At 42.2% G+C, this 115,932-nt stretch overlaps 1 protein-coding gene across 2 annotated transcripts; it reads right to left on the bottom strand.

Moving 5' to 3' along the window:
• Positions 1–772: 772 nt before the first annotated feature.
• LOC109908093 (vitamin D3 receptor A) lies at positions 773–92,905 on the bottom strand. Of its 2 annotated transcripts, XM_020506545.2 has the most exons (10): positions 92,793–92,905; positions 92,173–92,314; positions 38,726–38,873; positions 29,418–29,548; positions 20,997–21,181; positions 20,681–20,780; positions 19,913–20,096; positions 11,016–11,170; positions 7,942–8,058; positions 773–7,795 (listed from the first exon to the last, which is right to left on the bottom strand). In XM_020506545.2, the coding sequence occupies exons 3-10, from the start codon at positions 38,869–38,871 to the stop codon at positions 7,542–7,544; spliced, it is 1,272 nt and encodes a 423-aa protein (XP_020362134.1). In that variant the 5' UTR covers positions 38,872–38,873; positions 92,173–92,314; positions 92,793–92,905; the 3' UTR covers positions 773–7,541. The 2 variants fall into 2 exon arrangements, with proteins under 2 accessions (XP_020362134.1, XP_031650214.1); XM_031794354.1 differs by lacking the exons at positions 92,173–92,314; positions 92,793–92,905 and adding an exon at positions 85,425–85,927.
• Positions 92,906–115,932: the final 23,027 nt, after the last annotated feature.

A 115,932-nucleotide genomic window follows, 5' to 3' on the forward strand; every position in this document is an offset into this window, starting at 1 on the left:
GGACCTCACAGCCACATCAGACGCTGTGCTGAGACCTAACCCCACAAGCCTACGATGCCGACAAGTCGAGACTAAGGAATTATTTTCTCTTTTGCATCTCACAAGAAATATCCCAGAATTGTCTCTCCTTTTCTTCAACCATCTCTCTGCCTCTCGCAGGAAGTACAGACTCCTGTACACCGAAGTCATTCTCGATAGTCACATTGCAGAGATTGGCCTATTGATGTTTGGATGACTTTCATAAAAGAAGCCAAACAGCCGGCCTCCTCCGCCTTGTGAGTGCATCTGCTCAGCAATAATGGGGCCCAATTTGAATGTGTAAAGTAAGGGCGATTAAAACAAAACACCCACACACACTGAAGTGCACTTACAAATCTCACACGTTAAACTTTCAGAAGGCAAGCCATATGATCACAACCAACTACGTATGTGCACTGACAAACAAAACCCTAATTCGTTTTCCCCACTCGGCCTCTCGCTGATCCCTAGAACCCATTCATATATGCATGATTCACATTAGTCCCAAAATGACTGGGGAGGTGGGCCAGTTGACATAGAAAGAAGTTGACTAAGCAAGAGACTAGCTCTCTCTACTGGCCAAATGGGACAAAACAAGAGCAATTATTTTGGTGAGAAATGCATCAAGAAACAGCAAGAGCTTTTGTGCCATGCATACAAATGAATTCAAATGTTCAAGACTTATACAGGCCCTCCTTGAGGGTAACAAATCTAGTATGTTTCTCCTTGAGAAAATAGGAAAATACACATGATCTTTGCATTATTATGTACAGCTGTTTATTTGTGATTTTCCAAAACATTATATACTACATACAATGCACATAAATCAATGTACAATAGATCAACTTAAGAATAAAAGAAACGTAAAAGATACAGAACGGGCGGTGATTGAACAAAGACAATGATAATACTATCAATTCGATCAATGACAAGGCTATGTTGAAAGACAGTTTGAAGCATCGAGTCTTGAGAACTACATGGTGTGCATGTATAAAAGTACTTATCTTGGGACTTTGAGATCAATTACAATGATTGATTACTAATGAGAAATGGTCTGGTTAGCAGAAGTCACAGTCAACAAAATTCCACGTCCAACTAGTCCAAGAGTTTACCAGTTTATGTTGCATTTTTTTCCACAAGATCAATTCAGATGCTACTTCATAAACTCAATAGTAACATATTGTCCTTTGAGAAGGCATCAAGGAAAACGGTTAGGATTATAAAACAAACATACAAAAGGAGAACTCGACCACTAGTGCTTGCTAACAACTATTTACTGGCGTCCAATAGGAGTAAAGATTCAGAACAGTTCACACCTCCTTCCATTCCAGTGACACTTTCGCTACATACAGCGTACCAACTGTATTTGGCAGAAGTATACATAGGCTCTAATAACAACTACGTTAGCATAGCATGGCACTTAACATAAATATGAGGAAGAATGGCCAGTTGTTATATTTCACACAAAAATATACTGAACCACATCCTCTCTGCAGAGCAATGCACTATGATGGTCTATAGTATTAAATAAAAACTGTCAGGTGTGACATGGTGTCTATATACATGTTATGTTGGCCTTACGTACGTCCCTAAAGCATCACCTATGTTTTAAGGGATCTGTCTAAAGAGAGCCCGAGAGCGTTAAAGAAGCATATTTACGTCCGGTGGATCATCATTTGACATGTGCTTCCCAGAAGGGGTGAGCCGATGGTTATTCTCTAAACCACTAAAGATTGATTTGACAATAAAAGGAATGTAGTTGTGAAAAGCCACTTGAACAAGGTCTTAAAACAGGAAAAAAAAAAAAAGTAATTTGTTTCATTAAACCCCTGATATTGTCCTAAAATAAGGCTCTGGGTTCTAGGCACACCAAGGTAACGGAGCTAAAATGTGCATTCAATGTTAAAAGACAAACTGTTAAATGACCCTGCGATGCCTACATCATTGCAGATTTGCTATAGTGATCATCAGTAATAGAATTCAGACGTAAGTCAGAGCACAGAGACAGAAACATGAGTATATCATTGGCAAAAACTGCTGGTGAAAGTGTGGACACCGAGCGTGTGCACATATTGTAGTTCTGTGTTTGTTTGTGACATGTGTGTAAGCAAGCGCATATTAAGAGGTAGAAGATAATGATCACAGCAAAACAAAAAGATTCCAAAAGTGACCAATATGACTACAGACTAAAAGAGGCTTTCCTCCTCAGAGATATACAATTTCCATCATATCTTTTCTCATCGCTCTCTAGCCAAATAAGAACTTGGCCTTTCAAGAAGAAAATAAAGACATAGGAAGGGGGGGGGGGGGGTGAAAGTATGATTATACACACACACACACACACACACACACACACACATATTCCTTGAGTCCTTTACAGAAACATTTAAACAGGATGCTTTGTTGGTAAAGCACTGTGCCACCATAGGGCTGTGTCCTGTACGTCAGCGTTTTACAATAAAGACCTGGATTCCAGAGCGATGAGCTATGAGTAAGAGGGGCAGTAGAACACTTGCTGAGAGCAGCCTGAGCAAGCAATGGCAAAGACGCAAGACAGAGACAACTAAAACATCAAGACAGGATCCCAACATAACCGTTTCATAAAACCTTTCAGAAATCTTGACACTACATCATACACCTACTAACTGTGTATGATTGCTAACTGACGCTAAGTGAGGCCTCTAGCATGAGGAAGCAATGTCATAATATCCCAGCTACAAGCTGTCCAAACCAAGTTGTTAGCATCAATGCATTGAAGGCGACACTTAATAAAAAGAGGAGCCATTTCAAACCCCCCCAACACTAAGAGACGTGGAGTGGCGACAGCCCCCTCTTGATCTGTAGGCTTATTTTGAGATGTGTTGAGGTAAATCATCCAGCATTTCAGAAGTAAAAGGAATAAATAAAATGAATTAGTGTTAAAATAGATGAAACAATCATGCCAAAAATACATGTGCGGATGGGAGAGGTAGTTTGTTTTGGTTAACACAGCGCCTGGCGGCACAACTCTGTATACAATCGACTCTAACTGGGATTCAGGATTAGGGTTGCAAAATTCCAGGAACTTTCAATAAAAGTTTTTTGCAACTCTATTCAGAATTCAGCTGGCTTCACACGTCACCAGAGGAATACAACAGAGCCACCAAAAACGTATGCTGGGCCGCTGTGAGCAGTGCCTGATCAGGAATCTGTCTGCAACCATTTACAGAGCTTAATATTACACTGAAACAAGACATTTCTTACTTCTATGTAATATTTTTGCCAAGTCAGGTTATTTCATGTCGGTAAACCTGACAAGGCACTGATCACAGAGACACTGCCTCAAATCAGCCATGATATACATATTATTAGTCATTCCTCAGCATCACCTATTCCTCTCAATAACAATACTGAGCCGGACTGGACACAGTGGCAGCGGGAACCATCGAGTCAGACGCACTATGACTCATAGTTTTTTGTGTGAAATGTTGCGGCCTGCCTCTTGTACACATGATTGTCTTGCTGTGATAAAGAAAAACAGACCGACACCCTGTGTGTGAAAACAATGGGATCCCTCTATACTGGGTCTGCAACGCATCTCTCTAGGCAGTTTCACTTCAAACAAAGAACTTGACGAAAAACAGAACACTGCAGAGGTTGCCGAAGAGAAAGTCATGGCGTGTGTGTGGATGTATGCATATGTGTGTGTGTGTCACTGTGTTACGTTTGGTTCCCTTCTATGCTATTATGAACGTTTTCAGTTTCAATGAGGTATCTGTTAAATGTTGAACTGAGAGTTTTGTAAGGCTACCGAGGTGAAGTTGCTGACCTGCGTCGGGAGAGAGGGATGCAGTTTTTGGGGTGTGTCTTTCTGAGCCAGCTTGGCAGCAGGCAGATAGCTCTTGGAGGAGTTCCTCCCATTAGAGCCCCTGACCCCATCTTCCCTACATTCCTTTACATTGGTTTATGCATACGTGATAGGTTAAAAAAAAGGCAGCTGTCTCCACATGACCTGGCTTACGCACAGTGGGGTCTGGACAAGGGCTGCAGTGTGAGAAAACCACTTTGGGCCGGGAGGAGGACACGTCAATATACGCTCTGCACACCGGTATTATATGATTCTTATTCTAAAATTCATCTTTAAATTTGCTATACAGTCTCAGGGTTCACTCCCGAGTCCAACTCCCCAAGAGCTCCTCGCTAGATCAGTTCAGGGTCAATCACTTCCTAGGTAAGGGACGTCACCTATCAATCAGAGTGACATATTCAAAGCCACTACACACGAATTCAGTCCCATCAGCCCTTGGTGCACTACAACCATCGAGTTGGGCCTGAATGGCTGCGGTCGCGTTAAAGCTATGAAGAGTCCTGCGAGGCTGGCTGCTGTTCTATTGCAGAAAAAGAGGCGTTGGTTGGCTTGTTGAAGAGAGGCATGCCCGTCGCTACGGTGACTGATTGATTGGCCTGTATCCTTGTCCGTTTGAGTTGAGGCAGTGTTAGTAGTAAAGCGCATGATTGTTGTCTTTTTCCTGGTTCCAATGGTGTGGTAGCTTTACAGAGCAGCTTTACAGAGCAGCTTTATAGAGCAGCAGGTTGAGTCAGAGTCTCCTTGGTATGTGAGAAGGTCTTGACGCAGCTGAATGAACGCTGATTTTAGGAAACAATCTTGATTAAAATCAAACCAGTCCAAAGTAATGAGTTTGCATCAAAACAAGTATAGATATATAGTTGTCAAAGCTTATTGAGACCTCAAAGAGAGGTACAACATAAGAAAATAGTCCATCTCATTTTTGCATATATCTCCAGAGCATACTTCTCAACTGAATTATCTGCCATCTTCTTCCTTATGTACAGAAATGAGTGGTATTTACAGGCAATGACCACAAGAGGGAGAGCCAGACCTGCAGAACACGACTGTGATATGCTGACCCTTCGACCTACTAAGCAAAACCAAACGGCTCTCAAACAAACTGGTGGGAGTGAATTTGTGATTGTATTTCATTGTGATTAGAATTTGATCTAGCGTTAAAAGTATCTTCAGATTAGATTAAAAAGTTTGAGTAATTCCTACAGTCATGACAGACAGGTTTGACTAAAGAGGACAACTGTTTTTTTTGTAGACTTGCACACAGTTGAAGTGGGAAGTTTACATACACTTAGGTTGGAGTCATGAAAACTATTTTTCAACCACTCTACAAATTTTTAACTATAGTTCTGGTAAGTCTGGGACAGAACATCTACTTTGTGCATGACAAGTCATTTTTCCAACAATTGTTTACAGACAGATTATTTTACTTAGAATTCACTGCATCACAATTCCAGTGGGTCAGAAGTTTACATACATTAAATTGACTATGCCTTTAAAGAGATTGGAATTATGTCATGGCTTTAGAAGCTTCTGATGGGCTAATTGACATCATTTGAGTCAATTGGAGGTGCACCTGTGGATGTATTTCAAGGCCTACCTTCAATGTCAGTGCCTCTTTGCTTGACATCATGGGAAAATCTAAAGAAATTAGCCAAGACCTCAGAAAAAAATTGTAGACCTCCACAAGTCTGGTTCATATTTGGGAGAAATTTCCAAACGCCTGAAGGTACCACGTTCATCTGTACAAACAATAGTACGCAAGTATAAACACCATGGGACCACGCAGCCGTCATACCGCTCAGGAAGGAGATGCCTTCTGTCTCCTAGAGATGGGCGTACTTTGGTGCGTAAAGTGCAAATCAATCCCAGAACAACAGCAAAGGACCTTGTGAAGATGCTGGAGGAAACAGGTACAAAAGTAACTATATCCATAGTAAAACGAGGCCTATATCGACATAACCTGAAAGGCCGCTCAGCAAGGAAGAAGCCACTGCTCCAAAACTGCCATAAAAAAAAGTCAGACTACAGTTTGCAACTGCACATGGGGACAAAGATTGTACTTTTTGAGAAATGTCCTCTGGTCTGATGAAACAAAAATAGAACTGTCTGGATATAATGACCATTGTTATGTTTGGAGAAAAGGGGGGGATGCTTGCATACCGAAGAACACCATCCCAACCGTGAAGCACGGGGGTGGCAGCATCATGTTGTTTGGGTGCTTTGCTGCAGGAGGGACTGGTGCACTTCACTAAATAGATGGCATCATGAAGATGGAAAATTATGTGGAGATATTGAAGCAACATCTCAAGACATCAGTCAGGAAGTTAAAGCTTGGTCACAAATGGGTCTTCCAAATGAACAATGACCCCAAGCATACTTCCAAAGTTGTGGCAAAATGGCTTAAGGACAACATAGTCAAGGTATTGGAGTGGCCATCGCAAAGCCCTGACCTCAATCCTATAGAAAATGTGTGGGGAGAACTGAAAAAGCGTCTGAGAGCAAGGAGGCCTACAAACCTGACTCAGTTACACCAGCTCTGTCAGGAGGAAATGGGCCAAAATACACCCAACTTATTGTGGGAAGCTTGTGGAAAGCTACCAAAAACATTTGACCCAAGTTAAACAATTTAAAAGCAATGCTACCAAATACTAATTGAGTGTATAACTTCTGACCCACTGGGAATGTGATGAAAGAAATAAAAGCTGAAAGAAATCATTCTCTTACATTTCACATTCTTAAAATAAAGTGGTGTTCCTAACTGGCCTAAAACCAGGTATTTTTACTGGGATTGTGAAAAACTGAGTTAAATGTATTTGGCTGAGGTGTATGTAAACTTCCGACTTCAACTGTACATATGTATTTAGCAACGGCGAACTTCTCCCTGAGGCATGGCCGTTAGCCACCTTACTAGGTTAGTTTAGCTCATTTTATTTTAGCTAGCCAATAATCCATAATGAAAATGAACTAAAAACATGTTGCCCTTTCCTCTTATGAAGGCAAGAGCTTTTTGAGTGGCAAATGTATATATTTTGAAGGGGCAACAGGTCCAAATAGTTTCCAGATTTTCCACACATATCCCATGTAGCCTACACTTTAACCAATCCATTAACTGTTACCGAAACACAGATGTTAGTCCCACTACTAAACACTCAGTCAGAGCCTGTGCACAACACCCTCTTGTGGTCATTCAATATACAAACATCAAAAATAGAAGGCCCCTCACACTACTCGGGGTGTGTCTGTGCGTGTATGCTTGTATGCATGCATTACATTTTTTACATTTGAAACACCATGTCAACACATACACACATTCATATGCACACAAATAGGGCCTACATATCCTATAATATACATTAGATTACTCATCCATTTGTTTTAATCGAAACAACCTTTTTTTAAATATAGATATTAGCTTATGTATGTATGTATATATATTTATAAATACATTCTGTTTGAAATTCCCTTTTTCTTATCAATGGGAAATTTCAACCTTATCAAAGCCCCTCACTCTCTTTACCCATAATCCCCTAATTAACCCCCCAAAACCTTCTTTGACAGTGACACTATCAGGTCCATTCAGCTATCCCCCCTCAGATACCCTTCCATCGCTGAACCCTCCATCCAGCAACTCAACGCCATCTTGGGGGTCCCTCATGGGGAGGGGTCAGAGGGGCTGCTATGACACCTCGCTCCCAAACACCTCCAGCACCAGCGGGGTGAGCTGCATGCTGTGCTCTGGCTGGAAGGACAGCGAGCGGTACTGCTTGGAGTGCTCCTCGTTGAGGCTGCGCAGGTCGGCCAGCTTCTGGATCATCCTGGCGTAGAGCAGCCGTCCTCCTGGGTGGTTCACTCTGATGTAGGCCTGGAGCACCTCCGACAGACGGTCCTGGAGAACCTCGATCTTAGCGTGATCCTGCACCCCAGGTCGATCTACAGGGAGGAGAGAGAGGCCCTTAAAAGGAGGGGTGGAGAGAGGGGAATGCACACAAAAAGACCATACAAACAGATGCTGTACATGTGCGCAAAAGCATGCAAAGCACACTAACAAGCACACATGACAGCAAGCGGGTAGATACCTGGAGACAGCAGGCAGATGGCCATGAGCAGCACGTGTTCCTCCTCATGGAGCTTGAGTTTCTTCAGGCCCACCTGGAACTTCACCAGTGGCTCCAACAGGTCCAGAGTGTGACCCGCTACAGGGAGGGGCCGACAGTGGGTTAAATGTGTGCTCATGTGGTTTGACACGGTCCTCCATATTTATTTGGACAGTGAAGCTAAAATGTTTACATTTGTCTCGATACTCCAGGTATACTAAGTACTTGGACAAATTCACTTAGTGTATTAAAGTAGTCAAAAGTGTAGTGTTTGGTCCCATATTCCAAGCACACAATGACTAAATCAAGCTTGTGACTCTACAAACTTGTTGAATGCATTTGCAGTTTGTTTTGGTTGTGCTTTGTATTATGCTTTGCCCAATAGGAACTGAATGGTGAATAAGTGTCATTTTGGGGTCACTTTTATTGAAAAATGAAATTACATGTTTCTGAACATTTCTACATTAATGTGGATGCTGCCATGATTAGGGATAATCATGAATGAATCTTGAATAATGATGATTATACCCCAAAATAATAAAGAATCTCCCCCCTAAAAATTCTAACCTCTCACCATTACCAATAACAGGGGGGGGTGTATGGTCTTTGTGCCTCTAACATTCTCACTCATCCGCGTTGCGTTGTGCCTGAAAGCTCTTCGCCGTGGTATATTGGCCTTATACCACACTCCCTCGGGCCTTATTGCTCAACTATTCCTAATCAAGGTAGCATCTACATTAAAGCTGCAATATGTAAGTTTTTGGGCGACCAGACCAAATTCAACTTAGAAAAGTGTGTTATAGATCTGTCTGTCATTCTCATTGAAAGCAAGTCTAAGAAGCGGTAGATCTGTTTTATGTGCGCTATTTCTATTTCCCGTTCTTAAGCTTCGTTTTTGCTTCTTTTTCTTTCGGGTTTGTACCAGTTTTAAACTGCGGAAAATATCATTCACACCGGTTTACATGGTACAATGATACACTATGCTTCTTTCATCACAAACCAAAATGTGGAAAAACTATTAGAATTTTAGCAACAAAGAAATTGTGGAGCAATTTCTGTATAGTGCATCTTTAATGTAGAAGCATTCAGAAACATCTTCTATTCTTATTTGCAATAAAAGTGACTCCAAAATGATAATTCCTTATTTGCCATTCATTTTTATATTGGGCACAACCAAAACGAACAGCATATACATTCAACACGTTTGTAGAGTCACAAGCTTGATGTAATCATTGTGTGCTGTGAATATGGGACCAAATACTAAAACTCTTGACTAATTTAATACACTATAAGTGAATTTGTTCAAATACTTACAAATTCTTCTGTTTTGTTACAGCCATATTCTAAAATGTAAAAAAATAAAAAAAATACTTCTCGTCAATCTACATACACACAATACCCCATAATGAAAAAGCGAAGAGGTTTGTGGAAATGTTTGCAAATGTATTAAAAATAAAAAACAGAAATACCTTTTATTTACAAAAGTATTCAGACCATTTGCTATGAGATTCAAAATTGAGCTCAGGTGCATCCTGTTTCCATTAATCATCCTTGATGTTTCTACAACTTGGGAGTCCACCTGTGGTACATTCAATTGATTGGACATGATTTGGAAAGGCACACACCTGTCTATATAAGATCCCACAGTTGACAGTGCATGTCAGAGTAAAAACAAAGCCATGAGGTTGAAGGAATTGTCCGTAGAGCTCAGAGACAGGATTGTGTAGAAGCACAGATCTGGGTAAGGGCAAAAAAAACATTTCTGCAGCATTGAAGGTCCCCAAGAACACAGTGGCCTCCAAGACACTTGGCACCACCAAGACACTTCCTACAGCTGGCTGCCCAGCCAAACTGAGCAATCGGGGGAGAAGGGCCTTGGTCAGGGAGGTGACCAAGAACCCGATGGTCACTCTGACAGAGCTCCAGAGTTCCTCTGTGGACATGGGAGAATCTTCCAGAAGGACAACCATCTCTGCAGCACTCCACCAAAATCAGGCCTCTATGGTTGAGCGGCCAGACAGAAGCCACTCTTCAGGCACATGACAGCCTGGTGGGAGTTTGCCAAAAGGCACCTAAAGGACTCTGACCATGAGAAACAAAATTATCTGGTCTGATGAAACTAAGATTGAACTCTTTGGCCTGAATGCCAAGCGTCACATCTGGAGGAAACCTGGCACCAGCCCTACAGTGAAGCATGGTGGTGGCAGCAGCATCATGCTGTGGGGATGTTTTTCAGCGGCAGGGACTGGGAGACTAGTTAGGATCGAGGCAAAGATGAACGGAGTAAAGTAGAGAGAGATCCTTGATGAATACCTGCTCCAGAGTGCTCAGAAACAAACTGGGGCAAAGGTTCCCCTTCCAAGAGGACAACGACTCTAAACACACAACCAAGACAATGCAGGAGTAGCTTCGGGACAAGTCTCAATGTCCTAGAGTGGCCCAGCCAGAGCCCGGACTTGAACCTGATCGAACATCTCTGGAGAGAACTGAAAATAGCTGTGCCGCGACGCTCCCCATCCAACCTGACAGAGCTTGAGAGGATCAGCAGAGAAGCATGGGAGAAACTCCCTAAATACAGGTGTGCCATGCTTGTAGCGTCATACCCAATAAGACTGGAGGCTGTCATTGCTGCCAAAGGTGCTTCAACAAAGTACTGAGTAAAGGGTCTGAATACTTATGTAAAATGTTATATATCATATTTTTTTATTATACATTTGCAAACATTTCTAAAAACCAGTTTTTGCTTTGTCATTAAGGAGTAGTGTGTGTAGATTGGATTAAATAGTTTCCTCATTTTAGAATAAGTATAATTTAACAAAATGTGGAAAAAGTCAGAGTCTGAATACTTTCCAAATGCACTGTACACAGTGCTTCCATTTCTAAACAGTAAAACAGATATGAAAATACCCTAAAATAAAAGGTGCCATTCTTGCACAGTTGCTTTAAATGAAACATTTGATCTCAAAACCAAAAAGTAGAGAGTATAGAGCCAAATTTAAACATGCGTAGGGGAATGTACGTACAGTGTGTAGAGTGTGTGTGTACATGTATTTCACCCTTGGTGACGTCGTTGACGCAATACTTGAAGTCAGGACCACCACCACAGCTCCAGGACATGTCCTCTAGGTTGAAGGACTGGTTGGAACGCAGCATGATGATCTCGATGGCACTGGATTTAAGCAGGGCGATCTGGTCCTCAGCAGTCAGCCCTCTGGAAACACACAATACATGTATTGAGCCAAACATGCAGATTGACAGGGTGCCCTCACCCCATCATACACAGAGGGCCTTATCTGCTTTTACTTTACCTGATGAGAAACTGTGGCAATAGCAACCTATTTCTCCCAATGTGAAATTCATTCCAGATTTGATGGCAGAAGACAGTGTTTCATTGGTACCAAAAGATGAGGGAATCGGCATAACAACAATCAAAGGCTGGAATCTTACAGCACATTGGGCAATGTCATTCTTCTATTTCCAAACTAAACGAAGTAGTTCTTAACCTTGAAACTAGAATTGCCTCATTGTCATTGTCTGACAAATATTTAATTGCCATCTTTTGCTCGTATTTTTTTGTACACACAGATGAATGAATTGAATGAGCACTGTTTTCTAGAATTTTCTAAGGGAGGGGGAGACCGGAAAGGACAGGTAGTACAATGAATTTTATGGTTACCGGGACAACAGCATTCCATGGTGCACTGCAGTGTGTGCTTCACTTAAATGTTGCTATTGGAGGCATGAGCACACAGGCTTTATCTCATCCAACCTTCCATATTCACACACCGGTACGAAGGTTAACACCAAACTAACGGGAAACTCTATCCGCTCTGCCTCTGTGCCTATTCCCTTCTTATGATGAGTCATCATGAGCCTGACAGCCTTTGTTAGTGTGGCTAACACACAGCCAGCCAGGTTATTCTAAACAGATTCTCTGACACAAAGGGAATCCTGAATACATGCAACACTGACTGACATGGCTAGAAATGGAGATCTGTTTACACCTGTGATCTAACCCTTCGTCACAAATACAGGATTCAGCCATTTACCCGAATGCTTTCTAAGACCGAAGTCTGAATAACATTTCTTACCCATTTCGTTTAATTTGATTAAAAAACAAGCATATAGCCTCCCCTCCTCAATAAAGGCAGTTGTTTTTGTCCTGCCCAATGCAAATCAAACTGTCACCTGTGTCGAATACAACATGTGTAGACCTTTTTTTATTTATTTATTTATTTTACCTTTATTTAACCAGGTAGGCTAGTTGAGAACAAGTTCTCATTTACAATTGCGACCTGGCCAAGATAAAGCAAAGCAGTTCGACACATACAACAACACAGAGTTACACATGGAGTAAAACAAACATACAGTCAATAATGCAGTATAAACAAGTCTATATACAATGTGAGCAAATGAGGTGAGAAGGGAGGTAAAGGCAAAAAAGGCCATGATGGCAAAGTAAATACAATATAGCAAGTAAAATACTGGAATGGTAGTTTTGCAATGGAAGAATGTGCAAAGTAGAAATAAAAATAATGGGGTGCAAAGGAGCAAAATAAATAAATAAATTAAAATTAAATACAGTTGGGAAAGAGGTAGTTGTTTGGGCTAAATTATAGGTGGGCTATGTACAGGTGCAGTAATCTGTGAGCTGCTCTGACAGTTGGTGCTTAAAGCTAGTGAGGGAGATAAGTGTTTCCAGTTTCAGAGATTTTTGTAGTTCGTTCCAGTCATTGGCAGCAGAGAACTGGAAGGAGAGGCGGCCAAAGAAAGAATTGGTTTTGGGGGTGACTAGAGAGATATACCTGCTGGAGCGTGTGCTACAGGTGGGAGATGCTATGGTGACCAGCGAGCTGAGATAAGGGGGGACTTTACCTAGCAGGGTCTTGTAGATGACATGGAGCCAGTGGGTTTGGCGATGAGTATGAAGCGAGGGCCAGCCAACGAGAGCGTACAGGTCACAATGGTGGGTAGTATATGGGGCTTTGGTGATAAAACGGATTGCACTGTGATAGACTGCATCCAATTTGTTGAGTAGGGTATTGGAGGCTATTTTGTAAATGACATCGCCAAAGTCTAGGATTGGTAGGATGGTCAGTTTTACAAGGGTATGTTTGGCAGCATGAGTGAAGGATGCTTTGTTGCGAAATAGGAAGCCAATTCTAGATTTAACTTTGGATTGGAGATGTTTGATATGGGTCTGGAAGGAGAGTTTACAGTCTAACCAGACACCTAAGTATTTGTAGTTGTCCACGTATTCTAAGTCAGAGCCGTCCAGAGTAGTGATGTTGGACAGGCGGGTAGGTGCAGGTAGCGATCGGTTGAAGAGCATGCATTTAGTTTTACTTGTATTTAAGAGCAATTGGAGGCCACGGAAGGAGAGTTGTATGGCATTGAAGCTTGCCTGGAGGGTTGTTAACACAGTGTCCAAAGAAGGGCCGGAAGTATACAGAATGGTGTCGTCTGCGTAGAGGTGGATCAGGGACTCACCAGCAGCAAGAGCGACCTCATTGATGTATACAGAGAAGAGAATCGGTCCAAGAATTGAACCCTGTGGCACCCCCATAGAGACTGCCAGAGGTCCGGACAGCAGACCCTCCGATTTGACACACTGAACTCTATCAGAGAAGTAGTTGGTGAACCAGGCAAGGCAATCATTTGAGAAACCAAGGCTGTCGAGTCTGCCGATGAGGATATGGTGATTGACAGAGTCGAAAGCCTTGGCCAGATCAATGAATACGGCTGCACAGTAATGTTTCTTATCGATGGCGGTTAAGATATCGTTTAGGACCTTGAGCGTGGCTGGGGTGCACCCATGACCAGCTCTGAAACCAGATTGCATAGCAGAGAAGGTACGGTGAGATTCGAAATGGTCGGTAATCTGTTTGTTGACTTGGCTTTCGAAGACCTTAGAAAGGCACGGTAGGATAGATATAGGTCTGTAGCAGTTTGGGTCAAGAGTGTCCCCCCCTTTGAAGAGGGGGATGACCGCAGCTGCTTTCCAATCTTTGGGAATCTCAGACGACACGAAAGAGAGGTTGAACAGGCTAGTAATAGGGGTGGCAACAATTTCGGCAGATAATTTTAGAAAGAAAGGGTCCAGATTGTCTAGCCCGGCTGATTTGTAGGGGTCCAGATTTTGCAGCTCTTTCAGAACATCAGCTGAATGGATTTGGGAGAAGGAGAAATGGGGAAGGCTTGGGCGAGTTGCTGTTGGGGGTGCAGTGCTGTTGTCCGGGGTAGGAGTAGCCAGGTGGAAAGCATGGCCAGCCGTAGAAAACTGCTTATTGAAATTCTCAATTATGGTGGATTTATCAGTGGTGACAGTGTTTCCTATCTTCAGTGCAGTGGGCAGCTGGGAGGAGGTGTTCTTATTCTCCATGGACTTTACAGTGTCCCAGAACTTTTTTGAGTTAGTGTTGTAGGAAGCAAATTTCTGCTTGAAAAAGCTAGCCTTGGCTTTTCTAACTGCCTGTGTATAATGGTTTCTAGCTTCCCTGAACAGCTGCATATCACGGGGCTGTTCGATGCTAATGCAGAACGCCATAGGATGTTTTTGTGTTGGTTAAGGGCAGTCAGGTCTGGGGAGAACCAAGGGCTATATCTGTTCCTGGTTCTAAATTTCTTGAATGGGGCATGTTTATTTAAGATGGTTAGGAAGGCATTTTTTTTAAATATCCAGGCATCCTCTACTGACGGGATGAGATCAATATCCTTCCAGGATACCCCGGCCAGGTCGATTAGAAAGGCCTGCTCGCAGAAGTGTTTCAGGGAGCGTTTTACAGTGATGAGTGGAGGTCGTTTGACCGCTGACCCATTACGGATGCAGGCAATGAGGCAGTGATCGCTGAGATCTTGGTTGAAGACAGCAGAGGTGTATTTAGAGGGGAAGTTGGTTAGGATGATATCTATGAGGGTGCCCGTGTTTAAGGCTTTGGGGAGGTACCTGGTAGGTTCATTGATAATTTGTGTGAGATTGAGGGCATCAAGTTTAGATTGTAGGATGGCTGGGGTGTTAAGCATGTTCCAGTTTAGGTCGCCTAGCAGCACGAACTCTGAAGATAGATGGGGGGCAATCAGTTCACATATGGTGTCCAGAGCACAGCTGGGGGCAGAGGGTGGTCTATAGCAGGCGGCAACGGTGAGAGACTTGTTTTTAGAGAGGTGGATTTTTAAAAGTAGAAGTTCAAATTGTTTGGGTACAGACCTGGATAGTAGGACAGAACTCTGCAGGCTATCTTTGCAGTAGATTGCAACACCGCCCCCTTTGGCAGTTCTATCTTGTCTGAAAATGTTGTGGTTTGGAATTAAAATGTCTGAATTTTTGGTGGTCTTCCTAAGCCAGGATTCAGACACAGCTAGAACATCCGGGTTGGCAGAGTGTGCTAAAGCAGTGAATAGAACAAACTTAGGGAGGAGGCTTCTAATGTTAACATGCATGAAACCAAGGCTATTACGGTTACAGAAGTCGTCAAAAGAGAGCGCCTGGGGAATAGGAGTGGAGATAGGCACTGCAGGGCCTGGATTCACCTCTACATCGCCAGAGGAACATAGGAGGAGTAGAATAAGGGTACGGCTAAAAGCTATGAGAATTGGTCGTCTAGAACGTCTGGAACATAGAGTAAAAGGAGGTTTCTGGGGGCGATAAAATAGCATCAAGGTATAATGTACAGACAAATGTATGGTAGGATGTGAATACAGTGGAGGTAAACCTAGGTATTGAGTGATGAAGAGAGAGATATTGTCTCTAGAAACATCGTTGAAACCAGGAGCTGTCATTGCATGTGTGGGTGGTGGAACTAATAGGTTGGATAAGGTATAGTGAGCAGGTTAACTTTGGATAAGGTATAGTGAGCACCTTACTGTGAAATGCTTATTTACAAAGCCTTAACCAACAGTGCAGTTCAAGAAAGAGTTAAGAAAATATTTACCAAATAAATATGAGTAAAAAAATTATAAAAAGTAACAAAAATAACAACGGGGCTATATACAGGGTGCCCCGATACGAATTGGAGTAGGTCTAGGGTGTCCAGGAGGATGCTGTTGATATGAGCCATGACCAGCCTTTCAAAGCACTTCATGGCTATTGACGTGAGTGCTACAGGGCGGTAATCATTTAGGCAGGTTACCGTAGTGTTCTTGGGCACAGGGACTATGGTGGTCTGCTTGAAACATGTAGATATTACAGACTCAGTCAGGGAGAGGTTGAAAATGTCAGTGAAGACACTTGCCAGTTTGTCCGCACATGCTTAGAGTACACGTCCTGGTAATACGTCTGGCCCCGAGGCTTTGTGAATGTTGACCTGTTTAAAAGGTCTTGCTCACCTCGGATACCGAGAGCGCTATCACATAGTCGTTCAGAACAACTGGTGCTCTCATGCATGCTTCAGTGTTGCTTGCCTCGAAGCGAGCATAAAAGTCATTTAGCTTGTCTGGTAGACTCGCATCACTGGGCAGCTCGTGGCTGGGTTTCCCTTTGTAGTCCGTAACCGTTTTCAAGCCCTGCCACATCCATCAGAGCCGATGTGATAGGATTCAATCTTAATTCTGTATTGACGCTTTGCTTGTTTGATGGTTCATCGGAGGGCCGAGCAGGATTTCTTTTAAGCATCTGGGTAAGTGTCCCGCTCCTTGAGCTCGATGCAGATATTGCCTGTAATCCATGGCTTCTGGTTGGGATATGTACATACAGTCACTGTGGGGACAACGTTGTCAATGCACTTATTGATGAAGCCGATGACTGAGGAGGTATACTCCTCAATGCCCTTTGATGAATCCCGGAACATATTCCAGCCTGTGCTAGCAAAACAGTCCTGTCGCGTAGCATCCACGTCATCTGACCACTTCTGTATTGAGCGAGTCACTGGTACTTCCTGCTTTAGTATTTGCTTGTAAGCAGGAATCAGGAGGATATAATTATGGTCAGATTTGCCAAATGGGGGGCGGGAGAGAGCTTTGTATGCATCTCTGTGTGTAGAGTAAAGGTGGTCTAGAGTTTTTTTCCCCTCTGGTTGCCCCATGCTGGTAGAAATGAGGTAAAACAGAAGTAAGTTTCCCTGCATTAAAGTCCCCGACCACTAGGAGCGCCACCTCTGGATGAGCATTTTCTTGTTTGCTTATGGCCTTATACAGCTGGTTGAGTGCGGTCTGAGTGCCAGCATCGGTTTGTGGAGGTAAATAGACGGCTACGAATAATATAGATGAGAATGCTCTTGGTAGATAGTGTGGTCTACAGCTTATCATAAGATACTCTACCTCAGGCGAGAAATACCTCGAGACTCCTTTAAAACTTCTTATGGATAGGGGGCAACATTTTCACATTTGGATGAAAAGCGTGCCAAGAGTAAACTGCCTCCTACTCAGTCCCAGATGCTAATATATGCATATTATTAGTAGTATTGGATAGAAAACACTCCGAAGTTTCTAAAACTGTTTGAATGATGTCTGTGAGTATAACAGAACTCATATGGCAGGTAAAAACCTGAGAAAAAAATCCAACCAGGAAGTGGGAAATCTGAAAGGGAGGGGAATGAGTCAGAGGTCTGCCAGCAGCCTCGGTCTCATGGCGTGCGGTCATGAGAAAGTTACCTCTCGTTCCATTGCTTTTCTAAAGAGAAATGAATTCTCCAGGTGTAACATTATTGAACAGCCCGAAATCACCCCCCCCCCCTTTTCTCAGTCTTTTCTTCATGCAAATGAAGGGATTTTGGCCCGTTCCTGAGAAAGCAGTATATCAGTTGCGTTGGACTCAAGTAGTCAAGACTATTGATAAGGGTTTGGCTCGTGACACCTCTTTGAAATAAGTCTTAAATCATCAAAACTTTATTAAACTAATCAAGTTTTGGATGTGAGTAAAAACCCTGTGGGAAAGTATTCAGACCCCTTGACTTTTTTTCACATTTTGTTACATTACAGCCTTATGGGCTGTCGTTTCTCTTTACTTATTTGAGCTGTTCTTGCCATAATATGGACATGGTCTTTTACCAAATAGGGCTGTCTTCTGTATACCCCCATACTTTATCACAACACAACTAATTGGCTCAATTATTAGCTAACTAATTAGCTCATTAAGGAAAGAAATTCCACAAATTCACTTTTAACAAGGCACACCTGTTAATTGAAATGCATTCCAGGTGAGCACAAATTCACTTATGAAGATGGTTGAGAGAATGCCAAGAGTGTGCAAAGCCATCAAGGCAAAGTGTGGCTACTTTAAAGAATCTCAAATATAAAATATATTTTGATATAATAATTTAACGGATACATACCCGAACAAACAGAGCACAAAATGTAATCAAAATGTTGTTTTAAAGTGTCCTATAGTTTCCTTATAAGTACGATCAGCAATGTTTTGTATTTTGTTAAATATTGAACCATATTTAACAAAGCACAAACTTTTTTTAAACTGTTATCGGGCTACCTTCAGACGAGTCTTGTGAGCGTCCTAGAGCAAAATAGTTTCACCAACGTACGTGTTGGTGGGAGTCTCACCTTTCCATAGAGGGGTCATATTAGTGTGTAGCCCAAACTGTTCGGACGCTACAGACAGAAGTGACGCTTGTGGGGGTTGCAGAGCAAAATGGATAACACCATTGTGTTTGAGACACGTAGGCCAAACCGTTTGGATGTTTTCATGAGAAGACCGATTTTCGGGACAAACACCACTGTAGCTTGGCCACCTTCCACCGCAGATGTGAAAGGCCGCCATTTGCAGATGCGTTGGATTGAGATGCAGCTCATGCAAAAAAACATAACTCTAGTTTAGACAGATTTTGTTGGGGATATTTATTATAATGCTAATTAGATTTCCACTTTAGATGGTGTAGAAATATACCAAGTCACTACAAAAATAACTCAGTTGCCGGAGACGAAGGAAGCCGCTCAGGGATTTCACCATGAGGCCAATGGTGACTTTAAAACAGTTACAGACCTAAGTACAGGCAAAATCCTAGAGGAAAACCTGGTTCAGTCTGCCTTCCAACAGACACTGGGAGATGAATTCACCTTTCAGCAGGACAATAACCTAAAACACAAGCCAAATCTACACTGGAGATTCTTACCAATGAGACAGTGAATGTTCTTTAGTAGCCAAGTTAAAGTTTTGACATGAAAAGCTATAGCAAGACCTGTTTGTCTCGCAATGATCCACAACCAACTTGACAAGCTTGAATCAATTGGAAAATAGTAAATGGGAAAATGTTGAATAATTCAGGTGTGGAAAGCTCTTAGAAATGTACCCAGAAAGACTCAGATGTAATCTCTGAAAAAGGTGCTTCTGGAAAGTATTGGCTGAGGTGCGTAAATACTTACGTAAATTAGATATCGATACATTTGCAAAAATGTGTAAAAACATGTTTTCACTTTGTCATTATGGGGTATTGTGTGTAGATGGGTGAAATAAAGATATACTTCATCCATTTTGAATTCAGGCTGTAACAACGTGTAGAATAAGTGATGTATGAATACTTCTTGAATGCACTGTGCATCTGGGGAGCAGATGGATAGGGAACCTTTACTGAACTGGTGAATACTATCCCAGGAATACCACTGAGCCATAGGTCTTTATTAAATGCCTTACATACATAATAACACACTGTACCAAAGCATGTAGCTATGCAATTACCGAAGTCATCCACCCACAAATAACTATTACAAGCTTCATGAACGGTAGAAGCCTAACTAAGATCCAATTTCAGATTGAAAGGTTGTTGTGTAATGGCCTAATTAAAGATATATGGTGGAGCAATCATGTGTCCTACACAATCCTTTTAATGTACTATATTAAGGCTCCTGGGCGAAGTTTCCACTACGTACAGATATAGGATCAGCGTCCCCTTCCCCAATCCTAACCTTTAACATTAGTGGGGGGAAAAACAAAACTGACCCAAGACCAGAATCTAAGGGCAACTCCACCCCACACCTTTAGTAGGCACACGGTATGCTAGAGTCCCACCTGAAGCCAGGAATCATCTTAGCGAAGCCGATGACCTTCTGGATGCTGTAGCTGACCAGGTCAGCCAGGTGGGGCAGCATAGAGAGCTTGGAGCCATCGTCCTCACTGGAGTCTGGGCTGCCTGCACTGTCCTGGTACATCATCAACAGACTGCTGAAGTTCATCAGCTTGGTGTCCACAGACTCTACATACACAGAGAGAGATAGAGATAGAGAGAGAGAGAGCGATACAGAAACACAGAGAGAGCGCGAGAGACAGAGCGAGAGACACAGAGCAAGAGAGAGACAGAGAGAGGGAGAAAGAGCGTGAGAGAGAGAGAGAGTGAGAGTTAGAGAGAGACAGAGCGAGCAGAAATATAATAGTTAATGGGGAATGTAAAAATGGTTGCTAAAAGAAGCAACAGGTTTACAATGAAAGGTACTGCCCATTATGCCATTATGTAGTGTAGAAGTAAGGCAGGGATACACATGTTGTTAAAGAACCTTGGTATACCTGGACACTATGTTTGAGAGATAACATTTTTTTTAAAAGACACCCAAGGCAGGCATTTTATAAAAGCAAAATGTATGGTACACAGCAGCTGTATAACAAACCTCGGCGTGGTGTGATTGTGAATTTTTCCACAGCCAAGTTATGGCCTTTGGTTTTACCCTATCACTGACCTTTGAGACGTTTAATGCCAACACATCTTGCTAATGGAAAATGTGATTGTGGTGCATGTATACTGTGTGTATGAGTGCTATATGTGCGTGTGCATGTGTCCCTCACCTGGTGAGTGGTTGAAGGAGTCTGAGGAGGCATCTGACAGAGAGTGAAGGGAGGCTGCACGACTGGCACTGCGTGTTACTGGGCCCTCTCGCACTGGGGGCTGCAAACACATACAATTAACATAATGCAACATATTTTGACTTGTCTTGGAACGTGCACATAGAAGTGATTAATAAAACAGACCCATAATCACTTGAAATGAGAATGGTAAAACATTACATTAACATCATGCAATATCTGTAGTTTAGTATATAAAAACAATATTGCAAAAAAAAGTGAGGACGTGAGCGGCTCGGCTAGTTTGACCAGTACTGACCCTGAAGCGTGAGAAGTCAGAGTAGGAGTCATCATAGGTCTTCTGGTGGGCCTCCACCAATGAGGCGATGACCTGACTCTGCTCGTCGTTCAGCCTAGGTCTCAAGGCCTCCCGCGCCGCCTCTTCCTCCTTCCTCTTCTGGATCAGGTCCTTCTTCCTCTGCACCTCCTCATCTGTCAGGATGACTGGGGCAGAGAGAGGCGAGGGGGAGACGGGTGAGAAGAGGAGCGGTGGGGGAGAGCGAGAGAAGGAAGAACACAGCTAGCTTGATTGCCTCACACAGGAGCCTCAGATCTACTGACAACCGTGTTCGTTAAGTGACTGTCACTTGCTGTTTTCTTCACACAAACAGCAGCTAGCTATGGGAGACTCTAGAATGTGTAGGCTAATAATCTTCCAAGGAGAATACCATAAGCACCACGAGTGCTGCAGTGTAATCTGAGCCGTGCTGTTTCTCAAACTAATCTGACAGACAAGAATACTTGTACATGCCAATACACCATGTGTCAAACTCATTCCACAGAGGGCAGAGTGTCTGCGGGTTTTTGCTCCTCCCTTGTACTTGATTGATGAATTAAGGTCAATAATTAATAAAGAACTCTGGCACTGCGTGTTACTGGGCCCTCTCGCACTGGTTGATTGATGAATTAAGGTCAATAATTAATAAAGAACTCTCCTCACCTGTAGAATAATAGTGAACACATCAAAACTATGAAATAACAAACAGAATCAGAACCCAAAAACATAAGTAGCCACCCTTTGCCTTGATGACAGCTATGCACACTCTTGGCATTCAACCAGCTTCATGAGGTAGTCACCTGGAATGCATTTCAAATAACAGGTGTGCCTTGTTAAATTTGTGGAATTTCTTTTCTTATTAATGCGTTTTGGCTAATCAGTTGTGTTGTGAAAAGGTAGGAGTGGTATACAGAAGATAGCCCTATTTGGTAAAAGACCAAGTCCATATTATGGCAAGAACAGCTCAAATAAGCAAAGAGAAACGACAGTCCATCATTACTTTAAGACACAATGATGAAACTGGCTCTCATGAGGACCACCACAGGAAAGGAAAACTCTTGAGTTACCTCTGCTGCAGAGGAAAAGTTCATTAGAGTTAACAGCCCCAGAAATCATCAATTAACTGCACCTCAGATTGTAGCCCAAGCAAATGATTAAGACACATCTCAACTGTTCAGAGAAGACTGAGTAAATCAGGCTTTCATGGCCAAATTGCTGCAAAGAAACCACTATCAAAGGACACCAATAAGAAACTTCCTTGGGCCAAGAAACCCAAGCAATGGACATTAGACTGGTGGAAATCTGCCCTTTGGTCTGAATAGTCCAAATTTGAGATTTTTGGTTCCAACCGCCGTGTCTTTGTGAGGAGGAGGTGAACGGATGATCTACGTATGTGTGGTTCCCACCGTGAAGCACAGAGGAGGTGTGATGTGCTTTGCTGGTGACACTGTCTGTGATTTATTTCAAATTCAAGGCACACTTAACCGGCATGGCTACCAGAGCATTCTGCTGCGATTGGCCATCCCATCTGGTTTGCACCTAGTGGGACTATCATATGTAAGGTCTATTTGACCAAGAAGGAGAGAGATGGAGTGCTGCATCAGATGACCTGGCCTCCACAATCACCCAACCTCAACCCAATTGAGATGGTTTGAGATGAGTTGGACCAGAGTGGGAACTCCTTCAAGACTTTTGGAAAAGCATTCTAGGTGAAGCTGGTTGAGAGAATGCCAAGAGTGTGCAAAGCTGTCATCAAGGTAAAGTGTGGCTTTGAAGAATCACAAATATCATTTATTTCGATTTAACACTTTTTTTTGGTTACAACATGATTCCATGTGTCTTATTTCATAGTTTATGTCTTCACTATTATTCAACAATGCAGAAAATAGTCCAAATAAAGAAAAAAACACTTGAATGAGTAGGTGTCTAAACTTTTGACTGGTACTGTATATATTTTTTTTTTAATGGGACACAATACACCCATCTGATCCACGCCTGTCTCAATGGACTAATCCATTGTGGAGGCCGCGGGGATGGCACACCAACATCGACCGTTCCTATCATTTTCTAATCTACAATGTTTGCTTGGTTACGGTAATTTCTGTTAATGCGTTCAATATATTATTAGTCTTTTACCGTTGTCATTGTCGAAGTGAACACGTTGTTCGAGGACCGCACAACCTAGGCTACACTTGTGAGGAGCAAGTTGGTTTATTTAATTCCATTTAGGAGTTGTCAATATAGTCAGACTTTTGTTTGTGGTGCTCCTGTCAATGTTGAGTAAGGACACGCAGCGGATTATGCATAGAAGTATGCCCAGGCTACCTGGCTTGCGCACAAATGTGTGCCCATTTGGGGATCTGATATCTGAAATATCTTACCAGCTCTCATGGTAACCACTCGGCGTGAAAGGAGAAAAAGGTATTGCTCTTATCTGGTGGAAACGTCATAAAATAGGCCTACCTGATTACTTCTTATCCCTGGCACAAATAGCCTATGTCTAGAGCTCACTGAGCAGGAAACTGAGGGCCCAGAATATTTTATACAAATGTTGCAAGTTTGCTCGTGCCAGCTTCAGGCCAGACCCAAGTTCCATGTTTCAGGCCATGTGTAGCCAATGTTTTTACCAGGATATTTTCTATCTACAGGCTGCAAGGTTAATTATTGTTGGCTTTATGTAGGCTATTTTAACATAGTTGGCAATGACAATATAAGTTATTTTATTAAAACACATAGGGTGTGTCTATATAGGGAACAATAACGTTTAAAAATGTAAATCAAGCGATTGGTCGAAAGAACAAAGTACTCTAGGTTGCCCAGGATATAGACAGTGTATACAAATATAGTCAGGGACAGCTTTACTACACACTAGTAAATAAATAGAAACTAAACTAAAAGCACATTTTAGTTTCAATGATGAAACAAATAATCAGACAGACTAACTACTAAATAACTGTAAATAACTAGCAATAAAAAGCTAAAAGCCTTTCCTGAATGTGAATAGGGCTGAGAAATGTCAGGGACCTCATGATATCACTATACTTAGGTGCCGATATATATATTGCGATTCTCACAATTCTATGTGGATTGCGATTCTGCTGCTCTTGAACTACTTGTTACTTTAATTTCTTATCCGTATTTCTTAAAGCTGCATTGTTGGTTAGGAGCTCGTAAGTAAGCATTTCACTGTATGGTTGTATTCAACGCATTTTATTTGATGTTCCAAACACCATATGTGTGCTGCACATGGACAAGATACAACATGAGAAAACGAGTCTCAGTCATGGAAATAAAAGTGCTGAAAACAAATTGGCTCTCTATGAAGGAAAAATATGAGAGTTTTGTTGCAGGTACAGCCAACTAGCACAAAAATTATATTGTGATTGTCAAAACGATACAATATATCGTCAAAAATAATACCCCAATATGCAACTATCAATTCCCCCCCCCCCCCATCACAAAATGGGAATCATCTTCATGGCAGGGCAATCTTGTCATGCCTGATGTTTTCTACAAACTCCTGCACACTTCATTAGCAAAAAATGTCTTTTACCACCCATGTCAGAAAATGTATTACGCAACAGTAAAACAAATGTTGCCTGTTTCACACATGGATAGATAGAATTCCTGCTAAATCAAGTTTGTCTGCCATTAACAGCAGCTGTGGTCAAATACATAATGTTTATCACTTGCCAATAGTCTTCACTGAACAGCAGATTGAAGGAAACGTACATGATGTAGGTGATAAAACCAAAACACTTTAGGAGCTGACTAACCACAACCAGGCATCTGGTTTGTGTTATATGCTAGCTTTTGGACTAGTCGACTGCGGCTAAACATTGTATTTAATCTATTGCCATATTTAAGGATTATCAACAATGGCAACAACACACAGTAAAACTGTTCAGAACTAGAGTTGGACGAGCTTTACTCTGATAGAATCTTATTATACAACTGCTGCCTGGCTGACATCAGGCCAGAATGGGACACCGAGTAGCCCATCTAGCATGGCATAGTCAGAAGGACCACCGCCGCAGCCAGGCAAGCGTGTGGTAATTTCCCAGAGTTCACCAGCAATAGTCTGCTGTGCTGTCTGGATAGTATTTCACAGTGCCTTTTTGTTTGGATGGCACAGCGGTAAAGTGTGAGACAGCGGAGGCCAGAAAATCGAGCTGTTTACCACAAAATTGTTCACATTTATTCATTAGCCTCATGCCTGGATCGACATGGCAGAGGACTGAGCTGCAGGGTGAGAGAGAAGATTAAGAAAGAACAAAAGAAGGAGAGAGAAGGCGAGAGAGAGGAGATAGTAAGGAGAGTGAAAGAAAGGAGAGGAAGGAGAGAAAGGAGAAGGCAAGAGAGAAAGAGAAAAAGAAAGGAGAAGGAGAGAAAGGAGAGAGAAAGAAGGCAAGAGAGAAAGATGAGAAGAGAGCAGAGAGAAAGAAGGGAGAGGAGAGAAGGCAAGAGAAATGGGAGAAGTAGAGCGAGAAAGAGGAAGGAGCGGGAGAAAGAACGAGCTAATGAGGAGAAAGAAGTATAAATAGGAGAAATAAAAGGAGAGAGGAAAGGAGAGCAAAGGAGTAAGAGAGCAGAGAGGGAGAAGGATATAGGGGGGAAAAGGAGAGCAAGAGTAGAGAGAAAGGTGAGAGGAGAGTGAAAGAGAAGGACAGCAGAGAGAAAGAGGGGGAGAAAGAGAGGAGAGAGAAAGAGGAGAGAAGGCAAAAGAGACTTGGTCAGAGTGAGGGAAGCAGCAACTATGTGAATTTGTAAGCGACTTTATTAACAGAGCTGATAAAGTGCGAGGGAGAGACGCTCTAGCAGGTGTAGGAGGGGCCTTGGGGTGTGAGTAATGTGAGCAAGTGATACAGGAGCAAGGATGAGGGAGAGAGAGACAGCAACCAACCAAACTTGCGCTAGTGTACTAACTTCTAGTTTGTCACAGCTAGTTTATTTATCATTCAATAGGATTATGTGGTACCTGTTTTGACTACATCAAACTGAGAGAAGCTAGCTAGCTAGGCTAACTAAGGCATCATGCGCTTTCTCCTTGTCCTACAGATCCAAATAACACCTCTATTCAAATTATTAAGTAGCAGCGTACCTGTTGGCTCTTGGTTGTTGTAGCATATCCTTCATTTGAATTCCATTTTCCATTGATTAAATCATCTTGTAACTTTGCCACACAGGGAGGCTCTATGACTGTAGTTTCGCTTTGACTTGTGAGTGGCCGACAACAAGCCACTGCATAGGATATGGCGACATTCAGTTAACGTTTTATCCACAACTCTGTCCATCGCCATTGTAATCTGTGAAGCCAAAATGTTCCCAAACAGAAGATTTAAACTATTTTCTCGGGGCGCGGACATCGACTCTAGGGTGTTAATACTCTGGGTCAGGATATTGTTAATATCACCACAACTACTCCAATCCCTCTAATACTCAGAGAAAGTAAGGTAGGAGGCACCTCCATGCAGAATGAGCACAGAGGCGCTATTCCTGGCAACCCTGCAGCTTAAGGGAGCATGAGTAATTGTGTACTGCTCACTGATTTGGCAGGCTGCGCCGAGTGGGCAGGCCTGCTCTGTTGTCTTGGCACTAACACTAACAACTGCGGACAATGTGGCTGGATCCTCAGCATGGCAGCGGTGCTTTGAAGAAGCAACAAAAAAATCTTTAGGGGCGAGGCTCGGATTGACCAATTACAGTGTTAAGACTACACCCACGGGTCATCAATGTCAAAAGTCATTAACACACACAAAAACATGATTTATTAATGTGTACATACAGTGCTAAATGAGACACATACCATAACTGTAGCAGTCCAAAAAAGAGGACCAACAGGCAACATTTAAAGAAGATCAACATTTTAACACTTTAAATAACCGCCTCCGATTGTATCCACATCAAGCTTAGCACAGCTCGACAATTGCTCAGTCACCATGCTCATCCAATCGCAAGTCTCATTCTGTGCCAGACCTCTGCCTGAAATGTTTCATACCACATAGTTTTTTTACATGAGTGAGGTCCACATGACTGGGGCATGCAGCGCCAGGCAGCTCCCACCTCATCCATGACCCCATGGCCTGAAGCTATAGCACTTGTGCAGACATAGAGGCCATTTTAGTGGTTTGAATCCTCTTCATTTTCCAGGGGGCTCATTTAGGCTTGTGACTGTTTGCAGGCTAGGCTACAGGGCAGCAGCACCACTCTGTATCGGACCATTGTGTAACGGGCAGGAGAAAGAGTATCATTGTTGGACTGGTCTTTATTTCTCTCCCACTCTTTCCCCTTCTCTCTTTGTCACCTCAAAATGCACAACTTGTCTATTTTCATAACCATGCGGATTTATTGGTGTTCCGGCACAGTAAAGTGGAGGGTATTTCATAAAGCAGGATTAATATGACTTAGCCAGTAAATGTCTAAATATTCTGAAACCACCACATATTTTCTAATACAGTAGAGAATGTAAAACAGTACAGCCCTGGCCGAATGCAACCTAAATGTGACCGACCGCCTTGATTCAATCTTGTGTAGCAAAATTAGAAAGTGTTTTTACATTGGATAAAAGCAGACACAGAGAGCTACAAAATGGTAAATCATACAATATATTTGAGGAACAATGGGTAAGTAATTCTGCTTTGAAAGTTGCAAAACTTGTATCTTCACTTTTGAGAAAATGACCTGAACGTTTTGGTACCAACTGGAGAGCTCTTCTTTGTCTACACCCATTCACCATCGTTCACACCCTCTTAAGCTTTAGCCTGACCCATCTCTAAGGGTTGACACAAGCATTCTGTACTAACAGCAGCAAAGCACCCAAGCTAACTGGCTAACGACTTCCAGATACAAATGAGAGAACAGCTCACTGAACATTACTCACCCTAGCAGAGCTAGGCTGTTTTTATGTTATCCAGAGCGTTGGTGGCTGCAAATGTGCTGTCAGATTGTCCGTTCGTAAATTCTGAGCATTTCACTCTCTGAGCTTTCAGAGCGCACACTGGACACTATTTGATGAGGTGATCCGAGCATTCTGACCTCACAACGGCGACTTTCACAACATTGGCGACTTTGCTAGCAACTTCCAGACACAAATGAGAGAACACCCCACTCTGACCACTTTACTTGCCCTAGCAGAGCTGGTTAGGCTGTTTTCATGTTATCCAGAGCGTTGGTGACTAACTGTGCTGCTGCCAACAATTTAATTATTATTTTTTGCTGGACGCTTACTGACACCAGTCATATTCAACGAGTGTTGAGCGTTCATAAATTCATCAGTTATTCTGCGCTCTGGCACAGTCAGATGAGAGTGCTCTGAAATCAAAGTAGATGGCAAGACTGAATTTACAAAAGCACCTGAAATCGTTACTTGCATAGTGGAGACTTTTGTTAAGACATTTGGCTAGCTAGGTAAACAATTAACCATAATCCCAACTCATGACGTTACTACCCTGCATGAATCTGCAAGTAGCTAACAAACCAGGTTCAGTGTTAGCTAGCCAACATTAGGCTATAACTAGCCAAGCAAAATGGCTCAGATACGAATAACAAGATCATACACGTAACGTTAGCTAGCGAGTCAGCTAACAGTACACTAACTTGAAAGAAAATACTGTCAAAATTTGAAATGTCTAAAATCTGAAAATGTAGCTAGCTAGACTATCATGGATGGACGCCTCTTCCTGTTACAGATTCCAAGGTTGCCCTTAGTTTGAAGATGTAATCCGGAGACAGGTGTTCTTCATCTCCTTAGCTATCATAAACTAATTCCACTGATTTCAATACTCGGTCCTCCAGAAAATGGAGAGCAACACTTATGCAGTTCTGCTATGTAAACTTTTTTTTAAATTAAAACCAGCATTAGACAGGATTACCTACACTATATGGCAGACTAATCCGAACTCATCTCTCGGCATGTCCAGCCCACTCATTATCTCAGCCAATCATGGCTAGCGGGAAGGTTACTTCCTTTTTCTGTGGCTAAACCAACTGGGCTTGTAATTAAGTAATTTTATTCATATTTACTGATGGCATACAAGTTCGTTATTAAGGCACATGAAAGTTTACATGTTCCAGAAGGCATATCTGCCAAAAAAGGCATTTTGATTTAAAATTAAGATTATATTTCAAATGGCTCTCGTGTGAAGTAGTGACCCGCAACATATGCCTAGTTTCCTGAAACAGGTCAAAAATACAGATATCTAAAACATAAAGAGCATGTCCAGGCAACAATGACTATGCATGAATGTACAGTAAAACAGATTCTACTAACATTATGTACAGTACACTGTACTGCTTTTTTACATTAGGCCTATATGATGTAGTCTTTAGCCAGCATGAGCCTAGCACTTAAAGTGCTGAAGTTACTGTATTTATGACCATAGCAATCAGTCTCTGAGCACTCACACTCCTTCATCATGCCGATGTCCACGCAGCGTTTGAGCCGGCAGGCCTGGCAGTGTCGCCGGTTGTCCTTGGTGATGGTGCAGCTGCCGTTGAAGGGGCAGGTGAAACTGGCCTTACGCTTCATGCTGCGTCTGGTGGGGACAGCGAGACAGATATTGAAACCTGGCTCACTGACATGTTCAAATATACACAGAGACATTAAAAACACTGGATTTATTTTGCAAAATGGAGGCAGATGGGATTATTACTCAACTGGATTACATTTGCAGACACACAAACGGAATAAGACACACTACCCCTCTCACAGAAAAAAACATATCATGAGCAGTCACGCAGCGTGCCCTTTGAAGTAGAGGTCGACGGATTAATCGGAATGGCCGATTAATTAGGGCCGATTTCAAGTTTTCAAAGCAATCGGAAATCTGTATTTTTGGACACCGACTTGGCAGATTTTACACCTTTATTTAACTAGGCAAGTCAGTTAACCTCTAGGGTATGTGGGACGCTAGCCAATATCACTGGCCAACATCCAGTGAGATTGCAGAGCGCCAAATTCAAATACAGAAATACTCATTATAAGAATTCTGAAAAGATTCAACTATTTTACATCGGTTTGAAGATTAACTTCTTGTGAATCCAACCGCGGTGTCAGATTTAAAAAAATGCTTTACGGCGAAAGCCGCAGCAGACAAATCATTACAAACAGTAACCAGCCAAGTAGAAGAGTTACACAAGTCAGAAATAGAGATAAAATTAATGACTTACCTTTGATGATCTTCATATGGTTGCACTCAGAAGACATTCATTTATTCAATAAATGTTCCTTTTGTTCGATAGTCTCTTTATATCCGAAAACCTACGTTTTGTTTGCGTGTTTTCTTCAGTAATCCCCAGGCACAAACGAGGTCACAACAGGCAGACCATAAATCCAAATTGTATCCGTAAAGTTCATAGAAACATGTCAAACAATGTTTATATTCAATCCTCATGGTTGTTTTTAGCCTAAATAATCTATAATATTTCAACCGGACAATAACATCATCAATATAAAAGGTAAACAAGAAAGGCACTATCTGGTTGCGCACATGAAAAAGCTCCAACACTGCAGGGTCCTCTCATTCAGACTGCTCTTACTCACTCATGTTTCAGAATACAAGCCTGAAACAATTTATAAAGACTGTTGACATCTAGTGGAAGGCATAGGAACTGCAATTTGAGTCCTAAGTCAATGGATACTGTAATGGCATTGAATAGGAAAAAAAATAAAATAAATAAACTCTACAACCTGAGAGAAATCCATTCAGGAATTCACCTGCCAAATCAGTTCTGTTATACTCACAGACATTATTGTAACAGTTTTGGAAACTTTATAGAGTTTTCTATCCAAATCCACTAATTATATGCATATCCTATGTTCTGGGCCTGAGTAGAAGGCAGTTTAATTTGGGCATGCTTTTCATCCAAAATTCCAAATGCTGCCCCCTACCCTAGAGAAGTTAAAAACACATTCTTATTTTCAATGACGGCCTAGGAATGGGCAGAACGACAGATTTGTACCTTGTCAGCTCGGGGATTCAATCTTGCAAACTTACAGTTAACTAGTCCAACGCTCTAACCACCTGCCTCTCATTGCACTCCATGAGGAGACTGCCTGTTACGAGAATGCAGTAAGCCAAGGTAAGATGCTAGCTAGCATTAAATGTATCTTATAAAAAAATCTATCAAATCATTATCGCCAGTTAACTACACATGGTTGATGATATTACTAGTTTATCTAGCGTGTCCTGAGTTGCATGTAATCGATGCGGTGCGTATCGTTGCTCCAATGTGAACCTAACCATAAACATCAATGCCTTTCTTAAAATCCATACACAGAACTATATATTTTTAAACATGCATATTTAGCTAAAAGAAATCCAGGTTAGCAGGCAATATTAACCAGGTGAAATTGTGTCACTTCTCTTGCGTTCATTGCACGCAGAGTCAGTGTATATGCAACAGTTTGGGCCGCTAAATTTGCCAGAATTTTACATAATTATGACATAACATTGAAGGTTGTGCATTGTAAATCAGCTAGAAAGATGTGTCGGCATCGAGTAATTGTTTCTGGCCCCCTCCCAGTTAGGGGGAGTGATGAGCTCTACAGCAGAGTCTCACAACTCAATCGCTGGTTGAAAACTGTTTTCTGCCCCTCCCAAAAGATACAATTTGTAGATAATTGGCCCTCTTTCTGGGACTAACCCACAAACAGGACCAAGCCTGACCTGCTGAGGAGTGACGGACTCCATCCTAGCTGGAGGGGTGCTCTCATCTTATCTACCAACATAGACAGGGCTCTAACTCCTCTAGCTCCACAATGAAATAGGGTGCAGGCCAGGCAGCAGGCTGTTAGCCAGCCTGCCAGCATAGCGGAGTCTGCCACTAGCACAGTCAGTGTAGTCAGCTCAGCTATCACCATTGAGACAGTGTCTGTGCCTCGACCTGGGTTGGGCAAAACTAAACATGGCGGTGTTCGCCTTAGCAATCTCACTAGGATAAAGACCACCTCCATTCCTGTCAGTATTGAAAGAGATCATGATACCTCACATCTCAAAATAGGGCTACTTAATGTTAGATCCCTTACTTCAAAGGCAATTATAGTCAATGAACTAATCACTGATCATAATCTTGATGTAATTGGCCTGACTGAAACATGGCTTAAGCCTGATGAATTTACTGTGTTAAATGAGGCCTCACCTCCTGGCTACACTAGTGACCATATCCCCCGTGCATCCCGCAAAGGCGGAGGTGTTGCTAACATTTACGATAGCAAATTTCAATTTACAAAAAAAAAAAAAGACGTTTTCGTCTTTTGAGCTTCTAGTCATGAAATCTATGCAGCCTACTCAATCACTTTTTATAGCTACTGTTTACAGGCCTCCTGGGCCATATACAGCGTTCCTCACTGAGTTCCCTGAAATCCTATCGGACCTTGTAGTCATAGCAGATAATATTCTAATCTTTGGTGACTTTAATATTCCAATACCCACTCCAAAAGGCTTTCGGAGCCATCATCGACTCAGTGGGTTTTGTCCAACATGTCTCTGGACCCACTCACTGTCACAGTCATACGCTGGACCTAGTTTTGTCCCATGGAATAAATGTTGTGGATCTTAATGTTTTTCCTCATAATCCTGGACTATCGGACCACCATTTTATTACATTTGCAACATATAATCTGCTCAGACCCCAACCAAGGAACATCAAAAGTCGTGCTATAAATTCACAGACTACACAAAGATTCCTTGATGTCCTTCCAGATTCCCTCTGTCTACCAAAGGACGCCAGAGGACAAAAATCAGTTAACCACCTAACTGAGGAACTCAATTTAACCTTGCGCAATACCCTAGATGCAGTTGCACCCCTAAAAACTAAAACCATTCCTCATAAGAAACTAGCTCCCTGGTACACAGAAAATACCCGAGCTCTGAAGCAAGCTTCCAGAAAATTGGAACGGAAATGGCGCCACACCAAACTGGAAGTCTTCCGACTAGCTTGGAAAGACAGTACCGTGCAGTACCGAAGAACCCTTACTGCTGCTCGATCATCCTATTTTTCTAACTTAATTGAGGAAAATAAGAACAATCCGAAATTGATACTGTCGCAAAGCTAACTAAAAAGCAGCATTCCCCAAGAGAGGATGACTTTCACTTCATCAGTGATAAATTCATGAACTTCTTTGAGGAAAAGATCATGATTATTAGAAAGCAAATTACGGACTCCTCTTTAAATCTGCGTATTCCTTCAAAGCTCAGTTGTCCTGAGTCTGCACAACTCTCCCAGGAATTAGGATCAAGAGAGACGCTCAAGTGTTTTAGTAATATATCTCTTGACACAATGATGAAAATAATCATGGCCTCTAAACCGTCAAGCTGCATACTGGACCCGATTCCAACTAAACGACTGAAAGAGCTGCTTCCTGTGCTTGGCCCTCCTATGTTGAACATAATAAACGGCTCTCTATCCACCGGATGTGTACCAAACTCACTAAAAGTGGCAGTAATAAAGCCTCTCTTGAAAAAGCCAAACCTTGATCCAGAAAATATAAAAAACTATTGGCCTATATCGAATCTTCCATTCCTCTCAATTTTTTTTTAGAAAAGGCTGTTGTGCAGCAACTTACTGCCTTCCTGAAGACAAACAATGTATACGAAATGCTTCAGTCTGGTTTTAGACCCCATCATAGCACTGAGACGGCACTTGTGAAGGTAGTAAATTACATTTTAATGGCATCGGACCGAGGCTCTGCATCTGTCCTCGTGCTCCTAGACCTTAGTGCTGCTTTTGATACCATCGATCACCACATTCTTTTGGAGAGATTGGAAACCCAAATTGGTCTACACGGACAAGTTCTGGCCTGGTTTAGATCTTATCTGTCGGAAAGATATCAGTTTGTCAACTGTAAATTTCGGTGTTCCTCAAGGTTCCGTTTTAGGACCACTATTGTTTTCACTATATATTTTACCTCTTGGGGATGTTATTCGAAACATAATGTTAACTTTCACTGCTATGCGGATGACACACAGCTGTACATGTCAATGAAACATGGTGAAGCCCCAAAATTGCCCTTGCTAGAAGCATGTGTTTCAGACATAAGGAAGTGGATGGCTGCAAACGTTCTACTTTTAAACTCGGACAAAACAGAGATGCTTGTTCTAGGTCCCAAGAAACAAAGAGATCTTCTGTTGAATCTGACAATTAATCTTAATGGTTGTACAGTCGTCTCAAATAAAACTGAAGGACCTCGGCGTTACTCTGGACCCTGATCTCTTTTGAAGAACATATCAAGACCATTTCAAGGACAGCTTTTTTCCATCTACGTAACATTGCAAAAATCAGAAACTTTCTGTCCAAAAATTATGCAGAAAAATGTATCCATGCTTTTGTCACTACTAGGTTAGACTACTGCAATGCTCTACTTTCCGGCTACCCGGATAAAGCACTAAATAAACTTCAGTTAGTGCTAAATATGGCTGCTAGAATCCTGACTAGAACCCCAAAAAAATTATCATATTACTCCAGTGCTAGCCTCTCTACACTGGCTTCCTGTTAAAGCAAGGGCTGATTTCAAGGTTTTACTGCTAACCTACAAAGCATTACATGGGCTTGCTCCTACCTGTCTCTCTGATTTGGTCCTGCCGTACATACCTGCACGTACGCTACGGTCACAAGACGCAGGCCTCCTAATTGTCCCTAGAATTTCTAAGCAAACAGCTGGAGGCAGGGCTTTCTCCTATAGAGCTCAATTTTTATGAAACGGTCTGCCTACCCATGTCAGAGACGCAAACTCGGTCTCAACCTTTAAGTCTTTACTGAAGACTCATCTCTTCAGTGGGTCATATGATTGAGTGTAGTCTGGCCCAGGAGTGGGAAGGTGAACGGAAAGGCTCTGGAGCAACGAACCGCCCTTGCTGTCTCTGCCTGGCCGGCTCCCCTCTTTCCACTGGGATTCTCTGCCTCTAACCCTATTACAGGGGCTGAGTCACTGGCTTACTGGGGCTCTCTCATGCCGTCCCTGGAAGGGGTGCGTCACCTGAGTGGGTTGATTCACTGATGTGGTCATCCTGTCTGGGTTGGCGCCCCCCCTTGGGTTGTGCCATGGCGGAGATCTTTGTGGGCTATACTCGGCCCCGTCTCAGGATGGTAAGTTGGTGGTTGAAGATATCCCTCTAGTGGTGTGGGGGCTGTGCTTTGGCAAAGTGGGTGGGGTAAATATCCTTCCTGTTTGGCCCTGTCCGGGGGTGTCCTCGGATGGGTCCACAGTGTCTCCTGACCCCTCCTGTCTCAGCCTCCAATATTTATGCTGCAGTAGTTTGTCGGGGGCTAGGGTCAGTTTGTTATATCTGGAGTACTTCTCCTGTCCTATTCGGTGTCCTGTGTGAATCTAAGTGTGCGTTCTCTAATTCTCTCCTTCTCTCTTTCTTTCTCTCGGAGGTCCTGAGCCCTAGGACCCAGGATTACCTGACATGATGACTCCTTGCTGACCCCAGTCCACCTGGCCGTGCTGCTGCTCCAGTTGCAACTGTTCTGCCTTCTTATTATTCAAACATGCTGGTCATTTATGAACATTTGAACATCTTGGCCATGTTCTGTTATAATCTCCACCCGGCACAGCCAGAAGAGGACTGGCCACCCCACATAGCCTGGTTCCTCTCTCGGTTTCTTCCTAGGTTTTGGCCTTTCTAGGGAGTTTTTCCTAGCCACCGTGCTTCTACACCTGCATTGCTTGCTGTTTGGGGTTTTAGGCTGGGTTTCTGTACAGCACTTTGAGATATCAGCTGATGTACGAAGGGCTATATAAATACATTTGATTTGATTTGAACAGGAATATTTAGACTTATGGATGCCACCCGCTAGATAAAATATGTAACGGTTCAGTATTTCACTGAAAGAATAAAAGTCTTGTTTTCGAGACGATAGTTTCCGTATTCGACCATATTAATGACCTAAGGCTCGTATTTCTGTGTGTTATCATGTTATAACTAAGTCTATGATTTGATAGAGCAGTCTGACTGAGCGATGGTAGGCAGCAGCAGGCTCCTAAGCATTCATTCAAACAGCACTTTCCTGTGTTTGCCAGCAGCTGTTTATGACTATCAACTCCCGAGATTAGGCTTGTGTAACCCGATGTGAAATGGCTAGCTAGTTAGCGGGGTGCGCACTAATAACATTTCAAACGTCACTCACTGAGACTTGGAGTGGTTGTTTCCCTTACAGAGGGGCCGCAACTTTTGTGGATGGGTAACGCTGCTTCGAGGGTGGCTATTGTCGTTGTGTTCCTGACTCGAGCCCAGGTAGGAGCGGAAGCTATACTGTTACACTGGCAATACTAAAGTGCATATAAGAACATCCAATAGTCAAAGGTTAATGAAATACAAATGGTATAGAGAGAAATAGTCCTAAAAAATAGTCCTAACCTAAAACTTCTTACCTGGGAATACTGAAGATGCATATGTTCTCATGTTCTGTGCAAGGAACTTAAACGTTAGCTTTCTTACATGGCACATATTGCACTTTTACTTTCTTCTCCAACACTTTGTTTTTGCATTATTTAAACCAAATTGAACATGTTTAATTATTTATTTGAGGCAAAATGTATCTTATTATTATTAAGTTAAAATAAGTGTTCATTCAGTATTGTTGTAATTGTCATTATTACAAATAAATAAATACAAATCGGCAGATTTAAATCGGTATCGGCTTTTTTTGGTCATCCAATAAATCGGTTTTTTTTTTCATACAGCCTCCCATTTACAACAAGCCACACACACACACACACACACACACACACACACACACACACACACACACACACAGTTCAGAAATAGATCAACACACCAAAAGCATAAATAAAACACCCATAGATAAGTATTTGAGTCCCTATTGTTCCCACATATTCACACACTGGGGTACCTACAGGTGTCAGCTGACCTTTCTCCAAAAGAACAAATTGGGAACGACAGACATGAGAGGACAGCTGACTTAAGAGTTAATGGTTGAGTTTAATGAGAACAACACGATGCCTGAGATGTCTGGCATTATTCCTTCTTTCTTGTAGGAACTTTCTCTAATCCATATAAACTCAGCAAAAAAATAAACATCCTCACTGTGATCTGCGTTTATTTTCAGCAAACTTAACATGTGTAAATATTTGTATGAACATAAGAATCTACAACAGACAAACTGAACAAGTTCCACAGACATTTATGGAATAATGTGTTCCTGAAGAAAAGGCGGGGTCAAAAGGTAACAGTCAATGCAGCTGGTGATCACACCAGATACTAAGTACTGCAGTGCATCTCCTCCTCATGGACTGCAACAGATTTGCCAGTTCTTGCTGTGAGAGGTTACCCCTCTCTTCCACCAAGGCACCTGCAAGTTCCCGGACATTTCTGTGGGGAATGGCAAAAGTCCTCACGCTCCGATCCAACAGGTCCTAGATGTTCTCAATGGGATTGAGATCAGGGCTCTTCACTGGCCATGGCAGAACACTGACATTCCTGTCCTGCAGGAAATCACGCACAGAATGAGCAGTATGGCTGGTGGCATTGTCATGCTGGAGGGTCATGCCAGGATGAGCCTGCAGGAAGGGTACCACATGAGGAAGGAGGATGTCTTCCCTGTAACGCACAGCATTGAGATTTCTTGCAATGACAACAAGCCCAGTCTGATGATGCACCACCCCAGACCATGACGGACCCTCCACCTCCAAATTGATCCCGCTCCAGAGTAGAGGCCTTGGTGTAACGCTCATTCCTTCGATGATAAACGCGAATCCGACCATCACCCATGGTGAGACAAAACCGCGACTCGTCTTTTCGCCTCACTTTTTGCCAGTCCTGTCTGGTCCAGCGACGGTGGGTTTGTGCCCATAGGCGACGTTGTTGCCGGTGATGTCTGGTGAGGACCTGCCTTTACAACAGGCCTACAAGCCCTCAGTCCAGCCTCTCTCAGCCTATTGCGGACAGTCTAAGCACTGATGGAGGGATTGTGCATTCCTGGTGTAACTCGGGCAGTTGTTGTTGCCATCCTGTACCTGTCCCGCAGGTGTGATGTTCAGATGTACCGATCCTGTGCAGGTGTTGTTACACGTGGTATGCCACTGCGAGGACGAACAGCTGTCCGTCCTGTCTCCTTGTCTTAGGCGTCTCACAGTACGGACATTCCAATTTATTGCCCTGGCCACATCTGCAGTCCTCATGCCTCCTTGCAGCATGCCTAAGGCACGTTCATGCAGATGAGCAGGGACCCTGGGCATCTTTCTTTTGGTGTTTTTCAGAGTCAGTAGAAAGGCCTCTTTAGTGTCCTAAGTTTTCATAACTGTGACCTTAATTGCCTACAGTCTGTAGGCCACATTAATAAAGTTACACCCTCTCGGCCTATTCCTTGTCATTAAACAAAAATACATTCTCCCGTTCCTGCTCAAAAGACCAGCTTGCTCTAGCTTTAAAAGATTCCAGATAATAAGCTTCCATATGGACAGCACTTTAGTTTGGCTTGAATCGGAGGCTGTCAGATCATTTCAATATTGCCTAATAAACTACATTGTTTTTATTCCCGGACAGTGTGGTATGTCCTCCGCTGTGTGGGAAATATTGAGCCATAATAAGCCCTGGAGCCCAACAGGCTACTCCACTACATTGTGTTCATTAGGGCAAGCAACTGGAAATAGACAACCCTTTCAAGATAACCCTTTCTGTTCCAAGTCAAACTGGACCCTCCAGCAAAACCATCCCATGCATAGTGTACCTGTCCTGGTCAGTACCCACCTGAAGAAGCCTTTGCAGCCCTCACAGGTCATGGCGTTGAAGTGGAAGCCTGTGGCCTTGTCTCCACAGACGCCACAGATCCGCGGCGCGTTGCGGTCAAACTCATCAGGCCCCACCACAGACGTGCTCACAGCCATGGTCTCCATCACTGCAATGAGAGAGGAGAGGGTGTGTTTGGTTAGCAGTGGTCTGGTGCAGTCCATCCTTCCCATGTGTGAGAGCAAGGCTGTATCAGACAGGTTGAATGTGTTGCAACTCAAATTATAGAGACAGGTGTTGAAGAAATCATCATAAGCCACAAGACAAGACACAGCCCAATGATTGTTCCTGTTATTGGCTCTGTAGTGAGTTAACGCCATTTGTCCCTGTCAATGAAAAAAAACTGGAGTAATGCACACCAGAGGTAACACACCCAAACCCCTTTTCAATCTCACTCTGACTAATTTCCTTTGACAGCCAAAGATCCTCTAGCATTGTATGGAGAGAGAAGAGCAGAGAGACATTATATCCTAGTAGTGGTGTTACATATAGGAATTAGGGACCTCCCAGGAGGATGAAGCAGATCTAACACAGAACAGAAAGCTGGACCAAAGAAAAGAGAACGGGGAAGAGGTTGTGATTGACGGGGTGTGAGAAGTCAGTCAGTCAGTCACATGGCCAGACAGGGTTTAGCCTGCCTGTAGGGTTCCCCAACTGGTGGCCCGTGGGCTGAATTTGGCCTGTGGGGGATTTTAGACTAAAAACACCAGCAAATGAGCTCCAAGTGGTTTTACATTTTCATAATCTGTTCCAATGTATTCCCAAGCATAATTAGAGATGTGATTGAATATAAATGTAAGAAAGATTTGAAATGTTTTAGTAAAATTTTATAGCATTTATTATTTGTAATCATGTTCTGACCGCTGACCATCCGCACAATAACTTTTTTTAAATGTGGCTGAATGTAGTTGATCCCTGCATTAGAGGATGGAGCAGGGAACTGGGAACAGGTCCAGGCAGGTAGTGTAGCGTTTAAGAGCGCTGGGCCAGTAACAAAAAGGTCACTGGTTTGAATCCCAAGCCGACTAGGTGAAAAATCTACCGATGTGCACTTGAGCAAGGCACTTAACCTTAACTGCTACTGTAAATCTCTCTGGATAAGAGCATCTGATAAATAACTCCAATGTTATAGGCGACTGTAAAACAAGGGACAAAAAACGTGGGATAAATCCATTCACCCGGATTAGCAGGGCAGGGTGATATGGCCTAAAAATCACCACAACATACATCTTGTTTTTTAACTGTTCTCTAAATAAACATTGCTATACTGGTAAAACACACAGCATTTCAAACAGTCACCAATAATCAAATTAATTCTGGGCTTGTGACGCTAAATATAGGCCCAAGCCTTCCACAACCATGAGACCCAGTAATAATTTGATCATTTTAACATGCTATTTTTTAAGAGTCTATAAAAATGCTTGTTTTGTTACAAATTTAACCAGAACCATGCGTAACTTCTACGAATAAGCATGAGGCTATATAAAATGAACACGGGTATTACACTGAACAAAAATATAAAACGCAACATTTAACAATTTCAAAGACTTGAGAGTTACAGTTCAAATAAGGAAATCAGTCAATTTAAATGAAGTCATTAGGCCCTAAATCGATGGATTTCACATGACTGGGAATAGAGACATGCATGTCGGTCACAGATACCTTAAGATTTGCCTCATGCAAACATCTCCTTCGTATAGAGTTAATCAAGCTGTTGATTGTGGCCTGTGGAATGTTGGCCCACTCCTCTTCAATGGCTGTGCGAAGTTGCTGGATATTGGCCGGAACTGGAACACGCTGTTGTACACGTCGATCCAGAGCATCCCAAACATGCTCAATGCGTGACATGTCTGGTGAGTATGCAGGCCATGGAAGAACCGGGACATTTTCAGCTTCCAGGAATTGTGCACAGATCCTTGTGACATGGGGCCATGCATTATCATGCTGAAACATGAGGTGATGGCGGCAGGGTAGCCTAGTGGTTAGAGCGTTGGACTAGTAACCGAAAGGTTGCAAGTTCGAATCTCTGAGCTGACAAGGTACAAATCTGTCGATCTGCCCCTGAACAGGCAGTTAACCCACTGTTCCTAGGCCGTCATTGAAAATAAGAAATTGTTCTTAACTGACTTGCCTAGTTAAATAAAGGTCAAATAAAAAGATGAATGGCACGACAATGGGCCTCAGGATCTTGTGTTTGTTGTCTGTAGCTTATGCCTGGCCATATCATATCCCCACCATGGGGCACTCCGTTCACAACATCGACATCAGCAAACCCCTCACCCATACACCACCGTATGCACAGTACAGTTGAAATGGGAATCATCCGTGAAGAACACCTCTCCAGCGGCCATCAAAGGTGAGCATTTGCCTACTGACGTAGATTACGACGCCAAACTGCAGTCAGGTCAAGACCCTAGTGAGGATGACGAGCACGCAGACGTTTTTGACAGTTTGTACAGTAATTCTTCAGTTGTGCAAACCCATCGTTTCATCAGCTGTCCGGGTGGCCTCAGACAATACCGCAGGTGAAGAAGCCAAATGTGGAGGTCCTGGGCTGGTGTGGTTACAGTGTGGTTGTGAGGCCGGTTGGACGTAGTGCAAAATTATCTAAAACAACATTGGAGGTGGCTTATGGTAGACAAATTAACATTAAATTATGTGGCAACAGCTCTAGTAGACATTCCTGCAGTCAGCATGCCAATTGCACACTCCCTCAGCTTGAGACATTTGTGGCATTGTGTTGTGACAAAACTGAACATTTTTTTATATTTATTCTACATTCTATTGTCCCCAGCACAAGTTGCACCTGTGTAATGAGCAGCTGCTTGGTATGCCACACCTGTCAGGTGGATGGATTATCTTGGCAATGTAGAAATGCTCACTAACAGGGATGTAAACAAATCTGTGCACAATATTTTAGAGAAATACGCTTTTTTTGTGGAAAATGTTTGGGATCTTTTATTTCAGCTCAATATATAAAACAACTTCAAGCACAAGACCACCTGCTAGTGAGTAGTCAGCTAATCTTTATTTTTCAAGTTTAGCCAACTTAGAATTGTTATGAAACACACCCTTTGGTCCGTCCCTAACTGTTTGAACAGCATGTTAGCTTGTCCACTTTGTTCAGATGTTAAAATCAAGTGGCCTACCTTATTTCTCAGAATGACAATGAGTTGCCAATTCCTTATAATTATGTTTATTGTTGCACATGTATAAAAACACAGACTAGACGCCTAGTACAACGGTCTTCAGATAAAAAGCTGCTAGCAGCACGTGGTACCACAAGGATGCACACGACAAACAGCATTTATTTTCCAGAATCAGTGTTCACTGATAGTCTCGTTTTAGTAGTGTCTGCTCTGCTCGCAATTTGAAGAGTTGAGACATAAATAGGTTATCGATAGAAAAGGTTAACTTGTCTATTACAGTAAAATAATGTCTCAAAACATTTGTCCATATGACCAATTCTGTTGGGCCAAACCTCAAATTCAAATAGTTGAAATCGCTCGTCAGAGGGGAAGAAGTGATCGCTCATCTTTGTTGTTTTGAGTGGCAGGGGCTTGGTTTGTGTGTAAACCATAGAGGAAGAAGCAAAGCAAGAGGTTTCACTCTCGCTATAATCTGTCCAAAATAAACCCAATGCGTTTCTATGGGCTTATTTTGGGCCTAAGCTTGTTGCCTGCCTTCCCGCCTTTGGACAACGACTCCCATTGTTAAGGCAGAGACATGAGCATCTTGTCATTATATACAGATCTCTGGTGTAAATGGGAAGGTATACAGAGCACAGAAAGAGCAAAGGAGATGAGACCAAAAAGACAACAAGAAAACAAGTGCACAAAAGCTCATAAAAACATTAAAATATTACAGGCATTAGGAATATCGCACAAAAATAGATTTGAATTAATTTGATATAGGTCGCCCAACCCTACTGATTAGGCATTCCCATCAAAATGCCAGACACCAATAACCCCCTTATACATAGAAAACAAGGACATGCCATTTCTCAATACACAGTACTAGCACATTCTGAACCATAAGACTGAAAAACAGCAATAATACAATTCTTATTCAGCAAGTAAATGACCCATGTGTAACAGGGGTGTGTGTACATATGCATGGAGATTCAATGCAGACGCATGATGTTGATTGATAAACATGGGCGACACACTATCAAATCAGGCCAACCAAAGACCATAACATAATTCATCGTTGTACTAGAGAAATCAACAAGGTTTAGCCAAGATTTGAATAATTGAACAGCTGTCATCTGTTTCTCTGCTGACAAAGGCACTGGTTGGTTTGAGCATTTTGTTCTTTCGTCCACGGCTCACCACAGGGCCAGAACAGAAAAACAAGTTGTTTTTCTTTAGCTGGAAGCTGAAAATATAATGCAGACTGGCGAAGCGAGTCCCTCTCTATTCCTGGAAGCAATCATTAGGTTGTTGGTCTGACTGGCAAAGAATTGCATAGAGACAGAGGTGCCTAATATAAAGCCAGGCTGCCCCAACGGTAGACTATTCCAGCATTGCTACTTGCCTGTCTCATATGAGATAGAGGACCAATCCCAAATCAACCAAAGCCCCTACACCCTAGCCTATCAGAGGGCAAGATGGAACAATTACCATATTTCTTACACCTGCCAATTCCACTCAGATCTCCACAAGTGCATAGGGAGTAGGGCTTAGGGGTCGATTTAGGATTGGGCCAGGGCTTCCCCATCATTGTGCCAATCATTGAAACACAGGCTTTTAAAGCCCCATCACTCCCCAAACACAGAGCTGAATGGAAACTAGGACTAACTTTCCTAATAGTGCTGGGTCTATGTCAGTGTATGTGCACTTTCAACATCTGCTGTATTTTTGTTAGCTTGGCTGGTAGCTTGGTTTAATTGTCATTCTGACATGGACAGTGCCAGTTGTCCCATAAAACAATTCTCTGTGTTCTCCACAACATGGGGATAATCACTTTCTTTCTAAACATGATCCACCCGCCAACAGTGCTGTGTAATGAATAGAGCAAGAAGTCAAATCTCAGTCAGGTCAATGCCATTTAGTCCTTGAGCAGATGCTCAACAAGACCCAGTAAACACCCAACTATCAACACATGTGGTGCAGCAATGTATGCTATTTCACTGGATGGGGGCTCTTATGTAAACAAATGGAACAAGTGCAATAAAGCAACAATATTAAGCTAGTTTCATCTAATCTATGCAGGCCAGGAGACAAAACATGGATCCTCCACCTGCTTTGACTGCATCTGTCTTCTGGTCTCTTGGCACGCACCATCCACTAACAAGTAGTACAGTGCCAGTCTTCTCTTTGTGAGTTCTTGCCATCACAAATCTGATGTTCCACAACAGACCTCTGACAGTGAACGACCGCCTGCCTGGAGTCTCACACTGAGAAGATAATGAAAAGAAAGGTCAGGGCTCCAGACTAACTTTCTCAGTTGGTGGCACCAGCCCATTAAATTAGTAATCACCTTATAAAATGCATTCAGCGTAATTTTTGTTGTTGAAAAATCGACTCCTGAGATGGTATGATAGATTTTTTTTTTAACCAAACATGTTCAACCTTTACGAGTGATTTTAATCAAACATTTTGGGTTGACAATTAGGTTCATCTTGATATATTCTACTGTCAAAATAGCACTCTAGAATTGAGATTTTCTTTTTGCTCAATAAAGATCCATTTGCCTAAATGTTTTTGTGCACTAGCTAATAGGCTAATTCATTTGGGGATAATTCAAGACCTGAGGAAGTGGAAACCAAAAAACACATTAGCTAGAGCGGCAACTTTTAAATAGTGCTGATAGTTAGCTGTGTAGTTGATTCATCTAGCAGTAATATCCTAAAAACATTTGCACGCTCTACAGCTCAAAGACATGCCAGAAACGTTGGTTTTTAAAACTGTGTCAATCGCACAATATTGAGTTGAGAAAAGACACTCCTCTCTCCAACTAACAGCATATTTTATTACTTGTTTTTTTAAACAGTTTTTCCCACAATTGCATTTTGAAGAATGCATTTCTTTCCTCAAAATGATTGCACAGGGGAGGGAGAGGGAATGTGAGTAGCTCTCATCACAGCAGGCACAGTCAGGGCAGGCACTTTCATGGCAGGAATCAATGCACTTTAATTTAATGTGTACGGTTTGACCAAATCATGGTTTTAGAAGCCAAATGCACAACATTAATGGTTGTTCTGGACAAGTTAAATAAATAAATAAAAAAAGGACAAGAACATTGATTTAAGTTGTCCGAATGGCTACATGTCCAAAACAGACGCAGACACGAAGCGCCAGAAAATGTAGCCAAACTTTAATGAGACTTTTAATTATATAAATATAGGCTAGACGCTAGTCATGTTTGACCAAATATAATGAAGGATAATTTACATTATTGTCTAAAAGACTAGATTCTGTCGACATGCAAATCAGCATTTTGAAACTTTAACCATAAACGTAATTGTTTAAAATCAACGTTTTATGTCCTTTTATGATGCATGTCTTACCTGGTTTCAAAGTAGCCTAGCCAAAATATAACTACAGACATGTTGAGGGCAATATTTTTTTTTTTTTTTTAAACACTTCATATGTCATTGAAACCAGCATTTCTCTCATGTTCTATAGGTTTTCAAATCAATGTTACTTTATTGTCCAGCAGCCAAAGGCACAATCCTAGTCATATTAGTAACCCATGCTAGTTGATGATAATCCTAGTCATATTAGTAACCCATGCTAGTTGATGATAATCCTAGTCATATTAGTAACCCATGCTAGTTGATGATAATCCTAGTCATATTAGTAACCCATGCTAGTTGATGATAATCCTAGTCATATTAGTAACCCATGCTAGTTGATGATAATCCTAGTCATATTAGTAACCCATGCTAGTTGATGATAATCCTAGTCATATTAGTAACCCATGCTAGTTGATGATAATCCTAGTCATATTAGTAACCCATGCTAGTTGATGATAATCCTAGTCATATTAGTAACCCATGCTAGTTGATGATAATCCTAGTCATATTAGTAACCCATGCTAGTTGATGATAATCCTAGTCATATTAGTAACCCATGCTAGTTGATGATAATCCTAGTCATATTAGTAACCCATGCTAGTTGATGATAATCCTAGTCATATTAGTAACCCATGCTAGTTGATGATAATCCTAGTCATATTAGTAACCCATGCCAGTTGATGATAATCCTAGTCATATTAGTAACCCATGCCGGTTGATGATAATCCTAGTCATATTAGTAACCCATGCTAGTTGATGATAATCCTAGTCATATTAGTAACCCATGCTAGTTGATGATAATCCTAGTCATATTAGTAACCCATGCCGGTTGATGATAATCCTAGTCATATTAGTAACCCATGCTAGATGATGATAATCCTAGTCATATTAGTAACCCATGCCGGTTGATGGATCTTTAGATCTCCCCTCTAACAGATATCTTCATCACATGAAACCGCTCACACGTGTGGTGAGCTTTTGAGAACTGTCAGTATTTTAAGCTAAATGGTCTGATCTGTTGCATCAGCCTCATTGCTTTACAATATTTGGATGTGGAGTGGTTGTATGATTTTTGGATCTGTCATCCCAGAACTGTCCCAGAGTGTGTTTTGGTCTTAGCCATCTTTTTGTAATCGTCCCATGGAGGACGGGACGGCATTAATTAAGCTCTGGAAGGAATTATTTTATCAAGAATAAAAAAAAATGGTTGTAAATTGTAATGTTGCAATATTTTATAGGCTTCAAACTGTGTCCAACCATCCTCCAGGAGAGCCTTAAAGTGGAAATGTTGTATTTTGAGACAGCTCATTTTGTGTGTAGCCTACATTTGTCTGGTTCTATTGAAAAAGGATAGTAAAGCATTGTATTTTGTAAAGTGGTTCCTTGCGTCATACAATGCAGCAAAAATGGTTTGAGACTTCAGCTTTCAGACAAGTAAAAAAATATATGTCTTTCCTACTTGTCCAAAAGAACAAGTGGTTTTGAGTGAGATGACCAGGGAATTTGAAACCTGCACATGTCAAAGGGTCGCAAAATGCGACTAAATGGTCGCAGCCTAGAGCCCTGGGCTAGGTTGAATGTTATGTTGCTGTGCAATCGAGTTTGCTACTCAGGGACCTAACTATTACACTATTAATCAGGATGATTAGTTTAGTCACCAGTCACTACACGTTGTTCCTATTGTCGCTCCAGACCTGACCTGAGAAACAACCAACCTCAGTGCAGCTACAGGACATCACACAAGAGGGAAGAAAGCGCTGATGTTATCTAACCGGACGCTCACTCATAGAGCAAACGACCCAGAAACCATTAAGATACGGGGCCATAGGAAGGGGGCCATAGGAAAGGGGCCATGTGAGAGTCGCATTTAGTCACAGACATAAAAACCCAACGACGGAACGAAGCCTTCCCCCAAAAATACACACAATGTTCAGATTGGCTAACGCGGCTACCACGCCCCCCATGGACACGTCGCTCTGATAAGGTGTGGTTTCACTGGCCAAAGTTACACGCAAAAAACAAAACAAAGACCAGGTCACAGCACCATTGCGTGCTGCCTCACTTGTTGTGCTGCATCACTTGTTGTGCATGTTATTGAAGCAACAATCATAGGGGCAGAATTGAGCTAAAGAGCAGGTGGGCGGTCTCCTATTCTTAGTGAGCTGAGGGCAGACAAGGAGCAGGCGAGGGTAAGACCTGGGTGAGATGCACACACATGACACGCCAAAAAAAACACATGGTGGCATATGGGCCAAGTCATCAATCCTGGGCACTTCTGCAGCAGAGACATGGTTGTTTAACGATGGTCACAGTAAGCAGGGTTCAACACATGCCCAGCTGTACAGTAATGGCCAAAAGTTGAGAATGACACAAATATTAATTTTCACAAAGTCTGCTGCCTCCGTTTGTATGATGGCAATTTGCAAACACTCCAGAATGTTATGAAGAGTGATCAGATGGATTGCAAAGTCCCTCTTTGCCATGCAAATGAACTGAATCCCCCAAAAACATATCCACTGCATTTCAGCCCTGCCACAAAAGGACCAGCTGACATCATGTCAGTGATTCTCTCGTTAACACAGGAGTTTGTGTTGACGAGGACAAGGCTGGAGATCACTCGGTCATGCTGATTGAGTTCGAATAACAGACTGGAAGCTTCTAAAGGAGGGTGGTTCTTGGAATCATTGTTCAACCATGGTTACCTGCAAGGAAACACGAGTCGTCATCATTGCTTTGCACAAAAAGGGCTTCACAGGCAAGGATATTGCTGCCAGTAAGATTGCACCTAAATCAGCCATTTATCGGATCATCAAGAACTTCAAGGAAAGTGGTTCAATTGTTGTGAAGAAAGCTTCAGGGCGCCCAAGAAAGTCCAGCAAGCGCCAGGCCCGTCTCCTAAAGTTGATTCAGCTGCGGGATCGGGGCACCACCAGTACAGAGCTTGCTCAGTAATGGCAGTAGGCAGGTGTGAGTGCATCTGCACGCACAGTGAGGCGAAGACTTTTGGAGGATGACCTGGTGTCAAGAAGGGCAGCAAAGAAGCCACTTCTCTCCAGGAAAAACATCAGGGACAGACTGATATTTTGCAAAAGGTACAGGGATTGGACAGCTGAGGACTGGGGTAAAGTCATTTTCTCTGATGAATCCCCTTTCCAATTGTTTGGGGCATCCGGAAAAAAGCTTGTCCGGAGAAGACAAGGTGAGCGCTACCATCAGTCCTGTGTTATGCCAACAGTAAAGCATCCTGAGACCATTCATGTGCTTCTCAGTGAAGGGAGTGGGCTCACTCACAATTTTGCCTAAGAACACAGCCATGAATAAAGAATGGTACCAACACATCCTTCGAGAGCAACTTCAAACAATGCCTTTTCCAGCATGATGAGCACCTTGCCATAAGTCAAAAGTGATAACTAAGTGGCTCGGAGAACAAAACATTGATATCTTGGGTCCATGGCCAGGAAACTCCCCAGACCTTAATCCCATTGAGAACTTGTGGTCAATCCTCAAGAGGCGGGTGGACAAACAAAACCCCACAAATTCTGACAAACTCCAAGCATTGATTATGCAAAAATAGGCTGCCATCTGTCAGGATGTGGCCCAGAAGTTAATTGACAGCATGCCAGGGTGGATTGCAGAGTTATTAAAAAAAGAAGGGTCAACACCGCAAATATTGACTATTTGCGTCAACCTCATGTAATTGTCAATAAAAGCCTTTGACACTTATGAAATGCTTGTAATGATACTTCAGTATTCCATAGTAACATCTGACAAAAATATCCAAAGACACTGAAGCAGCAAACTTTGTGGAAATTAATATTTGTGTCATTCTCAACTTTTGGCGATGACTGTACAAACGGATAATATGCTAATGAATTCACCAGGCTTCCCTAAGCATCCCTGGATATGAGCATCCGAAACTGGATAACTAATATTATTCTCTTGCTCATCAAAGCAATAGAATAAAATAAAATAACATTATCCCTTTCCCCAGATCCAACACTGCTGCAGCGACTCTGAACTTTGGACCTTGTTTTCGGGATTGGCTGGAAATGAATAGGCCGCCGTGTTGTTGGCAGGCTGACAAAAGTGAGAAGGGAGAGAGCAAAAAAACAACTTGTGGTATGGGGGGCCCCAAATCCCTTCGGCGAGGCCTCGTAGGGATGAATAACAGGAACATAAACTTGCATAGCAGCATAACTGAGCTGAGCAGTGCTTTACGATGCAGACTGTCCACACCCCACTCTCGCAACCATGGTGGAATGTATATCTGAATTCTACTAGCTATGTATTATTAGTAACTAAGCCAACTTCCCTTTGATCAATATTTTATTTACTTCAACAGTAAGAGACTGTCATTACATTAATAGATACATTTAAGAGCAAACAAACAAAAAATAACTGTAGTGCTAATGGTCTCCGAAACTGGACAGGATGAAGTATGGCATCTCTGACTGGGGTCAAGGTGTGTCATCTTGTGACCACAAATTAGAAGAGTTGTGACCACACAAAATCTAACCTCCAACCCTGTCCCCTCTCTAAAATAACCTTTGGGTTTAAACTAGCGTGAGACACGTTCAACGGTATAGCCTATCGGGCTGACAGGTTATCACAGTGCATGATGAGCTGGAGGGAGATGGACTTCCTTATAGAGCAGCAAGCCACTTGTTACTTCTAGTAAGACTGATATGTCAGCCATCTTACTCAAGCAGCTTTGACTGACAATTAGAGAGAATGGAGGGCAGACCGATAAGGTAAAAGGAGAGATGACTTGTATGTTCCCCACAGGGCAGTAATAACATACCTGGTCAAAGGTTTAGATGTGGCAAATCCTCCTACCTTGCTGAAACAACTAGTCAAATAACTGCACGAGAGCACAAGCATGTACTACATCCCTGTGTAATGCAAAGAAAAGTTGTGTACTTTTAAACATCTGGGAAACAGGATATTGTTGATGTGTAAAATAACAAGGAAAAACCAAGTAAGGCAAATGACTAAAGCCCGACCGAAATGTGATTTTTGGGTCAGATACTGATTTTAGGGAGGCAAAAAAAAAAATCAAATTACATCTGCCGATAGTGTGGAAAGAAAAAAAAATACTTGAAAATATTTTTCAAAATTGTGCTCCAAAGGATTCACAGATAACATTACAATTACATTATTTAAAGAACATTTTGTGGTTTACATGAACCACCAAAAAACAACTTATCCTCTATAAATATGAAAGTAAATACAAAACACTTCAGTTTACCTTCTTAGACACATCTTTAAGTTATACATATCTATGGGAGTAGATAAGAATGTAGAAGTGTTTGTGCTGAAGAACCACAAGCACACTAATAAACAAAGGAACGAATTAATTTAACTTGGTCTCAAAGTAAACCTGAAACTGCACTTTTCACAAGATCAAACTATGCAGTGAAATCCTGTAACATGCGGTTCAACCATAATCCCACCACTTTGCATTGAGTAGATTTACTAGCGCTTTGCAACAGTCAAATCTCATATAAATAAACACTTTACGGCAGCCTCGCAATGAGAGCTTGTTCGGAGATACTTTCGAGAGATGGGAAACTCCATTGTATTAACAGCAGCATTAACATAACAGTATGTTTCCCATGCATCGTCAATGGAACGCGCAATGCATTCTGGCAACTCTGGGACAAGGAGAGCTCTCCTTCGAGGACTGTATGGAGTCAATTGGGCACTAGCTCAAAAAAGAAAATGTGCATGAATTTTGTCAACAAGAAGTACAACAAATATTTTTCAGAGATGCGAGTTAATTAACTTGTTCTCTGTAATATCGCAGAGTTTTGGAATTGTGACATTACGTACTTAAGGAAAATAGGCAGGTTTCTTGACTGAGAAGCAATTGCCTGGCGATTAGCTCAGCAATCACGCAACACAGCATGACAACGTGAACGCGACAGATCGAAAGTGCTGTGAGGTGTTATACGTTCCTCCATTCATTGCCCAATGGGATTCCTTACCCCCTCTTTTCTCTCTCTGGCTTGTTATCACAATGTACTGTGTTATGACAAGCACGGGCTAGCTGTTCATTACAAAAAAATGACTGAAACCTTAAATTACACTGTTATTCAATACAAAATGTACTGGCTATATATTTCAACTGCAAATGGCATGCACTGATGACTGAAAACGTTAATGCATTAAAATGCTTGCCTGCCACTGGTTTTAATTTAGTTCTAATTTAGCTAGCTAGCTAACATTCTCATTACTAATGATGCACATGGGCTGAATGATTTATCTGCGCAATCTAAATAAGCCCACTAACATAACAGGCCCAGACGGTAACAGTGTTATTATTGTATGAAGGATGAGTCAGCGTTAACTTTGGCAGCAGTCTAGTGTTCTCACATAAGTAGCACAGATTGCAAGCTAGCCTGGCTAACTACCTTGCTGGTTAGCTAGTCAGCTAATGTTAACCAAGTGAACATGTGATGACAGGGCTGCTTGTTTGGTGAAGTGTACTTTTGATTGTTTACTGATTGAAATACGCTGTCGCAAGCTAACCACCATGCCCAGAGTCACGTTGGGACTTACGGGCTAAATGACGTTCAATGAGCCGCAAACGAGCACATTTGTTCATTCTATGTATATAATATTTATGCTTTATCGGTGGAATAAAGACTGATCCAAATATTTCTGTGAAAGGCTAATAATCAGACGATAATAATGACAAGGCATTTCTGAACTCCTCATTTAGAGCAGAACTAGGAAAGTAGCTAATTTTGTTAGGGAAGGAATTTCAAAAACACCTGAAAGAGATTTACCAAAACTGCAAAATACAAGGGACTAGTATATTCATATTTTGCCGTTCTTGCAAATCCCTTTCACGTTTTGTTTGTTAACATATGTTAAGACTGTTAGTATACAAAATAGCTGCTCATCATCAATATAGGCCTGTTGTAGTAAAGTGATTCTCCTGTGGGGAACAATGCTCCCTCTGCTGGAAAGCCACGTGGGGTCTCTTCAAGTCAGATTTCAACACCAGTGTGACAACTCAGCTGCTGAGAGGTCACGCAAAGATCAATGGCATTCTGTCAATTACAGAATTGCAGTATAGAACCAAAGCGTCAATGAAACGCCCAGCAGACAGCTGCAGTGCATGAAAAATGAACTGAACTGACACACTTATAGCTAATGTCCGACTAGGCTCAATTTTACTATGGCCACCATCACTTTTCCCTGAAGAGTCACATTAAAACTTGCCCATTAAAACCTAAGAGGCTAGGTACTCACATTCAAGTATTAGATGGGCTCACTAAGCATTCACCGAGTGGAGCTGTCAATGAGTGCTCAGTGCTCACCATGTGGTCTTTTTCTTTCGACAGCTTGTGTTCACACATTCATTGGCCGGGCATTGAATACAGGCTAATTTAATAGTCCAATGCACAAAGATAAGCTCCCAAAGAAACAGCTCAGTGTTCACCTCCTAAAATAAAAGCTAGAATACCTTACATACAGTGGGCACTATTAGGCAGAAACTACAAGAAATCCTTAAATGACTATAAACATAGAATTGATAAGTCAGACTACATCAAAGTAGGTAAAACACAGGAGCACTGACCTGAGCGACTCAGAGAGGGGTCTGTGGATCCATTTCCTCTGAATTAGAAAATACAGTTTCCAGACAAAATCCCCCACGGTCTGCGAGAAAAAGAGTATTCTCCTCTCTCCTCTGCCTAACACTCCTTTTGGTGTCTCTCTTATTCTTTCAACCCCTCAGGTGCAGTAATGTCTCTCTTTGTACCGGTTCGGTAGTGATGCCAAAGAGGTGAGTGGTGTTAGTTAATGTTTAACATACTCATGGGGTCAGCAGTGCAAACTCCAGGACTGGCGTGGGCAAAGGAGAGAGGTCCACCAACATATGAGAGGTGGCCCACAAATGTGCTCATAACATAGGGAGACGCAGTACAAATGTTCTCATAACATCCTGACATGCAATTCCATTAATCAAAATAAAAAGGACCATGAGCAAGGAAAGGCTAGGTAGTGAAACCGCAACAGTTAACAGACCAGCCTTTAAAACAAGAGTATGTACTTGACATTCACTTAAGTGTGGAAATAATTACATAAACACAGTAAGTAAGTAGGATGTGTGGACAGATCAAAGTTAGCATTATATTAACATAATGCAGCGTAACGGTATTATGGTGCTCCGATAGTTACAGTGAGATTGCTTTCAACCAATATTTGGCAAAGTAAAACTTACATTCTAGCTGAATAAGCCCCTTTGATTTAGATTTTTTCTATGGAATCGGCTATAAGCTGGAACAGCCCACATGACATTGGAATGTTGTAGGTTAGCAGAACCATGTTCTGAAATGTCTGAAGAGTTTAGCTCTGCTCGCCGTGTGCACTGAGCCACCGACCAGTACGTTGTTACATCACCTGACCAATGGGAGTAAGGCCTACATAAAAAAATCACTTGACAGGAAGGTTTGGATTTTATTACAGTACTGCATTACAAAAACAAACAGGCGATGGAAATTGTAGGGGAGTGCACTTAACCTCAAGACAAGACATGGCAGATGAGCACTTCAAAAGAGAATCATCAGGCTATGCATCTCTATTAAACATACTGGTAGCGACATATGACCTTGGGAAACGCCACATTGTCTGTACAGCACCGAGACCTCAAGTTTGTGAGGGGTTTGAGGAAACTATACATTAAGTTCTCCTCAGCTAATAGGGGTGGACTCAACAAGAACATTGAGATTATCAACTTGGTTAAGAAGGGGAACAGATTAAGATCTGAGCTTTGTCCCCTGCCAAATCTTCATGTTAGGCAAAAAAAAGTGCCAAGCGTAACATATTAGCCTGTTGAACAAAAAGGTGCCTAATATGGCAGTAATAGCCCTACATGCAACATGAGATTTATGATTAGGAACACATTCATCTTCACTTCAGCCACTCAAAATAAATTAGTTTAAGAAATTCCCTTCATTTTAGATCTGTAGATTATTGAACAATTACTAAATTGGTTGAGAGTTAGGGTAAGCGTACCTATTAACCCTTGTGTGGTGTTCATGTTATTCACCCAATGTTCGCAGGTCTGACAGATCCACAACATTATTGGGTTTTTAAAACAATACAGCCATAACAATTTACGTAAAAATACTTAACTTAAATGTTGACTTAAATTACAAGCAATATAGACAGCTTACATGGTTACTATTTGCCATATAACTCTGCTAGATCACATCTATTAATAAAAGCGCTGTTTGAAAAAACATTGGTGGAATAAATCATGAACAAATATAAATGAAACAAGGTTTGTCACTATTGATGTTTATTGCGTTGAAATGAACAAATTGGAAGGACAAACTGTACATACAGAGGGAGGGACAGAATTTTACTGTGTGTGTGTTGCAAATGCATTTCTTGCACTTGATGCATGTGTATTGTGTCTTCCTGTCCTTCATGGGTCCACACACGTCACAGGGCTTCTTCTTGTTGCTACCGGCTGCAAACTAGAATAATGAACACTTCGTTGAGGAATTTTACTCACTCACACACACACACACACCAGGGTAGGCGAGTCAGACACACACAACATCATTCACATTTACTTCCAGTATTGGAGTTGTTGGTTCTGTGGGTCGGGCAGATGGGTCACAAGCATCCACCTCACGATGGCTGCAGAAGCTGGGGTCCTTGGGATATGTTGCCTCCTCTGGATTTGAGGTTTTACCAATGCCTTGCCCAGCTCCTCGAGAAAGAGACGTTTCCTCTGGAGCTCCCCTCTGTTCCAGTCTGGGTTCAACACTTTCCAGATGACAAATGCGTTGTACGGTGAGATGCCCAAGATGTTGAAGACTATCACAAGTGTCCAGTGCAGGGTTTTCCTTCTTTTGCAGCGGTAGCCAGTCACCAGCTTGTCTAAATTGTCCACTGCTCCTTTTGTGGCATTGTAATCATTTATGATTTCTGGTTTTTGATGTTCCTGGCCACAGATTCTCCCATCACTATGCAGAGAACTCACCAGAACCACATTTATGCCTTTCTTTGGCACGTAGGACACTAGGGACGTGTCGGCCGTGAACACAAACTTAGAGGAATTGATAAGACTGTTCCGTGTATTTAATAGCTGAGGTGGGAGCTCTGGCTTGTTTTTTCGTACTGTTCCTGCCATCATCAGCTTCCTCTTGAGGAGCTCCTGTCCCAGCTTGTGCAAAGTAAAACATTTAAAAGTTATTGCATGTGATGTTGTGGCCACGGAGTCCGTGTGTCACATCCAGGACAACCTGCATCCGTTGGTTCTTCTCAGGGGCTCCTCCATCTGGCTTCCCCGTATACACTTGCAAGTTCCACGCATATGACGAAGCAGCATCACAGGCAGCCCAGATCTTGATTCCATATTTTGCTGGTTTACAGTACGTACTGCCTGAAGGGGCACCGGCCCCTAAATAGCATAAGCTGTTCATCAACAGTAACGTTGGGCCCAGGGTTGTAAAAAAGGGGAAGGCGGTCTAACCACTTGTCCCACACTGACCTGATTGCAGCTAGCTTGTCTCTCTGCTGCCAAGCTGGTCTGGTGTCTCGGTTATCGAAGAGGATAATCCTGGAAATAATGTGGAAGTTTTCCAGAGACATTGTTAGACTGAAAAGTTCTCTGCCAGCTTCTGCATCCCACAGGGATTCTGTGGATTCCCCATTGGATCTGAAAACACCAGCAAGGACAAGAACCCCAAAGTATGCATGTAAATGAGTTTGGCCCATCGCTCTCCAAAAACACACTGTCCCTCCAAATTAGTGCAGTGCAGAATGATTTTTGGGATGGTGTCTGGGATGAACAGTTCAAAAGAAGACATTATGTCCTGCACATGAGTAACCACCATCCGCGTTGACCCTGGTTGTATCCTTATTACATTGGCAGCAATGCGGGGTGGCTCATTCTTCTGCAAGAAGACCATTACATTTCACAATTTTTTGACATTCATATTTCGTGTCTGGGATGAACAGTTCAAAAGAAGACATTATGTCCTGCACATGAGTAACCACCATCCGCGTTGACCCTGGTTGTATCCTTATTACATTGGCAGCAATGCGGGGTGGCTCATTCTTCTGCAAGAAGACCATTACATTTCACAATTTTTTGACATTCATATTTCTCCTCCTGCAGGCTGTTGATGAGCTGGTTACTGTCGAGCTGGTACTGGGGCTGGCTGCTGACGGGTTGGTCCTGGGCCTGGCTGAGGGTCAATCTCCTTCCATCTCACTTTCAGACTCCGAAGTGACAGAGACATGATCCTCATATTTGGAAAATTCTTCATCTTCCAAAGTGGAAGATGCTCCTTCCACACCAGCTTCTCTCTCTGCAGAAAATATTTCTACGGCAGAGATTATTTTTGCCATACTGATTGTGGTAAGGAGCCACACATGCTAAGCTATTTATTTGTTGTCCCTCCCTCAATTTGTACCTGGCTGGGGTAGAGTGGGAATGTACAGCATTTTGATTTTTTTACAATGTATCAAAATAATATATTGTAATAACATTGTGCAGGTTCCCGTAAGACATTGTGTAGTTTCACACACTACAAAGGGTAAAGAGAGTGTGAGAAAAGCAGGAGACAGCACCAATAACCTGCCTATGTTGAAACAGCCGGCACAGGGTTTTCACCTACACACACACACTTTTATTACCCTCGGATCCATTGGACCTGAACACCACATATGTATTATAAATGTGCAGGGAGGTGCACAGTGTGCACTCAATGAAAATGTGTTATTTTACATGTTCTTCACAGAAGATAAGCCAAGGCCAATGTGTCTCAGATTTTTTAATATATATATTTTTTTAATTGTATCATTTTTCTTTTAGTAATAATTGGATATAGGTCCCACAGACCCAAACAAGGGTTAAGCCCACTTCCATTTTTGGATTTAAAAAACTAAAATATAGGAACAAATATCTGCTGTTTAATGTTTCAACTTATTCATCTGGTTATTATATCCATAACTGGTTATTATAATAATAAGCCAATCAGAAGTTATTATTAAGTTACTGTTCTTGGTTAAGTTCCCAGTAATGGCCAATTTCAAAGATGAAAAAATTTAAATAAAAAATTTAAAACATAAGGCGACCCTCAGATACACATTAGATACTTTCTCAGATATGTGAACATACTTGGTAAAATTAAGAGATTAATGTACTGATACTGTAAATTCTAATGACAGCATATTTCATGAGCATGTATTAATACTTCCTGCCAATTGAAAATATGGGTTTTTCATACCTGCATATATCACACAGTAGCAACATAACTTGGTGAACTACAACATAATCAGGCATTCACAGCTACTTTTTTTGTTAGTAATTTTGAACCTTGCATTGTTATACATAGATTCCATTTAGTAAATTTGACATTTCTCAGGTGGGCTTAAATGGTACAGGAGCACAAAAAGCACTCCCTCTATACAGAATGTAAATGACAAAATACATATTTTTCAATACTAACTTTGCATAATATTGTAGTCCATAGTGTATATTTATACCCTAAACCATTGGTTTCCAAATATTTTATGAGTAGACTGCTATTCTATATTTGTCACCATAGAAATCACTCCTATTAAGCCCTGTTTGCATTGAAACACATGTCGATAGTGTATGATATCCCTAATATTTCAATGAACATTAGCTTAAATACGGTATCTTTACCAAGATAAGAAACAATTAGGAAAAATGTGAAACCTCTGTACTCTATCCAAGACTGGGTGGACAGGTAGTCGATGCAGTGGGAAGAATATGATCAGGTTAGAGGGACAGAAGACCTACAAGTGAGGGACAAAAATGCAAACAAGTGAGGGACAAGAAATGACTATTGGGCAGCTACTCATGCACTTTTGGGTGGGGGCATCGTCATATTGTTGTCCTTCATTCATCCAGGTGATTTTCTGTTGTTGATTTAGCACCAGTACCTTTTTAATACACATTAAATAGGCTTTAGGAAGACAAGTTGAACTAATTAAGAAGAAAACCAGTACAGTAAATGTGAATCACCTTCCAGATAATTCATTTAAAGTAATGTTTTTTGTTTGTTGCATGGCTTCTTATCCACAGAGCGCCCGTGTGGGTACAGGGTTGTGTTCTGACCAAGCAACAGACCAACACCGTTCTCCTAATCAAGTCTTGATTGAAGTCTGATTAATTGAGTCAGGTGTGTGTGTACTGGTTGGCAAGAACAAAAGCCTAAGTCCACATTGATCTCTGTGGATATGAGTGGATACGATTGGACACCCTCCTCTCATAACTGCTACTTTCATGATTAACAGCAATGATCAGTTTATTTGAATAACTTTGGGGAGATTAATATAAATTTGGATTATATTAAACTCCCCATAAGAAATATCAGTTTGCAAGTTTTGAACAATTGGAAATTACAAAAAAAAATAGTATTATTTAAGAGGTTGGCTTATTTGGAATACCTATGGTCTTAAAGGGTACATTCAGTACCTATTAAGTTCAATCCAGACTTGTCACATTTTTTTAAGTGTTATTTGTTTACACATGTGTAAATTTGTTTAAGTGTTATATATATATATATATATATATATATATATATATATATATATATATATATATATATATATATATATATATACATACATACACACACACATCATAAAACTAAGTCATGACTTAAAAAAGATTATTATTATATTTTTTTAAATAGGGCTGTACCTTAGAAATGTCTAAACTTACATTTGGGTGGGCTTTAAAGGTACTTAGCTATAATATTATTATACCTCATTTAGGTTATGTACAGCTATAGGGCATGAGATGTACAGGATGCAATGGACATCAGATGGGCATTTGGGTTACCATGGGGAGATGGGCCTGGGAAAGCTTTTTGCTACTTGAGGCACCTCGTCGCTCTCGTTGGCCCAGAGTCCTTGACAGTTGAAACAGTAGCTCCGTCATTGATCATATTTTTCTCTAAATCTTATTTTCCTCTAATAGTGGTTTGGCGGTTTGGAACTGAAAGGAGTGGTGACAAGGTTACACTGATCTTTCCAGTAGTAACCTAGGGGATGGTCTGCAGAATGCATTTTAAATTTGGAGACAAGAGAGACATGGAATCAGAAGTTGAAGTGCAGAGGTTTGAATATACATCAAACTGACAACAAATGCGTAAGAGAGAAAGAAATCCAGTGATTGAGCGGAGAAGTGCTGAGACAAATAGCATTTCTTGGGAAGAAAAATTGGAACATATGCTTCAAAACTGTTTTGATCACACCAACTGATAAATGTTCCGGGTTGCCTCAGAACAGTATCGACATATACAATGACTCGGTGACTGAGTTAGCCAAACCATGGATATATGGTAGCATTTGCACAAAACTGAAAGCGCGAACCACCGTATTTAACCACGACAAAGTGACTGGGAACGTGGGCATGTACAGACCAGCTATGACCCCCATAAGGCAAGCAAAAAGGCAAAACAGTACAGGGCCAAAGTGGAGTTGTAATTCATCGACTCAGATACAAAAAGTATGTGACAGACTCCATACAATCACGGATTAAAATGGGAAAGCCGGCCAAGTTGCGGACGCCGACGCCTCGTTACCAGACAAGCTTAACATCTTTGCCCGCTTCAAAGAAAAAAAGGCCACCGCTGCTCACGAAAACTGTGAGCTCTCGTTCTCCGTGGCCAATGCGAGTAAGACATTGAAGTGCAATAACCCGTGCATGGCTGCCGGCGCAGACAGCATCCCAAGCCGCATCCTCAGAGCATGTGCAGACCAGTTGGCTGGAGTGTTTAGACATATTCAATCTCTCCCTATCCCAGTTTGCTGTCCCCACTTGCTTCAAGATGCCCATCATTATTCCTGTACCCAAGAAAGCAAAGTTAGGGGCCTCCAGAGTGGCGCAGCTGTCTCAGGCATTGCAGTGCTTAAGGCATCACTACAGACCCGGGTTCGATCCCAGGCTGTGTCACAAATGGCCCAGGGTTGTCTGGGTTAGGCCAGCTGGGAATTCCTTGTCTATTCACACTCTAGCGACTCATGGTGATCCAGGCGCCTGCAAGCGAACTTCGGCCGCCAGATGGACTGAGTTTCCTCGAACACATTGGTGCGTCTGGCTTTCGGGTTAAGCGAGCAGTGTGTCAAGAAGCAGTGCGGCTTGGCAGCGTTGTTTTGTAGGATTCATGGCTCTTGACCTTTGCCTTTCCCGAGCCTTTGCCTTTCCAGAGGGGGGGGAATAAAGCGAAAGCAAGTGAACTAAAATAATTACAATTTAGCATTAACACTGGAGTGATAGATGTGCAGGTAGAGATACGGGGGTGCAAAAGAGCAATAGGATAAGTAACAACATGGAGATAGTAGTTGGGTGTGCTATTTACAGATTGGCTGTGTACAGGTAGTGATTGGTAAGCTGCTCTGACACTTAAAGTTAGAGAGGGAGATAAGACTCCAGCTTTGGAGATTTTTGCAATTAATTCCAGTCATTGGCAGCAGAGAACTGGAAGGAAAGGCAGCCAAAGGAAGTGTTGCCTTTGGGGATGACGAGTGAAATATACCTGCTGGAGCGTGTGCCACGGGTGGGTGTTGCTATGGTGAGTAAAGACTTAGATGACCTGGAGCCAGTGGGTTTGGCGACGTACATGTACAGGGCCAGCCAACGAGAGCATACAGGTCGCAGTGGTGGGTAATGTATGGGGCTTTGGTGACAAAACAGATGGCACTGTGATAAACTACATCCAGTTTGCTGAGTAGAGATGTTTGAGATGTTTCTACAACTTGGTATTCACCTGTGGTAAATTGATTGGACATTTGGAAAGGTACACATTGGTCTACAAGACCTCACAGTTGACAGTGCATGTCAGAGCAAAAACCAAGCCATGAGGTCGAAGAAATTGTCCAGAGCTCAGAGACAGGATTGTGTTGTGGCACAGATCTGGGGAAGGGTACCTAAAATAATTCTGCAGCTTTGAATGTCCCCAAAAACAGTGGCATCCACTCTTAAAATGGAAGAAGTTTGGAACCACCAATACTCTTCCTAGAGATGGCCACCCAGCCAAATTTAGCAATCAGGGGAGAAAGGCCTTGGTCAATCGGTTGGTCACTGACAGAGCTCCAGAATTCCTCTGTGGAGATGGGATAACCTTCCAGAAGGACAACAATCTCTAGCACTCCACCAAGCACGCCTTTATGATAGTGGCCAGGCGGAAGCCACTCCTCAGTAAAAAAGCATGTAACAACCCACTTGGAGTTTCCCAAAAGGCACCTAAAGGACTCCCAGACCATGAGAAAGAGCATTCCCTGGTCTGATGAAACCAAGATTGAACTATTTGAATGCTAAGCGTCACATCTGGAGGAAACCTGGCACCATCCCGTCAAGTGAAGCATGGTGGTGGCAGCATCATGCTGTGGGGATGTTTCTCAGCAGAAGGGACTGGGAGACTGGTCAGGATCGAGGGAAAGATGAGATCATTGATGAAAACCTGCTCCAGGGCATGCAGGACCTCAGACTGGGGCAAAGGTTCCCCTTCCAAGAGGACAACGACCTAATCACACAGCCAAGATAACACAGGAGTGGCTTTGGGACAAGTCTCTGAATGTCCTAGAGTGGCCCAGCCAGAGCCCGGACATGAACTCGATCAAACATCTCTGAAAATAGCGGTGCAGCGATGTTGCCCATCGAACTTGACAGAGCTTGAGAGGATCTGCAGAAACTACCCAAAATACAGGTGTGCCAAACTTGTATCGTCATACAAGGCAGTAATCGCTACCAAAAGGTGCTTCAACAAAGTACTGAGTAAAGTGTCTAAATACTTAAGTAAATGTGATATTCCAGTTTATTTTGAATACATTTGCAAAAATCATACATTTCTACAAACCAGTTTTCACTTTGTCATTATGGGGTATTGTGGGCGGATTGTAAAATAAATAAAAATCCTCACCAATTTTAGAATAAGGCTGTAACATAACAAAATGTGAGAAAAGGCTCTAAATACACTGTATATAGTTTCACTTTCAAGAGTTGAAACATAGACACTTATCCAATCTACATATGTCATTTTATTTTCCAAATGATTTGTCGCTCAGTAAACATACCAAAGCGAGAATAAATAATAATTGTAAGTAAGCATGGGCTTGGATCACGACATAAGACGTCGTCAGTAATGGAATAATTATACAGTGAGAGAAAAAGTAGGCCTACTAAACAACGCCAAGTGGACAGACAAAAAAACAACCATATGGCTTCAGCAATGTGTACAGAAAATAATTAGGTTGAACAATGTCTAGCTACAGATTCATACATCATATTTGGAGAAGGGGAGGCTTGTGCCCTGAGATAAGTGACTGAGTGAGTGAAACAGTCGCGTGTGCCTGGCTTTGGAAATGAGAGGGGCTTGTCCTAGTCTCTGCAGCAGGCTCAACCAATACCCCGCCCACTTCATTACAGACAGAAGAACTAGCCAATAGCTGTTTGGAGCACACAACGCTTCACACTGAAAGAGATGCGTGTTGACAGCTGAAAATAACTTTGTCGATCACTGATCATTACGAAGAATTCTCCATATCCGTTATAATACTCATTTTGTCAGAGTACTCAGCACACCCTTAGTTAATACTACTGTACAGAAATGCAGCTGATATCACAGTAATAACAGCAGAAAACACCAAGAGGCTAGAGGATATGAAAACTCAAGTGATGTTTGTTTTTGGCAGGCATAGGGCTTACATGGTCATTTCACTAATCGTGTAACCAACGATTATGAGGAAGACCATAATGAAAACAAAAGTCATAATCTTTATGTTTTCTGAACTTCATTTAAGACTAACTTTAGCCAAAAAGTAGTTAAATTACACCTGGTTCACATGTAACACCCGATAAAAGGAGAGAAGGAAAAAATACCGTTTTTTTGTATGAAACAAACAGCTGACTGAAGACTTCTGCAGCTGTGCAGTGTGGTCCATTTCTCATGGTAACAGACACTTTCTAACATGAGGAAACTTTGTTGCTCCTTGTTCAGCAACGTTTTGTAGCAAACGAGTATCATGAAATTCATGCACCAAAAACAGGGCACACTGACAGTCAGGAGCAGGAGTGAAAATGTGTGTTTTGGGGGGGAATGGACTATTCTAATTATTAAAAAGGGACTATTCTACTTATTTTTTATTTAAGTAGGCAAGTCAGTTAAGAACAAATTCTCATTTACAATGACGGCCTAGGAACAGTGGGTTAACTGCCTTGTTCAGGGGCAGAATGACAGATTTTTACCTTGTCAGCTCGGGGATTCAACCTTGCAACCTTTCGGTTACTGGCCCAACACTAACCACTAGGCTACATGCCTCTGGTGACCGTGGCCATTTGACAGACAAATCACCGTCATCCAAAATTCCATGACTGTCACAGCCCTAGGCAGACAGGGGTAGAGTTGGTTGCACTGAAGTAACCGTCTGGGCCAAGACAGAGGTGGTTACAAAAACAAACAAGGGAAAGTTAATCAAATAAATGTGGGTTTAACCAAACAAAGTTGTGGCTGCACTCAGCAGTCTACAACAGATGCTGCCCCCATGGAGCAAACCAAACGGTCACGCCTCTCCTAATGCTTTACCACCGTCAGGACCCCCCGAGCCCCTTAGTTCCAACTGTCAAATTACCCTCAATATCTCCATGTTGTCATTGATTGCAACCATACTGATCTCAGGAACACTGGCCTCCAAAACATACTTAACACAATTCATCCCAAAAGATTCAGCTTTAAACTTGACACCTCATATCTGTCCACATCAGACTGTTTGGCAGAAAATGTGACCTATTTAGATAGCATTTTGTGAGCTACGGTGAGCTGGTCTTTTTGTGTGGTGGGGAGGCCAAAAGCAGAGGATAACCTCAACAGGTAGGCCTATGCAACTCTATCCCATCTTCTGTTCCGACCAGGAACAGTCAAAAGGCAACATGTTTATCCTCCATTTTGTCCACATCTGAATGAACAGATACTGGCAAGGAAATTGAGGAAAGCAGTTTCAGGCCCAGGACAGTCATATGTGGGTACTTTAATAACACAAGAAACATATCAGCAGAGTGCACCCACATAGTAGGCATGCTTGACTACAGACAACAAATCAGCACATCCAAATAGTGCCAATACAAATGCATAAGCTAGGCCAGCCTATACCTTCATTGAGTCATGCAGATTCTTGCCACCCGACTCAGTCACCTGACTCATTGTCTGGTAGACAAAGAGTGAAGGAAGGCTAATTAATTCCATCTGAATTGCTGCAAATGCTTTTGTTGATAGTAATGATGGCAATAATACCTTAACTATCACCACAATTGATCATGGGAGCACTGATGAGTCCTCCGGTCTACGAGGCCAAGCATGTAGACCCCTCCGCCAGGCAAGGGTGACGATCAACCAAGAAAACTGGTTCTCTCTGCCTTGTGCCATTGACTGAAGGAGTGGGGTGCTAGGAGATTGCCTAGCTAAATGATGACATCAGTCTGATAACAAGCAAAACAAAGATCGATATGAAGCTCTCATGGAAATGATCTCCGATTTGCCAGTGCAGCTCACTTGAAGGAATTCATTGGAAATTCACTCAGTTTCCTAAAAGGATGAAATAGAAACAAGAGTAGGGATAGGAAAATGTGGAAGAAAAAAGATCTTAGAAGAAAGTGTAGAAAAAAGTTAAGTGGTCATGCAAATGATAGTACTAAGTGTACCATACCTCACTAGCATACAGGCTAGCATAGGAATAGGTATCAGGGCAGAGTGGGTCACCTTAGTCATCCAAAGCCCCTCCTTCCTACTCTCCATCCTCTACTCCTTATGCACCATATCCACAGATCACATGACATTTACAGTGCCTTCGGAAAACATTCAGACCCTTGACTCTCACATTTTGTGACAGCCTTATTCTAAAATTGGACTAAATAGTCTACAATCTACACACAACACCCCATAATGACAAAGTGAACAGGTTTAGACATTTTTGTATTAAAAATAAAAACAGAAATACCTTATTTACATAAGTATTCAGACCCTTTGCTATAATACTCGAAATTGAGCTCAGGTACATCTTGTTTCCATAGAGTTTCTACAACTTGATTGGAGTCCACCTGTGGTAAATTCAATTGATTGGACATGATTTGGAAAGGCACACACCTGTCTAAATAAGATCCCACAGTTGACAGTGCATGTCAGAGCAAAAACCAAGCAATGAGGTTGAAGGAATTGTCCATAAGAGCGCCGAGACAGGATTTTGTAGAGGCACAGATCAGGGGAAGGGTACCAAAAAATGTCTGCAGCATTGGAGGTCCCCAAGAATACATTGGCCTCCATCATTCTTAAATGGAAGACGTTTGGAACCACTAGTCAGACCTTAATAGTAAAGTGGCCAGACGGAAGCCACTCCTCAGTAAAAGGCGCATGACAGACCACTTGGAGTTTGTCAAAAGGCACCTAAAAGGACTGACCATGAAACAAGATTCTCAGGTCTGATGAAACCAAGATTTGGCCTGAATGCCAACCCTCACGTCTGGAGTAGAGGTCGACTGATTCATCGGAATGGCCGATTAATTATGGTCGATTTCAAATTTTCATAAGTCATTTTTGGACGCCGATTATATTGAAATCCACGAGGAGACTGCGTGGCAGGCTGACCACCTGTTATGTGAATGCAGGCAGCAAGGAGCCAGGGTAAATTGCTAGCTAGCATTAAACTTATCTTATAAAAAAAAAAAATCTTAACATAATCACTAGTTAAACTAGTAATATCATCAACCATGTGCAGTTAACTAGCTTGTCCTGAGTTGCATATAATCAACGCGGTGCCTGAAATCTTTTCACTTCTCTTGTGTTCAGTGTAAGCAGAGTCAGGGTATATGCAGCAATTTGGGTCGCTTGGATGTTGCAAACTGTGTGAAGACCATTTCTTCCCAACAAAAACAGTAATTCATTTGCCAGAATTGTACATAATTCTGACATAACATTGACGGTTGTGCAATGTAACAGCAATATTTAGACTTAGGCTTGCCACCCGTTTGATAAAATACATAACGGTTCCGTATTTCACTGAAAGAATAAACGTTTGGTTCTCAAAATGATAGTTATCCGGATTTGACCATATTAATGACCTAAGGCTCGTATTGCTGTGTTTATTATATTAAGGCTATGATTTGATATAGCAGTCTGACTGAGCGGTGGTAGGCAGCAGCAGGCTCGTAAGCATTCATTCAAACAGCACTTTCCTGCGTTTGCCAGCAGCTCTTCGCAATGCTTGAAGCACAGCGCTGTTTATGAATTCAAACCCATCAACTCCCAAGATTGGGCTGGCAATACTACAGTGCCTATAAGAACATCCAATAGTCAAAAGGTATATGAAATACAAATGGTATAGAGAGGAAGTCCTATAATAACTACAACCTAAAACGTCTTAACTGGGAATATTTTAGACTCGTGTTAAAAGGAACCAACAGCTTTCAAATGTTCTCAGCAAGGAACTTAAACATTAGCTTTTTTCTTCACATGGCACATATTGCACTCTCACTTTCTTCTCCAACACAAAATGTATGTTATTTATGTATTATATGAAGTTAAAATAATTGTTCATTGAGTATTGTCTTTATTACACACTTTTTTTAAATATATATTTTTAAATAAATTAAGCCTTTATTTTGGTCCTCCAATAAATCGGTATCATTGTTGAAAAATCATAAAAATCGGTCAACCTCTAGTCTGGAAGAAACCTGGCATCATCCCTACGGTGAAGCATGGTGGTGGCGGCATCATGCTCTGGGGATGTTTTTCAGCAGCAGGGACAAGGAGACTAGTCAGGATCGAGGCAAAGATGAACAGAGCAAAGTACAGAGAGATCCTTCATGAAGTCCTGAGAGCTCTGGAGCAGGTTCTTAGACCGGGGTGAAGGTTCACCTTCCAAGACAACACAGGAGTGGCTTCGGGACAAGTCTCTAAATGTCCGAGAGTGGCCCAGCCACAGCCCTGACTTAATCCTGATCAAACATCTCTGGAGAGACCTGAAAATAGCTGTGCAGTGATGCTCACTCATCCAACCTGACAGCTTGAGAGGATCTGCAGAGAAGCATGGGAGAAACTCCCCAAATAAAAGGTGTGCCACGCTTGTAGCGTCTTACCCAAGAAGACTCGAGGCTGTAATCACTGCAAATGGTACGTCAATAAAGTACTGAGTAAAGGGTCAGAATACTTATGTAAATGTGAGTTAAATTTTATTTTAATGACAAAGCAAAAACTGTTTTTTAGAAATGTTTGCAAATGTATTATGGGGTAATGTGTATATTGAGGTGAAAAAACGATGTAATCCATTTTAGAATGAAGCTGTAAGGAAACAAAATTTGGAAAAAGTCAAAGGGTCTGAAAACTTTCCGAATGCACTGTACATATCAGAGCACTGATCGCTATACTTACTGTATGGCGTTTCTATCAGATAAAGCCAGCAGGCATTAGCCTATATATCAAACACAGCTGAGAAAACGGTACGACAGGGAGCGATTCAGGTCAGTGAGTGGTATGCTGGGTAATTATGGGGCAATTCCACAGTAAGAGTGACAGACTCAGATCTTTCACTTTAAAATGTCTAACAAAATCCAATGATTTCCAAGTTAAGCCATACAACTCAGTTCTTTAACCTTGCAATCATTGGTTTTTGTTTGACAGATTTTAAAGTGAACAATCAGTCTCACTCTATAACGGTGGAATTGCCCTATGATATCACACACCAGAAAACTTCAAGCGTGAGAGTAGTATGATTTATAGCCAATCAGCTAACTAATCAGAAACTTTTGTTAATCCAAATTGCGATCAATGTTTAGGCTATGCATATCTGAGTGTCTAGCCATGTCGTACTGGCCGTGTACAGTAGGTTTGGTAAAGGGGCAAAAGGCCACGGACTCTATCTTCATGTACTTTTTGGAAGGAAATGGTTGTGATTGGTACTCCAGATAAAAAGCTGTTCCGGGCAGTTTAAAAATGGTGAAAAGTAGCACCCTAGAGGCAGAGAGCTCCTCGAGGCCCAGGGAGACAAAATGTATACAGGCTCCCCACCGAGCCTCAGTCCCTACCATCGCCAATTTGACACCCCCTTGGCCTTCGATCTGAACGCACTGAGATGAACAGCACTCCCTGAAATATTTGTTTTAATGTCTTTTTTAGCAGCAGAGGTCAGAAGAAACGGGCACATTTAGGCAGCAGCCTTCGTAAACGCTGGTGAAGGATACTGCCAAAACCTCTCAATTTTTTCTTACCTCTGCTGCTAAAAAAATTAATTAAAATCGAAATAATGTTTCAGTGAGCGCAGGTTTTTCCCTTTTTTCATGTATATTCCTTTAGAACCCAGCACCTGAAGACCTTCTGTCACAAGACATTTGAGCTGAACACAATCTTTTCATGAACAGGACAAGGCAACGTCAGTGTTTCCAATATTTCATTTAGCAGCAGCGAGCTGCTAAAATATTTTTAAGCCTTGTGACAATTGTGACATGGATTGTGTAATGTGTGCCATTCAGAGGGTGAATGGGCAAGACAAAAGATTTAAGTGCCTTTGAACATAGAATGGTAGTAGGTGCCACGCGCACCGATTTGTGTCAAGAACTGCAACGCTGCTGGGTTTGGACACTCCCCAGTTTCCCGTGTGTATCAAGAACAGTCCACAACCCAAAGGACATCCAGGCAAATGGAATCAACATGGGCCAGCATGCCTGTGGAATGCTTTAGACACCTTGTAGAATCCAAGCCACAACGAATTGAGGATGTTCTGCAGGCAAAGGGGGGTGCATCTGAAGATTAGGAAGGTGTTCCTAATGTTTGGTATACTCAGCAGTTAAGGTGCATTCAGAAAGTATTCAGACCTCTTGACTTTTTCTACATTGCTATGTTACAGCCTTACTCTACAATTGAATAAACAAGATTCCTTGATGTCCTTCAAGATTCCTTGATGTCCTTCCAGATTCCCTCTGTCTACCCAAGGACGCCAGAGGACAAAAATCAGTTAACCACCTAACTGAGGAACTCAATTTAACCTTGCGCAATACCCTAGATGCAGTTGCACCCCTAAAAACTAAAAACATTTGTCATAAGAAACTAGCTCCCTGGTACACAGAAAATACCCGAGCTCTGAAGCAAGCTTCCAGAAAATTGGAACGGAAATGGCGCCACACCAAACTGGAAGTCTTCCGACTAGCTTGGAAAGACAGTACCGAAGAGCCCTTACTGCTGCTCGATCATCCTATTTTTCTAACTTTATTGAGGAAAATAAGAACAGCATTCCCCAAGAGAGGATGGCTTTCACTTCATCAGTGATAAATTCATGAACGTCTTTGAGGAAAAGATCATGATTATTAGAAAGCAAATTACGGACTCCTCTTTAAATCTGCGTATTCCTTCAAAGCTCAGTTGTCCTGAGTCTGCACAACTCTGCCAGGCCCTAGGATCAAGAGAGACGCTCAAGTGTTTTAGTACTATATCTCTTGACACAATGATGAAAATAATCATGGCCTCTAAACCTTCAAGCTGCATACTGGACCCTATTCCAAATAAACTACTGAAAGAGCTGCTTCCTGTGCTTGGCCCTCCTATGTTGAACATAATAAACGGCTCTCTATCCACAGGATGTGTACCAAACTCACTAAAAGTGGCAGTAATAAAGCCTCTCTTGAAAAAGCCAAACCTTGACCCAGAAAATATAACTTTTTATATATATATATATTTTTATTTTGTTTATTTTTTTATTATTTTTATTTTTTAAATTTTTTATTTATTTTTTAATCGGCCTATATCGAATCTTCCATTCCTCTCAAAAATGTCAGAAAAGGCTGTTGCGTAGCAACTCACTGCCTTCCTGAAGACAAACAATGTATACGAAATGCTTCAGTCTGGTTTTAGACCCCATCATAGCACTGAGACTGCACTTGTGAAGGTGATAAATGACCTTTTAATGGCATCAGACCGAGGCTCTGCATCTGTCCTCGTGCTCCTAGACCTTTGTTCTGCTTTTGATACCATCGATCGCCACATTCTTTTGGAGAGATTGGAAACCCAAATTGGTCTACACGGACAAGTTCTGGCCTGGTTTAGATCATATCTGTCAGAAATATATCAGTTTGTCTCTGTGAATGGTTTGTCCTCTGACAAATCAACTGTAAATTCCGGTGTTCCTCAAGGTTCCGTTTTAGGACCACTATTGTTTTCACTATATATTTTACCTCTTGGGGATGTCATTCGAAAACATAATGTTAACTTTCACTGCTATGCGGATGACACACAGCTATACATTTCAATGAAACATGGTGAAGCCCCAAAATTGCCCTCGCTAGAAGCATGTGTTTCAGACATAAGGAAGTGAATGGCTGCAAACTTTCTACTTTTAAACTCGGACAAAACAGAGATGCTTGTTCTAGGTCCCAAGAAACAAAGAGATCTTCTGTTGAATCTGACAATCTTAATGGTTGTACAGTCATCTCAAATAAAACTGAAGGACCTCGGCGTTACTCTGGACCCTGATCTCTCTTTTGAAGAACATATCATTTCAAGGACAGCTTTTTTCCATCTACGTAACATTGCAAAAATCAGAAACTTTGTCCAAAAATGATGCAGAAAAATTTATCCATGCTTTTGTCACTTCTAGGTTAGACTACTGCAATGCTCTACTTTCCGGCTACCCAGATAAAGCATTAAATAAACTTCAGTTAGTGCTAAATACGGCTGCTAGAATCCTGACTAGAACCCAAAAATTTGATCATATTACTCCAGTGCTAGCCTCCCTACACTGGCTTCCTGTCAAGGCAAGGGCTGATTTCAAGGTTTTACTGCTAACCTACAAAGCATTACATGGGCCTGCTCCTACCTATCTCTCTGATTTGGTCCTGCCGTACATACCTACACGTACGCTACGGTCACAAGACGCAGGCCTCCTAATTGTCCCTAGAATTTCTAAGCAAACAGCTGGAGGCAGGGCTTTCTCCTATAGAGCTCCATTTTTATGGAACGGTCTGCCTACCCATGTAAGAGACGCAAACTCGGTCTCAACCTTTAAGTCTTTACTGAAGACTCATCTCTTCAGTGGGTCATATGATTGAGTGTAGTCTGCACTAGGAGTGGGAAGGTGAACGGAAAGGCTCTGGAGCAACGAACCGCCCTTGCTGTCTCTGCCTGGCCGGTTCCCCTCTTTCCACTGGGATTCTCTGCCTCTAACCCTATTACATGGGCTGAGTCACTGGCTTACTGGGGCTCTTTCATACCGTCCCTGGGAGGGGTGCGTCACCTGAGTGGGTTGAGTCACTGATGTGATCTTCCTGTCTGCTGCCCCCCCCCCCCCCCCTTGGGTTGTGCCGTGGCGGAGATCTTTGTGGGCTATACTCAGCCTTGTCTCAGGATGGTAAGTTGGTGGTCGAAGATATCCCTCTGGTGGTGTGGGGGCTGTGCTTTGGCAAAGTGGGTGGGGTAAATATCCTTCCTGTTTGGTCCTGTCCGGGGGTGTCCTCGGATGGGGCCACAGTGTCTCCTGACCCCTCCTGTCTCAGCCTCCAGTATTTATGCTGCAGTAGTTTGTGTCGGGGGGCTAGGGTCAGTTTGTTATATCTGGAGTACTTCTCCTGTCTTATCCGGTGTCCTGTGTGAATTTAAGTGTGCTCTCTAATTCTCTCTTTCTCTCTCTCGGAGGACCTGAGCCCTAGGACCATGCCCAAGGACTACCTGACATGATGACTCCTTGCTGTCCCCAGTCCACCTGGCCTTGCTGCTGCTCCAGTTTCAACTGTTCTGCTTTATTATTATTGGACCATGCTGGTCATTTATGAACATTTGAACATCTTGGCCATGTTCTGTTATAATCTCCACCCGGCACAGCCAGAAGAGGACTGGCCACCCCACATAGCCTGTTTCCTCTCTAGATTTCTTCCTAGGTTTTGGCCTTTCTAGGGAGTTTTTCCTAGCCACCGTGCTTCTACACCTGCATTGCTTGCTGTTTGGGGTTTTAGGCTGGGTTTCTGTACAGCACTTTGAGATATCAGCTGATGTACGAAGGGCTCAATCTACACACAATACCACATCATGACAAAGCAAAAACAGTTGTTCACAATTGTTTGAAAATATATAAAAAATTACTAATCACATTTACATAAGTTTTCATACCCTGAAATAAGTACTTTTTTGAAGCACCTTTGGCAGCAATTACAACCCTGAGTAATCTTGGGTATGACGCTACAAGCTTGGCACACCTGTATTTGGAGTTTCTCCCATGCTTCTCTGCAGATCTTCTCAAGCTCTGTCAGGTTGGATGGGGAGCGTCGCTTCAGTTATTTTCTGGCCTGTCCACAGATGTTCGATCGGGTTCAAGTCCGGGCTCTGGCTGGGCCACTCGAGGTCATTCAGAGACTTGTCCCAAAGCCACTCCTGCGTTGTCTTGGCTGTGTGCTTAGGGTCATTGTCCTGTTGAAAAGTTAACCATCACCCCCCCAGTCAGAGTGCTCTGGAGCAGGTTTTCATCAAGGACTTTTCTCCATTCATCTTTCCCTCGATCCGGACTAGTCTCCCAGTCCCTTGCCATTATGGGATATTGTGTGTAGATTGAATTGTTATTTAATCCATTTTAGAATAAGGTTGTAACGTAACAAGGCTGTAACGTGCACACAGAGAGCCTTTAGAAATTATTCTTATTCCACATGTTACAGCTTGAATTCAAAATGGAAAAAATAGATTGTCATTATGGGTTATTGTCACCCATCTACACACAAAGTGAAAACATGTTTTTAGAAATGCTTGCAAATGTATTGAAAAATGAAAGAAATCTAATTTACAAGTATTCACACCCGAGTCAATACTTTGTGGAAGCACGTTTGGTGGGCATTACACTGTTGAGTCGTCTTGGGTACGTCTGCATCAGCTTTGCACATTTGGATTTGGGAATTCTCTCCCAATAGTCCTTGCAGATTTTCTCAAGCTCTGTTAAGTTAGATGGGGAGTGGCAGTAAACAGCAATCTTCAAGTCTTTCCACAGACTTTCAAATGGGATTCAAGTCCAGACTTGAAGTCCACTCAAGGACTTTCACATTCTAGTTCTGAAGCAATTCCAGCATTGCTTTGGCTGTATGCTTGGGGTCATTGGCAAGACAATGTTTTTTTGTTGTTCATTTATGATGATTGGTACCCGTTATCACAAACCAGTACTAATTACACAGATTTTAATTGCGGCAGAAAAAATATTCAACTTAATTTAAACACAGATTCACAGCCCTACTGTAGCCTTGAGGAAAAAATGTATAGGGTTGAAGTGGGACAGGGAACTTCAGAGACAAAAAGCTAAGTGTCTACAAACCAAGGAGAGCCTACAAACCAAGGATCTATAAAGTCCTGTGATCTATAAGTGGCTCTAAACCTTGAGGAACTCAGGTGTGCCACCAATCCTTTCCTAATCTTGCTTTATATTTTTTTACTTCACAGGAATGCCTGTGGAATTTTGACTTGGGACGCACATGTCGGTAAATTTTTCAGCCGACTAACCGACCCTCATTAACCAGTCAACAAATGGTTAAATGTTTTCGAACAGTAAAATGACGAGACTAACAGAAAATGCTATGCATGCATACTTGGAACTGACATTGGGTGACGCACTGATAGCCTATGCACTTGAATGGAGAATGGGAGGCAAGCTGAAAAAAAAAAGTTATTTAAAACAAATCATAGCCGTTACAGTTTGACACACGATTGCATTTAGAATGGCTATTTGTTGCACAATGATTGGGCTTATAAAAGCACATTTCACTCCAATACCAGCTGACAGGTAATGAAAATATACGCACCAATTTAACTTAAATTACACAAATTAAACCTATAGACGATAAGCATAACCAGTGAAATGTAATTTCGGTGGCTAACCGATTATCGGTTAACATCCCTACTTGGGAGCACTAGCGCCGCTCAGATAACACATTTGAACATTTCACAGATTTTAAACGTGTGCATTTTTTAACTTTGTCTGAAAACCATTAGCACAGGCAAGTCTGATTAGGCATACCACAGCCTCTGCCATAGAAACAAACAGAGCATGGCTTTGGGCCTGTGGTTGCACCTTCACAATACAGAAAACCGCTTGTCTGTAGCTCAAACCATTCAAAACTTCTTCTTTTTTTAAATACCCATTTTACTGGAGCTACATTTTCTTTCTGGCTCAGAAATTCAGCACTAAATAAATAAATGGCATAATAAAAAAATAGTGGGGATATGACAGCAGTCACCAATAGTCAATTATTTATATGTAGGACACCACAGTGAATGTCTGTTTCCAGGGGTCATGGTCACGTTTCTTAGTCATCAAAATGAAGCAATCCCGTGACATGGTTTCTCCAAAGAAAGGTATCCAATACATGTGATCAGAAGCTCTCCATATACACGCTCTTTCCACCAAATGCTCCACATACACACACAGGATTGAAATGAATGCTTCCAGCTCATCAACAGACAGATCCCAGGCAGTGTTTCAGCCACAGTAGTCCCTGATGTGCTGTAGCATTGTCCATCTCACATAAACAATGAAAGCTGGTGAGTGCGTTGCTGATGTTTTTTGCTTAAGAGGTGTAGGGCCTGACATTTTGTGCTGATAATTGTCCCGTAGCATTGTCACCGGCTTGTTCTATCCAAGTGGTGCTGTCCCTTCCCCTCTCACCATTTCATTTGGGTGGTGGAGCGGGCCCCTGCTCAGTGTGCACCGTTCTGGCTTTTTTGCTTTTCAGGCTGAAGCCCAGAATCAGAAGAATAATCAGAGATGTCATGATTAATTTCTTTCCCACTATCCAAGTAGTTTTCCTTCCGATCTTGTAGCAGCGCTAACCTAGCATGTGCATCCATTTGTCTTGACATGGTAAATTGTGCACGGTCTCACTGTGTACTCCCAAGTAGGCCAGAGTAGACTGTTAATTTGGTGGACTGAGATAGGGTACATACCATTTTGAGATTATAATTACAAAATAAAAAAATAGAACGGCCCGCCATGTTCTTTATTCACAATTGTTGATTACATAACTATGCATTGTTCACTTCCTCTCGCTCATCAACTCACCCATCATACTTCACTTCATTCATTTCATCTGTTGAGATACATCAATTAAATTAGTGACGGTATAGTTTAGGTTCAGTTGAGGCAACTTGGGAGAAGGTGCAAATTGGCCCTACTGTCGGGAAGCGGGGCATTTAAAAAAAAAAATGACATACCCTCCTAAAACTTGTTATAACTCCAGTTCTGTTTGTGATATTAACATTTAAAAACAGCAGCGTGTTGAAATATTTAGGAAAAGTCAAGGACAGAGAGGGTCATGACTTTAAAAATGGCAGAGAAAATGTTTCATGATCATGAGCAGTCAGAATGACTGCTTTAGTGGTTATAGTGTTAAAGGGGTAGACAAATTAACCATCATGAGCATAAGAGACTACGAAAATATTTCTAAAAAACCCTATTTAAATATTTTTTTAATTCTTAAAAAATAGATGATTTGCAGTAGGTCTGTAATTGGCTTGGAGCACTTTGCTTTCCACTCACTTTGTAGAGTTCACCTAATATTAACCCTTCCTGTAGTCACGTGTCCAAACCCACATCTTCAGCAGACAGACACACCACCACTCCATCTGCTCAGGGATTCAGCCAGCCCTGAATCTCCCTCCACACATCTCCATCATTACAAAAAGAACAGAAAAAATATATATTTCACCACGCAACCCTGGCATCAATTAATGATAAAAAAAAGAGAAGTGGAAAAAAGGTTTACACGCAACAAAGAAAATGACTCATCCATCGCTGCCTGCTACATCCGTTTAAGAAAAAAGCGAATCTACAGGCTGTTCCAGAAACAGACAGCGAGGAAGAGCGTGAGTGAGTGAGCGAGCGAGTGGGTGAGTAGACAATCATGCCAGTGCAAATGCAGCCCACAGCTGAAGTCAGGGGAGGAGATTTATAGCAAAACGTGGAAGAGGGCAAGTGGGGAAAGCACATAGATGCCACTAATTCAAGACCCACTTGCTGCACTTACCACACTTGTCTAGGACAGCAGAAAAAGACCTCACACACAGCAAGAGTCAGAGTTCATTACTGTACAGTGTGGGAGGTACCTGCAGGGAAAGCTACTCTGCTCCACACAGCCAAGCCCCAGACTACACATACACACTGGTGGATCCAACCAATGCTGTCTGCCATGGAGACAAATAATTAGATCACTGAATTAAATCATAAATCAGGTCACAGTAAAACATCTGTTTGAACAGTGAATATCTGATTGCAAAATCTGGTACACCACCTCTATCCAACAGAAGTGTAAACAACAAGGCCTTATGGACAGAATGGGCACAGCAGCAAACAGCTACATTGTCCCTCCAGTCCAGAGAGGAGCTGGATGTTTCTCTGTATTCCTCAGCCAGGCATGAGTCGCTCCCACATGAAACCTACGTGAGGGAGGAAAAACAACAACCAAGCCCATATGGGGAAAATAATGAGAGAGCGGGAGAGAGGCAGTTCCGAAAATCATTACCTCACTCTTATTTGGTGTTGGCTTAGTTTGTTTCTCCCTCCCACCCTTACTCAGGGAAACGACGGATTGTCTGTGTTAATGCAGCAGCAGTGCACAGGAGAAAAAGGCACAGTTTTGTTGGCTCTTGGCTGGTACTGCAATGGGGGAGTGTGCTGCAGCCTGCCATCACATCATCCACTACTACTGCACCACCATTACACTACTGCTGTAGCCTACATCGCCTAAAGCTGACCAGGCCCAGGTGGCACACAGGACAGAGTTATGAGTGCAGATCCATTGAAGTATTTCAATTCCTGGCTAAGGGGAATTAAAGGAGTAGTTTGCTATTTTACAACATGTTAGATGGTTCCTCACCCTGAAAGTAGGCTATGAGCCAGAAGAAATTCTACTCCATAGTTTGGTTCTTTAAACCGCCACTACAATATGCAGCTAAAAATCTAAAATGGCAGTGGTGGGGGCCTGATATCACCTGTGACCACAATCACTGGAAATCAACTTCATATTTGGTTTGATGTTACTTAAAGGTGATTTGGCCATTTTAAAGCTTCAATATGTCGACCTGACCAAATTCACATAGAAATTAGTGTTATAGATCTGTTACGTGCACAATTTCTATGCTTCCCGTTCTTAAGTTTAGTTTTTGTGTCTTTTATACCAGTTTTAAACCGCTGAATAAACAAAATATTTTTGGTTATGGAAAACATATTTCACAGCGGTTTAGACAGTACAGTGATTCTCCACACTATACTTGCTTGTTTTGTCACAAACTGAAATTAGGCAAACTATTAGAACTTTTGTAACCAGGAAATTGAGTAATTTCTGCATTTTGAATAATGCATATAATAAAATAAATACGTGTTCACATGCTCCTATCATTACCATTTCATTTTAGGTAGCGGTGGCTAGAGTTAGCTGAAGTTTGTAGTGAATTTTTTAAGAAAACCGAACCATGGATTACAATTTCTCCCGGCCCATAGATGTTCCTGTCACGACTCCCCTTCCCGTTCGGGTGGCGCTCGGCGGTCGTCGTCGGCGGCCCGTAAGTGGGGTGACTGTAGTTCACCGTGTGTGCATACAAAAAAGCACTTTATTGAACTCTGCCTGATTTCACCCTCACGACACCCAGGACCTTACAGTTCCTCACCCTGAAAGTAGTCTAACTTCATGTAGTAAAATAATGAACTACTCCTTTAAAATACCGAAAGGGGGTTTAAATAAAGGAAAATGTAATAACATACCATGCTTTTTTTTTGCATTTAATTGTGTTGTTTCCTTCCTTATCACATGAAAATTGTTTTGGAAATTTGTTTGGTACATTACTCAATGCTAGCTCTGTACAGGCCGGCTAGCTAGTTAAGAAAACATAGCTACATACAATAAAACCAAAGTCAATATCAGCATGTAAAATCCCTGAAACACACTGCACTATCAACTTAGGAGTTACATTCTCACAATTCCGAACCTGGTAGAGATCATGTGTTTAGCTCAAAACTGAGTTGCTGAGTTTGCTATGGAAACGTGCAAAGGGCAAGAACCTGCTGGCAGGGAGCCGAGAGGGGAAAACTGCTTTGCAGTATTAAGGGTATTAATCTGACGGCACATACTCTGTCATGACGATATAGACTGATGGATGTGTTCTAGACAAGTATGCCCATACCATCTATTGGCTGATTTGGCAATCTGGAGTGCAGGTTATCGTTTTAAAGGTATTATAACATGTGGTAATGTGTTCTCTAGCGAACAAGTAGCCTCCCAAAATGTCAGAAATTCTAAGCACAAAGATAGTCCTATCCCCCCCAAAATATTTGCTCTGCCATCTGACTGTACAACGCATTTTCTTTATATTTGCAGGGGAGGGTCGGGCCTCAGATTTTCACTTTATCACATATTGTTCGGGCGGTTGCCGAAAGAGGGTTATTACCAATTGCGGGAAGGTAAACAAACAGCTGACCAGTCACTACTGTGCATGTCTACCACTCTCAAAGAAGCAAGTCCCTCAGATCTTAGACCAGTCAGTCAATTCACTTTTGTTATAGTCAGTATGACTTGACTACAACTAGGGATATGACAATTTGACAATCTTTAAGACACAGCAGCTGCGCTGCTGCCTGCAATGGCTTGGGCCCAGTGGAGGCTGAGGGGAGGACGGTTCATAGTAAAACAGCAGGAACAGAGCGAATGGCATCAAACGAGTGGCGTAGCCACAGGTAGGCCTGGGTGTTTGATCTCAGGCCTACCCCCCAAAAAAGTTATTATTCCATATACATTTTTATTTGTATTTATTTTATTAAATCTTTAAAAGAAATGCATGTGAGATTTATTTTCTATGGGTAATTTTAATATAATGTAATAGTCCGTGACGATTAAGTTGGCTTCCGACTATTGGTTTCATTTAAAATAAACTCATACGGTGGTTTACCTGAACGTCACGTGGATAAACTTTGTAGCGCATAAGCTAGCAAGCTCTACCATGCTAGCTTACTCAAATTGACTCACCAGCTAAGGTAAATTAGTAGTTCTAGCAATGGCAAACCATATGTTGACCGCTGGGTTTTTAGAAAAAAGACAACTGGAGGAAAAAGTGTGTGCCAGAAAATAACTTGGCTCAATCTACCGATATCTTCCAGAATGAGACATTAACAGGTGGCACCAGGATAGAAACAACCGCAAAAGCCATCACAACCACAAATGCCACGTTGAGCCAGGCATGCTTGCCTACCCCACCGTCTCCTCTCGTTCTTGATGCTGCGGGCGGGGGTGAACCTGCAGTAGGTCCACCGACAGATTTGTCTGCCGTTGATGAACCAGCCTATCAACCAAAGCTAGCAAAGTTTCCTTCGAGTATGATAAATCACGCTGCTTCTCTTCAAGGTGGTATGACCAGTTTGTGTGGATTGAGTATAGTACAGCAAAAGATGCAATTTATTGTAAGTTTTTCAGTCACTTTCCTGGGGCAAATGTCAAATTCAGATTTGTACAGGATGGATTTAAAAACTGGAAACTCACAAGAAATGCGTGCGGCAAACATGAGAATAGAAAATTGCATGCTAGTGCCCTTGCAAAATTTGAATCCTACAAGGCGACCCATGAGCCTAGAAGTCGTGGGACAGTTAAACCAAATACATGGTGATGCAAACATGGATTTTATAGAAAGAAACAGTGCACATGTTAAAGTGGTCATAGATATTGTTCTAATGTATGCAGAGCAGGATATTCCAGAGGGCATAGAGAAACCGAAGAGGCAATCAACAAAAGGTAACTTTTTAGAAATCTTCAATTTGATCTCAAAGTATGACTCAGAAATACAAAATAGATCAGAGACTCTGGGTTCGCGCCCAGGCTCTGTCGTAACCGGCCGCGACCGCAAGGTCCGTGGGGCGACGCACAATTGGTCTAGCGTCGCCGGGTTAGGGAGGGGTTGGCCGGTAGGGATGTCCTTGTCTCATCGCGCACCAGCGACTCCTGTGTCGGGCAGGGCGCACTAACCAAGGTTGCCAGGTGCACAGTGTTTCCTCCGACATATTGGTGCGGCTGGCTTCCGGGTTGGATGCGCGTTGTGTTAAGAAGCAGTGCGGCTTGGTTGGTTTGTGTATCGGAGGACGCATGACTTTCAACCTTCGTCTCTCCCAAGCCCGTACGGGAGTTGTAGCGATGAGACAAGATAGTAGCTTTATGAGCCCAAAAATTCAGAATGAGTTGCTGGAGTGTGCAGCATCATTGTTACTATGCAGGATAAAATATGAAGTTCATTCTGCACCTTCTGCGTATTTTGCCATACTAGCAGATTAATATAAAGAACAATCTAAACGAGAACTTATTGCTGTGTGCATACGATACATTCATGCTGGAATGATTAAAGAAAGAGTTGTTGGGTTTATGGAAACAGCTGATTTGTCTGCACAAGGAATTTCTCTGAAAATACTTGAAGTGTTTCAACCCCTGGAGTTGGATCCCACTATGTGTGTGGGTTTTGTAGGCGCTTCAGTCATGTCAGGGAACATGTCCTACTAAAGCAAAAGGAATATGTGCATTGCAACTCCCACCGTTTGAATTTGGTTCTGTGCAACACAGCAAGTGTCAGGACATGTCAGTACTTTTTTTGACACAGTAAACCAGCTACACACATGTATGAGTGGATCCCAATGACATATGCTCTATTCATAGAAGCACAGAAAGAGTTGCATCCCGATAGAACTTGTATCGAGCTAGAAATATCCACAGATGTACTTGGAGTTCAAAATCAGGCTCTGTGAGTAAAGTGCTTTTAGAGGTTGTTGCAGATTTTTCAGAGGCTTGTGGACAAACCAAACTAGAAGCCGATGCCCTCTTACAACAAAGCCAGAACAATACGTTTTTATTCCTGTTAGTCACGTTTAGCAAATTGTTTGACACTAGTGATTTTGCTACGAAGGGATTACAAAGCTATACATTATCTGTGACGGACTGTATTGATTTAATTGAAATCCTTAAAAGCAGCTTTTCTACATTCAGAGATAACTCGGGGGAGACTTTGATAAAGTTCAAGCTAACTGAACAGATGATGATTAAGCATGATATTAGTAATTGGGATGTGAGCGCATCACGGCAGCGAAAAATGTCTGTAGTCAGTGTAGTCACAACTTCATTAGGGAAAATATCCAGCATCAAGAGTGACAGTGACCTGAGGCAACTTTGGAACAATATTCTAGACACAGATTACTGAGTTAAACTCAAGATTTCAAGAAGACACATATGGGATCATGCAAGCGTCTCCTTTTCCAAAGAATCCCAAACCTGCGGCCTTAAAGAGCAGCTGAAGACCATATGCGATCATTATGCAATATCAATTGAGGATGCTGAATTCAATGTTTTTATTCTGCAGTTGAGTCACAAAATCAACATGGGAACGAGTGACTTTTCCTCCATAATGAGTGTACTTGATAGCTGCCCTGATGATATTTTCCCTTATATAAACTCTCTGTTAAGGATCACTGTCACACTTCCAATGACATCATGCAGTGCGGAGAGACTTCTCAACAACTAGGATTTTTTTTAAATAGTCTTCGCACATCAATGACAAGCGCCCGGCTGATCCACTTCAGTTTGCTGTCTTGAGTGTGAACTGACAGATACATTGGATTATGATGAAATCATCACTATAGTCAACTCAAAGCCTTGCCGTCTGCACCTTGTGTGTAAGGTACCTTTTTATAGTACTACTGCCTGTCGTGGTATACATGGTAGGATCAAATATAGGCATATTTGCCCATCGAGATTAAAGTGTGCCTGAAGATTAGTTTTATGTTGTTGGCAACTGTCTTATTTTAATATGCTGGGATAAGTAATTCTTTGTATACGTAACAAGTTTGCTCCAAGTACTATGCACTAGTATAAAACGATTGGATTACGAAATAATATACGGTGCACATCGCAAAATAAATGTAATAAACAAGTAGGAAAGAAATGCCTATTCAAATTGTTATAGACCCATCCCCCCCAAAGAATTCTGGCTTCGCCCCTGCATCAAACATGTGTTTGATACCATTTCACTTATTCTGCTCCAGCCATTACCATAAGCCCATTCTCCCCAATTAAGGTGCCACAGACTTTCTGTGCTTGGGTCGCATGTGTCCCTTTCAGATGGTTAAGCATTGCAACTCAACTAACATTATTGTAGGCCTACCTCAATTCCACGTCGCAAAGTTTACATTTCCTTCTCATTAAACTGCCATACAGGACTTTGTTTCTGTTGCTTGCCTTTCCTCTGCTATTTTTCCAAAGGATAACGACGTAGTGGTGGTGAGTCGACTAAAATAATTGATTCCTCAACTTTGCACGTCGACTCACATTTCTGAGTGTAAAGATTAGTTTCCGCTAGGAATCGACACCTAAGATTCTGTATTTTTGGAACGGAGGAGACTGTTCTCTGAAGTACGGCAGCTAATCAAACACTTGTATCTTTCATAAGAGAGAGAAAGAGAGGCACAGTATAGGCCCCCAGCTAGACAGTCAGAGCTGTGTACTAGGCCTTCGATTGGCAATCAAAAGCTGTATCTTGCTATGTAATGCTTAATCTCACAATTTCTTAGCTTGCAATGTATCGCAACTGCAGTAGAGTAGGACCTAGCATTAATGTGCTAACTAACCTTCAAACGAGCTTCAATGCCATACAACACTCCTTCCGTGGCCTCCAACTGCTCTTAAACACTAGTAAAACCAAATGCATGCTTTTCAACCATTCGCTGCCCGCACCCGCCCGCCCGACTTGCATCACCACCCTGGAGGGTTCTGACATAGGTATTTGTAGTTGTCCACATATTCTAGGTGTCTGGCTAGACTCTAAACTCTCCTTCCAGACTCATATTAAACATCTCCAATCCAAAATCAAATCTAGAATCAGCTTTCTATTTCACAACAAAGCCTCCTTCACTCACACCGCCAAAGTTACCCTAGTAAAACTGACCATCCTACCGATCCTTGACTTCGGCGATGTCATCTACAAAATAGCTTCCAACACTCTACTCTGCAAACTGGATGCAGTCTATCACAGCTCCATCTGTTTTGTTACCAAATCACCTTATACCTCCCACCACTACGACCTGTATGCTCTAGTCGGCTGGCCCTCGCTACATATTCGTCGCCAGACCCACTGGCTCGAGGTCATCTGTAAGTCTATGCTAGGTAAAGCTCAGCCTTATCTCAGTTCACAATAACACGCACCCGTAGCACAAGTTCCAGCAGGTATAGCTCACTGATCATCCCCAAAGCCAACACCTCATTTGGCCGCCTTTCCTTCCAGTTCTCTGCTGCCAGTGACTGGAACGAATTGCAAATATCGCTGAAGTTGGAGACTTATTTCCCTCACCAACTATCTGAGCAGCAAACCGATCGCTGCAGCTGTACATAGTCCATCTGTAAATAGCCCACCCAATCTACCTACCTCATCCACATATTGATTTTATTTGATTTAATTTGTTGCTCTTTTGCACACCAGCATTTCTACTTGCACATCATCATCTGCTGATTTATCACTGCAGTGTTAATCTGCTAAATTGTAACTATTCGCTCCTATGGCCTATTTATTGCCTTTGCCTTTGCACACACTGTATATAGACTTTTTGTTTTACTGTCATTTACTTGTTTGTGTTATTAGCTTGATTGTTGTTTACTCCATGTGTAACTCTGTGTTGTTGACTGTGTCACACTGCTTTGCTTTATCTTGCCAGGTCGCAGTTGCAAATGAGAACTTGTTCTCAATTAGCCTACCTTGTTAAATAAAGGTGAAAAGAAAAATGAATAGGCAAGGATATTCTACACACAACATACACTTGCATCATTAGCAAAGAGAAAGAGCAGGGGTGTAATCATTCATCTAAAATGAGTTTCTATTGGCCAAATTCAGGAAGGTCCGATTTGCACCCATTTAAGAAACATTTTGTAACATAATCAGCATAATGAATACGCACCAGGCGAGCCAGCGCGACGGAGAGAGGGGCAGGCTGGGTGTGCATGTGTCTTGGTAATCTGTCTTGCATGCTTCGCAAAATTCACCAAAGTTAGCCTTTTCCGCTCTGGTTTTATTTAAATTACACAACTTTTCCCAGGCCTTTATAGCCTATTGTCTAGTTGGGCTATAACACGGACAATAATGTTTGTGATAACTGCACTGTGATTTTATTTTTGTGGAGGGGACATTTCAGTCTAGGATTTTCATAACGTTAAGGATCCAAATTTCATCTAAACGTTAACACCCCGCACTACAACAGTGCAATTGAGCATTACAAATGATTGATGAGATTACAGACAGACACATTATGCAATAGAGACAATAGCCACCATCTAAGGTTTCATGGTTTCCTGTGTTAACGAACAGCATCAAAGAATAAGCATAAATGTCAGATGTTCTTAGTTCGCACAATATTTGCAATCACACTGTATCCGTTCTCTTTAGGTTTCCCATATGCATTCCAGAGGTACTCCATTTCAATAGTCAACAGCATTTTGTTAAGTCAATAACATCCCTGGGATGAAAGGTGAACACAGGAACGCAGCATGAGCGTAACTGTAGCCTGTGGTGTAGGCAGAAAGGTCACTGAAGCATAGTGGTGTCAGCTTTCACCTCCATACAGGGAACCCCACATACAGCAATCAGACAAATACATCATGCCAGAGGAAACCAAACAAAAAAATTATATCTAACTACCCCATTAAGTCACTCTAATGCATGCTGCGTCACTGGGTAATATCTGTCATCTGATCTGACAGAGTTCCTAAGAGAGAGGAACGCGGGTGTTGGTTTAAAGCATACTATAGCTGGCAAACTACAAGCACAGACACAAAACAAATCTGACCCGAGAAGACCTCAGAATGGCCCAAAAAAATAGCACAGAACCAAACAGATGCTACCAAGGACAAGGACAAGAACAACAGGAAAACAAAGACAGAAACCCAGAGCGAGAAAAACATTTCAACAAGCTACCTCATATTACACACCTCTGAGACAGACACCAAAATGAAAATCAGAACCATTCAAATACAGGAGGAGAGAAGAGGAGACAGGAGTGGAAGGAAAAGGGAGAGAGTGTGGAGAAGAACACTTCAAGCCAAACATGCTCAGTCCTGTTCCATGGGCTTACCCCTGTGTTCTGTATTCACAGAAGATCCACAGGAGTCAGCAGCTCTTCTGTGCAGTAGTGGCGGTGGTGAGGATGAGGGGTGGGGGGTCTGGGGTGCGCATGACTAGGACACAAACAGGAAGGGGAGGAGGCTGCAGTGGGGGGCTTGTTGTCTCTCAACCAATCCTATCCAGTGGACTCAGTTTACACCCCATCCCTCCCTGATCCACTCGACCCATGAGCTGCGGAGAGAGGAAGGAGGGGAGCGAGAGAGCGGGAGGGAGGAGTGGATACCCCCCTTGCGCTGGGCCTCTTTGTGAGGACAACCGGTCAGAGAGGGAGAGCTCAGACCAGAGTCCTTTACAAAACACAGCCCCTCCCTACTGCTATGCTCTCTCCAAGTCCAGGGATCATACCCTGCACAGGACAAAAGCATGTGAATTCCTGCACTGCAAGCCCCAGGGATACACTTTACACAGCAGCACATCAACACTGCCCATTAAGGCTTAATGAGCACTACGAGCAAATGTTATTGTAGCAGTAAAAACATTAAGGTAATGGTAGTTAAACTAGTGTAATCGAGTAGCCAAAAGTAAAACAAATCTGAAGTAATCCTTGTTCTCTGGTAACTTTAATTCCATGTTGTATGCACTGTGCAAGGCTTTTACAATTGATCGAGTCACCTATTTAGAAAACTTAACACTATGAAAACCTTTTGGAAAAAGTCAATGTCCTCTCCAAGAGCGGTATTGTTCAAACTTAAATAGTTCAATGGAGTACTTCAACTTGTCGTTTTCTCTGTCGGCATTGAATGCTAGCACAGGATTAACCAGCCATGTGGCTTCTGTCAACGTGCTTGGAGACTAACAGTGTCAAGGTGTACAGATCAGTCATAGAAAGCCGCCTGGCTTGCCTGTTAGAAACATTGGCCACCCCTGGGGATCTCAAAGCCCCTAAGGCCAAGGCCTAATCACAAAACTATAACATCAGCGATTTTTCTAAAGGCCTGAATTATACCTACACTTATTTTGTTCCATTGCAATTACACTCATGTGGAAACCATTAGCCCCCTTTTCAAAGTAATCCACTACTCAGGCTGCAAGGCTACTGGAGTGTAGTGATTTAACAGTTAAATACTTAGGCGTAACCTGCATCTTCAAGGAAAATAGTGAAAGACAGTGAGGCAAAGGGTATTAATTAATAATGGCATGGGGTCTCCACTCATTAAAAAAACGGACCATTTTTATCTTGTTGAATGATCTCCCTCGTGTCACTCATAGCTGGGTGGTCCTACGCAATGCGCAAAGGGCCTTCCTGCACAGCAAGTTATTTGTTTGCAATGTGTGGTTGGGGGAACACAAATGATACACCTTCAGTTCTGTTTTCAAAGCATGTACACAATTTCACAAGCCTTGCCCATATGGGAGCCCTTAAGAGAAAGCTCACCGTCTGTACAGCAACACGTGCACTCACACCACAAGCCAGGGAATTGCTGTAGACCAGCAATAGCCAAGATACTTGGACGTGTTTGTTTATGGTGTTGGAAACATTTCTGCTTGACAGTTTGTACTGCACTTTGAACTAACCAGCTACTAGGGCAGAACTCAGATGAGCTGGGAACACTTGCCTGAATGGGGGCCTATTATGTAGGGCTATATAAAATGCACAATGTGGAGAACGCGGAAGGAATACAAGACATTCAAATCGTATTCAACAATATTAAAAAACGTATTGGCACTTAGGGAATCAACTAAATTTAATGAAAATGTATTAATTTGCCCAAGTTTATCATAAGACATGAACAGAATGCATCAGTGATTTGTATCTCCTGCAACTTTCTGAAGAGACATTGACAATTCCCCGTTTGGGTATGCAATGATGCTAATGAAAGTCTTCTGGTAGATGGAAACTCTTTCCCAAAAACCTTCTCAATTAAATGTTAGCTACAAAGTAGCCTATGCTTACTTGGCAGAATGATATGATTATTTTCAAACTCCACCATCACATAAAATCTCTTTGATAACAACTCTTGCCTACAGTTTGAGGGTAAACAAAGATCATTGGCAGTGCTAAATCTTCTGGCTCTTTCCCTATCAAAGTGAACCTCTGTTCTGCTCTGGGGAGGTGAGGGGTAAAGGGTTTTATCAGCACTGCCTCAGAAAAGCATGGAGTGCCTCACAATCTGACCACATCAAACAGCCCAACCATGCCAGCCAAGATCTCTGCATGGTAATGGCTTCTGAAACAATACAGTGACTCCCAACGTAATATGGCCATCAGCCACAAAAAGTACCGTAGACAAAGTCTCTTTTCACAGAGGTACGAGATTTAGCCTATGGGATAATGGTGCTAAAAACATCAAATTTACCCATACATCAGACCACAAATAAGGCCAGACAACAACATTTAGGAACAGTCTGCGCTGCAGAGAACGCTGACAGAATCCAGACATTAAAATTAACAATATTTTTTAAATATATTTAACTTTTATTGAAATCAACTAAATGTATTAACTTATTAGAAAATGCATTACATTTTCAAGTTAAACATAAGACATGAATAAAATGCATCATAAGACAAAATGCAAAAGCACAGGAATGCTCGTCTGTGTGTCGTGCGTACGCATGTCTACATGTGTAGCCATTAGCGGCAATGCTAACGATAACAATCTTCTGAATCAGACGGAAAGGCTTTCCCAAAACCTTCTCAATTAAATGTAAACTACAAACTAACCTATGAATCCAGTGGCCATTTGTTTAGCAAACTCTGCAATCACATGAGGGTTACAGAAACACTGCTAATGAAACAGTCTCTTGCTGGTATACACTTCCATTAAAAGAGTAACTACTCAAACAAAAACATTTGATATTTTTCCCCAGGCCTCAAAAGTAGTCTGTGGTTTAAGCAAGTGTTGTTTTTCTCCAGGAGGACCCTGAGCTGTTGCTATCAATAAGGTGTCAGATTCATAATTTTCACCTGGAATAGAAGTAGAGGGACTTTTGTCAGAGCTTGTTTGTTGCGAGTGCTGAGGGAACTTTATGCACTTGGCCAGATGATTCTGCATCTTTGTTGCATTCTTCACATATGATTTGGCACAGTATTAGCAAATGTACACAGCTTTTCTCCTTCTACATTAGCTGCAGTGAAATGTCTCCACACATTAGATAGTGCCTGTGGCTTTTTTCCTGTAAAGATTAGATTAAATAAAATAAAAACGTAGTAAAAAATATATAGAATTCCATGTACAGATAAATAGTTAAGCAGTTAGATTAAACAACTCCTTTATGAGATAAATGTTTTAAAATGAAACATGTATGGAAACAGGTGAATTAACACTTAGTTAGCAGGCTCAACCAAGCTAATAACCCACATGGTCGCAAAAACTGACTCGCAGAAATTGTTAACAAGTTGTAAATTATTGAAACACACTTTGCTGTAGGCTACTATTTACTAGTTAACAACAAATCATGTGTCATAAAATGTATTCACTCCACCCAGTATTGTAATCAAAACTTACCAGAAAGCATGTAGTCCTTGGCTCAGACAGTGTAGTAGTGTGGGCTCAATAGAATCTCATTAGTGTGTAAGATCTTGAGAATCAGCTGCACATGTGATGGAAGAATGCACTGTGCATGCAGAGGGTTGCAATTCCATTGAATTGGGAATAGTTTAACCAAAATAAGCCACAATACCTAGATTTCCTTATGTGTATCGTATCGCACAAAAAAAAGTTCACTGTTACAAGCTAACTTTTTGACGAATTTAAGCAAAATTCCAGGGCTTAAATTCCCATGGAAAATTTCTAAAGAAATTCCAGGTAATTTAGTGGAAAGTTTCAGACAGTTTGCAAACCTAGATAGAGATGTGTTTTTTTGCATGAGCTGCGTCTCAATCCACCACATCCGCCAATATCGCCCTTCCGATGAAAGGCAGCAGAGCTACAGTGGTGTTTGTCAGACCGTACACTTCCCGAAAATTGGTCTTCTCCCGAAAAACAGTTTGGCCTATTATGACCACTATTGAAACCAGAGACTCTCACAAAGGTGTTCTCCGCTTTGATCTAGGATGCCCACAAGCCTCGTATGAAGGTCCCTGGAACCAGTTTTTAAAAAATGAATGGAAGTATATGGAGATATTTCAGACACTAAACTAAGGGTCGAAATAAATAAAAAATACATTTTAGTTCCCTTATGGTTTTTTGGGACCCATACAGCTACTTTAGTGAGTAATTAGGGTTTGTGGATACTCATTAAAAAGGGCAACTCAGAAACTTTTCAACCTCATATTCATTATCTCCATCCATCATCAAACAAACCAGTGTCTACAGAAGAAAAAAAAATCACATTTCTAAGTTGCAGAAGAAAAAAAATAAGTTAACTGATATCAAAAGTTTAAACATTTTAAAAGCAGTGATGTTCAAACAGATTCACAGTGATTTGGGAAGAAAGAAATAGCATCCGTATGGCTAGAGACAAATGGCAGGTTTTGAGAATCATTGTTTCTCTTACATTTAAATCCTAACCTGCATTTTTTTTAAGAACATTCTGATCTTTTTTTAACCACAGATGATAGAAACGTGCCCTTTTCACATATGTAGACAATTGGTTTGGTGCAGAGTTTCCCTTTAATATAATAGTTTAAAAAAACATCTACATGCTTTCAAGAATAACTATTTCCCTAATAATCTTGTTTACATGGACACATTTAAAAGCAGGCTACCTGATGGGACGTAAAAGAAAATCGCCAATCAAAATAAACATTCTACCACATTTTTGCAAAGCCTATTTGATTCGATTTAGGACAGACCTGTCAGAAACTTATGATTTATTTTTGGACTGTCTTTTTTGCCATGTACAAATGAGTAATTCAATGTGTTTCTATGGGAAAGAGCAGCAAAGGTAAAAGTACATTACCTAAATGTTAGATTTTATTTTTAAGTCGGTGATTGTATTAGCAAAAAGTTATTAAAAATATGAATTTCAGCAGGACCGCAGTTGTACAAGAAAAACAGAATCGTTTTCAGAATTGACATTTTCACAAGAATCGATTGATAGTAACCCAATAAGTAGGTTTACAATTAATAAGTTTACCCAATAAAAATGATATTAAACCGATTATGCCATAGTCATGTAAACACCATACTCTGCTTATCTTATAGGTACACTAGGCAGAAAAATCACTGCCATTTCCTAGTTGCTAAAATTCAAATAGTTTACCTAATTTCAGTTTGTGAGAAAACAAATGTAAAGAATCATTGTACCATTTAAAATCGCTGTTAAATATCTTTTCAATAACCAAAAATATTGTATTTTCTGCTTTTTGAAGCTGGTGTACAAAACAGAAACTAAAAGATGCAAAAACAAAACTTAAGAATGGGAAGGTAGAACAGATGTACCTTTTCTTAGACTTGCTTGCAATGAGAATGACAGATCGATAAGTCACATTTCTACATGAATTTGCTCAGGTCCCCAAAGTTACATATTGCAGCTTTAATCTGCGTAAGGTCAAAATCAAGAGAGCTTTCGCAGATTAAAACACCTGGATTTCTAAGCAATCTTTCAAAATGATTACGACACGTAATTACCTTAAAATCGACATACTGGTGCATTTATTTTACTTAACTAGGCAAGTCAGTTAAGAACAAATTCTTATTTTCAATGACAGCCTAGGAACAGTGGGTTAACTGCCTGTTCAGGGGCAGAACGACAGATTTGTACCTTGTCAGCTTGGGGATTTGAACTTGCAACCTTCCGGTTACTAGTTCAACGCTCTAACCACTAGGCCACCCTGCCGCCCCATTTGATCTGCGCATGTGCTAGCACCAGCCGAACAAGTCTCCCTCTTCAGCATGAGAACTGTGTTCGGAACTGAATGCATGCATCTTAGAAGTAGCTTGCACATACAAACTTTATATGTACGAACTCCGAATCGAATACGCTTAGCAAAAATAACATGTTCGGCTGTGGTGGAACGTTTATTTTGATTGCCAGGTTTCTGCTAGTGCCGAGCAAGTTACTTTTCAGGTTTTCAAACAACTAATAACAGTTTCTTTGGGAAGCATCTACTTGAAAACACATGATCTAAGTGATTGATAGTTGGTATTCAGTGATTGATAGTTGATATTCAAAAGTATGCCTCATTTACTTTGAAGAACTACAAAATTCTATAGAGATGAGATGACTTGGAATGAAATAGTCAGTGAATAAAACAAATATAATATACACAACTGAAAATGTTGAATTAAGTAAAGTAATGTGAATAAATAGTTAATAAGTAATAAGCAGTAATGGGCGGTCACTACCATCATGGGACTTTTATTACCCGTTTTATTCTGTCTTTTTACAGCATTCATCCCACATAATGCATTTGATGTTTTGAAAAAAATGATCGAACCGAAACCAAAAAGCACTAATCACTCAGCACTATGTTCTGCATTTATCAGATTACCATCAGGTAACCTGATTTGAGATGTGTTCATGTAAACATTATTATTAGGTTCTTCTTGCAAAGGAAACGTTTTAATCTAACTATTTAAAATAATCAGACTATACAAAATAATCGCTTTTGTGTGCATGTAACCGCACTGAATGTTGTTGTTAGAAAATCCCGCGACCAGATATCAAAACTCAATTCAGCCTCGATAAGAGAAAGGAGTTGAGCGTTCCTCAACTAGCTGCATCACAGTCCCTGCTGTATTGCATGAATCGAGTTTGTGACTAACGTTAGTTAGCTTTTTAGCAAGTTTGCATAATGCTAGTTATGTTCATACCTGATGTGGCATGTCACGTTTCTTTACTTTGCTGGGTAGGGTCTCCGGGACTGTTAAACTTGAAGCCAGGTCGAGAATTTTCCAAATGTTTGGTAGCTGGTGAACGTATTCTTCGTTCAATGGAAACTTTTCTGGTGTTAAACTGAAAGAAATGGCAATGGATCACACAAACTTTACGTAACCGTAACGGGCTAGCTATGACTAAAGACGATAAATCAAAACATTTATTATGCAGAACAAAATAGCTAACGTTAGGAGTATAACTCGCTAACAAGTAATATTGTAGCAAGATAGCTAGGTAGCCATATTAAGTAGCTCGTAAAGTATATAACAATACTATTCACCAACATTTCCAAATTAAACGCAGTAAAATTACATTAACTACTACATTGTCAGCATGTTAAAATATTAACAAACTAGCTGGCTAAAATGCCGCGACCTAGCCGCGCAGTTGCGAAGCGCCAGCAAAGCGTGCAGCGCTGCGCGAGCGAACCATTTTTTTCAGTCTCAAACGCATCAAAACACATATTACTAAAATTCAGTGGATCATTATCAAATGTATTTAAAACGTTTGCATGTTATGAGGACCTAATTGTAAGCTTATTAGTAAAACAACTTACATTAATCCATACGGAGGCAAATCTTTAATCTACCCATAAATAGCTACGACCACCACTTCTGCGTTGTCCCGCCCCATAGCTCAGCAGAAAGGCATATCTGTAAGTATATCACCCGCAAGCAACCAATCATAACAAACATGTAAGAATAATCTCTCTTTTTATTGGACAGGAGCATGACAGTCTCATATTTTTGGTCGAATAGAACTCCTCGGAATTTATTGAAGACGATGCCCCCCTGCCATGTAGGGGTGTGTCCTGACGTCATAGAAAACCAGCTAAACGCTAAACAATTCGGCTGTTGTGAAGTTTGGAATTATGTATGTGTATTTGGGGATTTCTCATAATTACTGAAAGGAGAATTGGAGAATGTTGATGTTTTTCTACAGTGATCTATGATTATATCGCAAGAAAGAGACATTAACAATGTGGATACAAAAATGTAAAGTGTTTCTGGTTATGAATTATACATTGTCAAAGGCTGCATCAAAGCCTCTCTTCCTCTCTGCATTGAAAACGAATGCCAACTCCCGAAGAGGAGGGGGATCAAGAGGTTAGGGAAACTGATTTTGTATGCAGCCCAGTGTTGTTGTTGATATAGAGCTTAACTTGGGGCACATGCCTTTCTGGAGGTAGTCTGAAGGAATGACTGTCAGGCCTCTTTGTCTGTCAGTGATCATGTGTGAGGCTGCGAGCTGAGCTTGGGCAGGTTGGTTTCACTTACAAATAATAGAGAATTTCAGACCTTTAAACCAAAGCCACATCTTTGACCAGTAGGCTATTAGATTTGTTATAGCACCAAGTGGTTCCTCAAAGCCATATTGTGAACAGTAGGACACATGCTCACTCATCACTCATTGGAAAGTGGTGTTGTTGTAGAGTCACATGGGCCCCACTCGGATGGTTTCCTGCGACCTGGGTGTGTCTCTCAAATCGAACCTGCCAGAACTCTCCTCACAAAGCACACTGCAGATGGCGAGATGTGTGTAGCGTGGAGGAGGGGGCTCAGTGTGTAACAGTGACCGCATGAAGCTTTGTCTGCATACCTTGTGTGGGCGTATACATGTGTGTGAATGTGTATGCAATTGTTAGTAGTCTAGTCTTTCAACATGCTCATACACACAGCATATGATGGAGTGTGTGAATCTGGCGTGAGCACCATTGTGCTATGTGTACATGTAAATTAACATCTGGCAAGGTATGTGGGTCGCATGTGCAACAGAACAGGCATGTAATATTTTCCCTGTGCCTTTATGTGCCTGCGTCTGCACGTGCAGGAATCTAGGCCATCCCTGTGGCTTTGTGTCTGAGGGGCGGATCAGTGTATGTGGGGGAAGTGAGGCATGGGGGTGTGTGGTGGTTCCTGGGTCAGGGGTGTGTCCACTGTGTAAACACAGTGCAACTGAGGAACAGGAGACACTCTCTCCTTCTCAAATTCCACCCCATGCTCACACCCCCTCCATACACTAGGCATCCTCTCTCCCGAATGCAGACTCCACTGGAACATAAACAAGCCACAAATTCTCTGGATTCACCTCCATTGGTGGAAATTCCCGTTTGCCCAGTGCTCTTGATGGTGAGTGAAATGTGTATTAAAGGATGATGCACAAAGGACGTTTGCAATTTTCAGTCCATCATGTTTACTGTTCTGCTTTTACTGTGTTCACCACAAGGGCACATATCCCAGACTGTCCTATTTAAAAAGCCCCAGAGCCACAGTGAGTCCAGCTGGAAAAGCAAATAAAAGCTCACTGACCAGGCCCATGACTCTATGAATGCTGTCTTGAACTTGAACTCATGGTGAATGTAGTAAGTTTAAAATGAATTGAAATAGAGGCTCTATCCGCTATAAAAGTAATCATTTACCATTTAATTATCAATGATATGACATATTCATAAATCCTAACACTTATTGTGACCTCTTGCTGCATTATGCCTTATTTACAAAAGCTGACTTCATTTTATACAGGCCTGTAGGCGGCTTGGGTGAGTTCCCAGCCCACTTAACCCAAGGGAAATGTTTGATAGACAATTTCCACTTATTTGAGGAACATTAACAAGCAGCAGCTTTGTCTGAAAAGGATTCTCACCTATCTACGTATAACCCTTCCTATGAGATAAAGTATAGAGAAAAACAATACAACACAAATCATCCTGGTAATAAACACAATCAACTATGTGAAAAAATACTGGTAACTGCCAAAATAAAGGAAAGACCAACATAAAGGGTCGGTTTAGCGGACACAGATTAAGCCTAACCATAGACTAAATTGCACTTTTAAACTGGACTAACTGAAATGGCCTTAATCTAGATCTAAGTGAAGCCTTAAATGAAACCTGGCCAGAGGCAGGTTAAACTTCAGATGGATGGATGTTGGTCCCCAGATTGACCTTGGCAATGGAGGAAAATTGATTGCCTGGACTTTCAATGATGATCACAGAGCACCATCAAGGCCAGGCAGAAAGGCAGTTATAGACAGGAGCAACCCTCTGAATGATTTTGATTAAATCAATTTGTGTGACAATTTCCGTATGTACAAAGAAAATGCTGTTGACATAATTTATTTGCTTGAGCCAAGGCTTTCATCCGACTCTCTTAGGGGAAGGTTCATCTTCATGTAATAGGACCTTAGCAACAACGCTACAACCAAGCTCATATCGGCACCTGTGGTGTAGTGGAGCGCACGTTTGGTGTATGAAAGAGTTGTTTCCAGTGTCTCAGAAACACATTGCTCTTTCTACCAAGAAGATGCTGCATTGTCATAATTCCAACAGCAGTGCTTCACAATTACCCCAAACAGCATGGCTGCCCATATCCTCGCATTGAAGATGAGGATGGTTCCCATGGTTGAGGCAGAGAATGACAGAAATGGACTCGCCTGCAGAGATACTTTTGCTATGCAGCACTTCTCCCAACAAAGACAGCTCAGGTGATTGAAACAAGTAATATCCCAAACATTTTTTATTCACAAATGGAAATACCGGGACCCCGAACTGGTGCTTATTTGATAAGAAGATTGGTACTACTGCTGCTTCATGTTTCTCTCCTCCTCATTCATAGACAACTCAACATGAAGGATGTGCATCTTCATGTCATGCTCTTCTTTTAAATACATTCGTTTGCGCTCATGAAATTCCATGGTCAGTTTTTCATGCATGCTCAGCTTCTGTCTTTGACTTCCAGCCCGAGTTAGTGACACAATCTTCCCTCCTGGCTGCTGCAGATGTAGTGATTTGCCCTTCATCCTGTCTTGTCCCCTACAATCTAAGGTGATCATCAGCCTCTAGAAAATGATGACATTGCTGCATTAGAGAACATTATTTCTTCTAGAGTTGAGTTCCTTGCATGTTTTATTATGGGAGTGCAAGACATGACTTACAACATTACATATTCCCTGCAGTCCGGGGATGGCACATGTTGAATTAATTTTTCCTACCAAATGAGGATTGGAATGGTCCCCAATCTGACCTGTCTGTGGTCTCCCTATGAGCAACAGCATTTGTCTTCTTTTAGTTGATTTTTATGTTTTTCCACAGGACCTTTAGAAAGCCAAGATAATATAGAAATTATTCGTCATAATATTGTATGATATTGTTTTGTTACATTTAAAAAATAATATCATTTTTTTTGTATTACTTTTTAGTGATATCTAATTGGTAGTTAGTCTTGTCCCATTGCTGCAACTCCCGTATGGACTCGGGAGAGACAAAGGTCGAGAGCCACACGTCCTCCAAAACACAACCCCTCCAAGCCGCACTGCTTGCTTAACCCAGAAGCGCTAATGTTTCAGAAGAAACACAGTACAGCTGGCGACACAAAGTCACCCAGCCCGTCACTAGGAGTCGCTAGAGCACGATGGGACAAGAACATCCCGGGCAGTCAAACCCGCCCCTAACCCAGACAACACTGGGCCAATTGTGCGACACTTAATGGGTCTCCCGGTTGGCTACGACACAGCCTGGGATCGAACCCGGGTCTGTAGTGACACCTATGGCACTGCACCACTCAGGAGTTTGTTACTGTCACAAATACATTTAGGCCCCACTGTGTTATTATGCAAGAAAACGAACATTTCAAAGTGATTTGTAAAGGTGAGGCAACAATAAATATAGCATTTTGTCTGAAGTTATTGTAGCATCTTTTTGTGATTTTTTTTACTTTATTAGAGTTCAATTCATTACAAATGGTGGTCCAGGCATTATTTTTCTTATTTTCTGTTGATGAATCATTCTGTCTGTTCTCGATAATTGGGTGATTTGACACAATTCACTTTGAGGGTTTTTTCAAAGTTTTATTTTACCTCCGACCATTGTTTGGTTTAGATGACTTGCTCCAATTCCAGTCAATAATCAAATCCGTATTTACAGTGATGGCCTACCAAGTAGAAAAAGGCCTCCTGGGGAGGGGGGCTGGGATTAAAATACAATTAAAATGTAGGACAAAACACACATCACGACAAGACACCACAACACTACATAAAAGAGAGACCTAAGACAACAATACAACATGGCAGCAACACATGATAACACAGCATAGTAGCAACACAGCAAGACAACAACAAAGCAGCAACGCAACATGGTAGCAGCACAAACATGGTACAAACATTGTTAGGCACAGACAACAGCACAAAGGGCAGAAAAGTTAGAGACCACAAATACATCACGCAAAGCAGCCACAAGTGTCAGTAAGATTATGTATTAATGTCCCATCCCTGGTTTTAGAAGCATCCTTAGGTTAGCACACGGTCCACATTTTTTATCTAATTAGGCTTCACAAAAATTAACTTGGTAGTCCTTATTTACCTTAGCCTGGGACTCCCTAGTCTAGAACTAATTAGTCTGAAGTTAAGCAAAGTCTCAGAAAGCCATTTTTTAAATCTGGATTAATTTAAGTAGAATTAGCCTGGTTCTGATTTCAATTCATCTCTGTCCAAGAAACCGCCCCCAAGTGTCTTAATGTGGCGTTGGGCCACCACGAGCCAGGACAGACTTCTGCATACATTTGAAAAGTATATGGAACTCTATTGGAGGGATGCGACACCATTCTTCCATTCTTCTTCCAAATTCACAAAATTCAATCATTTGGTGTTTTGTGGATGGTGTCAGGCGCCTCTCCACAATCTCCCATAAGTGTTCAATTGGTTTAAGATCTGGTGACTGAGACTGCCAAGGCATAAGGTTCATATCGTTGTCATGCTCATCAAACCATTCAGTGACCCCTTGTCCACTGTGGATGGGGGCATTGTCATCATATGGGGTTTGAGCCATTTTTATTCATGACCCTAAGCATGATGAGATATTAATTGCTAAGGAATTTCTCAGGGAACCACACCTATGTGGAAGCACCTGCTTTCAATGTACTTTGTATCCCTCAGTCACTCAAGTGATGCTGATCCATCACGACTGGTCTGCCGACGTAACCGCATGAGGGGGCTACAATAGACTTCTTCCGTCGCGACGTCCCTCTAAGACCCTTCTGCTAACCTGCTAGCCTGTCTGAATCGCCGTGTCTCCAGCCCGCCTAGCTACTCACGGGAACCCTATGATCATTCGGCTACGCACGCCTCTCCCTAATGTCAATATGCCTTGTCCATTGCTGTTTTGGTTAGTGATTATTGCCTTATTTCACTGTAGAGCCTCTAGCCCTGCTAAATACACCTTAGCTAACCCTTTAGTTCCACCTCCCACACATGCGGTGACCTCACCTGGTTTAAATGATGTTTCTAGAGACATCGTCATTCACTGCATAGGTTTACCTCCACTGTATTCACATTCTACCATCCCTTTGTCTGAAAATTATGCCTTGAATCTATTCTACTGTGCCCAGAAACCTGCTCCTTTTACTCTGTTCCAAATGTACTAGACGACCAGTTCTTATAGCCTTTAGCCATACCCTTATCCTACGCCTCCTCTGTTCCTCTGGTGATGTAGAGGTTACTCCAGGCCCTGCGGTGCCTAGCTCCACTCCCATTCCCCAGGCGCTCTCATTTGCTGACTTCTATAACCGTAAAAGCCTTGATTTTATGCATGTTAACATTAGAAGCCTCCTCCATAAGTTTGTTTTATTCACTGCTTTAGCACACTCTGCCAACTCGGATGTCCTAGACGTGTCAGAATCCTGGCTAAGGAAGACCACCAAAAACCCTGAAATTTCCATCCCTAACTATAACATTTTCCTACAAGATAGAACTGCCAAAGGGGGTGGAGTTGCAATCTATTGCAGAGATAGCCTGCAGAGTTCTGTTTTACTATCTAGGTCAGTGCCCAAACAATTTGAGCTTCTACTTTTAAAAATCCACAAGTCTCTCACCGTTGCTGCTTGCTATAGACCACCCTCTGCCCCCAGCTTTGCTCTGGACACCATATGTGAACTGATTGCCCCCCCATCTATTTGCAGAGCTTGTGCTGTTAGGTGAACTAACTGGGACATGCTTAACACCCCGGCCATCTAAGCTTGAAATTCACACAAATTATCAATGAACCTACCAGGTACAACCACAAATCCATAAACACGGGCACCCTCATAGATATCATCCTGACCAACCTGCCCTCAAAATACACCTCTGCTGTCTTCAACCAGGATCTCAGCGATCACTGCCTCATTGCCTGCGTCCGTAATGGGTCTGCGGTCATACGATCACCCCTCATCACTGTAAAACGCTCCCTAAAACACTTCAGCGAGCAGACCTTTCTAATCGACCTGGCCCGGTATCCTGGTATCCTGGAAGGATATTGACCTCCTTACGACAGTAGAGGATGCCTGGTTATTCTTTAAAAGTGCTTTCCTTACCATCTTAAATAAGCATGCCCCATTAAAAAAAAAACAGCAACAGATATAGCTCTTGGTCTACTCCAGATCTGACTGCCCTTGACCAGCACAAAAACATCCTGTGGCGTACTGCATTAGTATCAAATAGCCCCCGCGATATGCAACTTTTCAGGGAAGTCAGGAACCAATATAGACAGGCAGTTTGAAAAAGCTAGCCTTTGCTTTCCTAACAGAAATTTGCATCCTGAAGCACAAACTCCAAAACGTTCTGGGACACTGTAAATTCCATGGAGAATAAGAGCACCTCCTCCCAGCTGCCCACTGCACTGAGGCTAGGAAACACTGTCACCCCCGATAAATCCACGATAATTGAGAATTTCAAAAAGCATTTTTCTACGGCTGGCCATGCTTTCCACCTGGCTACCCCTACCCTGGTCAACAGCCCTGCACCCCCCACAGCAACTTGCCCAAGCCTCCCCCATTTCTCCTTCACCCAAATCCAGACAGCTGATGTTCTGAAAGAGCTGCAAAATCTGGACCCCTAAAAATCAGCTGGGCTAAAATTATCAGCTGAAATTGTTGCAACCCCTATTACTAGCCTATTCAACCTCTCTGCCGCGGTCATCCCCCTCTTCAAAGGGGGAGGCACTCTAGACCCAAACTGCTACACTACATACCTATATTTATCCTACCCTGCCTTTCTAAGGTCTTCGAAAGCCAAGTTAACAAACAGATCACCAACCATTTCGAATCCCACTGTACCTTCTTCGCCATGCAATCTGGTTTCCGAACTGGTAATGGGTGCACCTCAGCCACGCTCAAGGTCCTAAACGATATCATAACCGCCATCGATAAGAGACAATACTGTGTAGCTGTATTCATCAACCTGGCCAAGGCTTTCGACTCTGTCAATCACCACATTCTTATCGGCAGACTCAACAGCCTTGGTTTCTCAAATGACTGCCTCGCCTGGTTCACCAACTACTTCTCAGACAGAGTTCAGTGTGTCAAATCGGAGGGCCTGTTGTCCGGACCTCTGGCAGTCTCTATGGGGGTGCCACAGGGTTCAATTCTCGGGCCGACTCTCTTCTCTGTATACATCAATGATGTCGCTCTTACTGCTGGTGATTCTCTGATCCACCTCTACGCAGACGACACCATTCTGTATACTTCTGGCCCTTCTTTGGGCACTGTGTTAACTAACCTCCAGACGAGCTTCACTGCCATACAACTCTCTTTCCGTGGCCTCCAGCTGCTCTTAAATTCAAGTAAAACTAAATGCATGCTCTTCAACCAATTGCTGCCCACACCTGCCCGCCCGTCCAGCATCACTACTCTGGATGGTTCTGACTTAGAATATGTGGGCAACTACAAATACCTAGGTATCTGGTTAGACTCTAAACTCTCCTTCCAGACTCAAATTAAGCACCTTCAATCCAAAATTAAATCTAGAATCGGCTTCCTATTTGGCAACAAAGCATCCTTCACTCATGCTGCCAAACTTACCCTCGTAAAACTGACTATCCTACTGATCCTTGACTTCGGCGATGTCATTTACAAAATAGCCTCCAACACTCTACTCAGCAAATTGGATGCAGTCTATCACAGTGCCATCCGTTTTGTCACCAAAGCCCCATATACTACTCACCACTGTGACCTGTATGCTCTCGTTGGCTGGCCCTCGCTTCATATTCATCTCCAAACCCACTGGCTAAAGGTCATCTATAAGTCTCTGCTAGGTAAAGCCCCGCCTTATCTCAGCTCACTGGTCACCATAGCAGCACCCACCCGTATCACGCACTCCAGCAGGTATATTTCACTGGTCACCCCCAAAGCCAATTCCTACTTTGGCCGCCTTGGAACGAACTGCAAAAATCACTGAAGCTGGAGACTCATATCTCCCTTACTAGCTTTAAGCACCAGCTGTCAGAGCAGCTCACAGATCACTGCACCTGTACATAGCCCATCTGTAAATAGCCCATCCAACTACCTCATCCCCATACTGTTATTTATTTGTTTATTTTGCTCCTTTGCTCCCCAGTATCTGTACTTGCACATCCATCTTCTGCACATCTATCACTCCAGTGTTTATTTGCTCAATTATAATTATTTTGCCACTATGGCCTATTTATTACCTCCCTTATCCTACCTCATTTGCACACACTGTATATAGACTTAATCTATTGTATTATTGACTGCATGTTTGTTTATTCAACTCTGTGTTGTTGTTTGTGTAATTTCTTCCTCATGATGCCATCTATTTAGAGAAGTGCACCAGTCCCTCCTGCAGCAAAGCACCCCCACAACATGATGCTGCCAGCCCGTGCTCCACGGTTGGGATGGAGTTTCTCGGCTTGCAAGCCTCCCCCTTTTTCCTCCAAACATAACAATGGTCATTATGGCCAAACAGTTCTATTTTTGTTTCATCAGACATTTCTCCAAAAAGTATGATCTTTGTCCCCATGTGCAGTTGCACACTGTAGTCTGGCTTTATTATGGCGGTTTTGGACCAGTGGCTTCTTCCTTGCTTAGCGGCCTTTCAGGTTATGTCGATATAGGACTCGTTTTTACTGTGGACATAGATGCTTTTGTACCTGTTTCCTCCAGCATCTTCACAAGGTCCTTTGCTGTTGTTCTGGGATTGATTTGTACTTTTCGCACCAAAGTACGTTAATCTCTAGGAGACAGAACGCAACTCCTTCCTGAGCGGTATGACAACAGCGTGGTCCCATGGTGTTTATACTTGCGTACTATTGTTTGTACAGATGAACGTGGTACCCTCAGGCTTTTGGAAAGCAAAGAGGCACTGAGTTTGAAGGTAGACCTTGAAGTACATCCACAGGTACACCTCCAATTGACTCAAATTATGTCAATTAGCCTATCAGAAGCTTCTAAAGCCATGACATAATTTTCTGGAATTCTCCAAGCTGTTTAAAGGCACAGTCAACTTAGTGTATGTAAACTTCTGACCCACTGGAAATGTGATACAGTAAATTATAAAGTGAAATAATCTGTCTGTAAACAATTGTTGGAAAAATTACTTGTGTCATGCACAAAGTAGATGTCCTAACCAACTTGCCAAAAGTATAGTTTGTGAACAAGAAGTTTGTGGAGTGGTTGAAAAATGAGTTTTAATGATTCCAACCTAAGTGTACGTAAACTTCCGACTTCAACTGTAGATCCAGCCAGTCTCTCCATAAAGCCCATTTCATGAGTGTTGATTCACATGTTCTTCCAACTGTTAACCCACTACACATTGGGCCATATCAACAGAGAAACTGTAATATTCTGTAATATATTGACGCAAAATACTACATGCAGGTTCCTTGAGTTTGAGTTTGAGTTTATTTTTTATTTTTACAGGGACAGTGCACATTAATCAACGTTTCAGTAAAAGTGCCGGTTTTAGCCAGCCGGCTAATTTTCAACCGCAGTCCCTGGGCAGGTTATTAAAAACAATTACAATATAGACAATAGCAACATAGAACAGGCAAGACATAGCAACATAGGACAAGCAAGACATAGCATACAGACAGAGCAACATAGGACAAGCAAGACGTAGCATACAGACAGAGCAACATAGAACAAAAAGCAGCAAGACAAAATTCATAAAAGCAACAAAGTGTTTCCACACCTCACAAGCTACAGACAACAGACAACATGGAAAGCGGCAACACACAGCTAGGGACCATGTTCACAAATCTTTAGCCATGTCTTCAAGCATTTTGTGAAAGTGTGATATGTGGTGCAGTTATGTGTGTCTGATGGCAGTGTATTCCAGACATGGGAAGCTCTCACAGAGAATGCAGATTTACTAAAGGTGCTTTTCCTTAGGGGAACTATACAGTCACCTCTCATGGCAGACCTTGTGGATCTGCTGCCATATGTCTGGGTTTTCTGTTTAACAAAAATATTGAGTGGAGGGGGAGCCAGGCCATTAAGGATCTTGAATACAAGACATGCGTCAGTGTATATTATTATTATTAACTGCAGTAAAATGATTGGTTGTGTGAAAGACATACAGAGAAGTGAGAGAGACGAAAAGAGGAGCAGCGGGAGGAAAGGAAAAGAGGAGAGAGAGAGGAGGTGGGACGACTCATAATGCACCAGAGAAAGAGGAAAACAACAACAATGTGTGTATTACTAGAGAATCCAGGCACAGCAGAGAGTGAAAAGGAAGGAGGCATGTTGTACGGCTGTTTAACACCAGTAAACTGCAGTGTCATTGCTCATCAGCCCCAGATCAATGTCAAGTGTTGCACAACAACCGGCCCTGGGGAAAAAAAACGTCCCCGACCCCCTTGCCCTGGCTGTTCCTCCACCTCTGCCCCACTTGGCTCTGTGTGGAGATAAGGGAGGGGTTGGACACACAGCACAGCACCATGCATGTGAGAACTTCCGCAGATCAGAGGTTAAGGAGCACACAGAACATGTGACCGTCCCTGGAAAAACGTATAGCGAAGAGAACAAAAGAGAGAGCGGAAATGAAAGCGACCTGTCAATCATAGACCCGAGTGTGTAAGTGTTTTCTGTTTTGAATTGATTAGCGCTTCCCAGTTTGTGCCCAGTGGGTTGTCACTTGGTTGTGGAAGTTGATATATACTCTGTTTGCACATGTTCATATTGATATATGTTTGAAAATGTTAATTTACTTTGTTTGCACGTGTTCATATTAACATGCATTGGCAGCACATGCAGCACATGTTGATATACTGTAATTTTGTACTCGCTTTTTTCCATAGGAAAAAAAATACATTGATGAGTGAAAGATGAAATGAAGATATATATTTAAATATATCAGGATATAGTTCAATTTTAATAAATAAAGACTTACATTTATTTTATGCAGGATATTTGTTGCAAATTGATTCTAGACGGTGTGCGTAAAACATTGGACCAACTTTTAATATTTCCCAATCATTTGACCTTTGCCACACAGACTAATGGGTGTGTGGAAAGAAATGGGCATACATTATCTCATGGGGGTGCCCTGATTAGTTATGGGATTGCCCTGCCTGCTAGGGCACCCTTGTAACTCAAACCGCAGTTATGTCTTATTATCTTCTAAAAACAACAGGTGCATACTCTGTACATGTTCAAATGTTTAGTAAACCAAATACCTTTATCCCTTATAGTACAGAGTGAGATTTGTGACACAGAAACAATGAAGTGGGATATCATCACCCTGTCAGATGCACTTTCAGAAACATTGCAACAGCTGAGAAGAATGGTCTCTAGTTACCATGGCACCATAGCCTCTCATAACTGTGATCATGGAACATCTGAATATGTCCTGAATAGATGGTTTGATATAGCTCAGTTAAACAGAACAATGTTTAAAGTAGTTATCAAGGCTACAGGTGGAATAACACAAAGTTAGTATCCAAGCTAGATGCAGACCGTTATGTTTGTTATTGTAGATGGTCGGCTCTTTGAACGGCCCTGATTGATGCAGAGGAGATTATATGGTATAGTCAGCCATGTTCTCCTTAGGGTTGACTTATGATGAGGCATCACAGTGTCGTGACGTTGTATTAGTTAATATGACGACTGTTGCTCATCAAATTATTAAAAGTTTCTAATTGCGTGATTAACTGAATCAAGCAATTATTAACTCATTAACCTGGGGCACCATGGGAAAACGAGTTTTTATTGAGTATCTATTTCCCAAATTAACTCAAAGAATATCAGAATATCGATTTTACAACAGCCGCTAATTCACCAGTTACCTCTACAATATCGTTCTGAACGTCGTATAGTCCGTGAATCTGCACGGACCCGGGTCTCACCAATGAGTTCATACCACACCAATCTTAGTTGAATATTTATTTACTAAAAAGCTAAAATGATGATAGATACACATTATAGGCTATTGATTAGAACTTAGTATAACGGGCCAACACACTATGGCGCATGTTACCCAAAATGGGGATTTCAAAGAGAGAGAGGAAAAAGAAAGTACACGAGAGAAATATACATTTGGGTGAATTTGTCAGCTATGCTATTCTAACCCTAGCCTTGCCCCACACTGCCGCTCTTATGGGTCAGAATATAATGACGTAATTACGTGGGGAGGACCTCCGAGGATTCTCTGCGTAGACCGTTCAGGGGACCGTTCAGGCTGCTCGATAACGCACTTCTCCAGCGCACCTCTCTGATCATCCTCCCGATGTCAGTGTCCTTTTGGCTTAGGAGTCTGTTCCCTCACTCTTTCTCTGGAAGGGGTCTTCTGAGGACAGACAGCTCTGTAGCTCAGAGCTCACAGCGTTGGAATGAAACAGTGTAGATACCACGATTCGATGGGATATGGAGGCTAGGTGGTTCGACTTGAATTCACCCGCTTAGACACAGCTACTCATCCGTAGCTTGGGTAGAAAAAGGTTTGTCTTCAAACTTGCGTTGCGTTTTGGGTTAGTTTACTTTTTAGACCTTGGCTGCAGCTTGGGTCACGTAGTCTTGTCTGTAAATTCTTTACTCACAGGTTTTATACCCTTGGGTCAGAAGTGGGCATAACCGCTTTTAGGGCAATACTCTGGGCGTACCAAGTTATGAGGGCAAGGTCTAGATTTGACTCAAATCCAGTTTTAGACAACTAACTTCACATTTAATCTTTCCCAAATCATTCTCTTTGATTTGGATATTTTCCATACAACGTACAATGTATAAACATCAAACATATACTAGGAAAACTCTTCACGTTACAATGTTTCCGTAATAACGTAATCTATTTAGCATTTAATAACAAAACAAAAATGACATACATTTTCATATTCCATCTATCGTCATGACCACCATTGTGGCTGACGGAAACCATTGTTCCAAAGTCCCTTTATTTCATGTTTAATGTTCTGAGGCTGGTTCTCCATAGTAACAGGACAAAGGAATCTGTCTGTGGCCTGAGATTTACCAGGGGTGTGAGGGGTAATAAAAAAAACATCTTCAGACCCCTAGATCTCTCCTCCTCTGTTGGGGTTGAGAGATAATCTGTAGGGTTGTGGTCTCCTGTAACCTGACCTGATCAGGACAGTCATGACAACAGCATGTCATCCTGCTGGACCTTCAGACGTCACCTACTCCTCCCAACACTGTAGTCAGCTTCACATTTCTCCTGAGACTTCCTTCCTGCAGAGAAAGAGAGAATAGACAGAGGTGGGAAGGAAGAGTTGAGCTGCTACAGGAGGACTTTGGGTTGTACGTCTGAGCCTGTGTTTGGATCCCATTTAAAAAAGCAAACATAAACTGGCAACTCATGTCCAACTACCCCCTTAGCCAGGGTTATACTTAGAAAATTACACCCTTCCCTGCCAAACCCTGCCGACACTGCCCTTGAAAAGTACAAGGGAAGATGAGACAGAGAGGTAAAATAAGAGGGCTCCCATCACATCTTGACCGAACACAAGTAAATAAAACAGCACTCTGCTGTCTTATTTACCCTGGTTGTTTACAGCACAGTAGAGAGATGGCCTCTTTGCCAAACCAGTGATGCAATGTGGACTCGTCCAATCTTTAAATGGCGGTTCGTAAAATAAGTAAACAGGCCTTGTGAAACTCTCCAGGCAACGCTATTAGCTTCTTGCCCGAGATGAGTAAATGTTTGACTAACTGTGTGTCCATCGTTGCTATTTATGTCACAGGGGCCCTTTGGAGGTGGCCTCCTTATGACTGCGACCTACCAGAGTTCTGGCATAATTTGCAGTGCCCAAGTAGTAGGTCTTATGTAACAGACGTCACAGATTAGCTGTCCCTTTCCCTCCCCCTGGAGGCCACTGGCCTTTCTTTTTCCCTGTGTCTATGTCTATCTTTCTCATCTTCTGACAACCTCCCCTTTACACTTATTGCTACTGTAGCAATGTTTTGTGATAGTTATTACTACATTTGCACACCCTGTATATAGATTTTTTCCATTGTGTTGTTGACTGTACGTTTGGTTCTCCCATGTAAACTCTGTGTTGTTGTTTTTGTCGAACTGCTCTGCTTTATCTTGGCCAGTTCGCAGTTTTAAATGAGAACGCGTTCTCAACTAGCCTACCTGGTTAAATAAATAGTTGAGTTCCTTGGTAGACATATCTGTCAAACATGATCGGTTGTCTCGTTGTCTCGTTCTTTCTTGTACTACACCTTTGATTCTCAATAGAGATGGGTCTGTCTCTTGTTACAATTCACTATTTACAGACTAGATGAAACAAGAGCCAAATTCACAATGGCCACTTACTCAAAGGATGAGATTACAATGTCAACAACAAACAAACAATAAATCCAGCTGAATCAGATACCATATTTTCTCCACCTCTGATCCTAAGAAGCAAGAATGTGCTCACAGGCCTATGAAGTCCTCCAGATACAGTATATATCGGCTATCACGCCCTGACCTTAGAGAGCTTTTTATGTCTCTATTTTGGTTTGGTCAGGGTGTGATTTGGCTGGGCATTCTATGTTCATTTATCTATGTTTTGTATTTCTTTGTTTTGGCCGGGTCTGGTTCTCAATCAGGGACAGCTGTCTATTGTTGTCTCTGATTGGGAACCATACTTAAGTAGCCTTTTCCCACCTGTGTTTTGTGGGTAGTTGTTTTCTGTTTAGTGTTCTGCACCTGACAGGACTGTTTCGGTTTCGTTTCTCACTTTGTTATTTTGTTCTAGTGTTCAGTGTTAATAAAAATCATGAACACTTACCACGCTTCACTTTGGTCCGATCCTTCCTCATCAGAAGACCATTACAGAACTACCCACCACAAGTGGACCAAGCAGCGTGGTATGGAGGAGCAGAGGGTTCAGGATTCGTGGACTTGGGAGGAGATACTGGATGGAAAGGGACCCTGGAGACAGGCTGGGGAATATCTCATGTCCGAAAGAGGAACTGGAGGCAGCTAAAGATGAGAGGCGGCGAAATGAGGCAAGTCAGCGAAGCAGGCATGAGAGGCAGCCCCAAAAATGTTTTGGAGGGGGGGCACACGGGGAGATTGGCGGAGTCAGGCTATAGACCTGAGCCAACTCCCCGTGCTTACCGGAAGCAGCGTGGAACTGGTCAGGCACCTTGTTATGCGGTAAAGCGCACGGTGTCTCCAGTGCACGCTCATAGCCCGGTGCGCTATATGCCAGCCCTCCGCAAGTGCCACTCGAGAGTGGGCATCCAGCCAGGGCAGATTGTGGCAGCTCAGCGAGCTTGGTCTCCGGTGCTTCGTTTCGGCCCAGGGTATCCTGCGCCGGCTCTGCGCACTGTGTCTCCAGTGTGCTGGGACTGCTCAGTGCGTCCTATGCCTGCGCTCTGCCCGTACCGGGCTAAAGTGGGCATTCAGCCAAGTGGAGAGGTGCAATTGTCAAGCACTAGATCTCCAGTGCTCCCCCACAGCCCGGTTCGACCTGTGCCTGCACTCTGGAGGTGCTGGGCTAAAGTGGGCATTCAGCCTGGAAGAATGGTGCCAAGGCTGCGTACCAGATCTCCAGTGCTCCCCCACAGACCGGTTCATCCTGTGCCTCCTCTAAGGACCAGGCCTCCTGTAGGTCTCCCCAGCCTGGTGGGCCCTGTGGCAGCCCCACGCACCAGGCTGTCTCTGCGTCTCCTCTCTCCAACGACGGTCTCCGGTCCGGAGCCTCCAGAGTCGCCCTCAAGTCCGGGGCCCGCAACGAGGGTGCCCAGTCCGGGGCCCGCAATGAGGGTGCCCAGTCCGGGGCCCGCAATGACGGTGCCCAGTCCGGGGCCCGCAGCGAGGGTGCCCTATCCGGGGCCGACAATGAGGATCCCCAGTCCGTGGTCGGCAGCGAGGGTCCCCGCACTAGAGGCATTCTATGTTCATTTTTCTATGTTTTGTATTTCTTTGTTTTAGCTGGGTATGGTTCTCAATCAGGGACAGCTGTCTATTGTTGTCTCTGATTAGGAACCATACTTAGGTAGCCTTTTCCCACCTGTGTTTTGTGGGTAGTTGTTTTCTGTTTAGTGTTCTGCACCTGACAGGACTGTTTCGGTTTTTTCGTTTCTCACTTTGTTATTTTGTTCTATTGTTCAGTGTTAATAAAAATCATGAACACTTATCACGCTGCGCTTTGGTACGATCCTTCCTCATCAGATGACCGTTAGATCGGCATGACCGATTCACCCATGATGAAAATAGATATGCATCCTCACACCCCGCTGGCCACATAGGCATGGTACATTTGACAAGAGCACTATTGAGACTCTGCAGCACAAATACTCCTCATTCATTCCTGAAGCCCGGCTTGCAATAAATCTCTAAAGCTGTTGTGTTTGCTCTCGACCTGACTTGACACAGCTAACATTCTAAGTCCACAAACTGTTCCCTGTACCAAAATCCCACAAAAAGGATAGTTTTTGTTTGCTCTATTGAGGTGTGTCCAGAGAGATAGATAGAGAGCGAGATGGAGGGAGGGAGGAGTGAGGGGGAATGAGAAAAAGTCCATCCACAATTTGAATATGAACCCTTTATGTAGCTCCATCCCAATTTGAGATTCTCTGGAGAGAGAATGGCTTTTTCTAAGGACATTTTTACTCGCTGGCAGTTCACTGACGTGTGATTAATCTATAGTAAGTGTATGTCTAAGTACATTCAATACATATAGAAGTCTTCATTACAAATAAATGTATACATTGGGAATAGACCTGAAGGTTTCTGACAGAAAGCCATTCATCCTGCAAATGTAAACATTGTGTTTCTGTAGCTGCGTTTAGACAGGAAATATGTGGTCTTTTGATCAACCAGGTCAGCTCTAAAAAAGAGCTGATGTGAAAAGACCTGATGTGATTGGTCAAAATACCAATTAGTGGAGAAAATATCAGAATTGGTCTTCCTGTCTAAACGCAGCCTATGTTGTCTGCTTATGGTCCATTGTGGAATTGGTTTGCCCTTGTCTGAATGTCTTATTGTGAGTCTGAGGGCTTTGTAAGAGCCATGGGATTCCAAGATGTCGGCGTGGGGGCAGGTCAAGACAGCTCTGTTCTGGTTAATCAAATGGATGAGAGGAGACCGTACCAATACAAACTTAACATGTCCAGCATCCCGGGGACAGGTTGGAAATGCAGATTAGCAAAGGGTCTAGTAGGAGGTGCCAATTAGGCAAAAATGTTGATTAACACTCATCAGGGTCTTAGCTCAAATCAGATTAAGGATTGTCTCAGATACATTCTGTCCCCCTCACATTCTGAAAATGCATTTTTGTCCCCCCCAGTTTTATCATTGAAATGTGAGGATCTCCCAAGTAGCGCAGTGGTGTAAGGCACTGCATCGCAGTGCTAGAGGCATCACTACAAATCTGGGTTTGATCCTGGGCTGTGTCCCAGTCGGCCGCGACCGGGAGACACATGAGGCGGTGCACAATTGGCCCAGCGTCGTCTGGGTTAGGGGAGGGTCTGGCATGCCTGGATGTTCTTGTCCCATCGTGCTTTTGCAACACCTGTGGCGGGCCAGGCGCATGCAAGCTGACACGGTCGCCAGTTGGATGGTGTTTCCTCCGACAAATTTGTGCGGCTGGCTTCTGGGTTAAGCAAGCAGTGTGTCAAGAAGTAGTGCGGCTTGACACGGTTGTTTTTCGGAGGACACGTACAGGAGTTGCAGCGATGCGACAAGACTGTAACTACCAATTGGATACCATGAAATTGTGAAGGAAAAGGGGTAAAACATTTTTATAAAATAAAATAAAAAATATATTGGAATGTGATACAAAACGAGATAACGGTGTGCTTTAGGACCATGCAGATGCCGCCGAGTGGTCGGGTAGGTTGTTTGGAGTGTTTATCCTACAGGATTTCTTTTTTTTAATAAGAAATAGTTATGTCCCCCCCACTTCTTAAAACAAATTTGCGCCCCTGCCTCTGATGCACAGGAGATAGTAAAGAACTACACATTGAAGACTGTAGATGTCCCCTGTAAAGATTCAAATTGACAGGGACATGCAGTAATTGATTTCTGGCCACATGTTGCTACTGCCACGGCTGCGTTTACATAGGCAGCCCAATTCAGATATTTTTCCACTTATTTGACTTTTGACCATTCACATTTGACTTTTGACCATTCACATTTGACTTTTGACCATTCACATCAGATCTTTTCACATCAGATGTTTTTCAGCGCTGATCTCATTGGTCAAAATAATCATTTGTGGGGAAAAAAGATCAGAATTGGGCTGCCTGCGTAAATGCAGCCCATGTGGTTGACCTTAATGGTGAATTATGAAGAGGTCAAATGTATTTGGGTGGTATGGACACGCACACCAAACGCACACTAGTGTAGGAGGATTGTCATGACGGTGTACATGGTAAGCCTTCGGCGATCAAGGTAATGTATGCTCATCTTCTAGTCTCGGTCTAATTTTTCCATAAGACTAAATGATCCTCTTCTAATTTATGTGGATGGAGTGACATAAGATTATGCTATTATAACCCAGAGATGAAGATCATCATATGAAAACAAGAACATGCCGGATGGACGCTGAGTAAATCTGTAGGCTCTAGCGCTCTCTGGTGGTAGTAACCTAGACTCAGACTTATATTTATAGTCATAGCGAAACCAGCTGCTATGATTGAGATATTTCTAAACAAGACACTTACTATAACACCAACCGGATTATCTAGGGCAGGGTTTCCCAAACTCGGTCCTTGCAATCCCAAGGGGAGCACGTTTTAGTTTTTGCTCTAGCACCACACAGCTGATTCAATGAATCAACTTATCATCAAGCTTTGATCATTTGATTCAGCTGGGTAGTATTAGGACAAAAAACAAAATGTGCACCCGTTGAGGTCCTGAGGACAGAGTTTGGGAAACGCTGATCCAGGGCATCATAGATTTTGAAAGGGTTCTGTGTACCTAATTTCTTAATGCTGACTGATGAGCATCCAGACAATATTTTCAGTTGGGGTCCCATAAAAGCTGAAGCATGGGCCCTATGATAAGCTGCCCTAGCCTGGTTGACCAGACAGATAGTGATCCAATTGCAGCAAGAGCCTATCTGTCTGGTCAACCCAGGTAATCTAAAGCTACCCAAATGGGACTCATCAAATGTTGTCCTTGAGTACTGGTCAATCCCATGGTAACCTAGCATGCATGCATTTTTTTTTTGAAAGTACTGTATCCCTGAAAAACGGAAACATCCGCTTTTATCCAACCCTGCAGAGAGTGATCCCATGGTGATGGTGGTGTAAGGGCAGGTTTGCAGGTTGTGATACCTATTATGGTCATGACAAAAACATTGAGTGAGGTGCCTTGTTTTCCATTGTTTCTCCAACGGCCAGAGAGTGTGTGCACTCATAAACATGTTGGGGCTCAACAACCTGTGAAATGGCATGTTCTCTGAATTTGTTTGACTAGTCTTCCATTGCTAACATTCACATCAAAGCTGATATAATATTTATATTATCAATGGCAACACTTGCCAGATATAGCAGCAATGGCACTTAGGTGTGTTGTAAAGGGACAGCACTTACCATCACTGGAAGGCCTATTCTGAAAAGTTCTTGGTGTCTATGTTTTGCAATGGCCTAAATGTCTGGCCTGCTACATTGCCATAGAGAGGGACTAGGATGATGAATAATGGATTCAATCACTTTCACGCCTCACTTCAAACATGGAGCTTTGGGTTTCCAGCATTTATGTCAATGCACTGGTTATGCCTGGCCTGCAGAAACCATTATTCATTTATTATAGACATGTCTGCACTGGCGTCATGATATTCATATTTTCTATAGAAACAGGCTAACAATATTTTAGTTCAGACTCATTTTAATTTGTATAGCAACTCTATTGTGCATCTATTCACATTTGCAGTGCAAATTTAGCATGGAAGAGCTAAACTAGCTATCTAGGTTGTTCGCATGCACATGCATAATCTTTGATATGGTTTACTACTATTTAGCCAGCAGATCCGACCCCCTTGCTTACAGCTGCACTAGGGTCGAACAGCATTCCTGTGTAGATTAAGAGACCTCAGAGCCGGCGAGAGATATGTCTTGGAAAACGTACCTCAATCCAGGGATGAGAAAGGCATGGAACTCCAAATTGTCCCATTATCCCAACTGTTACACCAAGAAGATTAAACGACTGTCCGACCCGAGTGCAGCTGTAACCAAGCGGGTTCTGATGGCTAAACGCTGTTGAGCTACTACACATCATTGCTTTGAACTTAATACTACTCAGGTGAATCAAAATGTCAAACAGTAGAGTAGGTTTGTTCTGAATACAGGAAATAGAATGTTGCTGTGACCATCTTTTATAAACTTAAATTCAGCTGCCATGTTGTCATCCATTCCTAGTGTGTAATGGATAGAACTTTGGACTCTGAATCCAGTGATCCGAGTTCAAATCTCGGTAGGACCTTATAATGTCACCCAGAGTTCTGATATTACCGGTGGTGGGTCGAAGCATCTTATCTGCTCTAGATCAGTCCCTAGTTAACAGATCAAACCCGCTTGCTTACAGCTGCATTAGGGTCGGACAAGCTTCCTGTGTAGATTAAGACACCATAGAGCTAGAGTGGAATATGTCTCGGAAAAAGTACCTCAATCCAGGGATGAGAAATGCATTGTACTTTTGAATTGTCCCATTATTCCAATTGTTACACCAAGAAGATTCAATGACAGCACATTTGTTCAATCTTCTCAGTGCAACAGTTTGGATAATGAGACAATTCAGAGTACAATGCATTTCTCATCCCTGGATTGAGGTATGTTTTCCGAGACATATCTTGCGCTGGCTCCACACGTCTTAAAGGCGCTGCATGGTCTATCCATTGTCTGCATTAGACGTGCAGCATTTACAGTGATACGACCTCTGCAGAAGTCAGGACATTCATACTTATTGCACTTCGAGGAGCAGCACAGAGATGTTAGCAGAACTGTTGTGAAGGAAGTTGCCAAGGAAGTGAGTTTGTGTTTATACAGGACCTCCCGCCCCCATCTACTGTCAACCAACCTATACTGAGCCCTCCTCATTGTTACAACTTTTCGGAGGCCCACAGCAATGCGGTATGGGGCTCAATTTGGCCTCTGCGTGCCTCCGGAGGCTCAGGAATTGCGTCACACCCTCCATACGGAGTCTACGACCACATTTCTGGATTAAGCATAAATTGTCTCATAATCTACACAGGAAGCCTATCCGACACTAGTAAAGCTTTAAGCTGTGGGTCAGATCTGCTGGCTAGTCGGTCCCTGGTGAAGGAGGAGCTGGTTTCTACATATTGTGTATATTTATTTATACTGAACACATTTCCGTGTCCAGCGACTGTGAAGCCAACCCCAAGAGGACAGAACCTCTTGATGAGGTTGCTAGGTGTTTGATTAAGGTCACTACACTACATTGCGTGACGGTGTGTACCGAATGACACATTTCCCCAAAATGGTGTGCACTGTTCTTCAAAAGCTTTTTGGGTAGTGAAACTTAGTAAAATAAATATACAGTACAAGTCAAAAGTTTGGACACACCTACACATTCTTTATTTTTACTATTTTCTACATTGTAAAATAATACTGAAGACATCAAAACTATGAAATAACACATATGGAATCATGTAGCAACTAAAAAAGTGTTAAACAAATCAAAATATATTTTATATTTCAGATTCTTCAAAGTAGCCACCGTTTACCTTGATGACAGCTTTGCACACTCTTGGCATTCTCTCAACCAGCTTCATGAGCTAGTCACCTGGAATGCATTTCAATTAATTAATTTGTTGAATTAATTTATTTCCATAATGCATTTGAGCTAATCTGTTGTGTTGTGACAAGGTAGTGGTATACAGAAGATAGCCCTATTTGTTTAAAGACCAAGTCCATATTAGGGCAAGACCAGCTCAAATAAGCAAAGAGAAACGACAGTCCATCATTACTTGAAGTGCAGTTGCAAAAACCATCAAGTGCTATGATGAAACTGGCTCTCATGAGGACCGCCACAGGAAAGGAAGACCCAGAGATACCTCTGCTGCAGAGGACAAGTTAATAAGAGTTAACTGCACCTCAGATTGCAGCACAAATAAATGCTTCACAGAGTTCAAGTAACAGACACACCTCAACATCAACTGTTCAGAGGAGATTGCGTGGATCAGGCCTTCATGATCGAATTGCTGCAAAGAAACCACTACTAAAGAACACCAATAATAAGAAGAGAATTTCTTGGGCCAAGAAACACGAGTAAGGGACATTAAACCGGTGGAAATCTGTCCTTTTGGTCTTATGAGTCCAAATTTGAGATTTTTTCTTCCAACCTCTGTCTTTGTGAGACACATAGTAGGTGAATGTATGATCTCCGCATGTGTGGTTCCCACCGTGAATCATGGAGGAGGAGGTGTAATGGTGTGGGGGTGTTTTGCTGGTGACATTGTTTAGAATTAATTTATGTAGAATTCAAGGCACACTGAAGCAGCATGGCTACCACAG

Source organism: Oncorhynchus kisutch, linkage group LG17 (genome assembly GCF_002021735.2).
Source record: "Oncorhynchus kisutch isolate 150728-3 linkage group LG17, Okis_V2, whole genome shotgun sequence".
NCBI classification, from domain to species: Eukaryota; Metazoa; Chordata; class Actinopteri; order Salmoniformes; family Salmonidae; genus Oncorhynchus; species Oncorhynchus kisutch.

Bases quoted from the DNA above. Each gene is read 5' to 3' on its own strand.
- LOC109908093 (XM_020506545.2), bottom strand. From the start codon at position 38,871: ATGGAGACCATGGCTGTGAGCACGTCTGTGGTGGGGCCTGATGAGTTT. The intron at 29,549-38,725 runs GTGGGTACTGAC...TGTCCCCACCAG, and splicing joins GGCTGCAAAGGCTTCTTCAG to ACGCAGCATGAAGCGTAAGG. The intron at 8,059-11,015 runs GTGAAATACATG...CCCTCCCTGTAG, and splicing joins CGTCAACGACGTCACCAAGG to CGGGTCACACTCTGGACCTG.